Source organism: Tyto alba, unplaced genomic scaffold, assembly GCF_018691265.1.
Source record: "Tyto alba isolate M040663 unplaced genomic scaffold, T.alba_DEE_v4.0 Super-Scaffold_13, whole genome shotgun sequence".
Classification (NCBI taxonomy): domain Eukaryota; kingdom Metazoa; phylum Chordata; class Aves; order Strigiformes; family Tytonidae; genus Tyto; species Tyto alba.
In genome coordinates, this window is record NW_024881275.1 from 39,344,247 (window position 1) to 39,466,142 (window position 121,896).

The 121,896-nt window shown below is 40.1% G+C and overlaps 1 protein-coding gene and 2 long non-coding RNA genes across 6 annotated transcripts; 1 reads left to right on the forward strand and 2 right to left on the reverse strand.

Annotated features, from left to right (window-relative positions):
- Positions 1 to 52,686: 52,686 nt before the first annotated feature.
- Positions 52,687 to 61,427, reverse strand: LOC116964711. The gene is made up of 3 exons (XR_004408905.2): positions 60,593 to 61,427; positions 55,469 to 55,533; positions 52,687 to 53,434 (listed from the first exon to the last, which is right to left on the reverse strand). It is a non-coding gene; the product is annotated as an uncharacterized LOC116964711 (long non-coding RNA).
- Positions 61,428 to 61,904: 477 nt separating this feature from the next.
- On the reverse strand, positions 61,905 to 63,419 carry LOC116964709. Its single transcript, XR_004408904.2, has 2 exons — positions 63,004 to 63,419; positions 61,905 to 62,719 (listed from the first exon to the last, which is right to left on the reverse strand). It is a non-coding gene; the product is annotated as an uncharacterized LOC116964709 (long non-coding RNA).
- A 175-nt stretch (positions 63,420 to 63,594) lies between these two features.
- SPIN1 (spindlin 1) lies at positions 63,595 to 121,498 on the forward strand. 4 transcript variants are annotated; one of them, XM_033005073.2, is made up of 6 exons: positions 63,595 to 63,901; positions 96,468 to 96,693; positions 111,230 to 111,278; positions 116,637 to 116,890; positions 117,903 to 118,136; positions 120,881 to 121,498. In XM_033005073.2, the coding sequence occupies exons 2-6, from the start codon at positions 96,642 to 96,644 to the stop codon at positions 121,078 to 121,080; spliced, it is 789 nt and encodes a 262-aa protein (XP_032860964.1). In that variant the 5' UTR covers positions 63,595 to 63,901; positions 96,468 to 96,641; the 3' UTR covers positions 121,081 to 121,498. The 4 variants fall into 4 exon arrangements, with proteins under 4 accessions (XP_032860964.1, XP_042643600.1, XP_032860965.1 ...); XM_042787666.1 differs by having other exon boundaries at positions 63,633 to 63,656; XM_033005074.2 differs by lacking the exon at positions 63,595 to 63,901 and adding an exon at positions 64,820 to 65,116.
- Positions 121,499 to 121,896: the final 398 nt, after the last annotated feature.

A 121,896-nucleotide genomic window follows, 5' to 3' on the forward strand; every position in this document is an offset into this window, starting at 1 on the left:
CTGCAATATATTTGGAGGAGCTGCTGATAAAGTTAGTTACTACAGGTTTGTCCTTGTTGTAGGTCTACAGTTTCAAACTGCTGACAATGACTGATAAAACTCCCATTGACTATGGTGGTACAGGATTCATTATTAGCTGAAGATGTTAGATTGGTTTAATATTTGCAAACTTATTGTGAAATTTTACTTGTCACCTGTAATTCTGAAATTCTCTTTAATTCTTGAACTGTATAACAAATTGCTATTATCCTGATATATTAGTTACATATTAGTAGTCATCAGCTGTATGCATGTATTTTTACTTCCGTTCACACTGATACTTACAGTCACATTTCATCCATGAATTAGAAAATAAAAGAGAAGGAATTCACGTACATATGCATAGGCACATACATTGCTATCAATTTTCTGATAACAGTCATGATTTCCAGTTGCTTCACAGGAAGAGCAGCAGACCCTTCCCTGGCTGGGAGCATGACTAATCAGGGAAGAATTCTCAGGAATTAAGTGGGATTATGCTGGACTCTCATCTCTCCCCATCCTCCACAGGAAATGATCATGAAAAAAGCATCTTCTCCAGAAGTCTCTCACCTTCCTCTTCTCAGCCACCCCATCTTAAAATAAAAATCCTCCAGAGCTCCCTACTTGATTGCTCTTTCTCAACATATATTGTCAGTTTGGGACAGACATTTAGTACAAAGTGGAGCTATGTAGTTTGAAAGCCCCAAAATGAGATTTATTGGTTCATGGTAATAACTTCACTGTGGTCCTGTTTCCATTTAAATCCAGTTTTCCAGACTGTGTCTAATTCAAATTTTCTGTTTAAAATCAAGATTTCCAGGCTTCTTCTAATCCAAATGCATTTGTCCTGGAACCATTCCCAAACTAGAGTGGACAGTGTTTTGTCCATGAAACCCTCTTCCTTGGCTCACAGTGACAGAAAGCCATCTCCACTGTGGTCAAGACATAAGATATCATGTTGCTCAGTACTGTCACCCATGAACGAATCAACCTCCAATAAAAAAAAAAAAAAAAAAAAAAAAAAAAAAAAAAAAAAAAAAAACAACAAAACAACCCACCCCAAAGAAACCACTGAAGTGTACAAGAATTATGCACTCTCTTTGGAATCTCAGCTCTCCTGGTGGCCTCCACTTAGTCCATAGCTCTCTTTCTGAGGGTCCCAGATGCACACCAGAGCAGCAGAGTGCACAGGGAAAGAGCTCAGCTTTTTGATTAGCATAGTTTTAGCAAACATTTTTATGTAGACCCCACTGTGCCTGTGTTTTCCTTCTCATTTTCTTTTTTTGTGTATCAAACGACAACACCACACTCACACACTAAAAGATCAGAATTAATTAATCACCAATTAGGCTGACTCACTGAATAAAGCAAGCCACAGGCTTCACTTACTGAGTCCTGCATCTAATCTTGTAATGAGCCACTTCTTTCATGTCTTCAGGTGAACTGTGTTTTCTCATATTTGTTCCAATGTTTAATTATATGCCCTGTTAAAACTGCAGTTCCTGCATGAACTTTCCTACTATTATATACTAATTAGTATTAGTATACCTAGTGGCCATTATTAGATGGCCACTGGATTTCATTACACCCTCACCTCCAGAATGAGTTTTCTGGCATAGCTGCAGTTGTGAGAGTCAGTGGCATCTCCATAACTCTGTACTCTTCTCCTCTGAGGTTTCTTTGTTCACAGGACTGCAGCATTCCTGCAAAGGCATTTCTTGCTGAATGTTGCTGCCGTGTTTTTGCAAAAGTGACACTGTATTTCCTTGTATTTATATTACTAATTTTGAAAACTTAAATGCACATGTTGAAGGAGGAGAAATACCTGTTGTGTGGAAGTAACTTTGCCTCTGCCTAATGAGATCATTTTTCAATCAGATATGCTCCTCAAGTCTCTTGGGTGCCTGTTGCCATTATATCCATTTGTAGTTTTACCTTTCAAGATTAAAAATTTTCCCACTTTTGCTGTATTGAGACAGAGTCTTTACTGCTGCTATGTGTAAAGAGGCTGTTACATAGAAACACGTTGATTGCTGACACTACACATTTGCTTTTCCTTGCAGCATACTCCTGCACTTCTTTCATAAACCTGGAACATTTCTACGCCCAGCAACTCAGAACAATATGTTACTGGTACAGCTTCATCTGCCCTCCTCATTTCTTTTCAGATTTTCTTCCTTTAGTTCTTCAGCACCTTCTTTTGGAATTTGAGATTCATCAGTGTGATAACCTCAAACCCCACAAAAAGCATACACTTTTCTGATGATGTACGGTGGTCTCTAGGCTACTTTCCAAGCACCACTCTTCCTTATCTTATAAAAGTCACAGATACTTTAGAAATTAAAGAGATGAGAAAAATATATACATGGAAATGAAAAATGAACAAATCTATGTATTTATTCAAGACATGACTAATATTTCTGAGTTAAGGACCAGGCTTGTTTAATAGGCAATTTTTACTTATTTTCAGGTTTTTCCATATAGCTGAAGGACAGAATATATGAAATAATTTTCCAGCTAACAGATGACTACTACTAACAAGACATTCTCATAAATGTAAACAGAAGATAAAAGAAACATTTAATCAGAATTCTCCTGAGCTTGGATAGTTCCTTACATGCTAATGACTAATTAGACAAATTTAGTGTAACAATTTCTAGAATATACTATTTTTTAAAAATAATGCTTATAAATTCTGCATGAGGTGTGCTGGGTTTGTGTGTGTGGTGGAGGTTTTTGGTAGCAGGGGAGGGGCCTACAATGGTGGTCCCTGTGAGAAGCTTCTCAAAGCTCCCCTGGCTCCAAGTTGGACCCAGCTCTGCACCAAGGCCCAGCCAATTAGTGACAGTGTCTGTGCCTCTGCAAAAACATATTTAAGAAGGGGAACCTGAGAGAGGGTTGGGACTTGTGAGGAGCAGTTGAGAGAAAGGCACCTATGCAAACACTGAGGTCAGTGGACTAAAGGAGGAGGAAGCAGGGGAGGTGCACTGGAGCAGAGACCCCCCTGTATCCCATGGTGAGACAGCAGGGCCACACCCTTGCCACCCATGGAGGTCACCAGTGGAGCAGATTATCTGCTTACAGCCCATGGACAACCCCACACCAGAGAAGGTGGCTGCACCCAAAGAAGGCCAGAACTGGTGGAAAGACACAGCCCTTGCTGCTGTAGTTCAGTGGTGGGAGCATTGCAACATACAGCATGGATCTATGCTGGAGCATCTTGGAAGGAGTTGAAGTCCATGGGAAGGACTCACGTCAAAGAAAGTTCATGGAGGACTGTGTGCTGTGAGAAGGACAGCACACTGGAGCAGGGGAAGAATACAAGGGGTTTTCCTCCCCAAGGAGGAAGAAGCAGAGGGACTGACCACACCCCCTGTTCCCTGCTCGATGCAGTGCTGAAAGGGAGGAATTAGTGAAATTGGGAGCAAAAGTGAGCCCAGGGAAGAAAGAAGGGGTGGGGGGAGGTGTTTTTTTTTAAGATGTGGTAATGCTTCTCACTGTCGTACTCTCTCTGTTAAGTGTTGTTGTTAGTGTCTGAATTAAATTGATATTATTTTTCTTCTAATGAGTCTGTCTTTTGCCCATGACCCGTAATTGGTGAGTCATCCCTTCCTGTCCTTACCTCAGTTCTGGAGCCTTTTGCATAATTTTCTCCTCATTCCTGAGGTGGAAGGGGTAGGTGAGTGGCTGTGTGGTGCTCAGTTGTCCTCTGGGCTCAAACCATGACAATGAGGTCATGAACATGCTGTGTGTGTATGCTCCTTGTTGCTGTACACTCTGCTTGGGAAATTCTTCTAGTCTTCCTTTCTTTTTTTTGTTTCCAGGTTGTGCTGGTACTCAAGGGAGTAAAGACTCAGTCTAACAACAAAGAATCACTAAGCCTGATGATCCTCTCCTGCAGGAAGGATGCCAGAAGCATAGGTTGTCCTCCAGATGGGAGAATTGGTTTAACAGCACAAGATATCACCTAGCAACCAAGTCACCAGGCAAGCAGGGATGTGGATCAAGTCACTCCAGGCACACTGTGGTGCACCACTATAGATGCCAGGTAAAATGAGGGTAGTCTGCCGATCTCAGGTGTCTCTCCACAACGCATTTGAGAGGGAACATGAGTCAAGCAGGGAAGTCTTCAGTTTACTGTCTGTTTTACAAGTAATCTACATTTAACTGTTCCCAATCTTGTAAGTAAAAGGCAATTTTCTTTGTAAAGCTCTTTAAAGCTTATTTCAGTGATAGGATCTATGCCTGTAAAATGCTTTTGGGAAGACAAGAATGGCAGTCATGAGTCTTATATTGATGGTGATAGAAAAATGCTGTGAGAGGCAGCACTACCTTCAAACAAAAGGATTGAGTGTTGTCCTGTACCAATTCAGCACTTGATATGCTTGCTGAGAGGTCCAAACAAAGTCAAGGTGTGATATGAGAATGCTGTCTAGATCTAGCGAGGTGAAATCATGCTGTATTTGACTCAAGAGTTTCTAACCAGGAAAAATCAAACACTTGCACCAACACATTCCCATTCTAGTATTTCTACTAAGGGGCCTGTATTCCCATTTGTACTGCTCAAGGAGCTGGCCAAGATGAAATCAGGATCTCCTGTTATGTGCCTTCTATGGATACCAGGGATTCCATCTCTTTAGTGTCCTGTCTGAACAAGATAGTCAATATGGTGTCCTTTTCTTCCTAATATTTCCCAAGTCATTAGGAACTCTCAGGACTGAAGGAAACTGGTATTATTCCAGGAACTTACATTCTCCTCTTTGCCAAAGACTAAACAACTTTTTTTAAGGATCACTGAATCATCATGAATACAAATAAATCAGTTCTTCTCTGAAGTCTTTATGTTGAAGGATAGTGGCACGCTGTCAAAACAATAGCAGATTAAAAAAAAAAAAAAAAAACTCTTGTAGAAATAAGAATCTGAAGGAACAGTGTATCAAGGAAGAAAATTAATGTGTTCTTCTCATGCTCTTATCATGCTTGCAGTTAGTGGCCATCTCGTGAGTCACACAGAGGGACAAAGGCAGTTTACTTACATTGAAAGGAACAGTCTTATAATGGGCAGATGATTTCAGTAAATAACTTTCCAGGGCTTGATAGCACTGTCCTCAAATATCCATCCATGAAGACAAAAATTACTGAGTAGGATACTTCTATTAATTTATGCACAGGTGTTCCTTAGCAAAGGTATGAACAAAAAGGATAGTTATCAGAATTTCTCCTCCATTTCCTTTTAATATTAATCTTTCTTCAATGTCCAGACATCTCACACCACACTTGGAACAAACTGCTGCCATAGAAAATCAACAATCTTAGTGTACCTTGATTTTCTCACCTATAAAATAGGTATAAATTTAAAGTTTCATTAAAAAGCCTTTAATTAAGTTAAATCATGCTAACAAACATTTATAGTTGTCATTATACATGAAATACATAACTGTGTGAATTTATATGTACGCTGGATATGAGTATGAATTTTCTTTCCATGATTTCTTTACATTTAATCTTCTTTCCCTTTTTCTTCTATCATAGAATGAAAATAGTGAAATCCTGGCCCTATTAAAATTTTTGGCAAAACTCCCAACTCTGAAATGGAGCCAAGGTTTTACTCAGTAAATCTGGTTGACTGTTTTCTGCATTTCTACAGTATTATATAGTATCTTTTTTTTTTTTTTCTGTGTTGTCTTCATGCTATATACCTCTATAAAAGCTTGTATTTGAATTAGCTAGCATGCAACTGTGAGTATGTGTTTATAGGAAAGAACTCTGAATATTATTTTGCCAGGTTTAAAATAGAGTACATGTGAGCTGCAGTTCTTTGTGCTCCTCTGATGGATATTCAAAAGCATCTGAAACCTCTTTTGATTTCTCACAATTTGAAATGTCTATTACTCTAAGCATATTTCATACAAAATGTCCTCAGCATTTTCCAGTGAAATTCTGTGCCTTACTTTCATTTATGAGGAGGACTCGTTTGTTAGGTCTTTTCATTTTTGTCCACAACCCCAAGACATGCTTTGATCACTTTGGAGATAGTGACAGGGTACACTCAAACACTTCTTATGTAAAAGAACTGACATGGCAGTAACTAAAGCTAAAGAAGAGTCAGCACAAAAGCATTGGTAGAGTTATTCTGCTCAAGAGCATATACCACATAAAAGGCAGAGCAGGATCAGTGAAAGAAATAGGAGCAATTTAAAATTTTAAACAGGTTTTAAAAAAGAAAGATGTAATTGGATCAAAGAGCAGATAAATAAGATTAGCCTGTCTCCTACTTAATAAACTTAGAGTTGGTCCTCCTTCTGGCCTAATTTTTCCATTCTTATCACTACAAGAACATGGAGAAACAAACATTTTCACAGTTTTAGTCCACCTATGAATGGACTCTCAGAACTAGTTAAATTTGAAACAGCATTTTATGCTGAGCTGAGCACTCTACTTAAAGCATCTTCCATTAGAGTTATCCGACCAGGCGTGACCATTCTCCCTTGAAAAGAGACATAGTACATTCATGGGTTTTAGTTGAGCCTTTATTTGTATTTGAGAGGTGAAAAAATGAGAAGAGATTTTATATTTTATTAACTTGTTCGAGAACTCTTTTACACTGCCTGTACTCAGGCAGTGGAGGCAAGTGGAAGAAAAAGGCAGGGTCTTTGACTTCAGTTGGGATTTAATCCTACAAGAAAACAGTGCAGACAGAAAACAACTGCTCCTGATATGCTGTTGTTGAGGAAACATTGCACGCTGCTTTGTACTAGCTGGAGTTTCCTAAGCACTAGTAATGCCTAGGTATTCTGACACATTGTGGTTCAGTTGAAAGATAGTGAGTTTTTTAATATGAAGACAATGTGCCATCATCTACCAGGAAGAGCTGCCCAACTAACCAGTTAATAGAAGGGGGGTGGAGAATAGGAGAGGGAGTTCCCCATCCTTATCCAGTAGGATCTTCCCACCAGGAAGGGCTTGATCTGCTTTAGTAAAATGCAGTGGACCCAGTTATCTAATTAAAGCTACAGAGTTTTGTGCTTTATTTTCGTGTACCTCACATTTGAGAACCATCTTCACTAGGAACAAGTGCTGCTTGACTCATTGCTCAAAAAAGCTTGAATTCTCTTTCTCAATAGCCCTATATTTTATTCTGTGGATTTCTATGAAAGTGAATAACTGGAGGAACTGCAAGTTGTGAAATCTATCCACTACAGATACATTCTAAAAGTGATTATTTGTATAACTGTGGCTAGTCATTTGATTCCACTCTAAAATGCTCTTTTAAGGGAAATGTTTGTAGTCAGAACCAACCATAATACCCTGACACTGAAATTTATTTGAGTGTCCTGGGTTGAGTGAGTGGTAGAGTTTTTTGGTGGCAGGGGAGGGGGATATCGGGGTGGCCCCCTGTGAGAAGCTTCTCGAAGCTCCCCCAGCTCCACGTCAGCTCCACCTCTGTTTGGAAAATTGAGCCAATCAGCTGCGCCTCTGCAATAACGTATTTAAGAAGGGACGTGGTGATGGGCAGTGGGACTCGTGAGGAAGAGTTGCTGCAGCTGCGTGAACACCAAGGTCAGTGGAGGAACGGAGGAAGAAAGGAGGGGGGAGGTGTGCCGGAGCAGATACCCCCCCTGTATCCTGTGGTGAGACGGCAGGGCGGCCCCTCCCTGCCACCCATGGAGATCTACAGTGGAGCAGATACTGATTTATGGCCTGTGGCTCCTGCTCGGATGATCAAGGTTCTGTGCCCGAAGAAGGACAGGGTCTCATGGGAAAAGGCATCCCCGCTGCTGTAATTCAGCACTGGGAGGATTGCAGCATGTGGGGGGGTCCCATGCCGGAGCAGCTCGGGAAGGGCTGCAGCTGTGGGAGAGAATCCAGTTGGAGAAAATTAGTGACCCACGATGGAGCAGTGTGGGGAACACTGCGGCCCATGGGAGGAATTCACGTCGGAGAAAGTTTGTGGAGGACTGTCTCCTGTGATAGGGGGACCACGATGGAGCAGGAGGAACAAGTTTTGGACACTCCTCTCACCGAAGATAAGGGAAGTGTCAGAGCTGACTGCACCCCCCATTCCCTGCCCCTCCGCCACTGGGGGAGGAGGTAGAGATATCGGGAGCAGAACTGAGCCCGGGAAGAAGGGAGGGGTGGGGGGAAGGTGTTCTCAAGATGTGGCAATGCTTCTCACTGTCCTACTCTGTTATGTGTTGTTAGTGTCTGAGTCTGTAATAAATGTATGTTCTTTTTTTTCTTCCCCTAACGAGTCTGCCTTTTGCTTGTGACCATAAAGGGGAATTTTCTCTCCATCCCAGTCCTATCTCGGACCCCAAGCCTGGATCTCTGTCCCTTCTCATTGCCGGAGGGGAAGGGAGAGAGAGCTGCTGTATTGTGGTTGGCTGCCAACCAGGCCCAAACCACGACATGGAGGAATCTGATTCTTTCCCATGTTGCCAGGTACTGTTTAACATATAAACAAAACTTTGTCACTCCTGACTATCTGAACTGGTTTTCCTTTTCTTATACTTAGAGGGGAAAAAAATAATTCCAAGTAGTATTTGATATAGGAATTTTTCACCCTACCTCATTTAGTGTGTTCCTCTAACTGCTCTGTGCCATGTCTTCCACATAAAAAGATATGGTTTCATTCAGAAGACTGAATTTTTGTTTTCTTTTATGATTAACTTCAGAAAAAAATATTCTTAACTTTCTGCTAAACTTTACTATTTGTCATAAATTCATTCTGTTTAACACCCATTCTTTTTCTAAGTAATTTGATTTTAAGGAGAGATATATATATATGTGTATACATATATATATGTATATATGCATATATGTATGTGCATATCCTATGTCTCTGATGGATTTCCAGCTTTAATTAATGTATATTACAACTAGAAAAATATTTGAATGAAGGATTGATAGTTTGATCTTTATTCTGCATGTTTTTGCAGAACAAATGTGACTTTATGTGGTAAATGTTGCTTCTCTTCCAACTTATGACAGTATTGTTTTCAACCATACCTGTCAGCTGATGTTCTGAGAGGAAGGAATATATTCAGGTTTTTTCCTTCTGTTCCTTACCCCTCCAAACTAATGTTTGTGAAACAGATTGTAAGGATTTTCATTTTTATACTAGGCCCTCCCTATTTTTACACAGCTGTCTCTCCAGCATGTTAATTGCACAATCATTTACAAGATACATAAAAAAACGAGAATAAAATCTATCTTTTTCTGCCATTCGGGGCCTATGAAGTATCCATTCTTGATTAAGCCAATGGTAGTGCCACACAGCACAGTGAGACAAGGCAACTTTTTGGTTCAATTCTAGTGTCTGTTTTGAACAATTTGTTCAAGATAGGAATTATTTCAAGTATGTCAAATAAATTATGCTGGAAAAACTTCACAATGATCAATACTTTTGTTGTCAAGCCATAATAACTGTAGATATTCTTGAGTGAATAGTGGTGAAGGCTGTCAAATATTTAGACAAACAAATGCCCCTCTGAATATTACAAGGAATAGGGGCAGAGGAGGCTCACAAATGTTCTCTTCATTGTCAAGTCTGATGCTGGAAACCTGCTTGACAATTGCCTAGAGAGGAAACAAGCCTGATTTCTCTCGTGTTTCCCTTCACCACTTCCTTCACGTCATTTCAGAATGGTCTAAAATACTCTGCTGTCGTGGTTTAGGCCTGATTGGCAGCCAACCACAATACAGCAGCTCTCTCTCCCTTCCCCTCCGGCAATGAGAAGGGACAGAGAGCCAGGCTTGGGGTTTGAGATAGGACTGGGATGGGGAGAAAATTCCCTTTTTATGATCACGAGCAAAAGGCAGACTCGTTAGGGGAAGAAAAAAAAGAACATACATTTATTACAGACTCAGACACTAACAACACATAACAGAGTAAGACAGTGAGAAGCATTGCCACATCTTGAGAACACCTTCCCCCCACCCCTCCCTTCTTCCCGGGCTCAGTTCTGCTCCCGATATCTCTACCTCCTCCCCCAGTGGCGGAGGGGCAGGGAATGGGGGGTGAAGTCAGCGCTGACACTTCCCTTATCTTCGGTGAGAGGAGTGTCCAAAACTTGTTCCTCCTGCTCCATCGTGGTCCCCCTATCACAGGAGACAGTCCTCCACAAACTTTCTCCGATGTGAATTCCTCCCATGGGCCGCAGTGTTCCCCACACTGCTCCATCGTGGGTCACTAATTTTCTCCAACTGGATTCTCTCCCACAGCTGCAGCCCTTCCCAAGCTTCTCCGGCGTGGGACACCCCCACATGCTGCAATCCTCCCAGCACTGAATTACAGCAGCGGGGATGCCTTTTCCCATGAGACCCCGTCCTTCTTCGGGCACAGAACCTTGATCATCCGAGCAGGAACAACAGGCCACAAATCAATGTCTGCTCCACTGTAGATCTCCATGGGTGGCAGGGGGGGCCGCCCTGCCGTCTCACCACAGGATACAGGGCGGGTATCTGCTCCGGCACACCTCCCCCCTCCTTTCTTCCTCCGTTCCTCCACTGACCTTGATGTTCACGCAGCTGCAGCAACTCCTCCTCACGAGTCCCACTGCCCATCACCACGTCCCTTCTTAAATACGTTATCGCAGAGGCGCAGCTGATTGGCTCAATTTTCCAAACAGAGGTGGAGCTGACGTGGAGCTGGGGGAGCTTCGAGAAGCTTCTCACAGGGGGCCACCCCGATATCCCCCTCCCCTGCCACCAAAAAACTCTACCACTCACTCAACCCAGGACATCTGCTGTAACAGTTTGTCAGGTAGTTTAAATGACTTGCATCTCTTCTCTTTAGTGTTACAGCAGTAACATTTTCCCCTGTTTTCCCAAATGCTTTTCACTGAACTGTGGAAAATTTGGCTGGGAGAAACCTTGATGCTGTACCTCGCTTGTTCTTGGCAGATGCATTTTTCTTCTGTAACATTCTTCAGTGTTTATGTGATTCCACCACATTCTTAATCAACTTATTCCTGTACCTATTTGCATTTAAGTTTTTGTTAGTCCCTAAATGATAGTTCATCTGCTGCAATCTAAGTTAATTACATCTTGTTTTTTCCACAGTGGTCATATAGATTAGATTATTCTACTCCTCACTGCAGCAGCCTTCTGCACGTTGGAAGGTTGTTAGTTCTCCCTTCGTGTCTTCACACCTTTAAACTAAATAAACACAGTTCCCCAAATATGATAGGTTTTGGACCTTAAATCCCTTAATTTCCATGAATTTTCTTCTAGCTGGTCAGTTCCCCTGATTTATGGTACTGGTAGGATAATTTAGGAAAAACAAACAAACAAGCAAACAAACAAATTCTGTTAAAAGGGGATACATTTTTTGTTAATGGATTAAAAAAGGGTACTGTTTGTGAAAAAAAAAATATAGAACATATGAAGTTGATGCTACAAACCATAAATCTGAGTGAATTTGAAACAGGAATATTTGGAGAAGAGATAACTGGTAAGTAGTTTGATAATTCAGTACTTTGTTGTCTTCACTACTTTTAAGACTTTTTAAATAGTCTTTAACATATTCACCTTTAGAATTGTTTGCTAAACATACATTTTATTTCACAAGTAGATCTTTAACTACCACTTAGGTCCCTATTGAGATCATTGATAATTATAATTTATAATGATTATTCATGGTTTGGTATTTTTTTTCAGATTTCCCCTTCTCACACAGATTTTTTGTCATTTTGGAGAAGACTCTAGTGTCATAGTAAGGCAAAGTTTTTATTACTTCTCATCTAGTTACAGAGAGAGATGTCCTGTTTAATTTTTCCCCTTCAAAGTGGATTTACCAAATCACATTACTGCTTACATGAACCTGAAGAGAGAATACCAAAAATTATTCCTGTCCTAGATCAGGATGACCTTTTTCCAAAAGAATAAAATCACACCACAACTAACTTAGCCATGGGACAGACATCCTAGTATACAGGAAATTTAGCAACCCTGCAGCATTTAGACATCCTGTCATCTTGAAAAGTACATTGGCAGGAAACCTCTGATCTCCAGTCACCCCAACTTTTATAAAAGGCTCTTAGTTACTAAGAATCAGCACAAGGTAGTAGCCTTCAACCTGCTAAGGTTTATTCATGATTCAAGAATGCTGAGGACCAGTGTAATGGGCCCCAGGATAAGAAAAGGAGACAAAAAAAACAGGATAGCACAATCATATAACCTCTATCAATTACATTTTCTGGACTGTAACAAGTCTTCTTCTGACACAAGATTTGAACAATCAAATCTGAAGTCAGTGCTATAAAAGCATTTTCAATTTCACTAGGTTTTTTTCTTTATTTCAAGAGAGAGATGAAGTGTTTTGGTTTTTAATTTCTTCAACTTCACATGTCTTCAGAGCATTTTTCAAAGAAAAAAAAAGTGACCCTAAGTCTACAGGCCTGGATTTCAGTCTGACAGCCATGACATCACAGAATCACAGAATCATAGAATATATCAAGTTGGAAGGGACCCATAAGGATCATCAAGTCCAACTTCCTGCTCCTTACAGGACTAACATGACCTAACCATATGACTAAGAGCATCATCCAGACCCTCCTTGAAGATGCTCTGTTAGGGTTGGTGCTGTGTCCGCTCCCCTGGTGAGTCTGTTCCAGTATCTCAGTGAAGAACTTTTTCCTAAGGTCCAGTATGAACTTCCCCTGATGCAGCTTCATTCCATTTCCTTGTGTCCTATCGCTGGTCACCAGAGAGCATCTCCTCCCCCACTGCCCCTGTCATGGTTTAATCCCAGCTGGTAATTAAACACCACGCAGCTGCTCACTCATTCCTCCCTATCTTGGGTGGGATGGGGAGGAGAATTGGGAGGAAAAAAAAAAAGATAAACCTTGTGAGTTGAGATAAGAGCAGTTTAATAATAGAAATAATAATAATAATAATAATAATAATAATAATAATAATAATAATAATAATAATAATAATAATAATAACAACAACAACAACAATAACAACAACAACAACAATAACAACAACAACAACAATAACAACAACAGCAACAACAAGGAAGATAGCAAAAAGATAGAGAAATGAAACCCAAGAAAAGACAAGTGTTGCACAATGCAATTGCTCACCACCCGCTGACTGATGCCCAAACAGTCAGTGATCAGCCCCTCCCACACAACTCTCCCCAGTTTCTATACTGAGCATGACATCGTAAGGTATAGAATATCCATTTGTCTAGTTCAGGTCATCTGTCCTGGCCATGCTCCCTCCCAGCTTCTTGTGCACCTCTTTGCTGGCAGAGCATGAGAAACTGAAAAGTCCTTGGCTTAGGATAAGCTCTACCTATTAATAATTAAGATATCAGTGTGTTATCAGCATTATCCTCATATTAAATCCAAAACACAGCACTGTACCAGCTACTAGGAAAAAAATCAACTCTAGCCCAGCTGAAACCAGGACAGCCCTCCTTGAAAAAGTTGTAGACTGCCATGAAGTCACCCCTCAGCCTTCTCTTCTCCAAGCTGAACAATCCAAATGACCTCAGCCATTCCTCCTAGGTCTTGCCCTCCAGACTTTTCACAATCTTGGTCAAGTCACATACTCCTTTATCAAAAATGAAGTTGAGTTTGAAAAGAGGTGTTAATCTTGCAGATTTTAAATCTGAACTACCTGTGAGAAAGTTATAGAATCATAAAATATCTAAAGTTGGAAGGGACCCATAAGGATCATCAAGTCCAACTCTCTCCTCCTCGCAGGACTAACTAAAACTAAACCATATGACTAAGAGGATTGTCCAGATGCTCCCTGAAGATGCTGTGACAGGCTTCCTGCCTCCCACTTTGCTGCCGCCCTTGAGGAAGTTGAAGACTGTGATGAGGTCACGCCTCAGCATTCTCTTCTCCAAGCTGAACAAACCAAGTGACCTCAGCTGTTCCTCCTAAGTCTTGCCCTTGAGACCTTTCACAATCTTGGTCGCCCTCCATCTAATAGTCTGATGTCCTTCTTATACTGAGGGGCCCACAACTGCACACAGCACTCGAGGTGGGGCTGCACCAGTGTAGAGTGGGACAATCACCTCCCTCGACCGACTGGCTGGGCTGGGCTGGGCTGGGCTGGGCTGGGCTGGGCTGTGCTTACTGAACTCCAGGACACGGTTGGCCCTTTTGGCTGCCAGGACACACTGTTGACTCATATTCAACTTGCCATCGACACAAACCCCCAGATCTCTTTCTGTGGGGCTGCTCTCCAGCCTCTCATCCCCCAGTTTGTATGTATAAGCAGGATTACCTCATCACAGGTGCAGTTTCCAGCACTGGCTCTTGTTTCATTTCATACAGTTGGTGATTGCCCAGCTCTCTAGTCTAGCCAGATCTCGCTGTGAGGCCTCTCTACCCTGAGGGAGCCCACAGCTCCTCCTAACTTAGTATCATCAACAAACTTACTTAATGTGCATTCAACTCCTACATCTGGATCATTTACAAAAACATTAAAGAGTACTGGCCCTAAAACTGATCCATGGGACACCCCACTGGTGACTGGCCATCAGCCTGAAGTTACCCCATTTACCAGATCTAAATATATACCCATAAATACAGTTTAAATAAAACAAGGGTATCTGTGCCCATTATTGGGAGCCAAAGTATATTTAATCTGCATAAACCTGTATCTTTTTCTTACCAACAGAAGCCCAATGTGCCCAACTGTTTGGTCTTCAGAGAAAAAAATGCTCCATTTTATTCCTTATGACTTACCCAGGAAATTGATGTAAGTTCCAATCTTTTGCAGGTAGGATAGGAAGCCCCTGAAACCCCTGACCTTTGTGCTTATATCACAGAGATTCAATCCCATTACTGAAGAAGTCAGTGGGAGGACTCTACTCCAACAGTGTAAAATCAAAAAAGGTGATACTCTCTTCTGCAGACACATTACCTCTAACCAGAGACAGAGCCTCCTTCACTCTTCTCATACCCTAGGAAGCTAAGTTAGTACATTTTGAGATTCTGGCCCTGTGGCAAGAACATCCAAGCTGGAATTTACATTCACATATCTACTTAAGCATTAAGACACAACCAATCTGTCCACCATCCTAGGCTGCACTTAGCTATGATCATTATTTCTGTGGAATTTCATATGTTGTTTCTCAAGTGGTAGAAATTGAATGAAACAGAACTTTGTTTCTGACATGGTTGACTGTGGCAGGAAAAGCAGTAGGTGGCACAAAAACTGTGTGCAATATAAACAGCTGAATTTTACAAATAAATCCTCAGATGTGTTTACCATTTTCATGGAAATATTAATGTCTTAGCAATAATGTAGGAGAGGAAGGCTGCTATAGCAATGGAGAAAAAAAATCAACAAGTTTTAGCCCTGAATAACAGAATACTATGTTCACAGAATCAGTTAGGATTTCATGGACATCTTATTCTCTGGCACTACAGAGTATATCATTCTTTTATAATTTTTGTCTCTCAGTCCATTAAATATATTCAAATTACACTGCAAAGGTAATAATGCCAGATACACATTATATGTGTATCCTGCTCACATAAACATATCCTATGCAGAATAAAGAAAAGTGTCTTAGTTTGGGCTGAAATAGAGTTAATATTCCTTTTCAGCGACTAGATGAGTGCTGTGTTTTGGATTTAGCTTTGGGTTTGGTATGGGAAGAATGCTGATAGCACACTGATGTTTTCAGCTGCTGCTGAGACTTCAAGGACTCTCCGACTCCCCATGTCCTGCCCGTGCGCAAGGGCACAGGGAGCAGGGAGGGAGCATGGTCACAGCACCTGACCCTAACTGGCCAGTGAAATATTCCATATCATGGAACGTCATGCTCACTATATAAAGGAGGGGTGGTTGGGAAGGAGCTCTCTCGCTTCCGGGATTGCGATTGTGGGATCTTGGTATCTCGGGGTCGCTGGCCAGGAACAGGCTGGGTATTGGTTAGCGGGTGGTGAGCAAATTACGCTGTACATTGCCTGTTTATATACTTTTTTTTGTTTTCCCCCTATCATCATTATTGTTCTCGTTTTATTGCCATCATTAAACTGTTCTTATCTCATCCTGCAAGTCTCCCTTCACCCCTCTAATCCCCTCCCCCATTCCCAGGTGGGGAGGAGGAAGGGAGGGTGACCAGCTGCCGTGGTTGGCTGCTGATCAGGCCCAAACCACAACAAAAAGTCACATGTAAAGTAGTCTATTTTTAGAGAAAAGTTGGTCCTTCAGCTTGAAAAGGGACTGGGAATTCAAAACATCTTGGTTGTGTATACTTCTGAATGTAACTTATTTGACAAAACTGGGCTATTCATCCTGCTTTTGATGTCATGCATCTATCTGTAAACCCAAAAGACTTTATACGTTGCACATCTGTGATAAACCTGTATTTATGGACTATTTTAAAATACATAATTTCTCAAATATACAAGATACTCTATATTCCGAATAACAATAATATATTCCAAATCAAAATTGGTCTAAGGTAGATATACAAAATATTGGACAAAGGAAGAAGGAAGAGTATGCATGTACTAGGTCCAGCTGGGATGGAGTTAACTTTCCTTACAGCAGCCTGTATAGTGCTGTGCTTTGCGTTTGGGGCTAGAACAGTATTGACAACTGAAACAAAACAGGCCCAAACAATAGGCCTCAAAACAAAGTTGACTTCTGAGTGAATCCCCTGACCAGCAACCAGCACCTTATCAGCAGCATGAAGCAACCAGCATCTTTTCAGCATGAAGCAACCAGTATCTCATCAGCATGAAGCAACCAGCATCTTATCAGTATGAAATGCAACCCTGGGAACAATTCCTGGGAACTATAAGTAAACAACAGGAAGTAACTATAAATCCCCAATGTAAAGAAAAACAGAAGCCCCTCAGACGTGCCCGCATCCTGGCCAGATCCGGACACGCCTGAGTGAGGCATGTCAACCTACCAGCTATCTCCCGTGCATTTTGTATAGATTTGTTTGTTAAACTGTACAAAAGCCAGACCCTCTCCTGCGTAGGACTTCCCAATTGCCGGGAAAGGCTCTCTGACCCTTCACTGTGACGGGGCTCCCCAGCTGATGCATGGGTCGGGGTGATGGTGAAGTCTGAGGGCAATTGGTAATGTATCTTTCTTAATCACTGAAGCTAGCTTTATGTAGTAATGACTAGGTGCATTATTCTTTCTGCTGCTTTAAACAGTAATGACTAGGTGCATTACCTTGCTTATTCTTTCTGCTGCTTTAAACTAAAGTAAAATAAGACTATTTCTTTAGCTTGGTGTCTGTGTCCTTTGTGTTAACCCTGTCAATTGGCAAAACAACAACACACCAGTGTTTTGGCAACTGCTCAGCAGTGCTTGCACAGCACCAAGGCTGTCTTTCCAATAGCCCCCTACTACTACCAAAGGCCAGTAGGTTGGGAGTGGGCAAGAATTTGAGAGTGGACAGAACCAGGACAGCTGACCCAAGCTGACCAAAGGGATATCCTGTACCATGTGATACTGTGTTTAGCAATAAACCTGGGGAAAAGGAGGAGGAGGGGGTGACATTTGTGATTATTGTGCTGGTCTTCCAAAGCAACCGCTATGCGTGCTGAGGCCTTGCTTCCAACAGAGTGGATGGACATTTGTCTGCCAATGGGAAGTAGTGAATAAATTCCTCTTTTTGCTTTGTTTCCATGTGCAGCTTTTGCTGTTCTAGTTAAACTGCCTTTATCTCAGCCCATGAGCTTTTCAGTCTAATTTTCTTCTGATATCCTGTTGAGAAGGGGAAGTGAGAGAGTAGCTGGGTGGGCATCTGGCAGCCAGTCAAGGTCAACCCATCATAATGTATTACCATTTGATCCCATTTATCCTTTTTCTGCACTCCATGGAAGAGAGAATGTATTTGTATCTTTTAACAATAATGTTGACTAAAAAAATAATGTACCATGATGAATACAACACAATACCACTGGGAGAACAAACTTAGGATAAATGAGTAAGAGATTTGATACATGGATTATCACATCACCTGAACTACTATTTATTTTCTGGGTCATTGAAGTAATTATACATTAGTAGCAGTCCTTGACAGTTTCCAAGGTAGGAGGCTGGGAATTCAGTAGAACAGGATTTGTTTGAAAGTTTCTGAATCTTTCACATTGAACACTGAATTAATTTGAACTGACAAAATATAAACATGAGTCCTGCAGTAAATGCAAATCCACCATGGATTTTTGGTATGATTATAAAATCTGTTCCCAGGTAATTATGTGTGTAGGTTCTTAATTTACTGTCATTGAAACATGTATGAGTTGATCTAAATATAATTGCACAACAGTAATAGTAGTTAGATTAGATTAGACCATGCAGTATTGATGTGTTTGGTAAGTTAAGTACACAAGTAAATCAATATTTAAACATTGTGTACTTTTCTTTTACATGTTTTTTTTTTTTTTTTCAAGTGCAACAGTAGAAAACATCAAAACCAGATATTTTTATATTCAGAAATATAGAATGTTCTAGAATTTTGCCAGAAGCAGCTACATTTTAGATATCACTTTTTATATTGTTATTTATGACATCAAAAAGAGAAGTGATGGTCACCTCCATAACAATATTGACCCTTATTTCCAAAATAGATGTAATTGCACCAAAGTAGAGACGACTATATCTTGGAGCAAATATTTGCAAATTTTGCACATCAACCTTCACAATTATGTTAAATATCTAAAAGCTAGTTAATAATCTATTCATTACAGATAAGCAAGACTAATCCAATCCAATAAAAAGGTATGCCTAGTTTTGTGACCATCTTGAATTTCTCTCTTAGGCATCCTACATGGAGTGAACTGATCATAATTAATTAGGTCAACATACTTCTTTTTTTTTTGCACAGCTATATGTTCTTACAAATATTTGCTCTGGGATGAAAGCATTTGTTCTTTCCTTTAAATTTAGCACAGTGTAATAAAAGATACAGTGGTGAACATATATTTATGCAAAATATTGACCAAAAAGATCTTTTTTCATTCCTCACATGATGCAGTTTAGGAGTTAAAGGAACCAGATGCAGTGCTGATGTCAAAAGGAGTGGTCCAACCATTTGTTTTCCTTCTCATTCACCCCTCCCCCCCCTTTCCAGTATGCTGATCCAAACAAAAAAATCCCATTTTGTCTTTTGTACAGATATGTTTTAAATGAAAAGGCAGCTCCAACTCACCACAGAACTTCATTGTCAGCAGTGAAGGCAACACAGGGTAATTAGTAGGAGTGCATATCAGAAGGGTAAAAGAAAGCAGAACCAGTTGGCAAAAGCACAGCTTCAGATTAATTTGAACCAGTCATGGAGTATCCCCAGAGAATGAAAGATGTGAATAGGACACTCCCCGCTCTTTTTTTTTTTGCTTCCTTTTAAGCTCAGATTAGTTTTTGACTGTCTACCAAAATGGTAGCCTGTAGACTTGTCATGTCTATGGAGCTTACAGATAGTTCCTGGACATCCTGAGTGTATGAGTTCCTGTGATTTCACTAGTCATATACTCTGGCTGTTATGCAAGCACTTTCCAGGCCTTAGGGCTCTTCTTGAGAAAATGGAGTGTGAACTGAAACCAAACACCTCTCCAGTCCTCCTCATTGCATTTTTACAGAGTAAGTTACTGAAATTATTACTATTTTTTATCAGCTTATCATGTTATCATTAGACAACTGCTGTGTCCAAAAAATGGAATTCAAGTAGCATTATCGAGACCTTGTTTTTCCACATAAACCCAACTTGTCAGACCTGCCCATATTATAGATAGATTGTTCCTTAAAATTACTCCCATCTTGTTGGTTGATTCACAAAATTAACTCTCCAAGATTCAATAGAAGTGCAAGACTATAGTTATTTTGCTTTGAAAGAGAGGCACAAAAAACAATTGTGAACTGACTCAATTATTTCTCATTAACCCATTTATAAGAGTAGTTTTCTATTCCAAGGTTGTGAATATTACTTTTCTGCAACATACACATTTGTTGACTACATTAAAACTTTCAGTTTTGCAAACTGAAAATTATTAGATTCCTAAAAGACTTGTTGATATAAAAGTTGCATTAGTTTGAAAAGGAAGTAGAGGTTCAGGATGCCAGACACAGAAATAGTATCTCTTCTTGCTACTCGGCTGAAAATGCACTAAATTTTGCCAGACATTTGTGTGTCAATTTGATGTGCTCACCAGTGAGGTGATGAGAATGTTTTTGCAATGAGTGCTCTTATGACACAAGTAATGATGATGTCTTGTTCCAACACCCACTTTTTAGAAAATATTTTCAAAGTGAAAATTTCATCTGTTGTTAATGGGTAGTGATTGGATACTACTGTTAACTCATAATGTATCTTATTAACTACATAGTATAGTTTAGAGATGATATGTAAATAAAGGTAAATTTAGGACATAGAAGTGTGTTTGAGGATTTTATTTTTAAAGCTGTCTCCAAAGATATGATCTTTCATTTATAATTTAGAAACATACAATCACTGAATTATTTCAGTTGGAAAAGACCCTTAAGACCACTAAGTCCAACCGTAAACCTAACGCTACCAAGTCCACCACTAAACCACAACTCCAAGTGCCACATCTACACATCTTTTAAATATCTCCACGGATGGTGACTCAACTGCTTCCCTGGGCAGCCGGTTTCAGTACTTGATAACCTTTTTGGTGAATAATTTTTTCCTAATATCCAATCTAAACCTCCCCTAGTGAAACTTGAGGTCATTTCCTCTCATTCTATCACTTGTTACTTGGGAAAAGAGACCAACACCCACCTCACTACAACGCCCTTTTAGGTAGCAATAAGGTCTCCTCTGAGCTTCTTTTTCTCCAGCCTAAACAACGCCAGTTCCCTCAGCTGCTCCACCTAAGGCTTGTTCTCCAGACCCTTTATCACCTTTGTTGCTCTTCTTTGGACACACTCCAACACCTCAATGTTTTTCTTGTAGTGAGGGGCCCAAAACTGAACACGGTATTTGAGGTGCAGCCTCCCCAGTACCAAGTACAGGGGCACGATCACTCCCCTAGTCCTGCTGGCCACACTACTCCTGATACAAGCCAGGATGCTGTTGGCCTTCTTGGCCATCTGGGCACACTGCTGCTCATGTTCAGCCAGCTCTTGAACAACACCCCCAAATTCTTTTCCGCAGGCCACTTTCCAGCCACTCTTCCCCAAGCCTGTAGCATTGCACGGAGTTGTTGTGACCTAACTGCAGGGACCAGCACTTGCCCTCATTGAACCTCACACAGTTGGCCTTACCCCATTGATCCAGCCTGTCCAGATCCCTCTGTAGATACTTCTTACCCTCAAGCAGATCAATATTCCTGCCCAATTTGGTGTCATCTGCAAACTTACTGAGGGTGCATTGGATTGACTACTCCAGATCACTGATAAAGGTATTGAACAGACCTGGCCCCGGTACTGAGCCCTGGGGAACACCACTTGTGACCAGCCACCAGCTGTATTTAATTCCATTCACCATAAATTATCGGGCCTGGCCATCCAGCCACTTTTCTACCCAGTGAAGAGTATGCCTGTCCAAGCTACGAGCAGAGTGTTTCTTCAGGAGAATGCTGTGGGAGATGGTGCCAAAGGCTTTACTAAAGTCGAGGTAAACAACATCCACAGGCTTTCCCTTGTCCACTAAGTGGGTCGCCTTGTCATAGGAGATCAGGTTAGTTAGTCATTTACTCTGTTCTTCCCAAGTCAATGTTCTCTCTTGCTATGGCTGAGAGTTCTAGGATGGTTAAACTACCTAACAAATCACCTCATCTTATTTCACAGGTATTACTGTTATACACATATACATAGATAAACTACATAGCTATGATACAAAGGTTATACACTATTAGATGTATCAGTTCATGCTAGATAATACAAGATACCTATTTCTAATGTGCTGCGTTGAGCTGAACCTTAGACTGTATAGGTATAGTTTGTCTTTATATAAGCTAATTGGCAGTAAGAGGAACAGAAGATACTGGAAGAGAAGAAAACCAAAACTGAGAAATGAGTTGAGTTTTTCTGAAAACAAAAGTCAAAACCATCTTGAAGATAAAAAAGAAAAAAAAAAAAAAAGTACAATTTTAAGTGTTGTGTTTATATATTTATTTCACACTGTATATAGTAAGAGGCTTTCTACTGTTGTTATATGTGACTTTCATTTGTTTTCTTAACAGTTAATGATTCTTCATTTACACACTGTTCTTCAGATGTGAAGCAAAAAATATATCTGGTTTATCTAGGGTAGATTTCTTAAACTGGTACAGATCTCACCCTATGTCCAAGAATCAGCAGGAAATTACTAAAACTTTTTGTTAGTTAGCGTAAAAGTAGATATTACCAAGAAAGAATTGTTAACTTTTGTTTATTTCTGATGCACAAACATGATATTCCCAACTGTAATGTGACTGTTTAACCGGTAAATTTTATTGAACAATCAGTGTATTTCACATCATCTTGCAATCAGACTAGTGGCTGTGGATCCACCATCAGATAACGTATATTCGAACTGAAAAGAGTCAAAATTTTTACATTATTTCATCTGCAATCCCTTCAGGAATGACTCAAACCAGACCACCATTCAAACTTTCTTAGCACAAACCTAGAATAGTTGCCAAATATTCAGCTTACATTATGTACAAATCCACTTAATGTAAGTCACAAAATATTTCTTTTTTATTTTCCTAACAGGAATCAGGTACTAGCAGAAAACAAGCTAACAAACTGACAAACAAATTGGGAGGCGGTGGTGTGAAAGAGGAAAAGAATCTAAATAATCCCCGCATCTATGATCTCTTGTATTCCTGTATCACTTTCACAGTCAGGAATGCAAGCATATTCTTGAAGCTGACAACACCACATATACCAGAAAGGTCTATTGCTGCAATTCAAGTGTTAGTTCTGTAGCAACATATGGTAAAACACACACAGATGGGTGAAAATCAGTCCTTCTAGGACACTACCCTCATGAGATTGGCATGGCCGTATGACAGCCACATGTCTATTGGGGATACCAACAGACTGGCCAACCAACTTAATTATGACCTATGTTTTTTTGTATCAACTAATGCAACAAATAGAATACAAGACAGTAGAGAGGGTGATTTTTCTTTTAAACAAAACTGATTTTACTCAGGTACTTTTATCTTTTCATACTCAATTTTCATACTTACAAGCCACAGGATGTATATATCCAGTTAGCCATGCCAAAGTTTCTTGTGTGTAATCCAGAGGAAAAGGGTTGGTTGCTCTCAAGTCTTTCTCGTGTATCCAGGGTTACCATGACTGATAATAAGCAAATGGTTTTCAGACATGCCTTTGGTACCTACCCACTAGGACATGAAAGAATTAGATATTTTTGTCTATTTATTTATTTTTGTCTCTTTACCCTACTTCATTTGTCATGAGTCAGTGGGCAACCTTGCCAACATTTTTCCTCATTTCTCTGGAAGTTTTAACACTCCAGATCTGCTCTTCATCTTCTTTCCATCTTTTTTCAATGGCTACATCCTGTCTTTGTTTTCCTGATCTTGAGAAATGCTTTGATCTTGATGACCTGCTTCTCTAGGTGCTATTGATACATACCAATTTTCTAACCTCTGTCACTTCTTGTCCCTTCCCAAAATTATGTTCATACTTCACTCATACAAACATTAATATTCCTAATGCAAATACCTATACACTCAAATAGCCTCTAGACGATACACCAAACCACACTTTTTATGAGTAAGGAACTCCTTCTCCTGCAGAATATGGACTCTTCACATCTAAGGAAACAATCTAGTCAGCTACTTTTAAAGTGGAAAGATTCATGTCCACAGAAAATATTTTCTTAGCCTGGGTTATACCTGATGTACATATCTATAACATTCCCCTTAGTTTTGTAGAGCTTCAAAGAAGACCAGTCACACGTTATTTTCATAGTTCTGACAAACTGCATAAAGTCTAGGCGACTTTAGTGAGTGGAAGCTGTTTCTGTCAGTCCAAAGAATTATTAGTAGAAGCAGTCTAGCTTCAGAGTTGAGGCTGAATTATAAATGAAACTTCATCCCAAATATTTTGGGCTATGTCTTTAAAGCAAGTAGAACCATCTGTAAGATGTGTAAGAGCTAATTTAGCAGCAATTCAGACTGCTAGAGTCTAGATTACAAGTCTCCATTCCGAGAACATCTGTTTTTCTCCTTCCATCAAATAGTTCATAGGGACTCCTAAAAATTATCCTAAATATTTTTACTCATGAGTCAGATTACCATGACATAGCAGACAAAATCTGCTATTATTTTCATTAATGGAACCACCCTTTCAACCAACCATCAACAGATTGCTTATCATCTATCAGTGAGTATTTAATTTCTAGATACAAGTAATTCAGCAAAGAATAAACTAGAAACAAGCATTTATGGCAAATCCTCCCTTTGTTTTCATTGTAAAGACAGTAAAAAAGTGAGAAGTGCCCTACATTTATCTTTCTAGTAGTGTCATAATTCATTGTTAGTCAGAACTAATCTTTACTGACATAAAGACTTAATTCAGGGATGGGACACTGTGCTCTCTACCTCAGGTGTCAAAAGAGAAAAAGTAATCATCTCCATAGAATGCAATCCATTCACAAAGCACCTGACACACTTGGTTGCAGAAGATTCAAAGGAAGATTATTTTTGACACAGATTTTCAAAATGGACTGCTGGTTGTAAATGGCAACATATGGTATTAATTGGGTGACTCATTCAGATATTCCTGGAGCTTATTCACTACAGATGCAAATTAGATTGACACATGCTTCAGTAGAATTTCCTTAACTGAAACAGTGAACAGCCACACTGAGTCCATTCATATATTTCCTGTGAGTCCTGAGGGATGGCCTCAGACAAGACCGTCGGACTTGTTCAAAAAATTGGTAGAGCAAACCATATACCACTCATCAAGTCTAGGATTCAGTTGTAAGAATAAAAAGCTACATGTACAGTAAAAGTGGTCTCTTATAGATGGTTTTTATTCATGACTCGCATAGCTTGACAACTTTCCCCACAGTTTGGAGTCTTATCAGCTGGATTACAGATGGATAGACTTTAGAGACAAGCTAGAGAGCTCTTAGTTGCTCTCATCTGTATGTCAAAAGAGTTCATGCAAGGGACTGACAAGATGCAGACTAAGCACAAGGCGCATTTTCATAGTCCTTTACCATTCCCAAACAACACGAGTGCTAAATATCTTAACAACTTGCAGTCACTATAAAAGCAATTTGCTTTTGTACTAATACTTAGCTCTCTTTAAATGTTGCGCTCCTAAGAGGCAATTAAAGTAGTTCATTAAGAAATTCAGGTGTTTTGGTGGTGGTGGTTTTATTAATCTATGCCACTTCATGGAAAGCTGGAAAACTGAAATCAGACATGTCTGCTTTGCTTCCCCAGGCTCTAGTAACATCTCATTGATGTAAAACACCACTGTAAAAGAATATAAAAGCAGAGGCAAATAACAAAAAATTTATTGCATAAAAGTTCTTTTCTCACAAAGCCTTTACAATAGAATAAGTTTTGAGAAATCCATTGCTTCTTTTTGTTGTTTTATTTTCTTCTCTATTCATGCCTTGGGCTGCTTAAGGGCTGTGGAGATCATCTTCACACTCTCTGCCTGGGGTGGACTTTTATCCACAGAATCTTTTTAAGACAGTAGTATCAGGGATATTTTGTGTTTTGCCATTTCTTGGAAATCACCCAAATCCATGAGATTGTTGATTTCCATAATGTTACAGTTGTGTGAGCTCAACAAAAAACACTGTGGTTTTCATTATTACAGCTGTGACAACTGTGTTCTATTTTGTTTCACACAAGGGGAATATTATTTTCTCAGGTTTTCTTTGTAAAAAATATCTATGTGAAACAACAATAAAATTTCAACTGTTCCTAATCAGACAGGACTTCCTTCACTCTTGACCCAAATTTCCCAGACCCACAAAACTACTATTTTCCTCTGTTGTTGCAAGTAACGAGCATTTGAGGTGCTAATTTCCAATCCTTAAAATAAAATGCCTGCATCATGAGTCATAGAAAAACATCTCTCACTGCAAACAAGAAAAAGGCCTTTTCACTAAAGACAAGATTTACCCCTTACAGAATGATTGCTTGAACTCCCTATTGGAAACCTAGCTAATATTAGAGAAAAGCAGAAAGAGGCACTAATTAATGTGGGCAGGGGGAATCAATGCCTGATCTTGCTTTCAGGAAGAACATCCAAAGTCAATAAGTTTCTTGGAGCAAGCATATAGTATTGCTTCACATAAAATTACAGCCCCCAATCCTGCAATTGCTTTACCATCAGTAGTCCTGTTGATAGCAGAATATACACATAAAATGACTCAAAATCATGTTTTCATAATTGCGCTATTTTGGCCAGCTGGGTTGAAATGGCTGGTAAAGTAGAAATGCAACAGAAAGATGTATCTTTGTGTTTCATAACTCATCATGCTAAGGCAAGTTCTCCACTTCTCAATAGGTTTGCAAGGCAGGAACATCCCTCTACTGTTATTCATGAAGCATGCTGTACAAGCCATACTGTCTGAAGAAATGTAAATATTTAGCAAGTGAGATTAAATTGAAGTAAAATAATATCTCTGGTGAAATATTAGCTATCTGTCAAATTAGGAAGATCGTGCTACATACTCCTGCCATGCTAGGCAGTTCTTACCTTCCTATGGCTCTCTCTTACCTTTGACATTTCTAGGTTCTATTTTAATAGCCATGGGTAAAACATATTAATATATATCTTCTTTTGAAATACACTGTATTTTATATTCTTAGTGACACTTCTAACTGTGGTATCACCTAGAAATATTTATCTTATATGTCAATCCATTTGTGAGTCAAAGGAAGACCGAAGAATTCTGTAGGTACTCTTGAAATATACAGACCTCCATCATTTTCTTTACTGTTCATCCCAAGCCTCCACCACCAGTTTCCTACCTTCCTCCTTCTTCTAACACCATCATATCTATTTTGTAATATTAAGTAATTCCAAACTATTTTTCTTGCAGTACCACAAACCTATTTTCTGTAACACAAATATTTAATAGTGTGATCTTAATTTAACAATATTAGCTATATTATATATTTTAATTCCTTCATAGTCTGGTTGTATAAGCAAAAAAGTGAAGATTACAAAATTTCAGGCCCTTTGCTTTATAAGAGTTTTCAAATTTGGTGACAGGTACACTGGAAGACTGTGGCACTCACTTTTTGCTCCCGATCAGTAAATTCCCTGTTTAAACTTGTCATGCACCTCCTAACACACTTTACATTGCATGGTGCTTGGGTTTATATTAATCTTATTATAATAATACCGCACACAGAATAGCTCTTCTTTTATTTCACCTTCTGAATAACTTTAAATAGTAGTACTGGTTATCAAGATAGCAAATTCATGTGAATAGCCATTTATTCATGGAAATGGATCTACTAGTTACTATGCTTCTAGAAGTGCTTCTTTGACTGTGCTCTTCAACTCACCTTTTTATACAGAAAAGTATATGATTTGTCAAGATAGACATAAATATGCGTAGCTTCTGCTTATTACCACCTGGCCTAGTTTCCTTGTAACACTATCAAAATTATAAGAAACAGCAAACAGGGGGTGGGGTGGATGTAGAATAAAACAGTAGAGCCATTGTAAATTTGTATGTATCAATAACATTTTGCTTAAGCATACAGGTCATTGTCTGTATTGTTTCCACCCTCCTTTCTTTTTCCACTCATCTCATTTAATCATCAATACAAACAATTATAGATTCCATCAGGTCCTTGATTATTGTTGATAGCTCTAAAAAAGTCACACCACCATGTAAAGCAAAGGCATGTCTTATATTGCAAATATCAAAGTCAAGGTAATGTAGCTGCAAAATTTAGTCAGAAAATACTTCAGAAAGAAAAACAAAGAAGTTTCATCTGATTTGCTCTATAGTAAAAACCTCTAAACTGTACTGTATCTAAACTAATACTGTCACTTTGGTGATTTGAAAACCAAACATTTAAATGTCCAACAATATCTAATTGTAAAGGTTATGTCCTTTGCTGGTTTTGCCTTTGATACAAGAGAGGAAATGAGAGAGAACCACAGCTCTCTATCTCAGAACTGTTAAGGACACAGTAAGTTACCACTCCTAATAAATAATACAGATTTGTGAAAAAGGTTCTCTGTACATGGAACATGAGAAGTAGGACGAGAGGGACCTGTAGTCTCTTTTGGCCCTGCCCTCAGGCTTCCAGGCATTTCATAGGCAAAATCAGTAATTCTGAACATCAAGGTATGGAAGAATGTAGTGACAACCACATTTTCAAAGAGGTTGTTTTTTCATTAAAGACCCCTGGAGCATGAACTCCATCCACCCCAAATTTGGAAGCGTAGGAGTACTTCCTAGGCAAACCACTTGAAAAGACTGGAAAGGCACTCTGTATGGCCATCATAAATCTGTTTTCAGTGTTTAAATACAGAGCAGATGCACTCTGTAGGCCATTCTACAGTTCTGGTTCACTAGTCATCCAGACCACAGGAGATACAAAAATGTAGCTGGCTTCCTCCTGCCCAACTACACAGATTTTGCACTGCTGAAGAATACAGGGTACCCAGAAGCATCCCCTCAGGTCTCATTCAGGTGGGACGTAGTCTGGACCCAGTGAAATGTTTTTAAGTTTTCTCCATCTGGATGTACAGAGTGCCGTCCAAATTCATTCACTCAAGTCACTTAAGTGATATCCTTCTCTGGCAATACTCACAGCTGCTTATTTGATGATTCAAAGTTTTTTATCCATTAACACTGTATGTGTGTACGTGTGCATGTAAAAAGCATTTATTTTTAGGTCGATATTCAAGAGACTTTACAATCCAGCTTTACTACCAGCATATGTCCTTTTCTTTAAGATAATAGGCATACCATGTTATACTAAGGATAACAAAGAAGTTTTTAAATCAGAGAAGTGGTCTCCATTCTGTCCTTTAAGTAATGTTTCATCCCTTTCTTCCATCCATGCTCACTAGTGAGCTCACATTAATCAAACAATTAAAAATTGTACAAATACAGAACTAAGTGTCAATTAACCAGTTGTTTTCCACTCCTTTCACTTTAGAGAGATGTGACCAATTCACATTTCTTTCACTGAATCTTAAGCAATATAGTATTACCATAAAAATATAAACTTCTCTGCACTGCTGGGAACATACATTTAAGGAAAATCTGAAATGAATCAGGCCTGCATGTGAATTGTCTGACTCGCTGTATGTACTAAACCCTGCTTATCACAGGATTATGATGAATTTGAAGTCAAGGATTTAAGGAGAATATAATACCTTGTATGTAAGTGTTAATAACAGGTTCTGGATGACACTCACACGTAATTGCAAACTCTTACTAGTTTAGACATTGCATCTTCAACAAGCTTGTGCTGTGACTTTGAAATTATATGCTACTTGTAACAAAATAATTACATTTACTTTCACATCTTCAGACTAAATGCATTAGCACTGTATCTTTTAAAACGCCTGTATAATTAATTGCATTGGTTCTTATTTTTCTCTGTATCTCATCCAATGTCACCATTTGTGGTGCGCCCAAGCCCTTAGTCTTATGCAGCTCAGAGCAGAAGTATGAAACTTGTCCCCACACTCATGCTGGAAAGAGGTGGTACGTAAGGGAAGACTTGTCTTTCCTCATCAACTAATGTGGTTGCCTGTAGTGGGATACTTACTTGTGCTTGCTTCTAGAGCCTGCTGGTGTGAACACTTTCCTAGAAAGATGCAGAAGAAAAGAACAGCTTCCTACAGAAGCAAATGTATGTTACATCTTGATTGTATTCATGGGAGAGTCCAGCTGTATCTTCTGAAATATTTATGGACAAGATATTTGGTACATGTTGGCTAATTACAGTGTAGATAACAGTTTTTCTGTCTTTTTAATCTTGTAATTTTTTTTTTTTAACTTTAGCACTGTTTTTACTTCATTAGAAGATTGCAGGGTGACATTTCCCTGGTATTTCTTGATTTATAGGGAAATAGGGTTTCTGTCTCATACGTTTAAATGAGCAGTTTTCAAAAGTTGTTTTGGAAAGCCCAGAATTGCCTCCGCAGAAGATGCTTATCCCTGAAGCAGGATGAAGACATTAAATAACTAGGATTTTCTTAACAGGATCATATAAAAAATTAGGTTGGAAGGGACCTCTGAAGGATACATAGGCAAATTACCTGCTCAAAGCAGAGCTAACTTCAGAGTTAAATGGGGTTGCTCAGCAACTCATCTAGCTGAGTTTTAAAAATCTCTGAAGATGGAAATTCCACACTGTCTCTGGCCAGTTCGTTCCAGGGCCTGGCCCTTTGCACTAGGAGCTTGTTGTTCTTTATATTCAACCAGATTTTTCACTGCTGTAATTTCTGACTGCTGCCTCCCATCCTTTTGCTATGCATCTCTAAGAAGTGTTTGGCTGGTTAAAACTACAGCATGCCCATTCACCTTGAAGAAAACTGTTTGCTGGGGTGTAAAGCACAAGTTTAGATATCATGTAATTAAAGCAATGAATATACAAATGGCAAAAAAAGACCACACTTGTGAAGGAAAAGAATAGGTGCCCTGTAAATCATGTTGAATTTATCTTACCTGCCAAAAATGACTATTCATAATACAGTTGTTCTAAAATATTTTGTATTTCCATTATGATCAGCTAAAGGGAATTTTCAAGAAGCTGGTTACACTGCAATAGACATACATTGGTATAAAGAATTCAACAACTCATCACAGGCCTTATCTAAAATACACAGATATCTTGTGGCTAGATTTGCCTCCATGTCTGGTGAAATAAGAGACTTTAACCACAACATCCCTTTTGTGCTCAGTCAACACCCCTTTTCTAATACTGTTGTTGATTAGACAAGTTTTATTAATTATCATGCCAGAATATGCATTTGTGTTCCAAGAGCACTTTCACAGCAATTCAGACTTAATGGAGGATCCTTAAGAGAGCTGTGCTCCAGTCAAACAACGTAACAGACTTCCTCATAAAAGAGGCCCCCAATTTATTTACTTACACTCACATTTACTCGTAGGTTGTTTCAGTTTTCAACATACCTTTTGCTAAATAGATGTCTATAGAGTAAGTAATATGGCAATACAGGCAGCATAAGTCAAAATGAGACCTTATAGGAAGGAGAGGTGGTTTTATTTTACAAGAAAATTGATTTCACCCACGCTGTCATATCCACATACTCACAAGCACAAAGAAGTGTTTGTCCAAGAGGTCTGTCAAGCATCAGGTGCCACCAAGTGTCCCTCCAGATGTCTTTCCAGCATTCAGACTTCCTCAGTGTTGCAAAGGACAAAGTATGCAGACTATCAGTCCTCAGCAGTTCTCCTAGGTGCCTTTTTAGGTTCCTGGTGAAATGATGACTTATGATGTACCTTTTTTTTTCCTCTTAGATGATAATGATTAGTCCTGCGTCATCCTGTCCTGCCTCTCTGGATCACTGGGATTTACTGATTGTTCTTTTAGTCCCAATCTGGGTGCCCTGCAAAGATGCACATAGACTTCATGGGATCTTGATGATCTCGTAATCTAGGTGTCATAAACACGTTCCATGTCTGCATCTGCTCTGCTGCTGTTTGTTGCATCAATTCTCCCACAACCAGACACTCCCATTAATACCAACCTAAACCTTTTAATTGCATTTCTCTATGTTTATCTAAACAAAGAATGAATTGTCAAGACTTTTCAGCAGTGGTGCTAGTTCACACAGTTGCTGACTCAAAACTTCTCCCATTCGGGGTGCATGTTGATATTGCTACTTGGCCAGTCCATGTTACTTGTTTCTTCTGATTCATTAGTTTTCTACACAAGAAAGAAAATTTATTTTCTACCTTACTTGATGGAAATGATACTTTTGAATTCTCTAGAACCACAACTTTAAGGATCACTCCTGCCAGAGTATACAAAAGCTATGTCTTAAAACCTAAGATATTTAGATACTACCCTGTTGGAAAGACTGATGATTTCTGCAAGTAGTTAAGACTTCATTGCATGGTAAGCTTTTTTCTGGGTTAATTCTAAACATCTCCTAGCAGCAGGAGCTTATACTTTATTTTACTTTCCTAATGAAAATAAAGCCACTCCAGATCAAAAATTAATAGGAACAATTTACCTCAGTATTTTTCCAACAATTTTCTTTCTGCAGTATCTTTGCTGGGAGGCTGGTTATCTTATTTTAGTTTAATGTGATTTATTAAAAAGTCAAACCAGAACTATTTGAGGCAATTTTCCTATATTTTTCAATATTTATTTAATTTCCACGGAATATTATTTATTCTTCCCAATGATTATCTGATTTCAGATTATATAATTTTTTATCACTGTAGAGGAGAGTTAAAATAAAACCTTTGCAAAAAATTAAAGTGAAATTCTAGTTCTGCTTAGAGAGGAATATGTTTTCCTTAGTGAATCACCTGAATGAAAATCCTTCGGGTTTGTTTAAAACACAATAGATTGTTTTGTAACCATCTGTATTATAGGGTCTACAGGGTGTAGAAAATAGTATAAGACAGTAAACTAATCAACTCTGTGACATGAGGTGTATGCTGAGATTACAAATGCATATGTTAGATCTGAAACAGCACACTGAAGTTTTGTTGATCATTGCTCAATATAGGCCAAAAATATACATTCACAGAAGACTATGAGAAAATGCATTTTAGAGCCATCCACTTACTTGTGAGATGTTCATGTGAATTTTTATTTTAAAAATATACAGTATCTGGAATCATTCAAGATTTTAAAAGGCAAAAGTAATCCATAGAAAAAAAATGGAAGAAACTGTTGATCTGCAATTATAATGACCACTAAATATTATCACGTGGAGGTTGGGGTGAACATTAACAATCTGCTTTCTTGAATTGAAACTTAAATGCTAGATATGTTTCTCCTTTGAGTTAAGAAAGAAGGAAAAGATTTAATATATGGATGCTGAGAATTTCTGTAAATTAATGAGCTCTCTTAATTCAGAGCAAGATTTACAATGTGATCTTTATACTGCATACTAATTATATATCGGAAATATATGTTGTGTGGCTGCTATGTGTTGGCTCCAGACTATGGAAGAGTGCTCAGGCTGACTACTCCAATAGTGTTATTAAACATAAACAGACTGAAAAGACTTATTTGTAGACAGTAGATTACAGAATTTCATTACATGAATAGCCAAATATGTGTGGTGGTCAACTAAGCTAAGTCTGGCACAAGAAGCATGGGAAAGCCTTAACAGTCTTCACTTATGCCCAAAGACTGTTCAGTCACAGTAACATTAACAGGTGTTTATATACAAAGTAATTTCTGTTATTGCATCTACCAACATAACAGGGAGTTACATAACAGGAGAAACCAAAACAGATGAACTTTAAGATCTTTTGAGAAATCAAACAGAAATAGCACACATCAAGCTAAGAACCTTTAGTCTGAATTTAACTGAATTGTACTGATCAATATAAAACACTAGAGAAAAAACACTGCTCTGCACTAAGGGTCTGGAAAATGTTAGCAAGGGACAGAGTAAAACTGCATGCTAGTAGTGAACATCAGCAGTGAAATTTTAGACCATGCATAGAGGGAGAAACATGTCAAAATCCAGTATTTTTATTAAATTTAGTCAGGGATTTTTAGCCCCTTGTGTGAATGTTTGATCCCAAGTTTGGTTTTGAAGGTATTTTTTTTTTTAATCTCCCCAGAAGAAAAAGACTAAGGCACATAGACGGTTATTTTGTGAAAAATACACTATTAAATAGGTGTCTCCATCCCTCTTTTTTCTGGTTGAATGCTGATGAGCAGCGTTCATTCAATTTAACCCACATTGTTTCCACAAAGACATATGATAGATGAAATGGAGTCTATCACATTCTGCTAAGTGCATATGTAGAATTCCTATATGTCGACAGTTCATCTGTGGAAGGCACCTGTTAAAATTGTTATGGAGATCTGCAGGTAAATCTTTTATCCATTGTTCTGGTGCAATCTGGTTTTATTCGTTGCATGGTCTCTCAGAAGCCTGGCCCTGATGCATCTCATTGGGTTGTGGGGAAATGGGGTTTATGTGACATCCAAACCTTCTTTAAATATATTTAACGATTTCTCATAAAATTTTCAAAACAAAGTGGTATAAAATAACTGCATGAATTATCACTTAATATTGTGTTAATTTTATATAGTTTTTTTTTTCTTTTTCTTTCAGTCCTGAGCCTCTCAAACTCTATCTTCCTTGTGTTGCCATTATTTTGTGAATTCTTTTTAAGGGTGTGTTGCAAGTGCAGCTGTGTATAAAGTAATTGAGGCTTTTATGCAAACATATGTTTTAGATGGTTGCTGGTTTTATGAAGGTGGATGTGTTAATGTGTGAGTTTAAGTGTACCTCGTAGTCTACAGATTGCCCTTCCTTTTTATCATCCTACTATAAGTTTACTGGATAAATATCACTATAAAAGCAGCCTAATTTGTAACCTTAGACCATTACAGATGATACCACTAAAATATAGTAAAGTATTCTACTAAATTACGCACTACTCCATCTTCAGTATGAACATACAACAGAACAAAGCTTAATTCTCTTTTTGACACAATCCATGCATAAGAACTAGCAAATGCATCTAAACTGGAAGTGACATGACTGTAATTAAATAAATAAAGAAAGAAAGCAATGAAGATATCTTATAAGAAGTGAATGAACAATAAATTTAAATTAATAAATACAAAATAAAAGTTATGTAAATACTATGGAAAACTGAAACAGAACGAGGCATTATGCTCATTATTCAACTTTAAAATAGCTTGTAATATTTGCTAATTAATCCACCATTACTGGAATCAAAATCACAGAAGATTATCTACATTTTATTTTCCATCTTGTATGGAAATAAACTTGGCTTCCTTAAAAAACAGATCAATATTCCATAATTTTTTTCTCCCCTCTCAGGGCTAAATCTTTGAAAGAACAGAGTTTTCCTGTATTCTTCAAAAGCTATTAAGAAGTTGGGTCATCATGCCTTTTTTTCCAAGATTTCTCACAGTGGTTTTTTTTTCCTGCTATGTATTTTTATACATTATTCTTTGGTTCTTCTGGAAAACTTTAAAGGGCATTACATAGACAGCACATGTGTCTCAAATGCTTCTATGCATCCTTTAAAGCAAAAACTCTCATGATGGAAATGTATGTGCAAATTAAGCTGCTCATCAAGATTCATGTTTCAAAGTCCATATAAAGGAAATAAGGTATATTATCAATATAATTATTAATATAATTATTACTATAAATAATATAATTATTGATATAAATACTTATAGTTCTAATTATAAAATCTAATTATAAATATATATTTATAGTTATATTTTAATATAATTATTAATACAAATTATTATTTATATAAATATTGATATAAATAGTTATATAAATCATTATTTATGTAATTATTATAAATAAACATTAATATACTTATTAATATAAAGAAAAGGTATCTTTTGGAGTACGTATCTTCCTTGTCTGTCATAGAGATTTCCTCTACCTACATGGAAATTATCAAAGCAAAAAGCTGCTATACTTTGTCTACCAAAAGGCTGAGGACTACTGCATGTGTGTGCGCGCGCGCGCGTGTGTGTGTGTGTGTGTGTGTGTGAAGTGTCTCATCTTACATTACACAAAGTCATATCTGCTGTAAGGGAACATCAAGTTAATATCTGTGACTCTTCTCTCCAAGCACATTTATTATACTCTATTTCCCTTTCAGTAGTTTATCATTCCTTGACACATAGTAATAAATCATTTACTTAGAAAACAGGTGTAAGTACACTGATAAAAATGAAGACTTTTGTTGATAGGAAGCAAAATCTAATCATGGATTAAGACTGAGCTATAAAAAATTAATTTTGCCCTAAAAACTTTCCCATTGAACCTCTAAAACCTCAATTAGTTTTTGGATTTTACTCAAATTGAAGTACTGATTTAATTTGTTTTAAACGAAGTTTTTTTCATTTACTTTTTACATATGTCTCAATTCTGAGCAGATTTACTGTAAGCCTGCTCCTAGAAGCTAAATACATTGGTCAGAAGTCACTCTCTCTGCAAGCAGAAGGTAGAAATATGATAGATCTTGAGTTTTAGTTCAGTAGTAGTTGGAACATTTGCCTTAAAAGCTGAGCTTTATTCACCATTTTCTGATGTATGCAAAGATTTACTTAAAAAAAAAGTCAAATTTTAATGTATATCACCTAAATTTGAAGCTTAGTGCTGTTTTACTGAAATGGCTAAGAGATGTTTGGCTATTGTAGGCATGACATTTCATAAATGTTACAGCCATGTCATTCAGCAAACACATTGGAAGGAGGCCTCTGTTTCTCTTAATTTTAAATAATTTCTCTATCAGTTTTATAGCAACTTGCTTGAAAAAGATAAATTGGGCAGGGAGCCAATTAAAGTTATCCTTTAACAAAGTCCCCATAATTATTCCCTTAAAGCAAAGTTAAAGCAGAATGGCTGACTGATCCCAATATTTAAAGATTTAAATCAGACTCAGAGGGAAGATGTATTCCTCCTTCAAATTCAGATTAAACAAAGGTCTTCCCACTTGGATTCTGAGTGTTCTTCATACTACCATCAAGAGGGCTCTGATTCTTCAGTAGTTAAAGCTGATTCTTCTTAGGCTCTTTTTTGTTTACCTGTTCCATAGATGACAAGAAGGACAATTTTAAATTAATCCTTTTAAAGGAAGTACTTCTCCATTTCAAGAAATAATGCTGGCTCTCTTCCATAAAGAGGATAATATACCCCAAAATGTGGTCTTCGGGTTTGCTTTTGTCAATGTCTGAAGGCCTCTATTACTTACAAACACTTTGCCTAGTCACGTAAAATGCTAGTTAGCTGTCAAGTAGCTGCACACTCTTGAGCTTCTCTGTATAAACACGACCACCTACACTTCCTCAGATAACCTGAATGAATATCATTTGGGGGTAGCGTAATTCAGAGCCCCAAGCTTGTGCTCAGGAAATCCAATGGCTCACACAGTCTGGCTGAAACAGAAGGTCAGATCCAAAGCTGCAAGGGTTAAACTGTTAGGTTTGCCTTGTTGTGCCTACAGGCAAGTCAGGCAAGAGCTGTCAGCAATTCAGAAGAAAGAACAAATGGCCTTGATGGCCAGTCAATCTCAAATGCTTCTCAATCAAGTGAAGTCTCCCATGCCAGCTCAGGGATCATCACACCTGTGATGGGCATAGGATGGGAATGCATGATTATGCATTTGTCCTTCCAGGCATGAAAACACAATCTCCTTCTGTGGACAATTCCCAGTACCCACAGACAGCCAGGAATTGTGGATAGCTCTTGAGAGAGTTGTTAGCTCTGGAAAGGTTTTCCAAGGTAATGGCTCCCTGGAACCTCCCTTTGTTCCCAGAAGCAGACATCTACAACTATCCTGATAAGAGGAAGGATTAATAATAGTTAAAATTCCCCTTTTGAGTTGCCCTTCCCCTATCAGCATAAAGGAACTACAATGTGAGTAGCACCTGCAGGATTGAATGCAGTCCTTGCTCCTGAGTGCAGATATCCCTCCAGAAATTACTCTTTGTTGATTTCACATTTGGTCTGATGAATTCAGGAACAAGAGGGCACCTGGTTGGGCTCAAAACAGTTTTTCATTCAAGAAGCAGACATGTATTTTTGGTTTGTGGCTGGTAAACTGAGAGACAAGTCCTGAGGTAAATTTGGAAGGTTTGTGAGTAAGGATGGTAACTGCATTTACCAGCAGTGTACATTTTGGTCTGACTCTCTGGATGCTCAGAAGCAACTGAACTCTGAAGAACAGTGCATTAAACTAACTTTTAAAGTCTCCTAAAGTGAACTATCTTCATTATAATATTAAAAACCACACCCATCGGTCAAAAAGACCCCTGCCCAGGTCAAGACCCTTCCTCCCCCAGAACATGCGTAGTTGTAGAAGTATTGTGTAAGCTGTATTATAACTGTATGTTAATCACTAACACTATCTACTAGGCATGTTTGGAAAAGTACTAACTTCTGATTTTTGTGTATAGAAGAAGCACCAACACCTGCTGGTGGTGTGCTTGATTTGTGGAAAAGTCCACCAACCACACAGGCCTGAATAAATACAGTATCCTTCCTGAGTGTGTTACAGAAAACAATGTAATTGTAATGGGTTTGTAATCTAGCTTTAGTGTTTGTATAAAGGCAATATGGGAAGTGCACAAGATAAAACAGACCATGCAGGTTGTGCTAAAAAATACGTTAAGGAGGAAAAGGATGTTGTCAACCTCTGTAAGTGCATGACTGAACAAAGGAAATCATTTGGAACATTGGCTGTTTTGAAGCAGCAGATCCCATCTTTGCTGCCTGTGAGGCATACATTACTCATCGTAAATTGGTAAAATTGAAAAGCAGTAAAAAAAAAATCTTGTGCCATTTGGACCTTGTTATATGCTTTATACCATGCATAGGATCTCCCAAGAATAAAATCAGAGGAGGTTAAGAACTTAGGAAAAGAAATCCAGAAACTGAAGGGAGATGAAATTGCCAAATTAACAGAACAAAACACTACGTTAATCAGAAGAGAGGAAGATCTCAGATCTTGCTAACAAACTAAACTACTAGAGTTAGATGTTGGAGAAGTGCAAGATTAGAAATGAAAGGGTTTAGAAAATGATCTAGAAAAAGCTAAAACAGCAGCTCATAAAGTCATCCAATCAATGAATCAGTGCAATGCAATCATTGAAGATCTAACAGAAAACATTTATTTGTGTGAAGGGTTAATAGCTGTTGTGAGGGCAGAAAAAATTCCTGTTATTCTCCTAATCGTTGAACCTTCTTGCCTGAGAATTTATTCGGAAATCTGGGGGGAATTCTCTCCCCAAGACACATTGCCAAGTGCATCTTCCAGCCCTGAGCTAGAGGTACTCCATCCCATTAACCCTATAGTAATATGAAACATTGAAAGGACAGCAAATAGAGGAACAAGTGTTCAGGATGAAGTAAGGCAAACAGTCCAACAGAAACCCCATGGGGCTGTGGTCCCTCAAACAGGGTTCATTACCCATTGTGCAAAAGCCAGTCTTATACACAGAGCTGAGATACCAGTTTATTCCATATTTGCACAAAGAGGGGTGCTAAATGGTAATTCCACAAAGCTAGCACACCACACAAAAGAACTTCACGGTATCTATACACTTCAGACTACATGGTTACATATTTACTATAAGGGACATTGGTTAGTTTCTTACATTTTACCACTCACTGGTCAGTAAAATACCTCATCTCAACTTAAACTTACAGTGTGTTTTAATTTTTCTAAGCAAGCTCAAAGGGTAAGAGTCTTTATTTGGGCAGGGGTCTTCAGAGCAGACGATACTTCCTCCAAAGGACACTCTAATCAAGCATATTTATGATAAACTATTTTAATGAGCTTGCGTATTTCAAGATCTTCTTCAAGGACAGTAGCTCATGATTAGAAGTTCCTTACTAAATCATTGCTGATGATTTAAAGAACAGACTGACCTAACTGATATGTCCTTGTACTTGATGAGAAACATTTGTGTGGGCTACAAAGCTAAGTCCATCATAGACCAGTTAGGTTCTGCACATAGAAATATTCTGACATGTGGATTTAAGTGTTGTAAGAAACTATGAACTAAGGGTATTGTTTATTGAAATTTATGTTAAGCTCAATGTAAAGGTTAGGCGGCAAAAGACAAAAAAACTGCTTATGCAAATAGCTGCCAGACACCACTTGTGTGAGACAAGATAACCTGTGAGACAAGATGACTGCGTGAGATAAGATAACCGCAATTGCTTACACAAACCAGATACTTGTGCAAGCAGAAGGGGGTACTGATCAAAGACAACCACGAATGTAAAAATGTATAAAAAGGAACTGTTTGAACTGATCAGTACGGCAGTTGGCGGAGCGCAGACTCCCCTGCCGTCCAGCGCTGTCTTTGCTCATATTCTACTTGCTATAATTAATAAAATTATAATTGGATTATGATCCATTGTGGTCTCAATTTATAACAATTTCATGGTGCCGTGACTCGGATAAGGAACGGTGGGCTTCTGTCCTCCGGGGAGGCGCCCCGCGGCAATCCGCGGCCCCGCGATTGATAGCCCACCCCATCCTTACCGACGAACCTAAATTCTAGAATAATGAGCAAAGGAGAAACCGGTAAAATCCCATAAAAATTCTGTGCACGGGAGTCCGGACGAAGACGCAGGATGCGTAAGTATATTGCGAATTTGTTCGCGGGTTTACCGTTCGGGCGGGATTGGGTTTCCTGGATTATAACGAATGAGAGGTTCGATATACTGAACCAAGCGAGTGCGGACCCTTAAGTACTGCGTTTCCCATTTCCCGCGAGGGACTGGGCCAGGAACAAGGGGAGCAAGTGAGTGTGTGTTTGTGGATAATCCAGAAGATGGGGGCGAAGGGCAGCAAGCCTTCGACTCCCATGGGAAGGGTACCCACTGTACCTAAGAATACCCCTCTGGAATATGTCTTAGACAATTGGAGATATTTCCCTGGAACACTAGGGAAAGATAAGCAGAAAATGATAGAATATTGTACTAAGATATGGGGAGGGAAGAAGATTTCTAAAAATGTCTTTTGGCCAGTCTGCGGGTCAGAAGAAGATTGGATAAATGCAACAATTAAATCTCTGGGTTAATAATAAAAAAAACCCTTAACCCAGAAGAAAGTCAGTATGCGGGAGTGTGGCTAAAAAGACCGGGAGCTAGACTTTACCCGCTGAATGAAATAAAAACTAAACAAAAGAAAAAGAAGGAAGGGTTAGACGAAACCCTTCTAACCCCCCCTCCTTACGTTTCCCCTCCTGCTCCCACAGCCCCTCCAGAGGTCCCCAGAGCGCCCACTCCCCCACCGGAGTCGGAACAAGAGTCTCCCCCTCCTCCTAGACGTGTAACTAGAAGCCAAAAAGGGGCAGCTCAGATGTACCCCCTAAGGGAAATACCCATGGGGGGACCTCAACCCGTGATCGGATATATTTCCGTACCCCTAAACTCGGCTGACCTATGAGATTTTAAAAGAACCGAGATGGGAAACTTAATTGAGGACCCACTCGGAGTGGCAGAAAGATTAAATCAATTTTTTGGACCAAACCTTTATACTTGGGATGAGATGCAATCTATCCTTGGTCAATTATTTACTACCGAGGAAAGAGATATGATTAGACGAGCAGGAATGAGACTGTGGGATGCTCAACATGCCCAGGGACCTCAAGCGGATATTAAATGGCCACTCCAAAGACCTAATAGGGATAATCAGGATCCGGTGCATAGAACTCATATGCAGGACCTGAGAACTATAGTAATTCAGGGAATTAGAGAAGAAGTACCCTGTGGCCAGAATATTAATAAAGCATTTAATGAAATGCAAAAGAAAGATGAGAGCCCTACTGAGTGGCTGGAACGACTGAGGAAAGCCCTTCAGCTGTATTCTGGGATAAATCCAGACGACCCTTTAGGGCAAGCACTCCTCAAAACTCAGTTTGTGGCAAAATCATGGGAAGATATCAGAAAGAAGATTGAAAAGTTAGAAGACTGGCAGAATAGAGGGTTGGATGAATTATTGAGAGAAGCTCAGAAAGTCTATGTAAGGCGAGAGAAAGAGAGCAGCAAGTGACAAGTAAAAATGATGGTAGCAGCGGTCAGAGAGGACCGTAAAGGACGAACTGGTGAACACAGATCTGCTGGAATGAAACAAGGGAACGTAGTAGTAAAGAAGGAACAGAGATGTTGTTTTTATTGTGGAAAGAAGGGACATATAAAGAAGAATTGCAGAGAAAGGATCAGGGATGAGGAAATATTGAAAACGGAATAGGAGAGCCAGGGGCTCTATATCTTAGGGGACCGGAGTCATCATGAGCCCTTGATACAATTAAAAATAGGTCCCCATAAACAAGAGTTCACCTTTTTAGTAGACACTGGGGCTGAAAAATCGACTATTAAACAAATACCTGAGGGATGTAAAATTTCCTCGGAAAAAAAAGTACAAGTAATTGGGGCAAAAGGAGAACCATTTAAAGTAAACAAAATCAAAAATGTGGTATTCGAAACTGAAAATAAATTTGGAATGGGTGAACTCTTGCTCGTCCCTGAAGCAGAATTTAATCTGCTAGGACGAGATTAATTGTTGAATTACAATTAGAAATTAAAGTGAAAAATCAAGAGCTAACAGTGTCTACTTATCCTTTGACCGTGGATGAGCAAAAACAAATTAACCCCGATGTCTGGTACTCTCCGGACACAATTAGTAGACTGGAAATCCCACCGATTAAAATCCAAGTTTCTGAACCCCACATACCTGTGAGGGTAAAGCAATATCCCATTTCCTTAGACGGACGGAGAGGATTAAAACCAGAAATTGATCGATTATTAGCACAAGGAATCTTAGAGCCTTGTATGTCACCCTTTAACACCCCCATTCTGCCTGTAAAGAAACCAAATGGGAAATATCGGCTCGTACATGATTTAAGGGAAATCGTTTAAGGGAGCACGGGGCGGCTAGGGTTAATCCCTTGCGGGGAAGTCCCAGCGGCAGGAATTCAAGGGGGGATGGGATTTGTGGATGTGCCGCTCACTAATGTAAAAGTGAGGGCGTATAAGAATGAATTTAGGAGGTTATTAGAGGACCCTGTGGGGCTGTCAGAGAAGACTGATCAATTTTTGGGACCCAGTATATATATACATGGGAGGAGATGCAGTCGATTACGGGAATTTTTTTCTCTCCTGAAGAAAGACAGATGATCAGAACGGTTGGAATGTGGATATGGGAGAGAGAAAATCAGCAGGGGATACCCGGGGAAAGGAAACTCCCTGTAACCCCTCTGCAGTGGAATCAGAATGAACAAGAGCGGAGGAGAGATATGAGTGACTCTAGGTCATTATAATAAGAGTCTGGAGGAACTCCTGAGAGAAGCACAGAAAGTAGATATTAGGAAGGATGAAGAAGAGGCTAAAACTAAAGCTAAAACTATGATAACTGCACAAGAAGCTGTTAGAAAAAAAACACAAGGAATCTCAGACGGGAAATCACAAATTTGAAACAGGCAAAGGAATGAAAGGGAAGGCGGAACCAAGAGGCATCACTGGCTAGGGAAATCACAAGGGAATGTTTTCATTGTGGGAAGGGGGGGCATTATAAACAAGAATGCCCCCAGAGAATACGGGACCTGTTGGTGTTTGAAGTAACCCAACAGGATGAGGGTGGTAATCACTAGGGGTGTCAGGGACTCTACCTCCTGGGGGATATACCAACAGAAGAGCCCTTGATAAATTTGAAATTAAGACCCCAGGAGGAAGATTATGTAAAAGATACAACTTGGGCTGTAGGGGCTAAAGGTGAAGGGGTTTTTTGGTCCCAGTTATAAAGAATGTGTTAATACAAGGGGAAGATCAATATGCTGTTAATGATTTGTTGTTAATGCCAGGGGTAGGATGTAATTTGCTAGGTAGAGATTTACAAGTGCAATTAGGAATAGGTGTGGTGCTGGGTGAAGGAAAACTAGTGGTTAAATTACTAGAATTATGGGAGGAGAATCAGGGAGGATATTTAGGAACCAGAGCATAACTGTTTGGATTTTATAAATTATCAAACGAAAATAAGAGAAGATCCGTTAAATAAACCTTTGCCCTATAGAGAAAAACTATTTATTGATGGGTCCTCTCGATGCCTAGAAGGAAAAATATTGGGTTATGTAATTATCGAGAGGCAGAAGATGGAAGTGTTTGAAAAGGGGAAATTACCTGCTGGGTGGTCAGCACAAGTCTGTGAACTCTATGCCCTAAAACAGACATTGGTATATTGAGAGATAAGGAAGGGACAGTGTACACAGACTCAAAGTATGCATTTGGAGTGGTCCACACATTTGGAAAAATATGGGAAGAAAGAGGGCTTATAAATACAAAAGGGAAGGAGCTAGTACACGAGCGGCTGATCAGAGAAGTTTTAGAAGCCCTGAAGCTCCCCACAGAAATTGCAATTGTGCATGTGAAAGGACATCAGAGGGGAGCATCAATGGAAATAAGGGGGAATAATTTAGCAGATTAAGTAGCCAGAGAAGCAGCTACAGAATCATCACTGGTAGTTTTATTGGTAATAATACCAGGGGATTATGAGAATTTAGCCCCAAATTTCACAGAACAAGAAAAGGATATACTTAAAAATAAGGGGGGAAAAGATTCAGAAGGAAAATGGACTTTAGCAGATGGAAGGCAGATGTTAAACAAAACAAGATCATGAGAAATTCAGATCATGAGAAATTCTGTCATTAATACATTAGAAAATACATTGGGGAACACAATCACTTTGTGATCATTTTCTTAGACAATATGGGTGTATAGGAATATATATATGGTGGCTAAACAACTAGTTGATCGATGTTTGATTTGTTAAAAAGTGAACAAAAAGGTAATGAGATAAAAAAAAAAAAAAAAAAAAAAAAAGGTGGCTGGGGAATAGGAGCTAGCCATACAAAGCCTCCAGGTAGACTTAACAGAGCTACCTTAAATACAAAGGTGGAAGTATTTGTTGGTATTAGTGGCTCACTTAACTCATTGGGTGGAAGCAATCCCCCACACCAAGGGCAATGGCAAGCATGGTATCCAAGGTGTTACTGGAAAACATTATCCCCAGATATGGATTAATAGAAAGAATAGACTTGGGCGGAGGAACATATTTCATTTTAAAAAAATTATACAACAGCTATCTGAAGCCTTAGGGATCGAATGGGCATGGCACACCCCATGGCATCCTCGGAGTTCTGGAAGAGGAGAAAGAATGAATCAAACTTCAAAACAAACCTTGACTAAATTAATGATTGAGACTCAGATGTCTTGGATTAAATGCCTGCCGTTGGCCTTATTAAGGATCAATACTCAGCCACGAACAGACCTGGGAATTTCTCCCTATGAAATGATGTTTGGATTACTATGTATGAGTAATGACAGGGATATTGTCATCCCTGAAGTAGGAGATCAGTATGTAAGAAAGTATGTAATAAGAATTGGTAACACTTTAATGAAACTAAGAAAGAAAGGACTTCTGCCTCAAATACCACCATTGGCTTTTAAATATCCACAATGTAAAACCAGGTGATTGGGTATTGATAAAAGTGTGGAAAGATTAATCATTAACTCCCGAGTGGGAAGGTCCATTTCAGGTGCTGCTGATCACCGAGACAGCGATCCGAACAAAAGAAAAGGGGTGGACTCTTGCCTCCTGAGGAAAAGGACTGGTGGAAAAGCCTCAGGAGTGGACTGTGGTACCATCAACTGATCGACTACAAGTCACCCTCAAAGGACTAAGTAAATTCATCAGGAGGGGATTGAATGACTCTTAACCAGTGGTTTGACTGGGTTTTTGACTGGGTTCAGAGGTAACACTGTGAAAATTTACTTATTCATTTACTTACTTGCTGTATAAGGAAACAAAAACAAAAAAAAAAAAACAGACAAAACCAAACAAAAAAACTGTCAGGGAAAAGCTGGCGTTTACCGAGCATTAACTGACAGACATGTTACAGAGTGGCTTTTGGTAACAGATTATGAGCATTTTGGATTCAATTAGGCATTGCTAGAAAATCAACCTAATAGGGTAATACCTTGTCTCGAGTGTATGTATGGATGTCATGAAGCGTGGGTTTTGTGTGAATGTGAAATGTGTTACCGGATGTGGTATTTCTTGCAGATGGAGAAAATTGTCTTATAACTGTATAGGGAAGGGGCATGAACTGTAACCTTGATTTACGGGGAAAAAGAGGTTAGTCCCCAGAATTTGTGATGTCCCTGAGAGCTGATGGGAGGACACTATCGGAAAGCGCCAAAATTTTGCTTTGCTTAGAAACAAAGGAAGTGGCTACAAAGGAGCTGCACTTGAATTGACTAACTCTTAACACACGGATTTGTTAAACAGTAGAGGGCAAGACCGGGTTAACCTCTGTGCTCGCCACCAAGAAGACCTTTTTCTCAGCTGTGGGCTGCAACCCCATAGGCATGAGAGGTGGGAGTATATGTTATACCGGACCTCTGCTAATCATCCTGGTATGGTTTGCTTTAATAGTGGCAAATTTGTGCAGCAAGTGCTTTACTGTTATGTCCAACATCAGAGTGGCTTTGCTTTCCCAAAGACAGAAGGGTGGATGGAGATATTTTAGTGGGAAGAAGAGAATCCAAGTAAAAGATGTGACAGAAGTAAAACAGTCAGTACCAAAACCGCCGAAAAGACCTATAACAGAATTTTCAACATGGTTAACCAAAGGAGATGGTGGTTTACATAAGCAGATACAACTACATGCGTACTTGAAAGAGGAACATTTACAAGGGCAAAAGATATGTAGTAAAAAGGCAAACAAAGTGAGGGCTACCAACATCAAGGCTGCACAATAAATTGCTGCCCATGCATAAGCACGCTCCATTGTTTTCGCGGTATCGGAGGTACAAGAGTGAGAGCGCAAGTGGTGAACCTGCCTGGTCTGTAGGGATCAGGAGTCAGGGTCCACATACGCAGCAGGAAAATGGATTTCCACGCCCCCAGTCCAAAGCGCATGTGTTGCTGGAGGGTCTCGAAAGTTCGGCTATACCCGGATGGCAAAAACACCTGCCAGGCCCGCCCAGATCTAGGCAGCACAGGCATTCTGGGTGGAAGAGAAACTTCCGCTCATTGCGCACTTGGACCTTCCTCGGTCAAGCCGCTAGCCTGGGGCTGGACTATCCCACTAATCTTACTGATCCCGCTGGATTGCAATCTTGGGAAGATGGGAGTAGGGGACGATCCCGTGTGCGCCGCCCTGCTGTTAGGATTTTTCATTATATTGGTGGTGACTGTCGTTGCCATCGCGGTATGCGAGGGAATGTCTCGTGGCTGGTGTCGGAGAAGATCACCTCCTCCCCCCAATCCTCCAAGATCACGAAGACAACTAAGACGCCCTCGAAACCTTGATGAGGTGATGGAAACAGACTTATAGTTCAAAGAAGAAAATGTTGTTGATCAGAGGAGTTACCGCGCGGCGTGTGACAGTTGTTCTTGGACTCTTTCTATCTTTCTATCGCTATCGCCCCGTGAGTAAGGGTAACAAGACATCGAAGGACAACATCCAAAGGACAGTGCTGATATCTTTGGTTCTTACTTTTTCTCTTTCTGATTGTGTCGCGTGGGACTTTGCTGGATTGTTATACAGTTAATTATTTCAGGTTCTTGTTTGCTAATAAATTGTTGATTATTGTTTACAGAGTGTCTGATAGTACGGTTGACTGTGCAGTTCGGCACACAGCTCGAATGTGCTTAACACCAACAGGTGAAACAGTAGTAGCAAATTGCATGTTGGTCACAACTTGTTGGATTAACTGAACAAAGCAAGGAATAAATAACACACGGCAAAAACATTAAGGCGACAACTGCACATAGCAGATAGAATAAGAGCTGTTTTACCTATGGTGCTCTGAAAACACCCTCAATGTTAGACTCAGAATGGTGGGATGATCTATTAGGAGCTTCCTGGTGGAAAAGATTGTTGTGAATGCGTTATGCCACGTGAAAACTATGATTGTAATTGTAAGGTATTATCTTGAGAGTGTTATGATAAATGTTGGAATTGTGGAAAAAGGTTTGCTTGCAGTGACGAAAATGAAAGTAGCATATAATAAACAATAATAGGATAAAAGAAAAAGGGGGGATTGTAAGAAACTATGAACTAAGGGTATTGTTTATTGAAATTTATGTTAAGCTCAATGTAAAGGTTAGGCGGCAAAAGACAAAAAAACTGCTTATGCAAATAGCTGCCAGACACCACTTGTGTGAGACAAGATAACCTGTGAGACAAGATGACTGCGTGAGATAAGATAACCGCAATTGCTTACACAAACCAGATACTTGTGCAAGCAGAAGGGGGTACTGATCAAAGACAACCACGAATGTAAAAATGTATAAAAAGGAACTGTTTGAACTGATCAGTACGGCAGTTGGCGGAGCGCAGACTCCCCTGCCGTCCAGCGCTGTCTTTGCTCATATTCTACTTGCTATAATTAATAAAATTATAATTGGATTATGATCCATTGTGGTCTCAATTTATAACAGTGTGGAGCATGTATCCACACCTAAATGGTGAAGATGTAACCCATCTGGCTTATGGAAGTCTGTCTAACACAGATACACATAGGTTTAGGGAATAATTAAGCATTTTAGTCAATCCAGACACAAACTTTTAACAGGTGGTAAAAGGTTTTAGCCTCATGTTTCCCAAGAAAGAGTCCTAGTACTCGTTTGAGAGTAATTGCACTGTTGCAGGATGCTGGGACCATCAGGAGGCCTGGTCAGTTGCAAGGGAATAACTCCTGTAAGCCTATTCAAACTGTCATTTATTCTAATTATGGCACTTGTTCTGCTTCAGACAGAAGGGCAGAAAACCTCACACACCCCAAATTTCAGTGTTTCTTCATGGAGTAATCTAAACTTTAGATAGAGGTGACCACCTTTTAGTCAAAGCCACTTGGGATAAAGAAAGCCAAGGCCATGCAGAGGTGCAACTCAACTCATTGCCTACTCATAATCCCCGCCCAAAATTTCCTGAACTCACACAAGATCCATTCAGAATTTGACTCTGGAAGGAACTTAAATGATCTTGGAGAAGATACAACAATTTACCATAATCAAATCTATTGATACCTTTATGGAGAGTCTATGGACAGAGGTGAAAAGATAGAAGCACAGACTACAGCAACTTTCCTCTTCCCCCACTAGTGAACTGATATCAAGGTATGTAAAGTGAGTTTGGCCAACCCAACAGTGAATCCTAGACAAGGTCTGTAGGTTCTGCTAGGAAGGCCCAGGTTCCTGTGGGCTAGCACCATAGGTCCTGGTACCTCTGCCCGTGGATTCTTGGGGATGACCCTCAAATGAAATGGTGACTGGGAACTTGGAACAATATTGTTTCAATCGTTAACAGACACAGGAGCATCCATGAACATTTTAAGATGTCTACGGTAAACTCAGGCAGAAAAACTCAAGTGCAGGCCACTTTAAGCAGTTAGGATAGAGCCCACCAGCATGAGCCAGTTTGGGAAAACATCCCCTTACAACTCAGTTAATTAAAGGGAGTAACTCACAATGAAGTTAACAAGAGCCCAGAAGGAAGAATTTTAGGTGTACTATTTCTAAAGGAAAATTGTCCTACAGTATATTTGGCAAAAAAAATATGGTCTTTCGAGGGAGGATCCTCAGTAATTTCTGCTGTTCATAGTTGGGTTGCACTCAAGATACCTGACCACAACTGGGCAGATGATGCTTGAGCAGGAAATCCATGAAAGCTTGGACATGGAACCAGACCAACCATAGTAAAATTGAAGCAGATACGATTATCTCATAAATGAATGTTCTCATATGTGTCCCAAAGATAGACAGAGATGCTGTCTATCCATAATGCTCCCCTATGGACTGTGGGCAAAGCAGATCAGACTTGCAGGCTTACAGTGGACTACAGAGCTTTGAATGACTGTACAACCCTGGGAGCACTTCTGATTGCCAAAACCAAGGAAGTTGTGACAGCAGTTGCACCAGAGTAAGGTTGGTACAGTGTGACAGATGTGGGTAATGCTTGTTTTCTGTAATGTTGAATTGAGCTTACTGGTATAAATTTGCTTTTTCCTTTCTGGCAACTCATTTTGCCTCCACTTGCACCCTCAAGGTTATTACTCTTCCCCCAGTATTTATCACACGCATCCATCACATATGCCAGAAAAATTGTAACCAGAGTCCAGAAAACATGTGATCACAGAATTAATCACAGAATCATAGAAAGGTTTGGGTTGGAAAGGACTTTAAATATGGTCAAGTTCTAACGCCTCCTGCCATGGGCAGGGTCACCTTCCGCTAGACCATGTTGTTCAAAGCCGCATCCAGCCTGGCCTTGAGCACTTCCAGGGAGGGGGCAGCTACTTCTCTGTACAACCTGTGCCAGTGTCTCACCACCCTCACAGTAAAGAATTTCTTCCTTGTATATCATCTAAATCTACCTTCTTTCAGTTTAAAACCATTACGCCTCATCCTATCACTACCCTCCCTGATAAAGAGTCCCTCCCCAGCTTTCCTGTAGGCCCTCTTGTAGTACCGAAGGGCCTCTATAAGGTCTCCCTGAAGACTTCTCTTCTACAGGCTGAAAAACCCCAACTCTCTCAGCCTGTCCTCATAGGGGAAGTGCCCCAGCCTCCCTGATCATCTTCGTGGCCTCCTCTGGAGTCACTTATGCAGGCTGATATCCTTCTTATCTCGAGGACCCCAGAGCTGGACACAGCACTGCAGGGGGGTCTTACCAGAGCAGAGCAGAGGGAAGAATCCCCTCCCTCGACCTGCTGGCCACACCTTTCTTGTTGCAGCCCAGGATACAGTTGGCTTTCTGGGCTGCAAGTGCACATTGTTGGCTCATAGTAATTTTTCCACCCACTAATACTCCCAAATCCTTCTCCACAGGGATGCTCTCAATCCATTCTCTGCCCAGCCTGTATCTATGCATGGGATTGCTCTGACCCCTGTGCAGGACTTTGTAATGTTAGGCTCCTCCTACGTGTCTATAGAGGGCCTCATCTGCTCGGTCTTCCTGGCTGAGAGTCCTGTAGCGGACCCTGACTATAATGTCTCCTGTTCCTGCCCTCCCCTTAATCCTGACCCATAAATTCTTGGTTGGCTCCTCATCCATCCACAGGCAGAGCTCCAGCTGGTCACTGACAGAGAGGGCAATGGTAAGTGGGTAACATTTTAACACACTCACTGACCAAGGAGAGGAAACAAAGAACTTATGGAAGAAGTATTGCTCTCCTAATTGAAACAAGACTTAAACCCAGGAGGTAAAAGGCTCAGTTAGTTCAAAACTAAGCTAGATATTTAGGGATGTCCTTGGATCAAAATGGGTCAATGCCTGCATGTTCAGATTGGAACCACTGTAAAATTCTAGCCTCAACCAATGCTTATTCATTATGGTAATTTTTAGGTTTAATTCATTTTCCCCAAGTCTTTATCAAATCTTTTGCAAAAAACCCTACAGGCCTCCATATTGGCTTGCCCTTTTCTTCCCAGTAGCTGTGTTTGGAATTCAGTATGAGAATAATGTTAATAACATGCTGATGTTCTAGTTGTTGCTGAGTAGCGCTTATCCTGAGCTCAGGACTTTCCAGTTTCCCATGCTCTGCCAGCAAAGAAGTACACAAGAAGTTGGGAGTGAGGATGGCCAGGGCAGCTGACCTGGACTAGACAAGGGGATATTCCATACCATAGGACATCATGCTCGGTATAGAAACTGGAGGGAGGTGGCCGAGGAAGTTGGTTAGCATCAGTTGTCTTGTCTTGGGTTTTATTTATCTTTTTGTTATATCCCTTTTCATTAAAATTATTATTGCTAGGTTTTATTATTAATAATGTTATTCTATTTTAGTTATTAAAATGTTCTTATCTCAACCCATGAGTTTTACTTTTTTTCAGTTCTCCTGCCCATCCCACTGGGAGGTGGAAGGAGTGAGCAAGCAGCTGCTTCATGCTTAGCTGCTGCCTGGGGTTAAACCATGACACAGCTACTCCAGAAAAAATGTAAATGGATTTGGGGAAAGGAACAGAGTGAAGCACTCCTAACTTAAAAGATTTACACAGGGCCACTGCATTAGCCCACCCAGTCTTTTCTCCTGCCTTTTGCCATCAGTTAACTGGTTCCGCTGAAAGTATGGGAGTCACCCTTTCTCAAATATAAACAGGGAAACTAACCGTTATTGCATATGCATTCAGACTTTTCAAAGTCAAAAAGCAAAAGTTCAGTCCATGTGTGTCCCGACCCGGAAAGGTCCAGTCTGGGGAGATCCACTGTTATTCCCAGAGTGACATTAAGACACAAATGAGGTCAGATGCCATAAATAAAAGAAGTTTAATAGTTACATAAACATTCATGGAGATGCAAGAAAGAGAGGGAGAGAAAAGGGAAAAAAAAGGAAAGTAAGGGTGCAATAGCTACCACCACGGAGCTGCGGCGTCCCATCAGTCCAAAGCGACTTCACATCAGGTGGGGAATTCCATTTGATGCTGGTCACCGGTTTTGTTTAACCTCACCTACTACTCGGTGGTGATGCGCATGCCCAATACCGTCACTATGGGGGTGTTCAGGGTTTTTTTTCTTGTCCCCGGGTCTGGGCGCATGTGCAAGGGTAAGGGGAAAGTTCTGTTCCATAATCAGGAAACGTGTGGTTTTGTGGTTGGAGAGATGCTGAGGTATGAAGTTCTAGCAATGTTGAGACAGACATCCGTTGAGACAAGAGGTTCCAGTAATGTTGTGACAGACACGCGTTGAGGCAATCACAGTCTCAACACAGTCCTTTACACCATCCCATGGCTCAAGACCGCTGTCTTATGGATGATGCTCCGTGGCGACATAGAAGACAAGATAGAGAAAGGAAGAAGGAAAGGAAATAGCATGTTTACAGTAGCTAACAATATCTAACAGCTACAATTTAAGCATTCAATCAACCATTTTCAATAAACAATAATATTTTCAATAACCAACAATAACTAACAATAACTATTATCATTGAACGAACATTAGCTAACAATTATATTTTAACCAATTGCAAAAAACCAAAATGTTATACTGCTGTTTCTTGTACTTGAGGGGTTAGCTGACAAGACAATTATGGTTTACATGAGCATTTACAAGACAAACATTCACAAGGATAAAAAGTACATATCACAAGAGCAAATAAAGCAATAAGTAACAAAGATAAAGCTGCATAATAGATTGGTACCATCATATGTATTCCACTGTTTTCACAGTTTGGGAAATACAAAACAGAGCGGTTTTGGCCTACGCAAGGCAAGCGGTCAGCTGGCCTGGTCTGTTGGGATTGAGTTGGAAGTCGGGGTCAGCATACGCAGCAGGAAAATGGACTAATGGACTTCCACGCCCCTTTAACAAAGCGCATGTGTTGTTGGGGGGTCTCAAAAGTTCTGCTATACCTGGATGGCAAAACAGAACTACAAGGCTGGGTCCAAATCCAGGCTACGCATGCATTTTGGGTGGAAGAAAATCTCCCCTCATTGCGCATGCGGACCCTAACCTTGGTTGAGCCTTTAGCCTGGGCCTTGACCACAAGGGCCACAAACTGACTCACCCATCTCACCACAAACTGCAGCTTCAGAAGAATGGGAGTAACAGATGATCCATTGTGCGCTGCTTTGCTGTTTGGATTGTTCATTGTGCTACTCATGATGCTCATCGTTATTTCAATATGTCAATGTGTTTTTCATGGTTGGTGCAGAAGAAAACCACCTCCTCCTTCCAATCCTCCAAGACCGTGAAGACACCCTCAAGTTCAAACTAAGGTACAGGAAATTGATCTATAGTTCAAGAAGGAAAAAGTTGATTGTTGGCAGAGTTACACATGGCACATGATTTTTTCTTGGACTCTATCTTTCCATCTCTATCACCCCCATGAGCAAGAACCAGACAAAGTGGTATGGTGGACAGAAGAATCAGGACACAAACTACATGAAGATGACACCAACAAGGAAATATGGAAAACTGGAGGTCCTTCACCACCCCGACAATAACCAAAGGATTGTGCTGAACTCACAGGTGGGGCTATCTTAATTTCTTTCTTTTTCTCTCTTATTGTGTCACGTGGGACTTTGCCAGGTTGTTATACAGTTAATTAGTTGTTAATAAACTATTAATTGTTGTTTGCTGTGTGTCTAATAGTCCATTAAACTTATTTCAAGACTACGTTAACTATATAGTCCATATTGTTGACTGTGCAGTTCAGCGCACAGCTCAAATTTGTTGTATGTTAATTATAACATGTTGAAATAATTGTATAAAATATGGAATTGCGCATGGCAAAAACAACAATGTGGCTAATCCACATATCAAAAAAAACAGGATTCGTTTTACCCATGGGCCCCCGGGAAGCCAGGAAAACATGTCAATGTTCCAACCTTCCCACATTTGAATGGGGACATGGGCTAACTTCTGTATTCCAGATGTGATTTGTTTAACTACCTCACCATTGTCATCAATTTTTAAACAACAATTGGAAACATTTAATTTACCACAAACACCTCCTTCTTCATCTAGCAGGCAGTTGAGAACCATCTGATGTTGATAAATTGCATTTCGTATTTGAGTTGCTTGGTCTGCCAATAGGTGAAGGGCTTTAGCTGTTTGATTAGTAATAATTTCCAAGATAGTTTGTAGATGAATGATACTATTTAGATTATACATAGGTTCTCGAGCACTGTTAATGGGTTCATTAGGATTCCAAGATGCAGGTCCATAATTTTGTATGATACACTGGGGGGTCCACTCATCTCTACCCCAGGATTGGCTACTTCCACCTGACCCAGAACTATCAATGGACCATCGATACCGATTAATGTCATCATATACCTTAATTCCTAAGCCATTTCCATTTTGGTCTGGTAATAAAAAGAAGGGGCATATGTAGCCTACATAACATGTTCTGCTCCAATTATTTGGTAATTTTCGATATGCATGATGGCCACAAATCCAATAATGACCTTTTAAAGCACAGGTTCCATTTACAAATGGTCCTTTCCCTCTGCGTCTTAAATCGGAATTACAAGGAGTTTCAAAATAAGTGGTGTTTTTTAAACCCAAAGGGTGCTTAATTCTATTATTTGATTTTACTCCGTTAATCTAAAGATCACATTTCCATGCTCCTACCTGATTGCTGTAGTTACACCTAATGGTTACTATTTGGTTGGTTATGCCACTTATGTCACAAGTCAAAGGGTTAGACCAAAAGCTATCAAATTGTTTTTTATGTCCGGCTTCATCGACCCATGCCCAACATAACTGTCGAGGGATGAGATTTTCGTCAGTGGTGTTGATCACCATATACCATAACATGTCATCTTTGACAGGAAAAGAGTGATTATAAGTTGAACAATTAATGGGTCAACACCCAGGGATAATACAATGATTTCCATACTTAAATGTCCAATTACACACACTATGACCAACAAAAACTCCATAGCTGTCATTCCGATTAAGACCATATTCTCCCTTTTCTGGAACCTGGATTTTCCATGGTTTTGTTTCCTTGTTCCAATATAGTGACTCATTACCAACCATTATATCACTTAAATTAATTACGAGCCATTTTGGGGATATTGGTTTTGACGTCCACGTCCAGTCTTTAAATCCTAAAGGACTCCCATATACCCAACAAATTGTCAAGTTAAAAGCATTGGCCACCTGCTAGCCTAAAGTTATAAATCTGTTTCACCACCCCAGTTTGAGAAGGGGGGCACAGGAGTTTCTTTTAATATTAAAGGCAGCAATAATGGCCAACCAAAACAATGTTTGCAATGATATGCTAAACATCCTATAAATATTAACAAAGCAATTACCACAAGAGCTATGCAGACAATTAATAGCTTCGTGTATTTCTTCAGGCAGGCATCAAAAATTTTATCTGAAAAAAAAAAAAACCCAACAAAAAACAACTCAGTTCGTTTTAAGGAATCGGAAGTAGGTGGTTATTAAAAAAATGGAACAATTCACCTAGTATTGATTTTGTGTTCCTTCCCATGGGCATCTTTCACTTTCTAAGCATACTTGTTCATGGGAATTTCAAGTACCAGTGGTATAGTCCCAATAGTGGGTAATTTCACCAACACTGGTTGGCCAGGAGAATGAGGGGGATTCTGGCGATGGTCAGGGCCATTGAGACTTGGGATCAGGCTTTGAGCCTTTGGGCAGAATGCTGTGATTTTAGGGCATCCATTTACTTCCCATCGGTTACTGATATGAGCAACGGCATCCCATAATCTTTCTAACTACCCTGATTCGTAGGGTTTGAGAAAACACTTGAGACGTCCATTTGTTCTTTCCACTATCCTATTTGCTTGGGGATAGCAGGGTGTGTGAAAAACCCATACAATTCCTTCTCCCGCCACCCAGTCCTGAACTACTTTGGCTGTAAAGTGGGAACCACTATCTGACTGAACTGACTGTGGTTTAGGGAGAAAACTGAACCACATTTTCAAGGTTTTCACTGTGTTTTCTCCTGTAGCTCATCCAAATGCTTCGGCTTGAACCAGGCCTGATATTATCTCTACTCCTACCAAGGCATAATGTTTACCCTCCGATCTCCAGAATGGACCAATATAATCTACCTGCCAAGCTTCCCAAAGTCCCTTCCCTTGACTTAAATGTAGGGGTGCCTCTACCAATGGTTGTCTCTCTAAACGAATGCAACATTATTCACAAGCAGAGATGCAGGTGCGGCCAGCCTCTAGTTTGGGCCTCTTGATAGAGATCCTTAGCTCCGGTATGCCCCCTTTTAAGGTGTAACCATTCTAATAACCTTTCCCAGTCTTCTGATCTAAAATCACTTCGTAGGGGAGCACATCTAGCTAACTCATCTGCCTTGTTGTTCCATCAGCTGGTTGGGGTTTGATCATTTTGGTGCAAGGCAACCCATGCCACTCCAAAATTTCCTTGTTTTGCAATAGTTATAATATCTTGCCATTTTTTTTTTTTTTTACCATACAGGTAGTTGGATGACTTCCCACCCATTCAGTTCCCAAAATCGAAGCCATTCAGTAGATCTCTTAAAGATAGCGAGAGTCAGTATAGATGTAGACAGGAGAAGTAGATTGTGCCTCATGTTGAAACACACTCCATACTGTTACCAGTTCTCCTACTTGAGCACTACCCTCCCCTTCAGTGATGATTTTTTGTTTGGTCTTTATTTGCAAGGCAGCAGCTTGATATTTCCATGTTTTGCCCTCTCTTTTAGCAGAGGCATCCATAAATCAAACATTCTGTAGTTGTTCTGAAAACAGGGGGGCAACTTGCACCACAGGGGAAGTTGTACTATTTTCAGCTTCTAAAGCAGCTCTTTCCTGAATAGTAAGGGTTTTGGCTGCACCCTCTGAAACTTTAAAGATATTACAGTAATGTTCTATCTGAGCATACCATTTTCTTACTGAAGCTCTTTGTGCCACCCTGTCAGGGGGTGGTGTCCCAGCCAATATGGGTTTTATTACTTTAAAGGGACCCCTAAGCACAATTGGCTGTTTATGTATGGTGTGTTCATCTTCTTGCAAGGCTAGGCTAACCACGAGCAAACCTTTTTCCCAGGTAGAATACCATTTCTCGGCATCCTTAGAGCTTTGAGAATAAAACCCTATAGGTCAAGTGGGTCATTCGGGCCCTTTTTGCCAAAGATGTATCAATAAACCTGATTGGGCAAATCCCCATTCAATTTGGATTGGGTCAGAAGGATGGACCGGACCCAGAGCTTGATAGTTATTAGCTTCAAACACTAGTAATTGCAGGATTTCGTTATGGAGTGGGGTCCAACCCCACAACACTCCATTTCACAACAGGTCATACAAAGGCCTTGCATTGATGGAAAAATCGGGAATATGTTTTCTCCAAAACACAAGCAATCCTAGTGCATGTTGTAGCTCTTTCTTTGTTTCAGGCATTTTTATCTGGTCCAATGTAGAAAGGATATCTTGAGGAATACATGTCATCCCTCCTTTCCACCATATCCCTAAGAATTTTACTTCATTTGCTGGTGTCTGAATTCTTTCAAGTGGAATTTTCAGTCCTAAGCCTTCTAACTGTGAAGTGATTTTGTCTTGCATTGCTCAAACCCTGTCTACCTGATTTCCTTCTATAAGCACATCATCAATATACTGGTAAACTTTTACTCCTTCCTCCAAAGGAATCAATTCCAATTCTCGCGCTAGAGCGTGGTGAGCTAGGGTAGGGCAATGCTTGTATCCTTGAGGAGAGTGGGTAAAAGTGAACTGTTGTCCCTCCTGAGTGAATGCAAAGCATTCCTGGTCCTAGGGTTGCAGGGGGACCATAAAAAACATCTTTGACATCAGTAGTTGCCATAATAGGGTGGGCTTGTTCCTGGATGGATGCTATGAGCTCAGCAATGTTTGGTACAGTGGCTGTTTGTGTGCCTGAATTAGCATTAAGTTTCCAATAGTCTACAGTCAATCTCCATTTTCCTTTTGAACAGGCCACATGGGAGAACTGAAAGGGGAATGGGTCGGCACTACAATTCCCTGTTCCTTCAATTCCTCCAATACTGGGGTAATTCCCTCCCATGCACCTATAGGCAACAGGCAAGGTTTGACATTCATTAATCGTGAAGGAGGAAGTGAGAGGGCGGTATGTAATAGCCATATGTCAATTGATAGGACGTCAAATGTCCAATTTCTCCCCTTACTATCCGTCCATATTTTTCTCCTCAGAACATCCAAGTCCTAAAAGGTTAAGTGGAAACGATCCCACAACTGTTGTTGCTAAAGTGGCTGCATACTCCCCAGGTAACCTTAAACCAGGAATAGCCACTGTTTGTGCTCAGACATTACCAAAAGCATCTGCAACATCTGTTGTTTAGACAAAGTGATGCCGCTTTGTATAGCATCTTCCATTCTAAGGGCTGAAATTTGAGCTCCAGTCTCTACCAGAAATGTTATTGGTACTAACTTAGGTTCTACAAAACAAGTAATCAATAAATCACCTCGGTGGTTTTCAGTGAGCCTTCTAATGTGCATTCACCCTTGGCCTCCCCACTCACTACAAGTGGGCAAAGGGATTAGTTTCCCGGCACCTTGGGGGAGGTGGTTAGATCCAACAAAGGAGCACTAGGGGTAGGATTCTCGACCTTGACTTGTGGATTTTTAGGCCATCCTAGTACTAATTTTTCCAATTTATCTGTTGGCAACCCATTCATAAGTTCTTGGGGAATGCCTTTCCACCATCCCATGGTCCACAGGCTATTGTGTTTGTTTTCTTTGCCACCAGATGATGTTACAGGGAATGTCTCTTTATTTTTGCTTGGGGGAAATTTCAATTCTGTGCGTCTTAAAACTTTCAAATCTGGTTTGGTGAGCAGAGTGGCCACAGGGCCATATTTTCGCCGATAATTAATTAATTCTTGAGCGACTTCTCCCCAAGTCCATACTTTTTTTTTTTCCTGAGGTCAACGATTAGAGGTCATGATTTCTTCTAATGCAGCAATAGCCCTTTCCCCCCGGGACATTGCTGTATTTTTCCTTGCAATTGAATGCCAATAGGTTTCAGAGAATCAGGGAGTCCCCTTATAAGAGGAGTCATTCGTTCTGGATCAACCGGCATCATCACTGGGGATTTGTGTCTAGGTTCAAGTTCTTGGTTGTACATAATTTGCAGACATGCTGCAATTTACACACTTTCTACTAATTAATTAATCGTTCCTACGATTGCAAGAGGATCTCCCCTTTCCAAGGGATTAAGACCCCCAACCCAATAGTCTGCCATCTGGGTTAGGGACCAAGGTGCACTACAGTTTCCGGTGGTTAGAAACACTTCTGTCCCCCAATAGCTCTCAGCTGCTTTTTCATTTAACTGTATCTGGTCCCCTCCAGACAATGACACTCTCCAAACATATTCTGTCTCTGACTCCTCAGGTAAACAGCCAAAATATTTTTTCAGTTTAGCTAGTTCAGTAGCCGAATATGTAATTTCTTCAGTAGTAACTTGGGGAAATTTGTCCCCATCATCCTCATATTTAAATTCAGTTTTGACCAAGGGTCTCAAAAAACTGGTGTAACATCCACTTTGTGCAATCTTAGTTTCACCTCCTCTCAATACTGATTGGGGTATTCAATCTTTTTCTCCGGAGGTCTAACACTCTCCTCACCTGTAAGGAGTTGTTCTATCAAAACAGAGTGCAAGTAGTTTACCTGAGTTCTTTCCCCTGCCAATTGTTCCTTTAAAATCTTTACTCATCCTTTTAAGGACTGCACCAAATCTTGTAGAGACTGTATAATTTGTAATTCTGCCACGAGCTGTTGATCTCTAGCTTCTACAGCTGCAACCAGGCTTGCACCTAACACAGTACAAATGATCGATTTTCCTTTTCTGGACCACAATTTGGCATCCTTTTGCAAAGCACTGATTCAGTCTGACACACTGCAAATTATACCAATTTTTCTGTGTCCAGCTCTGGGACCCCCAACATAAGAAGGATGTGGACCTGCTCGAGCGGGTCCAGGGGAACTCACAATTATCAAGGGGCTGGAGCACCTCCCTTACGAGGACAGGCTGAGAGAGTTGGGGTTCTGCAGCCTGGAGAAGAGAAGGCTCTGGGGGAGATGTAGAACAGCCTTTGAGTACTTAAAGGGGGCCTACAGGAAAGATGGTCACAAACTTTTTAGTAGGGTCTGCAGCAACAGGAGAAGGAGTAATGGTTTTAAACTAAAAGTGTGTTGATTCAGACTAAATGTAAGGAAGATATTTTTTACAATGAGGGTGATAAAACACTGGAACAGGTTGCCCAGAGAGGTGGTTGTCCTGACCTGGAAAAGTCCAGTCAGGGGAGATTCGTTGTTATTCCCAGGGTGAGATTAAGGCCAAACGAGGTCAAATGCCATAAAGAAGTTTATTAGTTACATCAATATTTGCGTAGATGTGTGAGAGAGAGAGAGAAGAGTTAAAAAAAGGAAAGATGCAATACCTACCACCACGGAGCTCCAGAGTCCCATCAGTCCTAATGGACTTCAGGTAGGGAATTCCATTTGATACTGGTTGTCATGGCTCTTATATTGAGGTGTTGTCGCTCCTCCTGAGAATTGATTGGCATATCCTAAAAACTGTCTTGTTCGCCCTCACTCACCACTCAGTGATGGTGCACATGCCCAATACTGTCTCTATGGGGGGGGCGGGGGGGGGGGTTTCAGGGTCTTTTTTCCATCCCTGGGTCTGGGCGCATGTGCAAGGGTGAGGTTATCCATATGCATAGGTTTTCCAGGAAAGGTTTGGGGATTTCCAGTAAATCATTTACATGCTCTATCAAATGTGGTGGTGGTCGTGGTGGTAGGGTGTCCTTCGGTGGTCAACTGATGAAGGCTCTGCATCTTCCTCCTGATTGAATGTTTGACTTTAATTGGATTTGCATCCTTAAGTGGTTCAAACTGGTCTAACAGGATTGATGCAAGCTCAGGGTCTCTCTGTCTTATCTCCAAGGTTGCCCTGCTTCCTTCACCTTCAAGGATGTATTGTTCTTTGTAGTGTTACATGGATGTCTGGGCTTATGGGGGTGTAGCAGTTTCTGTAACTATGTTTGCTAAAGCATCAGAAACTTAGTAGGAGGTAGGGTGCTCCAACAATGCTGAGGCAGACATCCGTTGGGGGTTTTGACACAGTCCAGCAATGTTGAGGCAGACATTCATTGGTATAAACATCTTCTAGACACAGTCCTTTACAGTGGTAGATGCCTCATTTCCAGAAACATTCAAGGCCAGACTGGACAGGGCTCTGAGCAACTGATGTAGTGGAAGATGTCCCTGCTTATTGCAGTAGGGTTGGACTAAATGACCTTTAAAGGTCCCTTCCAAACCAAACCATTCTATGATTCTTTTAATTTCAGGAAAATTCAACCAATGGTTGCTTATCTTAACAGCTATCTTATAATACTCCAGTGATATACAGGTGTGGTTATGGATTTTACAACCCTGCTTGGACAATATAGCATTATTAAGCTATACCCTCATCTTTACCAATTTTTATCCCCTATTTCATGCTTTCCCTCTCTTTTCCTAATGCTCTCAGAAACATCTCTTTTTAGTTAGTCTTCCTATCCTTGTAAATTTCTTTAAATTGTAAACAGATAATCTCCCGGAATCTGGGGGACCCCTTTGTCAGGGGAATTACTGCGGATACAGTCCTGCTGTGATGAAAGTTGTGGATTTATGTAAGACTGGCTAAGGATAAAATTCTTTGTTCTTCTGTTTTGCCAATAACAATTATAAACAAAATAGGTATGCCTGTACATTCATGTTCCTGTATTTTATTTTCTTTGAATTTATGCATAACATGATCCCCGAGCGTGAATAGGGAATTTGGATCTTACCCTGTGTACTTGCCACTGTCAAACTAAGAAATCCCAAATGTGTATCCACCCTATGAGCAAAATCATCCTCTCCCCAAATGAATTTAATTTATTGGACTCCAAGGGAACATAGGGATCTTAGCCACATGGAAAAGCTCTACCCATAGCAATACTTTATGGCTCCCCTAATGAATGGAAGTTTGTCTTACATTGTTGTAACTGAAAAAGTCCTGTTGTGTAATGATACATTTGCCAAACCCTACTTAGAAAAAAAGTACCCATCTGATTTGTGGAGAACATAATCTTACTAACGTTTCCCTTTTGTTGTCAGTCTGAAGCTATGAACTGTTCTTGAAAATCTATGAATGATGCACCAAACTGTTGGATTTGCTGACACTGTATCACACGTTCATCGGAATGCTTAGAGATTATTTAACTTTTTTCTTCCCTACGGTTAAGGGCTTACACAGAGTTTTCTCTGAAAATTTCTGGTATGGCTTACTGAATTTCCTCCTTGTCTAGATTGTGCATATTTCATTAACTAGAAAATGCTCTTCATGACAGTTAAGGTTGCTGCTTGTCTTCTAGATATCCTGGGATTTAACAGTGATGGTTCAGAAGATGACACTTCTCTGTGGTCTGGCAGTTGTTGAACAAGTCTTGACTACTTGCAGGTTTTCCACCAAATGCCCTCTTGGGTATTGCCTGTCAGCCAATTCAAGCCAGAAGCGGGAGCACACAGGACAGTCCACCAAGCCTGTGTGAAGAATCAGTAATCAGTGCTTTTGTTCAACTGGGATTTTGAAGGGTTACCCCACCCCTTGTTTCCCTGTTCCACAGATGTCAAGGACACATTTTTATGGGAATCCTTTAGGGACTACTCCATCTCCATCCCAAGAATGTTGCCTCTCGCAACGAGAAAATTATTTAGTGCAAAATGCGCTTTTCCGTTTCTTTCAGAGATCAGACTACGCTGAACCAACGTGACAGCCCCTACACGCACTTTGCCTAGTCAGGTGAAATGCGTCAGCTTTCAGGTACCTGCACACTCTCGGGCCTCTTTGTAAGAACACGACGACCAACCACTTTCCCAAATCACCCGAACATTACTCAAGGGTTGGAAGACGAGCAGTGGCACCGCAGAAACGCGCGGGGCGAAGGGCCGGTCCCCATGAAAACCCCTCCGGCTGCCCGCCGCGGCCCTGGGCGCCAGGTAGGCTGCGGCCCCGCGCCGGGCCCGGGCAGGAGCCGCTGCTGGCGAGCGGCACGGCCGCCGCGGCCCGCCCGAGAGGCGGCCCTGGGAGCGCCGGGCAGGGCAGGGCAGGGGGCCGCCCACCGCCGCAGGGCCGGTCAGGCCGCGTTTCGGGGCGAGGCGGCCCGGCGGCCGGTCCGCCGCCCACCAGAAGGCCCCGGGAGCGGCCCGCAGGCCCGCCGCGACGGTGAGGGGCGGGGCGGAGAGCGGCAGCGAGCAGGGCGGAGCGGTGGGGCGCGGCGCGGCGGCCGCGCAGGCGCAGTGGGATCGGCGACGGCGAGAGGGGCGGAGCAGCCCTTCCTCCGCTCCTGTCGCAGTTCGGGCGGCGCAGTGCGCCTGCGCGCCGGCGGAAGGGGCAGGGCGGGGGCAGGCAGGGGGAGGGCGGGGCCCGGCCCTGTGTTTTGAACGGCTCGATGCGGGCGGCTCACTTTTTGGCAGGAAGGTGAGGAGGCTTCTATCCTGGCGGCGGAGCTCGCGTAGGGAGAGGGGGATCCAAATGTGGCAGAGGCGAGCAGGAGGCAGCAGCAGCAGCGGCGGCGGAGGGGGGCAAACGAGACAAGGGGAGCGGCCGTTCTCGCTGCCGCCGCGGAGGAGCTGAGCGGCCTGGCAAGGCGGAGGGCTGCGGCTGCTGCGGTGGCACCCCCGGGCCGCCCGCCTGGCACCCCCGGGCGCCCGTCCCGCCGGCAGGTGAGCGAGTGGGGAAGGCGGGGGAGGGGATGCGAGGCGAAGGGAGGGGGGGGGTTGGGGGGGGAGCGCAGCCCGTCGCGCCGCCCTTGGCCTGGCCCGGCCCAGTACCGGGCAGAGCCGGAGGGAGTCGCTGTGGGGGGAGCCGGAGCCAGAGCGCTCGGCCCTGCCCAGCCTCCCCCTCCCGCGGGGCTGACATGATGTACCCACCCGCGGTGCCCGTGCCCCGGCCCCGCGCCCCCTCCGCCGCCGTGGCCCGGCACCCCTCTTGTCCCGCCCCCGCCGCCCGCCTCAGTGGCCTGCCCGGAAGCCGCGGGGGCCCCGAGCTCATGTTGCCGTCTCTGCCCGGCTGCCTGGCAACTCCCACCCTTCCGGGCTCCGGGCGGGCGGGGGGGGGGGCTGCCGCCCTCCCCTGGCACGGGCCCCGCTCGACAGCCACCCTCCGTCCCCTGCCGGAGGGGAGGCGTCCGCCCCCCCCAACCCCCCAAACCCCTCCCCGATCTCCTCTGCGGAGCTATTGTATGTGGGCTGGGGCCCGCCGAGGGGCTGCCGGCAGATAAGCCTCCCCCCTCGATAGCGCACGGCGGGGGAGGCGGGGGGGGAAGCGTGCCCCGGCTCCCCGCCCCCTCCCCGGCCGCGGGAGAGCGGGACGAAGGGGGCGCGAGTGCGGCGGCGGCGGCGGGGCCGCGGCGGGCGGAGGGGGAGCCGCCGCCCGGGCTGGGGCAGCGGCGGGGGCTGCGGGCAGCGCTGCCGCGGCGTGAGGCGCCCCGGGCGCGCGCGCGCGCGCGGGGGTGTGAGTGCGCGCTGCGCTGCGCTGGGATCCTTTGTCTGCTGCCGCCGCTTACCTCCCTCCCTCCTTGACTCCCTCCCTTCTTCCCTCATTCCCTCCCTCCCGTCCCTCCCTTCCCTCTCTCTCTGCCGGCCTCTCCTCCCTCCTCGCCTTTCTCTCTCCCTCCCTTCGTGCCCCTCTCTCCCAGACTCCAAGCGCTGCTGCAGCTGCAGGTTTGTAAATACTGGACCAACACACACACAACATGGCTGACGCTCGCCCTGCTCCTCCACCAGGGTCTCCGCCTTCTCCCTCTGTCTCCGCCGCTTAGCCTCCTCTCCGCGTAGGCTTTTGTTTCTTCCCCCTCCCCCCTCATCTCCCATCCAAAAAAAAAAAAAAGAGGAAAAAATATTCACCCTCCTTATTGCGCGCATGGCGGGATTTCAAGGGTAAGGATCCTCGCTTTGGAAGCTTTCTCCTTTCGTTTTGCTGTTTACAACAAAATGAAACCTAAAATCAAATGGGATTTGGGAACCTAGCAAGGCCTGGGCTGAGGGAGGAAGGGAGGGAACGAGGAGGGGAACTGGGTGAGCCCCGCTGAGAGAGGCTTGATTGGAATGTACGTATCTTTTTCTCTTTTTTGGGGGGGGGATGTTGATGCACCAGTGTGCTGGCAGAGATTAAATACTGTATTACACTTGCAGAATGATCATTCAGGGCCGTTTCTTTAATTTCAGGACATAGTTCAGTATAAGGTATCAACTCAGCACAGTCACGTTAAAAAGGCCTGAACTACTTATGTCAGAATAGGCATTGTGTAAATAAACCGTAGCACAGGCTTTTTGGATTTCTTTGCATTCTATGTATCTCCTTGTCAGTATCTTAAACAGCTTGGAAGTCATGGTTTACAAAACTAAAATTAACACTTGCCAGATCTTTGTGTTGCTAGTTTTCTATCACAGATTAATTTGCCCTTGTGATGACAGTAGCACAAACCGAAGCATTTCATTTTTGCTAAAATGAGCACTCCTGCTTTTCGGATTCCTTTATTTGTAAAAAGCATGGCACCGAACTTAAGTGAGCTCCCAAACTAAAATAAGACAGCATTCTTCTGACCTCTCCTAACAGAAGGCAAATGTTCAGTTCAGTACCCCCCACCTCCGTTATTCAGAGCACCCCCTTCTGGCTTTGATGAATATGGCTTATTTTTTTGCTTATGACGTAAAACCAAAATCATGCTTGAACTTAGTTTGTTGGGCATATCTGAAGTGATCTACCATGGAACAGATTGATATCTGGGTTGTAACTTAAGAGTGAATGCTGAAGGTGCAAAGACATAATGCTTTATATTGCTTTCTAGGCATGTTACTGTAATTATTAGTAAATGTTTCATTTTTCAAAGATTCTGTTTAAAGACATTTCATTCAATCATACATACATACATGGATAGCCATGGATTCTCTTAATATCTGTGCACTGCCCTAAAGTAACAAATGTCCTAGCTCTGTCGTCTTTGTCTGCTTTGGAAGCTTCTAGTGGGGAAGCACTGGCATGGCATAATCATACAGCTTTTACTGAGATAGAAATAAATACTGTGCTTCAATGCTGGAATTAAGCATCATATATTAATAGAGTTTTTCTGCTACTTTTTCAATCCCTATTAACAAGCACTGATTAACCAGAGGTGAGGAGAAAATAATTTATAATAATGAGTTTACAACAGCGTAAAACTTGAGTGGAGTCACCCAAGTTACAGGATCATTTTGGAATGTATATCGACATGGATCCTAAGCCAACTGTACTACTACTGGATGGAAAAGTCCAAGCGTAAGTCTGTAACTTGATATATCAGGAGATTCCTGCAGCAGTTACTTTTTTTTTTTTTAACAGCCTGAAGGCACTATTGGTAAAGCCACAAGAATAGTTTACAAGTTGTAGCTAATTAGTCATTCATTAATATAGCCTCCAAATTTTGAAATTATTGCTCTCTTATTAAATGTGAAATGTACTGAGGTATGCAGCTCCTCCGTCAAAATAGGCCTTTGGATACTTAAGCTGTTTCTTAGGCTGAAGAGCAAACTAAACAAAATAAAAATAGGCCATCTGCAACACATCTGTTTAAATAATGTATCACTTAAAAATAGCCATGTTTGACTCTGGTACACTCTAGTTTTGTTGCTAGAACTGGATTTTATTCTGTAAAATTCACTAGCTTTGTGAACTTTTTTGTCTATTTCATCTTTGTTAGACCTTGCAATTGTTTATTTTCTGCGACACCTAGAAGACTTTTCTTTTACTGATTTAGTCAAAAAATCAATATTGTGGGTCTTCGTATCCCATGGGGAGCTAATCTCATTGAAGAACTTGCCAAATCTGTCTTTGGTATCACTAAATGAAGAAACTTGTTTTTGTCGTTGTGGGTAATTCTGGGCTTTGTTTAACCAAATTAAAAACTCAGTACTAATAAAATCTTCTTTTCCAAAATTCTTTACTTTTTCATGTTGGGAAGTGAATCTGAGGAAAAAAGATGGCAAGAAATGTGGTCTTGGTGATTAGCTTGCCGGAATATGTTAGAAATTGACTGATTTCTTTTTAACAAGAAACACTTTCCAGTGAATCTTCGATCAAGTAAATCATGAGTCAGTGTAGTTCTAAATATTTATGAAATTGCCGATTAACCTATAAAGTTGTAAAGGTAATAAGCACTTTTAGTTCATATTCTTCAATAGTTTTTGTATATTTTCTTGGTCTGAGTATTACTCTTTGATCAACTTCTTGCCCTGTATTTGTTGCCAAGCTGCACTCTTTGACATATTCAGATCTGTAAACATCTAGCTGATGCAATAGCTGTTTTAAAGAGTTTTTTTAATGTAATGTATAATTTGGCTAATGTTTGACAAACGAAGGATTTTCCGTAAGATTCTGTCTTTCTGAAGAAAAAAAAAATGGCCATTTATTTTATTTGGGTTGTTTGGGGTTTTTTTGTTGTGGGTTTTTTTTGTTTGTTTGTTTTTTTTCCTCCATGCTTACATTTTGTTTTTTCTTGCCTCCTTTCCTTTCTTTACCTAGGTATTAGAAAGATCAAACTTGACTTATTGATGTTATGGCATGAGAATATGGTTTTGTAGATGCCTAAAACCGATTTCAACCAAGTGGTTTAAAAACTGTCTTTCTAAAGCTGTTCACTGAAGCGGAACCAAGAGGCAGAATCACTATTGTGGAAAGTTACTTCCTGTTGCATGGTTAGATAGCTTGTTTCTTATACCAGGTGTGAGAGAATTTTTTGTTTCATTTTTGTCATTTTTCTTCTCTTACTACTCTTTAGAGTTCAGTGGTTTTCTGATTGGAAGGTGAATGCTGGTGTTTCTTGAGACCGATTTTCCTGATTAGTTCTTTCTGTGTATCAAGATGTGTACAGGTACTACCTAGATGTCAGCATACCACATGACTTAAAAGAATGGGGAATATTACCTTCTTTGTATAACGTGCAGACTGCGCCCATCCATGTCTCTATGACATGGACAGGTATTGAGTTCCTTGAAACAGTGTAGTTAACTGGCTTGTATTTATCTACCAACAGCTAATTCTAGAGACAAAGGGGCCTCATCACTGATCCATTTCAAAGAATGTTAAAATAGTTTAATTCAAACGTACTGCTTTCACCATGTGGTAGTTGCAGTTAACTTTCCATTATGGTGTAAAATGTGAATTTGCTGATGGCATGGGGAATTCAGAAGGTGGGTTAATTTGGCTATCAGGTTGTGGAGAATGTTTCTACAAATCCACGTTACCTTTTTCTATTTCTTTTCTGTAATGTATGTTGTGAAGCTGCTGTAAATCTGTGCTATATGAGGTCTTCTTTGACTTACTTGGATATTTTATTGAAATCACAAAATGCTGAAATATAGTAAGATTGTTGTCATTACCTGTGGTGACTACTAGCCGTAACTATTACCTAATCATATTCTAAATTTTTCAGTTATCGCAAGGTGGTTGAGATGTTGAAATATCTTCTGATGATTTTTTTTTTTTTCAGATCTGCTTGTAGAATAAGAGTTACTGACAGTATACTGTAAGCGCTTACAAGTAGGTTTTTTTTAGTCCTTTTGATAAGACTATAAAGCTTTTAAACCATAAGAGCTAGTTAGCTCTTTGGGGTTTTTTGTTTGCTTAGTTGGTTTGTTTTTTGGGTTTTTTCTAAGTGTTATTGCTGAATGTTCCAATACGGTATTGGATGTCTGTACCTACAAGTACTGGTGAGAATAATTTCAAGAGTACTGTGGATTTCAGTGATTAAGTAGATACTTAACTTAAACAGAATGGCAGCTGAACTTTAGACCTTGTGTTCCATATGGTAGTTTGAACAAAATGGAATTGTATCGATTTAGTTACTCTCTTGTTGATGTGTTTCCCGTTAGTTTTCGACTTGTTCTCACATTGTGGACTTACAGTGGCCTTGCATAGGGAGAACATGTTTGTCATGGTGACCAACTGTTGAATCCACTTGCTTGCTGTCTTTAAAGTCCTCTCTTCATTTTCACTTCACCACTTCTGTCTGGCCTAGCTGCCCACAGGTTTCATTCTCCGACTGTGCTGTAGCTGGCAGTCCCCTTCTAACAGTGCCAGCTACCTCTGCTGAAGGGTGGTGAGTTCAGTCATTACAGCTGTCTGTCTTGAGGGATGGGTGTTTTGTGGTAACCTAACTATTCTTAATGCTGGTTTCCAGAGTTTTTTTTTTCAGTGTCAGAGAGTTGGGGAGCCTGTCTGGTGAAGTCTGAGACTGCTTTTATCTGCAAGTTTGGAAGTGCTTTAGAATTAAAGTGCTCCAATAAAATGCATTGTTTTCTTTAAGCTCACTGGTGGGTCTTTCATCCTTTGTTTTCCTCATGGTTCAGAGCTAGTCTTGAATCCTGAGATCCCAATCTTGGCAAAGTAAACTATATAACGTTGGGAGTAGCTATTAAGATGACGGTTCCCTCTGAATGTGTATCTTGGAGGCTTTTTTTTTTCATATTCATTGTGTTGCTTTTTCTCTCCTAGATTCCTGTTAGAGCAGAGCAATTAATGAATACAGGGAATGTTTGTAGGTTTAATCTGTTTTAAGATTACTATGCTAATTAGGTTGTAAAGTGTAACATTACCTGGCAATTTAATGTCCACCAGTGATGTTTCCTCCTGGAGTGATACTATTCTACCCACTTGTGGCCAGTTGTATATAAAATGAAGAATAATAAGCTTGACTCTCTTTTTTCCAGTAATACGCTTTGACTTGTTCTAAAGCCCAGTAAGCTGTTTTAGCTGGTCTATGCCATCATGCTGAAATCTGTAAAATTTCACCCATATAGACTTCTTTTTTTTTTTCTGGTAAACCTATATTAATACAACTTAAATGTAAAAATTAACTTTGGTACATCGTAATCTCTTGCTTTAAGTGGGTATGAACTGAAAGATTCATTAGAAGTGAGACTTCTGGTTTGGTATTTATTAAAATCAAGTAATCATTTCTGTGCCAAAACTCAGTTTCCTAATTTAGTATTTATGTTCCCTTTGCAGTCGTCTTGTGGTATGAAGAACAAAGGTAGCCTAAGTCCATAATCTTGTTTGCTCTTGAGATTTTCCAATATGGAAATTTCCAGCTTTCTAGATTTAATGTAAGTGTTGTGAGCTGAATAGCATCGAAGAAGGCATGTTCTAGAATAGTTCTGTGGTGACATTTCTGTTACATTTTCTTCGTAACCTTTTCCAAATGCCTTGACAAACAATGTTGGCTAAAATATTCAGTACAGTGCTTGGGCTTCTAGTATGCAAAGGTTAAGTACCTATCATATACTGACAAGTATTGTGTTCTGCATGTCTGTAACTTCTCCCTGGTCTTCAACTTGAACTGTAAAAATGTTTGCAGATTAGACTCTTTTTATTTTCTTGGAATGATAAAGGTAAATGTAAATAATGTTGGGAGGATGTAGGTCATGTAACTTGCATATTCATACATGGAAAACAGTTGGCTGTGTCTGTATGACTGTGTATTTGCTTGCTTGTCCTGTTTCATAACTGTGTTGTAGGCAATGATCTGAACACCAAAGTGAAATCAAAATGGGAGCAAATAAATTAGATTAATTTACTACTTCCTTCTCAAAATCTGTCAGTTTCAGACAGCTTTATTAAATGGATATAATGACTTTTTTTCTTCATTACTCCCCTTCAGAAGTTCTTTGTCTTAGTGGTGAAAGATGACACACAAATACATCAATGGTGGTTTTGCCATCAGTGGAACTGCAGTTTTGTGAGATCTGATTGGCCAAAACCCATGCTGTGACAAGGGTATATTCAAAAAATAGCTTAACAGTGAATTCTACTTTTCATGTGACCTCACAGAGATCTAACTCCTAAGTGCTTTTACGGTTAAGGAGTATGCGGGTGTTTGATATACTTGGAAACCACAGATTGTTGGATACTCATATGGTTGATATCATGTTGATGGAGGGGAGGGAGCATTCACAGTGGCTGTCATCAGGGTCATCCCTCTCTACTGCTGAAGGGAGGAGGAAAAGGCTTCTCTAGGACTGAATAAAGATAGAAATCTCTTTTAGTCCCTAGACTGCAGGAGTATGCCTCAGGTGAATTACATCTCTCCTGTCCTCTGCACCTTGATTTTTGTCAGTGAAAGCATACTTTGTTAGGTAACAGCTATAAGACAAGATAAGCAGACTGTCTTGTGGTTCATGTGCTCTCCGAACTGTTCAAGTTGGGCAGTAGATTCACTCCTACCCTCAGTTATACCTGTTTGTATACCTGTGGCTTGTATGGAGAGAGACGGAAACAAATTTGTGTTATTTCATATCACTAGGGACATGTGGCTGTATTAATAATGGAGGAAAAGTCCGTTTTCGAATGGTAATATTTTGCTGTTACCTTGGTGGGGAACCAGGGTTGAAGGAAGTATTTCTTCATTACAGATAGTTTTGGGCTAGACGCTTGAAGAACAGGATTTATATGGATTCGTTTGCTGGGTTTTTTGTTTTGTTTTTACTCCTTATGTATAAAACTGATTGAAGGAGGAAAAAGGCGTGGAGGATCACACTTCACCGTGAAGAAACATTCTCATTTTCTGTTCTTGTGTGTGCTCTGTTTATCTGCAGGACAGACTTCTAGAAAGCCTCACCTGGTTTTATAGCGGAGGATATCCTGCCTTCTGAGATCCAGTTTTCATTGGAAGATACCTCCCTTTTTTCCCTTTTTCAATCTGTATTTCTCTCCTTTTCTGCTACTCAGTTGAGTGGACTCAACCTTGTTTCAAAGACCACAGGACAATTTAGTCTTTTCTGCAAATAAGTATATGTAGTTCCAAAAGGAAAGAGGCATGGGGGTTTTTGGAGGGGGATTTATTACCAATACCTAGAGTGGTACACAATCTCAGGAAGTACAATTAAATGTTTATTAGTGAATATAGTTCAGGTCAGATGTAAAGCTTTATGGAGAGAAAATTAGATCACTAAGTTAGAAAGAGAAAAGTCTGCCCCTGCCTGTTGCTACTGCTGAAAGTTCTTACTGAGTCCCATCTCGATTAATTTACTTCCTCATTTGATTTCCATTTCTGCTGCGTGCATAGTGAAGTCATTTCACAGCAGGGTTTTTGATCAGAGCTTAGCATCAAAGTCTAAGAAAAATTGCATGTATGTTGTGGGACAAGCAAGGTATATAGTAGGGAATACGTGATTCCAAGGTGTTCCTCAATCCTAAAGTCTTGACTTCCTTCTTGCCATCATTTTGTCACCTTTCTGCGACTGCAGAACAAGAGGAATTCAGTGTTTAAGGCAGCTGTTTCTGAGCAAAAATTGTCATATACTCAAACTCATGCAAGTGTTCTGTTAAAGTATATTTTTTCACAGTCCAGTATATAACTTTGCGGAATAACTTGAAACAAATCTTAACCTTTTAAGTACTTCAAGATCTTCTAATTAGTTTTATGAGTATGTAGATACCATACCGATTTCACAACTAGTACCATATGTGGTTTTCTCCAATGTTTTAAAAAGTACCAGCAGTATGAGGATTGGTCTGTTCTGATGTCTCCACTGCTTTTAGGGAAAGCCACTGGTTTCACAGCCTGATTTTTCTCTCCCTGTTGTCCTGCCCCTCCCCAGCCACTACCCCCTGATTTATGCAGAATGTGGTGTGTTTTTGCCAAAAATCTGAAAGACATGTATGTAGGAAAAGAAAATACCATATAATGTCACAGTGCTTGTGGTTCTAATATTTAAAAAAAAATGTATGATCAGCAGTTTTGTAAGTTGTCGTTCTTCCTGATGAATCCAGTGTTGACTGGAGTATTTAAATTATTAATATTACAAATCTGAGATATCTTTATAGCTATACTACTCTTTCATAAGTAACAATTTTTTGTTTTAAAGTAATGTTCTTTCACTGATCCTCCCAACTTATCAAAAACAGTGTAGTTAACTGTAGCAAGAGATGCTAATACAGTGCTGAATTTTGTTTCCAGTGCCTTGCTGTTACTGCGTATAACAATTTGACATCTATTGCACCTATTCACCTTTTAAAGCTGATAATAAGTTTAGGCTGAAATTCTTACTAACATTGTGGACAATGAGTGAATATTCTGCAGTTGGTCTGGTAAAATGAAGATTGTATTATTGTTTAGTAGCTGTGTCAGGAAACTTGCCATTCTTAACAGCAAGTGCTTTCACTTAAGGGATTTATGTTTCCCCATGTAAACAGTTACTTGAATGCATTTGTGTGAGAACTGCTTTAATCTAAGTTAAAATGGCTGAAGGTGAGGAAAATAGGTAAGAGAAGTTCAGTTCATTACTGGTTGCTCAGCTTTTTCAAGATGTAGATTAAAGGCAAGAGATAACTCCTTTAGTGATTTTTCTCTTTGTTTTTTTCTTGATCATTGCAAAAATAGGATGAAAATTATTACCGATCTAAATTATCTAATCATGTATATAAGTTTTTCTTAAAATCAGGTGTACAGGGAGAAATTTTTCTATGCTTTGAGTATGGGTTTAGGGTCTCCATCAGTGTGATCATGCTTCAGGTTGCAAAATGTTTACTCTTTCATCGCAGTTATTACAAAACTAATCATCTGTTGTGACTAGAGGAGGCCCTATTTTAACCAGTAACTTCACTTGGTTTGCCAGGATTTATTAATATAAGACTTGGTTTGCAGTAATTTACCACTGGATTACCTTCTGACATCTGGAATATGTATGTTTGCCCTGAGCTTGCTCTTCCAGAAGGTTTGGGTGATCCTTTCGACTTCAGAACAATGTTTCTCAGACTAACACAGTAGCAATTAAACCTAGTCTTCAAACATATATTGATGACCTAAGTATCCCCTATGACACTTAAGCAGAGAACAGAGAAATATTGTCTTCAAATAGATGTTTCCCTCTCTAGTTTCGAGACCTGTTTTTGTAACTGTTACCAAACCAAAGTGAGTAAACTTACTTAAAATAATAGTAAATATTTGGGTCAACTCTATTTGTAATAGGATAAGTAAGGACAAAGCACTTGCATTATAAAACTTTAAGTTCACTTTCATTTACCATAGAGTGGTAGCAAGCATATTGCTTGTACAGTAATAAGGTTCTGCGGTTGTATCCTGAGCAGTGGTTATTTGTGTTCACATTTTGGTTTTGATTCAGGGGAAGAGGAGGATAGCCACCTATCAATGAGGAGAAACTAGGCTGCTTCATGTTTGACATGATACAGAAGTGTTCATCTTCAGACAGTTACACTGACCTGTGACACCTGAGGTCTGTGCATGTTCTTGCCCTGTGATTAAATGCAAGGTAATTTCCAGTGGACCGAACAATTAGGAGCAAGTTAAAATTTACCTTTGGATAACGGGATGCAGGGAAGGTTGTCCCAACTAGATCTGTTCTTCAAATTTTTAATAAAAGCATTATCTTGTAAGATTTCTTCAAGCATCAAGGGCTGTACATTTATTAAATGGTCAATTAATAAGTTGGACCATATGCAAGGTTTAGTCAGCAAGTAGTGTTGCATTGCCTGTAAGAGGAATTATGTGGATGTTTTAAAAAGTCATTGTGTTTCAGAGTCCTGTTATATTTTGTGAAGTCACAGGAGGAATTGTAAGAATGTGGTGAAAATAAGTGAAATAATACCTTAATATTACCAAGTGATAAAATTTACGTCTTTTTAAAGCTATTTGGCTAAACTTGCATAGCTGTTTATGATTTCATAGTAGAAGGACAGAAGAACACTGAAATTGAACTATGCCTTCTGTTGGCGTAGGCAAGTTATTCCATAATAAACAAAAGAGATTCTACTTACCCATGCTGCTTGAGGTCAGAGTAGACCAGAGCCCTAAAACAGCCCTTGAAAAACGCTCTATGCATGTCTTTTAGTAAAGGTATGCATAATAGTGTGGTAATGGGCATTTTTTATTTCTGTCAAAATTAGTTCTGATGTGCCAAAGAATGACTGAAAGGTTTGTGTGTAGATAAATGTTTCACTTGTTCTCAGCTGTTGGAAAGGAAATAGACTAGAAACTTTTTTTTTATTTAAAAATCTGTACATAAAATTTTAAGTTCAACGTTAATTAATGTTGACTTTTTTATGTTATTTTAATGAAGCTGTTTCAAGCTCATTTGGCACTACTCAGTTCTCTTATTCCTTCTTTAGCTTGATTCCTATTTAGTAGAATAGCCAGTATGTATGTGTTAATGCTGAATTTCAGATCCAATTATTTTGACTCTTGTGTTCAATTTTTGGTATGTATATTTTGGACTAGTGGGAAACAAGGAATTTTTCAAAGGACAAGTATATGGCAAAATGTCACTGAGTCCCTTAGCCAACTATTACTGAATCTGGTTGTGACATTGCTAAGGTGGGAGGCAGATCAAGTAAGAAACTCTTACATTTAAATCAGTTTTAGACAAACGCTTAAAACCTAGCTTCACTGTTGATAAGCACTAAGAATAGACTGAACCTGCAAGGTTTTCTGGGGTAAATCTTTGGAGAACTTAACTTTCTCTTGTTTTCTGAGTTGTTTATTTATGTATTCTAAAGTAGGCCTATAGCCGTCCTTTCCCCTGGAACCTGTAGAGAATTTCAGAAAACTAATTATGTTTCGTGTGAAACTAAATTTCAAACCTTTTTTACTTTAGGAATTTTATTTTTCTTTATTTTGTCACTTTGGTTTTGTCAGTGCCTTTTTTTTTATCTGCATGTTGATGACTAGCTCTTTCCCCTTCCAGGCAAAATGCGATGCCTATAGTTAATGGTAACCATCAGCTGATGTATTGATAGCTTGTCTGGTTTAGGGAGCATGTAGTGTTACCACTGCCAGCCCATATGACTTAAGGTTTAGCATTTAAAGATTATTTTTCTTTGAATGTAAATTCCATAACCACTGGTGTAAGATTCCTTTAGTAGTGGGTTATAGGCCTTTCCAGGACTTTTTTATTTTCTTTTTCTGAAAACCTCCAGGAGCATACAGAGCAGCACATAGCTAAGCATAATGAAGAAGGCTTTGATTGGAGGCTTCCAAACAGTAGGAGAAGCCCTGATCTTTGAACTGTTGAGCTGGACCAGCCAAGATGATCATCTCGTGCAGGTGTACCTGTCTGTTCATCAAGGGAAGATCAAGAACTTTAAAAACCTCTGCAAAGAGGTGAGCTAATTCCTGCGCAATAGTACTGGTCTGAATGATATGCCCACTAATGGAACTTCTTGCTGCCTTTTATATGAAAAACAAAGGATGAAAAATAGATAAAGCATAATAAAAGTACACCTTTCTTCTGATGAAAGCAAAGTTAGTTGTCATCTTTGTCCTCTTTTGTCCATCTTTTTAAATTCTACAAATGGAAAAGATAGTTGGCTGCTGGTTAGCTTATTTGGTATCAGAGAGGGAAGAGAGGACAGTTTTGTATGTTTGCACTTCCAGTGTTACTGTGCAGGTCACTCTGTATCACGTACATGCAGGTGTGACAGAGGCTGCATGCTATGCAAGTTCCTAAAGTTCAGATAACTGTATTAATTTGCTGGTTGTATCCAGTGCAAAACTAAGTATAAAAGTGGGGGGTTTTGTATTGCTTTCACTTTAGTGACTTCTATCCCTGATACATAAATAAGCCTGCAAGTTGCAAGGTTTTTGCGGAGCTGCGCTACAATATTTTGTGGACAACTGAATGTTCACAGATTTTACTGAAGCATAATATTTCTGATTATTGCCACAATTTTATGCCACGCCAAAGGGTGATTCTTTCTCCTGTTCTTTCAGAGTTGTTCTCTGAGCAGTTTAAACAGCAGTATCAGTCACTAATGTGCTGGAATAATGCAAATTTGTCTACAATTATTTATAGGGATTTCTTACTTTTTGTTGAGTCTACATTAGCTTCAAGTAACTGTTTGTCATTCTTTTACCTCTCTTTAGGTTTAAAAACTGATAGTGATTTGTTCCACGTATTAGATTGTTTTGGTCATTAGAGCTAATAAAATACATTCCATTGCTGCCTGTCTGAGGGTTGAGAGGTGTCCAGTCAATCACTGATATTAAAAGCTTGTGAGTGCAAAATGGAGGAGTTTTTGCTGTTGACGTTCATTGGGTTAATCTTCTTTGTCTGTGTTCGTGATGCAGGTATTGTATACTTACAGACACTTGTAATATGAGGTGAGTTTTCAGGTGTTGATGTATAGTAGATTGCATATCTAGAAATTTGTCATTAGGTCATCATTATTTACTTGTAGTTTTTTAAAAAAAGCTGTATTTTTGCTATATCAAGGTCTGTAGCAGTGGTTACAAGAGCTTTTGTCAAATTTGAGAAAGGAAATGTGTAATCTCTTAAAAACAGAAGTGTTTTTCTTAAACACAGTGAGGTATTTTAAGGGAATTTTAGCAGAGCAGAGATTGATTTCATCAATCAGCCAGCTTTCTTCAGATAAAAACACTTAATTTAACCTACTTATGGAAGCTCTAAGTGTAAGAAATAAATTGTAGGTGTGCACTGAGAAGTAGCTTTTGTTAGGAAGGTTAGTTTCTTTGGCTATAGAAGATTGTTGTAGGTATGACTTGTTTGTTGCATGGTCTCCTCATGATTTCTGATAACCCATGCTGAGTGTGTTTTTGGATTAGTTTTCATTCAAGATCCATTAGCGATTTGAAAGCTAAAATTGAATCATGCTTACAAAATCTGAGAGGATAATTTTGGGCAGCATGCTTTAAAAATAAAAAATGAAAGTATAGAAGAATAGTAAATAGAAAACACAAGACTTGGAAAATATGCTTTAGCTATAATCACTGTAACCTACAACCAAGGAAATAGCTTAAAATAGATGATCATTTTGAGGACTTTAAGGCCTACTTCTATAAGATTCTATTATATTCTACATGTTACAGGAAGGGGGAAAGCACTTCTTACCAGGTTTTGAAGTCTTCAGCATACAATAATTCAGGAGTAGTTGGAAAGCTATAGATGAATAATGAAGACATTTCTAAGAAAACTGTTGCTTTGGTTTTATATGAATTGGTAACAATTGTTTTAAAAAACCTAGTAAAAGAAAATGCTGAAAGAACTCATACAACTTGAGAGTACAGTTTAGTTGGTTTAGGGAAGTTTTGGTTAGCGGTTTTTTGCATAACAATTTTTTTTAGTGGTGTTATGCTACACGGATCATGTTTTCTGCTGTTGAGGGAAGAATGTTGCCCTTCCATTATTCTCCATTAAAGCTAGCATAATGTTTTTCTTAAGCCATATGAAGGGAATTGTATAGTGTGATAAATTCATCTTGCTTCGAGGTCCAGGATTATCATACTCTTACTAGGTGACTGGACTACCTACATACTAGTAGAATTAAGTGTTAAGGTTTGTGACAGAAGAAATAAAATTCACTAACTTGTCAGTGAAGTTGTAATTTAATTGACAATGTCCCGGGAAATTGAGGGAAGAGAAAGCAGAAAGGTTTCTTTTCAACCAAATCTTACAGCAGAAACATTAGCTCAATCCCCAACTCTACCAATACAGTAAAGCATCCCTTTGTAATACTTTTCACAGAAACAAGATCAAATTAAATCACACTCTTGCCTTTTCCTCTTTAAGTGTTATACTTGGGTTGGTAAGAGACCTCAGCAGAGAAACTTGATTGCAGCCAGTTTTACACATGTACAGGTGTTAAATGTGATGTAAATAGGGAGTTTTAAAATGATTGCATAAGCTCAGTGTTAAAACAGGTGATCTGGAGAACCTTTTGCCATTGACATTTAAACCTATAAAAGTTAGCTCTTGTTTTAGAGGACTGACTAGACCCAGCCTTATATAAGTGTGACTATTCTGTAAGGCAGTGCATCTCACATATGTAAGGCTGAATTACAAAAGTTTTTAACTTTTTCCAAAACAAAACACAACAATGCAATCCATTGATAGTGGAACTAGCTGCTGTGAGGAATACTTGTGTTTCCAAAGACCTCCTAGAAACGGCTGTATTGGTAGGGAAGGTAGAGATGGACTTTGGAATACTTAAATCTTGTTAGAAACAGCATGAGAGGGAGATGCTGAGTTGCTGAAAAATTGGGCCAAGTGTTCAGTGCATTGTTCACATCTGGAATATTTGGCCTCTAAAAGGATATTGGCAATGCCTGAAGCATTTCTAACATCAGTAGTTTTTGTTGGCACAGGTTGCATGCCATTTAGAGTAGAAAAAGTCATGTCTTAATTGTCATAAAAGATACTACTGGAAGTAAGAAAACTGAGAACTGTTCATGCTCTGAGGACTTCTTTAGCTACAGAAAACAGGGAAGAAACTCCTGTGTAACTAGCAGTCGTATACTTGCATATCTCTACTCTTTCAACAAAGCAGTGAATAGAAGCAGGTTATAAAGAAAAAACTGTGTGATTGCCTCCTGTAAAAGGGAAACTACCCCCTACCATACAGGGAACAAGAATTAATTTCCTGTAGATCTAGAACTAATAGCCTTAATTATTTTGCAGACTTGAACAATAAAATAGGAAAACTTTTTGCTCTTTCTCCAGAAATGTTGGTTATGTAACTTGTTCTGTATACCTCGACTGTCCCTTACTTAACATGTGCAAAATGCTTGTCTGTTGTACATGGTAACTGTATTTTGTGTTCAGTTATAGTAGGTAAAGAAAGTTCTTTATGACTTTGGAGCCGTTCAACCTTTTAAAGCCATAAGATGCAGAGGTCACTTGAGTTAACCAGCATAGTTCATTCTCTTGCTGTACACAGTTGTGTATGCATGGATACACATGCTTGAAATTCATTCTGACTAGTGCTTGTTTTCATTAGCTATCTTCCTAAATGTTTGCTGCTGAATGGTGAGGAAAGTCAACTTATTTTCAGTTGCATATGCACTCATCAAGGGAGAAAGACTAGTAAAGTTAGGGCTAGTGAAATGTTTGGCAGGACTTTGCTTCTTAACAATATTAACTAATTATGGTCATTTTACAGATTTTGGTAAAATTACTTATTTTAAATGGGGAGGAAATTTAAAAAACACTTCCAAATCCTGTACTACCTCTTTTGTTCTTAAAGTTGTGGCTAGTAATAAGAGCAAGTATATGAGCTGTTGAATTTTATGTATTGTAATGAAAAATAGTGCTATCATTTAAAGTACAAAGGCTATAGTTTGGATACCTTAACTAATATTTTAAGTAAGAGTTTAAAAACATTTTCTATTTTAAACTTAAACCATAAGAAATCGCAGTCTACTTGATTATGTGTGCCCAACATTTTGCTGTTGGCTGGCTAAAACTGTTGAATACTTAACTAAAAATTATTTATGACTTGATTTGTCAAGTATCAGTTAAAGTTTTGACAAGTGTGGTTCATTAATGAAGATTCAGTACTTCACTGCAATGTGTGTTTGTAAACTAAGGGCTTCCAATATGTTAGAAAGCACATTCACCTTTAGGTTTTCATTGAAGTGTAGTAGCTGGTGAACTGAATTTCTTCTGTGGGTTTTTTATTAATTTGTAAGGCCTAATGAATTTAGTTGTAAATGAGGGATCATTGAGTGAAAGGTGGTAAGGGACCACTGATTCAAAAATTTTGTGGAGAAACATCCATACTCTTAAAATGATGGGAAGAACAGTGTATAGGAGCTGCTCAAAATAGATTTGTTTAAATATATTTACAGGGATTAAAATAGCTTGCTTTTTATTGTCTTTTGGACTGGTGCGATGATAGCGTAGTTGGGAAATGCTTCTAAAGAAGGCATATAAGAATTCTGTGGTACTGGGGGACTGTGGTTCTGTTTACACTGGAAGCTACTTCATCTTCAAATTTGGGAAGGCTTGTTTACAATTACTTTTGACTGCCTGAGAGCAGCCATTAAAACTGGCATCTCTTATTCTGGATGTATTCTTTAAGCCCTTTGGAGTTAACTTCTAACAAAACTTCAGTCAAAATTGCTTAATTATCTTCATGATGATACAATTAGGAGAAAGAGTTTTATCTTTACTGAAGAGAGAAACTGCAGCCTTGATCCAGTACTTGAACCTTCAGATCAGAGAGATTAAATGAATATAGAGAGTATATATATCTTTGATAGACATGTTTTTACTGAAAAGCTAGTTCACTGCTAATAAAAAACTTAAACTGTGAACAAATAAGCACTGAGCAATTCTTGTATATGTGTATTTAGCAAAGACCCACTTGGGTTTGGCAGCAGAGCTCCCTAAGTCCTAAATCTTCTTTCTATCCAGCATTCTCTGGACTGGATAGGGTTGCAACAGTAATTTGGTAGTGTGTTGTTTATTGTGCTGCAGAAGATGATGGGTGAAAGCTTTTCAGTTTGTATTCTGTGTCCTGCTTTGTGCTTTTTTTTTTAATGGTTTTGTTATTGACTGAAATGCAGAGTTTTTCAGAGGTGATAGCTAGAAGTTTTGTTTGTGACAAGTAGCCCTTAGTGAGAAACCAGTACTGCAGCTGGTTTTGCAAACAGGCTAGGACAGGAAAAATAAGCTGCAGTGATCCCAAGAGAGTATTGGTATAAGGAACTATGTGAAAAAAGTTGAGCAGCTAGTTGAACTGGTCATTATCAAATGACTGGAGGAATTTTTCTATGAAGCAATGGTGAAATATGTAGACACAGGGAAGATTGGAGGCTGAAGTTAAGGAGAAGGATAGTGAAGAAATGGTGTAAGTCAGTGCTTGGGAAGTAAGGCCTTTAAACAGGGTTTAAAAAGAAGTGAAGGATTTCTTGATTTGCTTTAAGTATTCTGGAGTGGCAGGTAGATTTAGAAACTACCATAGAATGACTGCTGGTTTTGACAGGTAAATAGACCTAACCCCAATCTGGAAAGATAACTGATGTGTGATAAGTGTGGGCAGAGCCAGGCAAGCTAGATGCTCACAGTGCCACAGACTTCTTCACCTGATACCCTCAACAGAAACGCTTGGATGTACACAAGCAGTATAAATGTTCACTTCTGTTGTGTGCTTGTTAAAGCTTATTTTACCTCTAAACCACTTACTATCCATGTACTTAAAATGTTGTGAAATATGAGAACAGTGGAGCTCTAAAGTACATGGAAAAAATTAGTTGTGTTTTTATAAAGAAAGCCATGTGTGATTAGAGTGAAGCAAATGCAATGAGTACATGGCTTTGCCTTTATTTGTTTAACTCTTTATTAAACAGCAACACATTGTGTCAAGTTCCAATGATCCTACTGGGAAAAAAGTTTGTAATGATTTACATACTTCAGAATAAGAGGAAAAAAATCTTCTGGAGTTCTGTAGAATAAGTCTTTTAAAACAAAAAATAATTTAGAAGCCTTTTTTAACTTATCAAGAAGTGTTTTTATGCAAAAAAGTTGAATTTAACTTTGATATTTCCATGGTTTGATTTCTGAATTGTGCTTTACATAAATGTAATTTTTAGGTAAGGGCAAAATACTTTAGATTTTCAGGATATACTGTATTGTACACTTCTTTGTGTTTAGTTTGCATATTCTTTGAACAGACTTTTATTGCTCTGAAATATGAAATCTAAGTAAAATCTAAATGTGAATTATATTGTTTATCTTGAAATTTCAACAACTTGAGCTACAACAGTTCATACTGCAGTTCTGTAATTTAACTGTGGGCTCTGTTTTACGGTGTTCTTAGTAACACAGAATTTGCGGAAATAAGATCAAGGGAAAAAAGTCTCATAGTTTTAACATGTTGTGAAGCAAGCTTCTCTCATTTCATTGATCAAAAATATACGTGCTGGGGTTCTTGCTCCCACTTTCTCTTTCATTGAACAGCTCTTACTCTCTTAAAATAATCTCAAGTCATAGTTTCAGGCAATTTTGAATGTATAAAGGATTCTGATATAACCCAAGTGATGAAGTTTAGTTACAGAACTTTTACTTAATATCAGTGTCAAAATTGTCACTCTTAAGTATTTGGTAACTACATTTTGCTGCTGCATGAGGTGTTGATGACAGAGGCATAATGTCAAGCCTCTAAGAACAGTTATGGATCTTTCTATGCTAAGTGGCAGAGACATCCAGTTCAATTTCATAACTTCTGGGTCGCAGTCTGTGTAGAGTAACTGCTAATGCTGTGAAGCACTTAACTTTCTTCTTACTGTCTAGTCATGGTGCTCTCTAAAAGTAGTCCTCTGACCATTCCTGAAGTCATCAAGAAAATAGATATGGCTCACTTTTTAACAGTAAAGGTATTTTTAGTCTTTTGGTCAATTCTATCCTTCATCCTTACCCTATGGTTTTAATTTCAAGCCAGAAAAGAAATCTCTTTATGGGAAGACTTTTTATACATTGATCTCATAGCTCTATAGACTTCTAGAGTAGGGTTTCATTAGTATAACTGCACATTAAAGCTTTCCACACATCAATTTCTTGAACTTCTTGGACAGATATTGGAGAGTGAATAATGGAAAGTCTTAGTGGTTACGTTGAGATGCCCACCTACCTTTTATATGTAGGGAACTGTATAAGATAGTTTCAGGTCTCCAGTGGATCAAGCTTTTACTTCTACTTTTGTTTGCTGAAAATGATTGCTCAAAGCACCATTTAGCCTGGCCTTGAACACTTCCAGGGAAGGGGCATCCACAGCCTCTCTGGACAACCTGTTCCAGTGTCTCACCACCCTCACAACAAATAATTTCTTTCTTATATCTCATCTAAATCTACCCTCTTTCACTTTAAAACTATTACCCCCTCATCTTATCACTACACTCCCTGATAGAGTCCTTCCCCATCTTTCCTGTAGGCGCCCTTTAAGCACTGGAAGGCTGCTATAAGGTCTCCCTGGATCCTTCTCTTCTCCAGGCTGAACAACCCCAACTCTCTCAGCCTGTCCTTGTAAGGAAGGTGCTCTAGTCCCCTCATCATTTTAGTGGCTTCCTTTCAACCTGCTCCAATAGGTCCATGTCCTCCTTATGTTGGGGTCCCCAGGGCTGCATGCAGTTATCCAGGTGGGATCTCACAAGGGTAGAGTAAAGGGGGAGAAACACTTCCCTCAACCTGCTGAACACAATTCTTTTGATGAAGTCTACAATACAGTTGGCTTTCTGAACTGTGACTGCACACTGCCAGGTCACGTTCAGATGCTTGTCAACTAACACCCCCAAGTCTTTCTCCACAAGGCTGCTCTCAATCCATTCACTGCACAGCCTGTATTTGTGCATGACATTGACTTGACCCATATGCAGAACCTTGCAATTGGCCCTCAAAAGGTTTGCATGGGTCCATGTCTCAAACCTGTTAAGGTCTCTCTGAATGGCATCCCTTCCCTCCAGCATATCCACTGTTCCACACAGCTTGGTATCATCAACAGACTTGCTGAGGGTGCACTCAATCCCACTTTCCATGTCCCCAACAAAGATAGTAAAGCACTGGCCCCAGTGCTGACCCGTGAGGAACTCCACTCATCAGTGGTCTTCATTTGGACATGAAGACATTGACTGAAACTCTGAGTGTGACCATCCACTCAGTTCCTTATCCACTGAGTAGTCCATCCATCAAATCCCTGTCTCTCCAATTTAGAGACAAGGAAGTCAGTGTGGGACAGTGTCACATGCTTTGCAGAAGCCCAGGTAGATGATGTCATTTGCCCTTCCCTTATCCACCAACTGTAACCCTGTCATAGAAGGCCACCAGATTTGTCAGGCATGATTTTGCCCTTAGTGAAGCTATGTTGGATGTCATCAATCAACTCCTTATTTTCCATGTGCCTCAGCATAGTTTCTGTAATAGCTTTAATCTTGATTGTAAAAACAAAAAGAATGAAAATTGAAATTTATCTGAGGTACTTCTGTGCTTTCACTGTACAGATGCTCAGACAGCTATTTGTCAGGTAGCTATTAGGCTCTTCCAGGCTAACAGCTGACCTGCCAGTTGAGTCATCTTCAGGCAGTTTTTCTTGGACAGTTTATTGTTTGTTCTCTGCTTCCACTTGTGGCCCACTGAGTAAAATCTTCTGATATGTGAAAATGCAGTGCATTTCGTGGAGAATCCCTTGGAACTATGTTTAAGGTATGCCACTTGTGGAGACTGTCACTTTTTGAGGCCAAAATCCCACATTCATGTTGTATGTGGAGTTTATACTGTATACTGAGGACTAACGCAAAATAGCAAGCCAGTCAGATGAGAATGAGATGACATCACCATAATTGGTAGTTGACCAGAAAGTCTGAAATTACGCTTAGATTTCAGTAGGATTTAGACACACTTTAGAAAAATGCCACCTTGGTATATATTTCTAAGAAATAGGAGTTCAATTCTAGACACTAAATTTTAAAAAAAGTAATTCGTGCTACCTGGAGAGACTTTGCCTCCTTCAGTACTTAATTTCTAGGCAGCTAAGCTTTAACAATAGATTTCACTGATGTGGCACTAGGCAGAACCATTGACTGTTGTCTTGGGTTAGAAAACATTTGGGACATCTCACATTTTATGGTTGGCTTTCACCTATGGATTTTATTTTAAGAATGCAATGTATACTTCTGTGAATGTGTAAGAGAACACCCCACCTGTCCTTGTAGGGTGCTTAGAGTTAACTTGCTGAAATTGATCTCTGTCGAAGTAATCCAGGGTTTTTCAAGGAGCAGATGTCAGCAGTACATGTCCAGATAGAATCTGGTGTGTTCTCCCTGTAATTTACAGCAGTTGTCCAGGGTGGTAGTGTCCTGTGCAATTACTTTGGGTTTTGGTTTTGTTTGGTGTTTTTCCATAGAAAGTGAAAAATCCTACTTTTTTTTTTTTAGTGTGTGTTCCATGCTATTGATGGATAGGTGCTCTAATGCAGACAAGAACATGCTTAAGTACCTTGGACCTTGCCCAGTAACTATTTAGATGAGCATAAGGGTAATGCAAACAAGGCTAAAAATCATTTACAAGCTTTTGAAGGAAATAACATCTCTTTAGTATTTAGTTAGTAACACTTTTTTTTTTTTTTTTAAATTAGGAATGAGTGCATTCTGACATGGGGGCTGAGAATCCTGTGCTCTCCTGCTTTTTTTTTACTGGTGCTTTTGTTACAATTTAGAACTGTGGCATGGGAGTTCTGAAAATTAGTCTTGCAATATGATACTCTGGTTCTAGGAGCATGGTCATTAAGTCCCTGAAATTAAAAAAGATAACCAAGTTGGTTTAAAATACTGTTTTATAATACTGATTCTGATTAATTTCTTACTGCTGCCTTTAAAAAGTGGCTGATTTATACAGTCATAGTTTAATTCAAACTACGCCTTTTACAAAATTAAGAGTTCTTAAATTCTACTTTCAATTACGGGAGACAGACTGCTTTAATGATGTATGTTGTGAGGAAAATGCAGTGAAAATAAAGAAACGATACTGTTGTCTAAGTAGCAGCTACATTTTGCTAATTCAAGAGGAAAAAAGCATGGATATGAAACACTGTAAATTATACTTTCAGACTTTCTGGATGTTCATTCCTTTTTTTTTTATTGTGTAAGAATTTTGAATGCAGTCTTCAGGAGTTCCATGTGCATGTGTTCTTGTGTTGTGGTTTAACCCCATCCAGGAATTAAGCAGCTGTTTGTTCAATCCTCCTCCTCCCCCCCGTGGGATGGGCAGGATAATCAGGGAAGAAAAGTCAAGCTTCTGGGTTGAGATAAGAACAGTTTATTGAGTAAAACAGAATAACAATAATAATTGTAATTACAATGCAGATAACAAAAAAGATAAATAAAACCAAAGAGAAGACAAGATACACACTGCAGTTGCTCACCACCTGTTGACTGATGCCTGAGCAGTGATTAGCACCTCCTGGCCAACTCCCCCCAGATTCTATACTGAGCATGACTCCTTATGGTATGGAATATCCCTTTGACTAATTTGGGTCAACTGTCCTGGCCATGTCCCTCAAAGCTTCTTGTGCACCACCTTGCTGGCAGAGCATGGGGAGCTGAAAAGTCCTTAACTCAGAATAAGTGCTAATTAGCAACAACTAGAACATGAGTGTATTATCAACATTATTCTCACACTGCATCCAAAACACAGCACTGTACCAGCTACTAGGAAGAAAATGAACTCTATCCCAGCCTGTGCTAGGTTTCTGTGGCGAGGATTTTAGCCCCCTCCCCTGATACTATAGCAGTGGCCCTTGTGAGAAGATTCTCGAAAGCTCCCCCAGCTCCCAAATCAGACCCACCTCTGGCCGAGGCCAAGCCAATCAACAATGGTGGTTGCACCCCTGCAAGAATGTATTTAAGAAGAGGAACCTTAGAGGGGTTGGGGGACTTGGGAGGAGAAGTTATGAGAAAGATGGAACACCCAGGTCAGTGGAAGGAGGGAGAAGGAAAGGGGGAGAGGCGCACCGGAACGGAGACCCCAGTATCCCATGGTGAGACAGCAGGGCCACTTCCCCCTGCCGCCCATGGAGGTCCACAGTGGAGCAGAGGCTGACCTGAAGCCTTTGGAGAAGCCCGCTCCAGGACAGGAGCCTGCGCTTACAGGAGGCTGGGACTCTGAGAGGAGAAACGGCTCCCACTGTTGTAGTTCAGCCCCGGGAGGACTGCAGCACGCAGGGGTGACCCACGCCGTATCAGCTCCGGAACAGCTGCATCCCGTGGGGAGGACTCACTGCGGAGAAGGTTCATGGAGGACTGTCTCCGGTGGGAGGGGAGCCACCTGAAGCAGGGGAGGAATGTATGACATTTACCTCACCACCTGAGAAGGCAGGAGTGGCCAGCTGACTGTAACTTCCACCCCCTGCCCCCTGCGCTGCTGGAGGAGGAGGTGGAGAGAGATGGGGAGCAGAGCTGAGCCCGGGAAGAAGGGAGGGCTGTGGGGAGGTGTTTCTTCGGATGTGGTAATGCTTCTGACTGTCCCCTCTTGTCTGCTAAGTGTTGTCTTTGTTTGTTAGTGTTTGAATTAAAGTGACGTTTTCTTCTCTTCCCCTAAGGAGTCCCGTGACTTTAATGGGTGAGCTCCCCCTTCCTGTCCATAGCTGGATTCTTTCAGCCATTTGTGGTTCATTTTCTCCTTCCCATTCCTGATAGGTGGAAGGGGTGAGTGAAGGGCTGTGGGGTGCTGAGTTGCCCTCTGGGCTCAAACCATGACATAGCCAAAACCAGGATGTCTTGTAAAACTATACTAATCGTTTAATTTAAAGAAGTTAATATTAAAAAAACCAAAACAAACCAAACCAAAACAAAAAATAACACACAGAAAGAATCAAACCCACAAAACACTAAAAATAAATCCACTTTTCACCTGAAATACCACTTCAAACTTTAGTGGAGCTACAGTAAGGACGTGCTGAAAGATGGTTTAGGTCAAACTTGTTCAAGCTGTTGCCTGAAGTAGATGACTTCTGAAAAGTTGAGAATCTTTCTTCCACTATAGCGTTTGCAGGTTTTTTAGAATTCAAGTATGTCAACTTCCCTGGTTTTATGCTATAATATGAAGGTATTGTCTTCAGAACTTAACAGCAAATCCTTTTTTGCACTATATTATGGTAAATAGCCCGTCCATTTATTCATGCTAAAATGTTTTAATAATCTATAAGTATAAATTGCAGTGTGCTGTGTGTCTCATTCTACATTGTTAACACAGTGTTAAAATACAGGAGTTTTCTGAAAAGTTAAAAATGTTTTTATTCAAGTCCTGAATCATTATACGTATATAGTCCGATTGCTAGAATTCATTGAGCATATGTATGTGCTGCTTTCTCTTTAGCAGAAACAGCACAGTATTTGCAGTCCCATTGTCGACAAAAGTCACTTGAATTGACAACCTATCAACAATAGATAGTTTGCACAGATTTCAGATTCTTTCAATCTTCTGAATAATCTGAAGTTGCATCATTATAGCATTGTAGTGTGAGGGTAACTTAAAATTTTATATATGTTTTTATATCTATCATAGAATCACAGAGCGTTTTGTGTTGGAAGGGACCTTTAAAGATCGTCTAGTCCAACCTCCCTGCTGTGGGCTACATCGGATTGCTCAAAGCCCTGTCCAGCCAAATACATGCACGTGTATGTGGGGTGTGTGTGTGTATTCACACACAGCCGCATGCCAGTGGTGCTGTTCCTCTACAGTTGTAGACAAACAACAATGCGTCTGTGGATAGAGGAAAAACTGCAGTGGCTATCAATAGGGGAGGGATAGTAGTACTTGATTTGGGGTCCTTCAGCTCATAAATCCGTAGTTCAAGCATTGCTCTTCATGTTTGTCAGCTGTAAATCACTATCATGTTCAGAGTTTACATACTGTAATCTTCCTTCTCGGATATTAGATGTCACTACCCATGCACAAATCCTAATGATAGGATAAAAAAAGTTCTTAATAACCAGTATTTCAGTATTGTGGTTTGAGCTCAGAGGGCACTTGCACATGATGCAGCCACTCACTCCCCATTCTCCCCCAGTGCTGGGAAAGGAGAAAATTAAGCCAAAAAGGCTCAGAACTGGAGGTGAGATCAGGGAAGGATGAATCACCCATTATGGTCATAGGCAAAATACAGACTCGATAGGGGAAGGAAAAAAAAAAATCACAAATTTTATACAGACCCTCAGCAGCACTTAACAGAGTAGGACAGTGAGAAACATTACCACATCTTGAAAACACCTTCCCTCACCCTTCCTTTCTTCCCAGGCTCAGCTTTGCTCCTGATATCTCTACCTGCAGGGGCCAGAGAATGGGGGGGTGCAGTCAGTCCTGCTGCTTTTTCCATTGGGGGTGGGGGGATAGAACTTCTGGAACTTCTTCCCACTGCTCCCTCTCACAGGAGACAGTTCTCCACAAACTTACTTTCAACTTGGGTCCTTCCCATGGGCTTCAGCCCTTCCCGAGCTGCTCCAGCGTGGGACACCCCCGCATGCTGCAATCCTCCCAGCGCTGAACTACAACAGTGGGGGCTGCTTCCCACAGGGTCCCAGCATCCTTTGGGTGCAGTCACCTGAGATTGCCTGTGGCCCCCCACGGACTCTGTCAGTGTCTGCTCTACTGTAGACCTTCATGGGTGTCAGTGACGGGCCACCCTGTCCTCTCATCATGAGATACAGGGTGGGGGGCAGGTCTCTGCTTCGGGACACCTCTCCCCAACTCTCCTATTTATCCACTGACCTCAGTGTTAACACAGATGTCTCAATTCCTTCTCACAAGTTTGATTCCTTCTCACAAGTCCCTTCTTAAATACATTATCGCAGAGGCGGATCTGACTTGGAGCTGGGGGAGCTTCAAGAAGCTTCTCATGGGGGCCACTGCTGTAGCCCCCTCCTCTGCTGCCAAAACCTCTGCCACTCACTCAAACCCAGGACAGCTGGCTGAGTTTATAGGATACTTCAAAATAAATTTGGAATTTGAGGACTAAATTTTTGTACAATGGGAAAGTGTTTGGGGTTTTTTGGGGAAGGAAAAAAAAGTTTTGCAGAACTAAAATGAGCATATATTTTTATTGCCGCTGTTATTTAGGAGTTATTGTCACTTTAAGATTGCCTTTGAGGAGGGAAGTGCAGAACACTTGCATAGGATGATCCTTTCTGCTCATATGGTAAGAATTAGGAAGTCTAAATAACATACATGATTCATCCAACTTACTAGTGCTGAAACCATGGTACTACTACAGCTGAAACATGTAACAGTCTCCTGAGCAGAGTTACAGAAACCAAAATACTACTCACCAAGGAATCTCTTTGGCTGGTGTATTTTATTTCAGAATGACTCCTTCCACAGAACAGTCTTGTGGTGTCTTGGTCCTCCACTGAACAGCTAGCTGCAAGTGTAAACTTCCAGTGCAGGAGTTGCATGAAGATGTTGGGAGTTTGCCAGCTGGTGCCAGAAAGCCTGTCCAGTGGTAGCACTGAAAGCAGGGGCAGACCTCCTGAGGAGGTGCAAGCCTATAGCTAATGTCAGAGAGTCTATAATCTGAATTTGCAGTTTTGTATATGACTTAAAAGCAGCACATTCTATTACCCTCCCTCTCCTTCCAAACTTTTACCCCTAAAATAATGCCTCGGCAAATGTTCTGATACCGTTTCCTTCTGTGTTCATGATGTTAAAATTTAGATAAGCTATTTAGGAGTGAAGCACTTTGTGGTTTTGGTGCCATGAGCATTAATTATCACAACTATGTTTTTGTGCTGCTAACATTCCTCTTCCATAGATAGTAGGGTCATCAGCTTTCACTAGGATGCAGTAAATAACATTGTGCTGCAAGTTGTGGTGAAATGCATGTAATTTGGTGGAAAAACAAGCATGAACGTTAACTGAAGTTTAAGCAAGAGAATTATTTTAGGTGGTTACACTTACTTTCATGGAGTTCACAGCTCATATAAAAACATATTAATGTTTCTAAATAACTAAGTTTATAGAAGGGTTATGCTGGTTCACAGTGAAAGCCACTGTCTGTGTATATGCAGGTTGTTCCTCCTTTTGCTTTTATACTGCAAAACCAATAGTTTTCTTAACACAGCTTTATTTTTTGTCTTAATATTGTCTTCGTACTCTGGTAGTATGGTGTACTATTCTTATTAAAACTGGTAAGACTGGTAGCTTGTGGGCCTTGCGTTTTTAGTCTAACATTTAACCTTCTGTGAAACACCACAATATTTAGAACACTGTGAGACAAAGTAGTCATCTAATTTCTGGTCCTCCCCTCCCCCCCCCTCCAATAAGTGTGCTGTGATCTAGGAAGGTTTGTAAAAACATAAGCAAAACACCTGGGCTGGTGAATAGTTGCAGCCAATTACGAGTTAAAAGAATGCCTGTGAAGCCTGAAGCTGCACTGCTGGTAACCTGTGCTGTCAGGTTTTGTGGAAGTCTGTGCATAACTGGTAAGCAGTGGCACTTCTCTTCTGGAAGTTTCTGGCAGTCTGTAAAGACTAGTATAACTTGGTTTGGATGTGTCACTTTGGATCCAAAAAAGCTACTTGTGGTGTTTTTGCTATATCTGCTGCTATCAACAGAACTATCCTAGAAAGGAAATGGTTTCATAAGTCATTTTACATATAACCAAACAAGGACTTTCTACTCTTCCTTAACCATATAGTTTATTGTTACTGAGTAGGTCAGAAGCATGTTTTGGTTTTGTGTTTTCTACTTCTGTGTGGAACATTACATTCTTAGAGACATGTAATAAAATTCTATAATAAAAGGTTTTGCATTTTGTGAGTTAATTCTGTTTCTTGATGTTTTTCCATATTAAGAGTTTAAGATATTTGCATGAGGACATCAAATGTGTTTTATCATTCACCATATTTAAGAATCCTAACTTTTATGGGTTTTACTTTATTTTTAATCAATTGAGACTTAGTTACATATGTTTTAAAAATCAAGATGTTCTCATAGTAGATCAATTTATTTTCACAAAATCAGGTTTTATCCCTCCTTATTAATATCTTCAGAACTGCATTGTGCAACTGAAATGTAAATTGAAATCAGAATGCTAGTTTTAGGAAAACTCAAGTTTCATTTGCTTTCAGTGAAAATCCTCAGCGACATTTTAAATTAGTAACAGTTCCTGGCGTAGTTTCTAGAAAATAGGTTTGAAGCGCTGAAACAGGTTTTGACTTCTGTAGCCTTGTGTCCTTAGGTTCAGAGAGCACAGTGAAAACACTTCATTAAGCGCTAGCAAATGAATTGTGACTTTAAAAGGATTAGGAAGTAATTTTCCTGTTTGGAGGTATGACTTCAAATTTGTGGCGTAGTAATGATTGGAGACATACCATAGAAAAGGTTATAACTCGTAGAAAGCCACAACTTTTGTGGTGTGTTAGCTAATTTTGTGAACATAACTATTTAACAACAAGTGAAATTAAAATATCTACATAGTACTTCATATTTTTGCCATGAATTGGAAATCTTGATGGTGGGAAGTATATAATACATATAGGTGTTATGAAATATTTACAGCTTCTTAAATAACAACTCAGTGGCTTACTGCAAAAATGTATGTTAGTTTCTAAATCTGAATGATTTTCACTGTTTGTGTGTGTGAGGGGGGTTGTGTGGTTTGAGTGTTTTGGGTTTTTTTTTAGTAGAATAATATAATATTAGAGTTATTAGAGATTAGAGTTTTTTCTCAACTAATAGCTCTCCTGGAGGAAAAAAAATAATTCATCTCTATTGAATGCTTATGCAGTGCCTGTGAGTCTGAATGTGGTAGTGTCCTGGGTTGAGTGAGTGGTGGAGTTTTTTGGTGGCAGGGGAGGGGGCTATCGGGGCGGCCCCCTGTGAGAAGCTTCTCGAAGCTCCTCCAGCTCCAAGTCAGCTCCACTTCTGTTTGGAAAAACTGAGCCAATCAGCTGCACCTCTGCGATAACATATTTAAGAAGGGACGTGGTGACGAGCAGTGGGACTTGTGAGGAGGAGTTGCTGCAGCTGCATGAACACCAAGGTCAGTGGAGGAACGGAGGAAGAAAGGAGGGGGGACGTGTGCCGGAGCAGAGACCCCCCTGTATCCTGTGGTGAGACGGCAGGGCGGCCCCCCCCTGCCACCCATGGAGATCTACGGTGGAGCAGACATTGATTTATGGCCTGTTGCTCCTGCTCAGCTGATCAAGGTTCTGTGCCCGAAGAAGGCCGGGGTCTTGTGGGAAAAGGCAGCCCTGCTGCTGTAATTCAGCATGGGGAGGATTGCAGCATGCGGGGGAGTCCCACGCCGGAGCAGCTCGGGAAGGGCTGCCGCCGTGGGAGGGAATCCAGTCGGAGGAAGTCGGTGACCCATGATGGAGCAGTGTGGGGAACGCTGCGGCCCATGGGAGGAATTCATGTCGGAGAAAGTTTGTGGAGGACTGTCTCCTGTGAGAGGGGGACCACGATGGAGCAGGAGGAACAAGTTTTGGACACTCACCGAAGATGAAGGAAGTGGCAGGACTGACTGCACCCCCCATTCCCTGCCCCTGCGCCACTGGGGGAGGAGGTAGAGATATTGGGAGCAGAGCTGAGCCGGGGAAGAAGGGAGGGTGGGGGGAAGGTGTTCTCAAGATGTGGCAATGCTTCTCACTGTCCTACTCTGTTATGTGTTGTTAGTGTCTGTAATAAATGTATGTTCCTTTTTTCTTCCCCTAACGAGTCTGCCTTTTGCTCATGATCATAAAAGGGGGATTTTCCCCATCCCAGTCCTATCTCGAACCCCAAGCCTGGCTCTCTGTCCCTTCTCATTGCCGGAGGGGAAGGGAGAGAGCGCTTATGCATTGTGGTTGGCTGCCAACCAGGCCCAAACCACGACAGGTAGTATATCACAGCAGTGCTCTGAATTCAGAGTTTGTTTCATAATCAGTGATGCTTCTGTATTAATGTGTTTTAATCCATAATAAAATAGTTTTGAGCTTAGTAGAAAAAACAGTCCATATGCTCTGTTCTAGTAAATTAGTTAAGTAAGCTATTTGCTTTTTGTCCTGGTTGTGGCTGTGATAATTTTCTCCCTAGTAGCTGGTACAGTGCTGTGTTTTGGATTCAGCATGAGAAAATGTTGATAACACTGGTGTTCTAGTTGTTGCTAAGTAGTGCTTATCCTGAGCTAAGGACTTTTCAGTTTCCCATGCACTGCCAGCAAAGAAGCGCACAAGAGGCTGGGAGGAAACATGGCCAGGACAGCTGACCTGAACTGGCACAAAGGGATATTCCACACCATAGGCAGTCATGCTCAGGATAGAAACTGGGGGGAGTTAGCTGGGAGGTGCCAGCTGCAGTTGGGGGACTGGCTGGGAATCAGTCAGTGGATGGTGAGCAGTTGTATTGTGCATTGCCTGTCTTTCTTGGGTTTTCTTTGTTTCTTTTATTACTTTTCATTACAATTACTGTTGTTATTATTGTTATTCTCTTCTCAACACAGAAGTTTTACTCTTTTTCCAGATTCTCCCGCCTGTCTCACTGGGAGGAGGGAGGAGTGAGCAAGTGTCTGCATGGTGCTTAACTGCTGGCTGGAGTTAAACCACAACACTTCCTATTGCATCTTCAAGTGTTTTTTAAAAGTTGGTTATTGGTGCTTTGGTATTGTTCAGCATTGTTGTGTATACACTGGTAGATTTCAAGAAGATATGAAATGTGGGAAAAATTAATACGTTCTTGTAAATTAATTTTAAACTTTAATTTCACAAATTCTTGACTCTGAATGTCAGTGTTAGCACTTCCAAAAATAGTACGAATCGTTCTAAAAACTGCAAATCACTGAATGCTTGTCTCTCTAGTGCTGTTTATTCTTAGGACTACTCCTCTGTGTTGCTGTAATTTTCCTAGAAGTTAATGGGTGTGATTCATGGGAGAATTGACAAGTGTTGTTAGATGTAGATGCATTTTTCTGCATAACAATTTTACCATACCTTAAGGCCTGTCCTTTTATGTTCCCTTTCTCAGTAAGGCAGGAGCATGAGGTACACCCTTTTTTCCTTTCAGCTGGGTCACTAGTTAGAGACATTCCTTTGTTTTTAACCACTGTATGAAAATTGACAGCAAGTGCCAAAACTGAAGTAAAAGAGGTAAGACCAGCACTGATTAACAGATTACAGAAAACGGGATTGCAGCAATGACATTTCTTAAGGAAATGAGGCCAAAAGTATGATCTGACCTCACTTGTCTTAGTTGTGTGCAGCACTGAAGTAACGGATTAATCTGGATAAATGTTTCTTGTGCAAAAATATTAGTCTGAAATAAATTAATTTGCACTTCAAATTCTCAGGTGATCACAAGTTTCTGTAATTAAATCCTGAAAAGGACTTTAAAAAGTTATCCTCACTTACCTCCCTTATCTAGAGGAATGTGGTGACTGAATGTTTTAGGAATCTGATGAGTTTAGGTGTAGAGAATTGCCAGAAACTTCTGCAAATCCTCTGAATTGATGACTTCCTCAACAAATTGGTGTCTTGAGCAGTCATTGCAGTGGAATCAGTGTCTTTGATACCTTTTGTGTTGGAATTTTTCAACATAGTTTTTTTTTTTTAATTTTATGAAACAAAGTTGTGCTGCTACATGGGTATGAGAGTGTTTTATTTCTAATAAAAGGGAGTAGTTGATTTGTGCTACCACTGGTGAAGGTAGTACAGTTTCTTCTGACATAGTAGTCCCTGTACTAAGCTCAGTGGTTTTTAAGCTTTCCTTTCTATATATAGTTGACTTTGATATCGAACTTGCCTGTGAATATGAAGGGAAAGCAGCAGGCCTAGTGTTTGTTTTGCTGTATAAGTTCTTGCCTGTATTCCCTCTTTTTGCTGAATGTTTTGAGAGTAACAGAATATGAAGGAGCTTCCTGTTGAGTATGAAAACAAGCATTAAATTGAAACAAAATATTTTTGACTTAACAAAGCCCAGTTAATGCTTATGGTAACCAAGTCTTAGATCAAACTATTTATACTTTACCTGTTTTGTTTTTCAGAGTACTGTAATTGAAAGTGCATCTTCTGCATTTGAGGAAGGACACATTCATGGTTGAATGGTGGATTAATAAGTAGCTGTCCTATTCCAAGAGGAAGAAGATATCCTGGTTGTTGGGAAGAACTGGATTTTCACCCTAGTCCAGCAGCTTTGCTGCTCACTTAAACACAGATGAATGAAGACCCCATTTGGAAAATCACCAGGTCAGCGGTCCAGAGCTGATGCAGGTGAGGTGTTTTTCTGTGTGGTTTTGTTTGGTTTTAGTGGGTAAGAAGTATTCTTACTTTATAGGGGGATGCATGGATGGATGGATGGATGGATGGATGGATGGATGGATGGATGGATGGATGGATAGATAGGTAGATAGATAGATAGATAGATTATAGATAGATAGATGGATGGATGTTAATGGTTTAATGAAGTTACCATTCCTGTCTTAAAAGAACATTTCCTTTTGTTATAGAAGCTGGTGAACTGAAAAGACATACATAAATTTATTTTAGCTGTATAGGCATATATATAACAAGTGCTTAAAAATGTAGTCCATAATACCGAAGTTTTGTTAAAAACTGTAGGTTATATAAAATTCTAAAAAGGAACAAAATCAGTGTTGTAGGATTACACTGACATATTAAGGGAAGAATTGCTCTTTTTCATCTCAAAGTGGTGGAACATAAACAGAAATGTATTCACTGTATGTTTACAATTTAGACTAAAACTCTTCATGGTTTTCTAGAAGCTGATCAGCTAGTAATTTTAAAAGGATCTCTTGAAAACAGTACAAAAATGCAAATACTGTTGCTATTGTGTGTGCTCTCTAAACTGAAGTAGGTTAGTCAAAGTATTTTAAAGCAATTTTTTGTTCAGAGAAATACAAAATATAAGTAAGTGTTCATCCTCTTATGACTAGTTAGGCTTATTCAAAGTTTTGCAGCTTGAAAGACTAGTTAATCTCAGTCAGTCTTGTGTGCTCTGTAGTAAGGTGTATCAGCAATGATGCAAAAAAAAGCATCAAGTGACCGGTGAGGAGTTGTTCTGTAGGTTGGTACTTGATCCTGTATAAATTAAGCTAGACTGTGCTTCGGCTGTGCATTCTGCCTCAGCTAGTATGGCACAGAGACTAGAAGTTATCATTTGCAAGTTAGAAATTCAGCAGACCAGCAGCTTGAGAACAAAAAGGTTACAGATGAATGTTGTTCATTCTTCTGTTCAATTACTTGCTTTTTAATTGAATTTACAGAAAAGCAGAAGTCACTAGTTGGTGACCTGTGTGAGTAAAGACTTTGTAGACACATGATGTAGCATATTTTCTGTCACCAACCATTGTGAATTGGTGCTTTTCTAAAAAAACTCAAGAAACTAAGCAGTTGTCATGTGTAATTGGGAAAGCTCAGTTTACTTTGAAAATACCCAAGCAATAGTCCATTCCGGTGCTTTCAAATACTTACCCAATTCATTGAGAACTGAAGTAACTGATACCGGAAAATTTCTCTGAAACCCTTTGGAAATTTTCAAAAGTGTGTTTACCTGTGATTAGCTTACATGAATGTTGATTTGCTATTACTCATTTGAAACACCTACTGATGGTAAAGGTAACTTCAGCAAATCTTTTAAATAAATGTTTTCAAAAAAGCAAGAGACCCAGTACAAAGAGGTACAAAGACTTACTGGTTCGGTGAGTTTTCATTCCATCAACTGATGAGTCATCCTTCCTCTTGACTCTAGCAGAATACGTGTGAGAGTAGAAGTGTATTTGTAAGAGAAGAGAGAGGTGAGCAGGCTTTGACCTGGTGCTTAAAATGTGAACATGTTGACTTCTAAGCATTAACCAGGCATGAGAATTCAGATACTAGGTTTTTAAGGCAACTGTTTGAAGTTGTTAAATAAAATTCTGCTAAGTGACATGCAATGAGAAACAAAACTACAGCACAGATTTGAAGTGTCATACTGCGAAACTTACGTAGAGGGTAATTGTGTGGGGCTGGATTTTGTTTTGAAAACCCAAAAAAGTTAAGCTAGGACATTTGACTTAAGTATGTTGAGAAGAAAACTTGGCTTTCTGTTTATTCTTTTGGCTCTTTTTTTTTTTTCTTTTTTTTTCTTTTTTTTTTAAAGGGAATTCTTAGACTTATTTTAAGCGTCACATTTTCTATTACTCATTCATTATAGTTTGTCCTATAACTGACACCATGCCAAATTGTCATTCAAATTGATAGATTTATTTAGATGTCATTTTTGCTTTTAATATCTCTATACATAAACAGTTACAATTTGTCTTTTTGAAGGTTTTTAATCTTAACTGAGAAGTCCTTAACTTACATTCATTTGATTTATGTAGTATCACTGTCATTTGAATACAAACAGAAATCATACACACTTGGTCTGCCTCAATTCTTGGCATAGTTTTGGTGTAGTCTTGGGTGTTGCCAGCTTTCAGCCTCTGGCTGTTATATTCTTGAGGAAGATAGCTGCTGACCTCCTTGCTTTTGTTGCTCCTCTTCCTGATCAGATTTGATGATGGCCTGAGGCTAGATAGCTTTTACTGCTTGAGGGGAGGGGGAGGAAGGGTGTATGGAATGATCATCTCTTTATTTCTTGATTGTGGGTATGCATTAGGAAAGAGTTCAGCAGGCAGCTGTCATTACGAGACTGCATAGCCCGCTCTTCAATGAAGACTGAGCATGGGACTTTTAAAGGCAGCTACTGAGCAAGACAGAACACTTGTGTGTCACAGCAGTAGTTTCACTGGTAGTGGTCAAATTCTTCCTTTGAAAAGAACAGCAAATAAAGTAATTGAGCTTATCAGTTTATAAAATTATGATTTTGATGGCTGGAAGAAAGTCCTTGCAATGTGATATAAACTAATATTATAGTGCATTAGTTGTTTGGGGATTTTTTTTATTTTTTAAATAATGTCTCTAAGAGGGAAAGCTATCAAAAATGCAACCAGGTTAAGTGACAGAGTGGTTTAAGTCATAGCTCTCCCTCTTTTTAGAAGGAGAATTCGGTTACAAACAGGTAGAGAGATTTCCTGAGTTCTATTTAAAAGTTTCTTCGCTAGCGAAGAGTAACTTCTAGTCTTGCAGTTGTGACAATGTGCTATGTGTTAGGACTAACTACATGTCAGCGATCCTTCTGACCTTTTATAGATTTTTAAAGTGGTTATGGTGATGTTTTTGGTTGGGTTTGGTTTTGTTTTGGATTTGTTGGCATTACTTGTGGGGGTGGGAATGTTAAGGATTTACCCTAGTTAAGCGATTATTGAACTTGACAGTTACTTTATTTGAAATAATTAGTAACAACAGTAACAATGGTGGTAGCTGACATTTGTTACCTACATAATTGGAGAGATACAGGTTGGCTGGATGGCTGCACCTAAAGAGTTAGCCAACAGCTCAATATGCAACTAGAAACCAGTAACGAGTGGTGACCCTCACAGGTCTGTGCTTAGTAACTTCATCAGTGACATAGGTAGTGAGATTGAGTGCACCCTCAGCAGCAAGCTTGCAGATGTCACCAAGCTGAGAGGTGCAGTTGATTCACTAGAGGGAAAGGATGTCTGTCATCTGGAGGGACCTTGGCAGTCCTGAGAAGTGGGACCAAGAAAATCACATGAAGTTCAACAAGGCCAAGCGCAAGGTCTTTCACCTGGGTTGGGCAATCGTCAATATCAATACAGACAGGGAGACGGAATGGATGGAGAGCAGCCCTGCAGAGGACTTGGGGGTGTACTGGTGGATGAAAAATCAGACATAAGCCTGCAACGTGCGCTCTCAGCCCAAAAAGCTGCTTGTATTCTGGGCTGCATCAAGAGAAGTGTGACCAGCAGGTCAAGGGAGGTGATTCTGCCCCTCTACTCTTCTCTCATGAGATCCCACCTACAATACTGTGTCTAGCTTTGGGGCCTCCAACATAAGAAGGACATGGACCTGTTGGAGCAGGTCCAGAGGACACTGCAGACATGATCAGGGGCTGGAGCACCTCCCTTTTGAGGATAGGCTGAGAGAGTTGGGGTTGTTCAGCCTGGAGAAGAGGAGGCTCTGGGCAGACTAAATTGCAACCTTTCAGTTTATAAGGGGGACTTACAAGAAAGATAGAGAGAGGCTGTTGTGGTTTAATCCCAGCTGGCAGCTAAGTCCCACTCAGCCACTTGCTGGCTCCTCTCCCCAGTGGGACGGAGGAGGTAATCAGAAGAGTAAAAGTGAGAAAACTTGTGGGTTGAGAGAAAAAACGTTGAATAGGTAAAGCAAAAGCCACACACAGAAGCAAAGTAAAATGAGTTCATTCACCAGTTCACACCGGCAGGTGCTCAGCCAACTCTAGGAAAGCAGGGCTCCATCATGTTTAACAGTTACTTCGGAAGACAAACGCCATCACTTTGAATGTCCCCCCTTCCTCCCTTTTCCTCTGTGCTTATACGATAAGCATGACCTCCTACAATATGGAATATCCCTTTGGTCAGCTGGGGTCAGTTGTCCCAGCTGTGTGTCCCTCCTCCAGCTTCTTGTGCACCTTCAACCTACTTGCTGGTGGGACGGTGTGAGGAGCAGAAGAGGCCCTGATGCTGTGCAAGCATTGTTCCACAGTAGCTAAAACATCAGTATGCTACCAACACTGTTCTCAGCACAAATCCAGAACATAGCCCCCTGTCGTGGTTTGAGCCTACTCAGCAGCTAAATGCCCCTCAGTCGCTCACCCACCCTCCCCCACTTGGGAATGGGGAGGGAATCGGAGGGGCAAAGGGAGACTCACGGGTTGAGATAAAAACAGTTTAATAACAGTAACAGAACAATACGCTGACAGCAATATCAGCAGGTAATGTGCCATACAGCTGCTCACCACCCACCGACCAACACCTGCCTGCTCCCGGCCGGCGATCCCAAACACAAAGGCCCCACGGCCACACTCCTGGAAGTGGCAGCCCCTCACGGCCCTCTCCTGCCTTTATATAGTGAGCACAATGTGACGTGACATGGAATATCAGGCAGTCCGGGCCCAGCCCTCCAGCTGTGCTCCCCCCGCCCCCCACACGCCTGCACACAGTCAGGGCACACGGAACTGGAGAGTCCCTGAAATCTCAGTGTGCGTCAGCACTTCTCCAGCTACCAAAATGAACATGAACTCTATTCCAGACCGAACCAGGACACCCCCATACTAACTACTGTGAACAAATTTAACTCTATCCCAGCCAAAATCAGAACAGAGGCTTTTTACCAAGGCCTGTAGTGACAGGACATGGGGTTATGATTTTAAACAGAACGCGATTAGATTGAATATAAGGAAGAACCTTTTTGCAGTGAGGGTTGGCGAGACACTGGAACAGGTTTCCCAGAGAAGTTGTGGATGCCCCTCCCTGGGAGTGTTCAAGGCCAGGTTGGATAGCGCTTTGAGCAACCTGATCTAGTAAAAAGTACCTTTCCCCAGCAGCAGGGTTGGACTAGGTGTGCTGGGTTTCTGTGGCTAAGTTTTAGGTAGTGGGAGAGGGAGCTAAAACAGAGGGCCCCTGTGAGAAGCTTCTCGAAAGCTCCCCCAGCTCCCAAATCAGACCCACCTCTGGCCGAGGCCAAGCCAGTCAACAATGGTGGTTGCACCCCTGCAAGAATGTATTTAAGAAGAGGAACCTTAGAGGGGTTGGGGGACTTGGGAGGAGAAGTTATGAGAAAGATGGAACACCCAGGTCAGTGGAAGGAGGGAGAAGGAAAGGGGGAGAGGCGCACCGGAGCGGAGACCCCTGTATCCCATGGTGAGACAGCAGGGCCACTTCCCCCTGCCGCCCATGGAGGTCCACAGTGGAGCAGAAGCTGACCTGAAGCCTTTGGAGAAGCCCGCTCCAGGACAGGAGCCTGCGCTTACAGGAGGCTGGGACTCTGAGAGGAGAAACGGCTCCCACTGTTGTAGTTCAGCCCCGGGAGGACTGCAGCACGCAGGGGTGACCCACGCCGTATCAGCTCCGGAACAGCTGCATCCCGTGGGGAGGACTCACTGCGGAGAAGGTTCATGGAGGACTGTCTCCGGTGGGAGGGGAGCCACCTGAAGCAGGGGAGGAATGTATGACATTTACCTCACCACCTGAGAAGGCAGGAGTGGCCAGCTGACTGTAACTTCCACCCCCTGCCCCCTGCGCTGCTGGAGGAGGAGGTGGAGAGAGATGGGGAGCAGAGCTGAGCCCGGGAAGAAGGGAGGGCTGTGGGGAGGTGTTTCTTCGGATGTGGTAATGCTTCTGACTGTCCCCTCTTGTCTGCTAAGTGTTGTCTTTGTTTGTTAGTGTTTGAATTAAAGTGACGTTTTCTTCTCTTCCCCTAAGGAGTCCCGTGACTTTAATGGGTGAGCTCCCCCTTCCTGTCCATAGCTGGATTCTTTCAGCCATTTGTGGTTCATTTTCTCCTTCCCATTCCTGATAGGTGGAAGGGGTGAGTGAAGGGCTGTGGGGTGCTGAGTTGCCCTCTGGGCTCAAACCATGACACTAGGTGACCCTTAAAGGTCAGTTCTTTGAGGTGAAGGGGTGAGGGTGGAGAGAAGTAATTCTGTGATTTGGTAGATAAGCTGTAAAAGTAGTCTTGTACATTAACAAGTAACTTTTATATGGGATTTACTGTGCTTTACAGCATTATTGATGCAAACATTGTATTTTAATATTTATTCCCTTCCTTTTTTAAAGATGTTTGCCACTTCCAAGAAGCTACATGAACACACAGTGATTCAGAACAGCTAGATACTTTAAGTGGAAAATAAGGTTTTAAAAGTCTTGCCTATAAAATTGTTATCATCTGGGTGTAGATAATATAGCATCGATATAGTCTTTATATTATTCATTTTTCCTCCTGATTAAAAAATACGGTGAAAGCATGGGAATAGTTTATGAACTTTATATTTGAGCGGTCAATCATGTAAAATCATAAAATCATTGGATTCTGGGAGACTTTTGGATCATGTACCGGCTACAGAAAACTATCTGGAGGTACAGATAAACTAATGGTCGTGTCAGATATTCATACAGGGTAAAATTAAATGCATTAAGAAAGGTTTTTGCAACTGAATTTGATTTCATTCTGTTGTAGAGACTTACCAGTCAGTGACATTACAGGTGTGGTGGCTTCTTTGAAAAAACCTATTTTTATCCATCTTGTCTGCCTGCCTGCAAAGGAAATGCTTTTATTTGCTGTAGAGTAGGTGTAAAGGAAGAGGTACCTTTAATGAAAGTATCTAGGATTTTGAAATCTGTGTACTGGAAAACATACTTCTTAGTTCCATTTGGAGAAATAAGAGGGTAGAATTGAAGATGGAGAAAAGAAGGAAAGATAGACTTTGTATTTTTTCACAACAATAGTACATGGCTACAGCCTCTGTGAGTTTGTCAAGTACAGAGTCACTTCCCAGGATACAGTTTCAGCAGTGTGCCTGTCTCTAATTACTGTATGTCTGTCTCCAATATAGGGGAGTACAGATTATATATTTTTTAAGCTAGCATTTTATAGTATAATTGATTTTAAAGTAAGTTGTGATTACCCTTATGTTTACACTTACTTTTGGTTTCTTTTGGGTCTAGTGATCACCTGTTCAATGCTGTATAAGTGAAAGGCATGGTCCCCTAGCAGATATCTCCCAGAGGTACAGAATCCCACCAGACTGCATGATGGTCAGGACCAATTGTAATACCTCTACTGGGTGATTTGAAAACATGAAATAATTTCTTAGTAAAGAAAAGAACTAGGAGACGTTAAGACATATACAAGCTTTTGTAGTTTTTTCCCATTTAAAAGCAAATGTAAGTTGTTGCAGTAGTGTCTTTGTGATCTAAGGAAAGAGATTCCACTCCTAGATGTGACTTACTTAGGATTGCAGTGAAATCATTCAGCAGAATTCACTTTATCTCTGTACTTCTGGTCTACTTCAGTTAAAAACTTGTTCTTTCCCCAAACTCTTTTAAGTTGGGTTTGGGCAATGATAGGTGTGAATAAGTATGTTGAAGTATTTCTTGGGTACCTGAAAGTAATTCTGAAATAACCTTCAGATACAGAATAATTCCCATGGGATTACCACTGCTCCAACAGGAAATACTGAAAGTGTCCAGCTTTTGCTGATAATTTTAAACACAGGGGATACTGAGAGAAGTAAGATATTTTTGGTGTGTTTTGAAGAGCCTATCTGATTTTCATGGGTTGAATGAAGTGCTCTGTCTGATGTTACACTAACAAAAACATTGCCAGTAGCTTTCTCCCATCCTTCACCCTATTCTCTCCTCCTATACCCCCCAGCTGAAATGACATGTATACTTCCCTTGGAGTCAACATCTGGAAAGTATGGTTTTTTTAGTGTGTCTTGTCTTACCCTTTTTCTTTATCTGTCTTTGTCTAGAGCAAAGTAGAAGTATTCAGAAACATGGTTTCTAGTTTTGCTGTTGAACTTTAAGGATATATTGTAAGGATCTGTTAGGAGCAGAATTAACCAAGCCTCAGAAAAAAAGAGACCACATGACAATTAAATGCTTGATTCTATTGCTCTTGGTGATAATGGCCTTCATCCACCTCAAATGACTAGTTTTTGCAGCTATTCAAAGACTACATCGAGTTAGCTGCTTGAAACATGTTTTATTTTGGCATGGGACAGATGAGATTTTTGCAAGGACGAGATGATGGCTACAGAGGTGCTTTGTGGTCTGCAGCTATTCCTCTGTGTGACAAGGGCTGTTCAACATACTTTTTGTATTTTTACTACTGGTGCTCGTGTCTGTTGGAACATACATGCTATCTCTGGATGTTAGTGTAAGCCCCTATTACAGAAACGGTCTTTCACATGCTGCTGTTGAACAGCTAGAAGTGTGCACATCTTACGGATACAATTTTGGGGCTTACAGCATTATGCAGTGTATGGTCTTAAAGTGTGATACTAGTTTCCTAAGTTATAAAAACTGCATTTTCTTGGGGTTTTATTGGGGTTTTTAAATAAATATCTGTAATTGTTTTAGCAGTTATTTTGTTTTAGATGTTTTTGGTAATAAATGGGAGAAAAAGCAGTTTGAAACAGTTCCTGTGGGTTACTACCATTTCATCTGGACATCATCCTTTGGTTTTGGTGACTGAAAGGTGATCAGGCAGTGAAATTTGGCAGTGTGATGGGGGAGGGTGCATGTGTGTGTGTTTAACCATACACCCAGCCCACCACCTCAAAGGTTACCTGCAACTCCAAACTATGGTTGTTATTGAACTTTGGCCCTATGAGTAGCTCATAAATTTCTTGCAGCGTTCCAGTAGTAGTGGAAGAACCACTGCTGAAGGAATTCTGGAGCCAGAAAGATTCAAGCAGGCATATTTATCAGATAATTCTGATTTTGACCTTGTTACTATAATACGCTAAATGTAAGGATTCTGTGCTGTTCCACCCCCCTATTTAGAGCAGCTGTAGGGGATAGAAATGTTCATGATTCGCTGAACAACTGCTACAGTTTCTGCAGCTGCCTAGCCAAGTGAAGTGCTGCACAATTAAATAGTATAACCTGAGATGTCTTTAAAAGGAGTTTGCATCTTCTTCAGACATTACTGAATTCAATGCAAAACCAAAGGCGAATTCTGGCAAATAGGCTTGTGGTCAGTATGAGAGTGAGTTTGTTCTAGGATATTCAAATACTTGCTTTTCTGTCTTCGTGAAAGCTTGTTATATTTGTATTAAACATCCAAATGCCATAATTTTCTGTATTAAACTGGAAGCTTATCTTAAGGTACTGACTGACATAAGAAGCTGAGCAGTACATAGTCGTCTTAGTTGGCTTTGGTTTAGAGGTCACTACGTAAATGAACAAGTTGGATCCTATCAAAAATAAGAGGTTCCCAAGGTGAGAAGCTAGTGAACAAGGAAAATGCCCATTCCCAGAAGTCTTTGCAGCTTCTCATTTGTGTTTGTTGCAGCTTCTGTAGTAAATCTTCCTTCTGTGTACCTCTAGCATTCCTATTCTTCACTTTGTAAGACTAATGGTTTGCACCTCCCTTCTTATGTACAGGTTCACAGTCCTTGAGCAGAGGACAGAAAGCAAGTTTTGTGATGAACCATTCTGCAGAATACATGGGTGTTACTTCTGTAGTGGCTTTAACTATTTGACCTAATTTAGACAAAATCTTGCTTTCTCTCATCAGCCAGTAATGTGAAATATATAGTGCATGTGTTCGTGTTCTGATGATGCAGTTCCTGTACGGTATAAGAACAGATCCTCTTTCTAAGAATTCTGCTTTTATGAGAACATGGTTTATATTACTCATTAATAAAACGAAGTCTCCTCATATACAGAAGAGGTAGCAGACAGTATGACCAGAAAGTTTGTTTTGTGGTTGTAAAATCCCAGTCTTTTGGGTTTCTAATCAAGCTTTTTGTGACACCATTTTTTAACTTCCAGCTAATAGTTCATATAAAGATGCAGTTTAATTTTTTGGTCTTATAACAGTCAAAAAAATTCCAAATAGGACCTTTACTGTAGTAATTGGCATGTGAGGCTTAATTTTTGAAATCTCTGCGGTTCACATATCATTACAGCTGGAAATGCAGGTTCCTGAGGGCTTGATATGAGCTTGAGCATCATAAACATAAGATGTAGTATTATTTTAATTCTGCCATTTCTGTAACTTTGTATATGTCCTCTTTTGTATGAAAATGAAAAGATTAAAATACTTATGAAGACTTGAAGGTTAATGGTGCTTTCAGCGCTTGTCTCTTGTGTGACACTACTACTGTCATGAAAGTTTTCAGCACATATCTATTCCAGAGCTATGGTTGGAACAGACACAGTGTTAAATTTAAAAGAATTGGTTTGTTTACTTATATAGAGAAACTCAAATATTTCTCTGTAGGTGTTAATTTAAGCATCCATAGTTGAAATCCTGTGCATGCTTGTACATACACATTAGATATCAGAGTTACATACGTGGCAGTCCAGCACTCTGACCAGGTTCTTTCAGATATTGCAGACAAGGAGGTTTTAATGTTTTGATACCAGCTGAAGACAATTGACATTACATGGGATTCTGATTTAGGAGAGCAATCTACTGGAATCACAACACAAGTGTAATACAGCAATTACACTGACAGTGGCTATCACAGTGGCCCTTTGATAGTGTGAGCCACCCCTCTGCCTTTTGTCCTGAGCCCTGTAAAAACTCACATGGTGGGCCCGTGGCTGACGGAACTTCTCTGTGCTGTAGCAACCAGGAGACTTGGTGGCTGCCTGTCCTGACCGACAGGCTTGGTTCTGTCCACCATGTCTGAAGTGGCAGATTTCAGCATGGTGATTTGCAATTCTTGAGTATTCCTCCACCACCATCTCCCTTGCCCACCCCCCATCCCTCCCTGATGGCTGGCAGGGAGCTGCCTGGCGCAGCAGACAGCACAGCCCCACAGAAAGTCTGCCTGTTGCAGTGCAGGGTATGTAGGAGAATCTCCAGTCCTTAGTACTGAACCTGGAGCGTCCTCTATGGTGAGGATAACCTGGTTTGCTCCTTTTCCCCATAAACATGTTGGTCATCCATTCTAGGGGTGTGTCTCCTGGTTTAGCTGAAAATTTAGTTTGGAAATCAGTTAACTAACTCTTAAGATAAAACATCTCACAAGAGAATGCATCCGCTTGACTTTTGTCACGGGAGCAACCACTTTAAAGTTACGTTCTTTTCCTGGATCATATGAATAGTCATCATGAGTGTTGTGGTTTAACCCTGGCTGGCAGCTGAGTACCACACAGCCACTTGCTCACTCCACCACAGGAGGGATGGGAGGAGAATCAGAAGAGTAAAAGTGAAAAAAAAAAATCTCATGGATTGAGATAACAGTTCAATAATTAAAAAGAGATTAAATTAATGAGAAGAAAAATGTAAAGAAACTAGAAATGAATAACACAGGGGAAAATAAAACCTAAGACAGACAAGTGATGCAAATGAAAACAATTGCTTATCACCAACTGACCAATGTCAGCCAGTCCCCAAGCAGCAGCACACTACACCACACACACAGCACCTCATTTTGTTGCTGAGCATGGCATCAGGTGGTATGGAAGAATATCCCTTTGGTCAGCTGTCTCAGCTGTGCCCTGTCCCAGCTTTTTGTGCACCTCCAGTTGACTTGCCGAAGAGGCCCTGATGCTGTGTAAGCACTGCTCAGCAGTGACTAAACATCAGTGTGTTTTCAACACTGCTTTCAGGACAAATCCAAAACATAGACCCATACAAGCAACCATGAATAAATTTAACACCATTCCAGCCAAAAACAGTACAACAAGGAAGACTGGGAGAACCAGGATCAAGATAGACATATCCTGGCCATTTATCATCCTCAGCATACATAGCAACCATCACTTTAACAGGGTCTATTTGCATTGACCTTAGTAAATGATCCCTACACCTGGACGGTGGCTACGATCCGAGGCTGCAGTTTTCACTGTAAGAACTTTGATTTTTCTGGCTGTGCACATCACCTTTTATACATCATGTTATCTTTTGTAACTTTTTTCTATCATATTTTTCTTGCATATCTCCTCTGCTGACTTCACTACTGTTCACAGGTAGCTTTCTAATCAAACAGAACAAGCCTGCTTTCCCTTTTCCCCTCTCCAACTTATTAGAAACTTTCTATTTTTCATATTCATCCCAAAATATCACTGGGATCAGTGCAATGTTTTTCTATCCATAAGAAATTTGACTTAGTCTCTGTTTCTTTTTTTCCAATTTATCAGCTAGCTTTTGTTAGCACTCACAAGGTTTTACACCCTCTAAACACTGCAGTCTGTTCAGTACCATTCCTTACTCACAGTGCGAGTCACCTCTTTTAGGCTCTTATTCATGACTCAAGTGCTAAATCATAATTCCCAGTATTACTGAACTGTTGGTACGTAATGTTCACCCTATTGTGTCACAGACTATCATGACTATCAGGAGTCTACCGCTCTCTGGCCACTTTTTTGAGGGTTTTTAAAAGTTGTTTGACATTGCAGTGGTTTTTGGTTTAGCAGAATGTTACAATCATAAAATCACCAGTTCTTAGCAGAATGTAGTAATTGCAATATACAATTGCATCTCAGTACAAATGTGATTCTGTTTACTGGTCTCTATAACATGCTCACTGTCACAGCACTGGGCATCCCCAGTTTCCTGGAAGGAATACATGAGTTGAGGCCAGCTCAAGCCTGTTGGTCTTCTCAAAGCTCTCTTCTTTATTCGATTTTTATGTGCTCTGTTAGGCTGAGATGTGTATATACTTCCCCAGTGCTGGTCTGGCTAACTCAGGAATATGTGTATTTGCACCCTTTTGATTTACTCAGGGATGAAAGGTTACACACACAGTTGAACTGTTGTAGCTGATTGATCGTTTCAGCTGCCATTTGCCTAGAACAAAGACGGCACAGGACGCTGATTTGTTAAGTTCAGCATTCTTACTAATATTTGTGATCAGTCACTACTTACGTCCATCCCTGAATTTCTGTATTGGGTTGTATGGTAAGGGTTTTGGTAGCAGGAGGGGCTACAGGGGTGGCTCCTGTGAGAAGCTGCTAGAAGCTTCCCCCATGTCTGATAGAGCCAATGCCAGCCAGAGCCAAGTCAGACTCACCACTGGCCAAGGATGAGCCCGTTGGTGACAAAGGTAGTGCCTTTGGGATAACATTTAAGAATGGGAAAAAGTTGCTCCAACAACAATTGCAGCCAGAAGAGGGGAGTAAGAAAATCTGAGAGAAACAACTCTGCAGACACCAGGGTCACTGAAAGAGTGGGAGGAGGTGCTGCAGGCACCAGAGTGGAGACCCCTGCAGCCTGTGGTGAGGACCACGGTGAGGCAGGCTGTGCCCTGCAGCCCATGGAGGTCCATGGTGGAGCAGATCCCCACCTGCAGCCCAGGGAGGACCCCACGCCAGAGCAGGTGGATGCCCAAAGGAGGCTGAGACCCCGTGGGAATGCCGGGCTGGAGCAGGCTCCTGTCAGGACCTGTGGACCCGTGGAGAGAGAGGACCCACACTGGAACAGGTCTCCTGGCAGAACCTGAAGCCTTGTTGCAGATCCATGCTGGAGCAGTCCATTCCTGAAAGACTGCACCCTGTGGAAGGGACACACACGTGGAGCAGTTCATGAAGGACTGCGGTCCATTGGAAGGACTCATGTTTGGGAAGTTTGTAGAGGACTGTCTCCCGTAGGAGGGACCACACGTGGCAGCACATGAATAGTATGAGGAGTCCTCCCCCTGAGGAGGAAGAAGTGACAGAGACAACATGTGATGAAATGACTGCAACAACCATGTCCTGTCCCTCTGTGCTATTGGAGGGGAGGAGGTAGAGAAATCAGGAGTGAAATTGAGCTGAGAAGAAGGGAAGGGTGTGGAAAGGTGTTTTAACATGTGTCTTTATCTTCCCATTACCCTAATCTGAATTAAATTAATTTTCTCCAACTGAGGTGTTTTGCCCATAAAGGTAATTGCTGAGTGATCTCTCCCTGTCCTTCCTTGTCTCAACCCACAAACCTGCTATTACATTTTCTCTTCCCATCCAGCTGAGGAGGGAGAGTGGTAGAGCAGCTTTGGTGGGCACCTGGCATCCATCTGGGGTCAACTGCAGCTTCATGATCACATAGCCTGTGTCTGTCTCTGCAGAGTCTTCTCCCATTGTAGCAGTTCATTGATCAGTCATGAAGTGTTTGGATTCTTTATGTTTTGACATTCAGAAGGAAGACGTCTGTGTAAGGTGGCTTTTTTGGCATTGTATACACACTTTATTTTTCAATAATTCCAACATCATTTATATTGTAGGTCATGCAGGAGTGTCTGCCAGCATGATGAAGAAAAGAACTTCCCACAAGTAAGTTGTTAGTATTTTTATTAAAGTATAGCTCTCAGTGCCTGGAAATACTGTTCTAGAAATATATCTGTATTGTTCTACTCACTTTGTTCTTGAAAGTCACGTGGAATAATACTCAATCTGTACACATATGTAGTCAGACTTTCAGTTCTTTCAGAAGGGTAGTAGGAAAGAATGCCCCACAAAGTTTCAAACATTGTTTTGAGTGTTAATATGAAATTATACTTGAATGCAATTTTGTAATTCTTTCTGGAATTCAAAGAGAAGGAGTTCCAAGCCAGAAATTAGCCACATGTACTGTAGGATCTCTGTTTTCTGTCGCATATTTCATGCGTTGTCACCAGACCAATAAAAACTGCAAAGTATGCTTACTGATAACCTAGTCTGGACGTAATCTTGGAAGTAGCTAATCTTGTATTCACTACAGCTGTAGTTTTGAAAAGGATTTTTCACATTTCTGAAATAAAGAATATACTGAAATACTTCTGTAAGAAGGCTGCTATTTGTGTGTGAAGGATACCTGCTTATCCTACACATTCATGGCACATACTTTTCCCTCTACAACATTCTTAAATATTATCAGATGAACATTGGTGAGTTGCTGTGTGAAAACAGAGGTAATATTCTGGGCATAATTGGTCTTACTGTCAAACAGCAAGATATCATATCTGATTACATCTCTGGTGGGAGAGGTCTAAGCTGGGTAAGTGTGAAAGTTACTGAAATGTTGCTAGTTGTATTCTAAGTATAAAGTCCTATAGTGGTGCATCAATTGAAAGTGATTTGTTCAGGAGGTGTATTTTCCATGATTAACATAGTTAATCACTGCTAACAGTGTTAACTGTTTCCCAGAGACAACACCTGATGTAAAACTACTCTAGCCCCTTCCACCAGCTCATCATTATCCATTCTTGTCTATCTTCACAGAAGGCAAAGAGAAACATTTATTTGTCTAGGGGCAGGTAGAGTTGGTTAAAACTTAATTTTTCTTGTTCTCTTTCAACCGCTCAGAGAAAGGAGTGTATGATGGGAAGACTATCAGAGGTGGGTTGCCTTTTGTACTTGAGGGTGGCTAGATTTGTCTTTGTTGTTGTGTTGATATACACTTATTTAAATACCTAAATAGGCTGTAAATTTGTTAGCATAAAGGCTTTTATGGGGCATAAAAATTTTGATCCTAAGTGACATGATTTTGAGGCGTTTAACTTAAGCATCCAGCTTAGTTTTATGTTATTGTAGCCTAGTTAAATTGTTTATTAATTATTTAGTAAAGGTTTTTTATACCAAATCAAGATGATTTCTTGCGTGCTGCTCACTGACTTGTCTGAGAATGAGGCAGAGAAGTAGAGAATTGTTCATATTTGTAGTTTACCATAAATGAGTAGGATATGAACGGTTATATAATAATATATGATGATGCTACTCTGAGCCATTACGGTAGATAATGAGCTAGTAATGCATATGTTGTCACTGATTTAGTTATTTATTTAGTTATTCATCATTTAGAGAAAAAGAGGAACAACCCTACTGGCACTTGAAGGCCATCGAGGAGATTTCAAACTAGCTTCAGAAGGTTTGTGACAGGGGAAGGAGCCAAGAGGATGGAACAGGGCATGAGTCAGTAATTGAGGATGTGATAGAATGAGCAATGTGGATAGGTCTTCTTTACCGAATGGTAGTTAACTGTTGAGCCTTTTGGAAATGGTTTCTGTGGTTATAGGGCAGTTCTTCCAAGTGCTCTGTCAATGGGTGGTGGTCATCTCTGCCAATATGATGGCTGACCTCACTGTCATCGGATCAGTTATTAATTTCCCAGATCTCATTCTTTCTACCCTTGGTGCATAAGGAAGAGTGCAGGAAATAGTATGAAACAATCCTTTCTTCATAGACTCTTCAGATTTCTTGTAGTAACAATTGAGGGACTTTGAGGCACAGGTTATACCTGCAATTTAACTACAAGTGCACTTAAATATTTTAAAATTCTGATCCCACTTAAAGCTAACTTGTAATCTTGGTTCCTGCAGCATCTGAAGATGAAATTCAGAACTGAAAGATGGCTTTTGAGGGAATACAGAAAGTACTTTAAAACTTTTGCCTCAACTAATGTGCCTCATAGTCTGAATACTGTGAAAATTAGTTAATAACAATTATCACCATACTGCTATTATTGATAATCTGTAATAAGATCACAATTGTAATCATTTTTTGATCCTATTTTTAATAGCTTTTCTGCTCAGCACCATGAAAGACTTGAAATTGTACTGACCATTGATGCTCTACTGCATTTATACTGTTTTGTAGTTTTCCTTCCCGTTTTTCACAGTTTGCCTTTTTTGCCCATTTGAGGGATACAGTTTTCTTTCACCCTTCTGTTTTTATCCTTAGTTCTACTCCATGATGTTTTTCTGAGATGAGATGATCAGGAATAAAAAACAACAACCAAACCTAAATGGATAACTTTACTTGATAGGTTATTGGGAATTGCCATTCTCCTTTTTATAAAAGGTTTATATGCTGGTTTGTCTTTCAAGCACAACCCTGATGCAATGGTTGAATTTTTTTCTGTTACCAGTCATGTGCAGTTCTGCAGTACATTGGTTTCCCTGGTAGCAGCTGCCACATAAAAGTTTGTTTGAGGGCTGTATAAATACAGCTTTAAAATCTGGGAATATTTATTTCTGCCTGTGTAGTCTTTAGAAAGTTTCTAAAGTCAGGTTCTGATAATTAAACCTTTTCACATAACTAGGTTTTACTTACCAGCTTACTGCCTTCAAGATAAGGAAGAGGATCTGAAATTTTGGGGGATTAAAGGGCCATTTACAGTGAAGATGTGTCTGGTGTGTCAAGAGCTATTTCCAGGACTTGCTGTTTTCTGTTTTTTCTGACTCCATGTTTTGAATGTCTAGGAGAATTGTTGTGGAATTTTAAACATAATTGTAATGAAACAGAAGGGAAAAATTGTGTTGGACCTTCTGGATATAGCATCGTAGAAGGCTATGTACATTTGTATTACTTGGTATATCACAGAAATAACCCACTGTTGAGGAGAGGAGAAATTTCAGTTGGTTACTTGGTTGTCTTACTTGGAGGTATATTCATAGCGATTATTTATTGATGGTTAGAAACCCATGCTTGGTTTTTTACCACATGTTCAGATGTAAGAAGTAGGTTTTCCTTGGTAATTTACTAGTTTGAAAATCACATTTCTTACAGTATGAATCACTGCAAATGAGAGTGAATGGCTGTTCAGCAGTATAACCTTCAAACAAAATCTTGAACTGCAAGTACACCTGGCAAGTACTTGGCTTGTAATTAAATTTGTAATACTTTTTGCTCTCTGAGGCATTTTAAAGGTATTTACTAGTTTGAACTCAGTTAGGTAGGCTTTTTCCATCATATTTTTTAAAATGAGTGCAGAGCTTTTCACTTAATTGTTCCAATTTAAACATTGGAGTGGTTTATGCTTTATAGGCATAAGGTAAAATTGACTGTGAGGTTGTACGTGACTAGTGTTATTTTTACATTTTTCAATGATGAGATGATTAGCACCATAGACAAACAGCTTAAAAATAACATTGGTTTATCTATTTTATTTTTTTTTTGTCTTCAGTTGGTTCTATTCTTATTTAGAATGGAACTATGATTCATTAGAACTAAATATATTAATTCCATGCCAAACAAACTCATTTTTATTGTGCCAAGAACCAGATCTCTGATCTCATTTTGTAACAGTAAACTAGTACTGAGGCTGTCATGATTAAAATGTGTATATATATACTTGAGCAAGAACTAGAATTTGTGTTCTAGTTTCTGCATAAAATTAGAAACAGCTTTGTGGGAGAGTGTTTCTTAACTGGAAGAATTTGGAGTTCCTGTTATAACCTGTGCTATCTAAGTTAGGAATACAAAAACTGCAGTTTGATCTTGCTGAAGAGCTCCACTGATAACAAAAGTGAATTTTGGCAAAACCCCCTGCTGAGATCTTCTTGGTGAATTAAGAGTCTGGAGGTGGGACAAGCTGCTGAAGGAATTGTACATCTTGTTTTTCATAGTTGTGATTATATCTTCAGCACTAAGCATTCCAATGTCATGTAGTGAGCACATTATTCTGAAAGACTGCTTACAGGATTTCAATGGTATGATTGTTATTTGTCTTTTTTTGGATCATACAGGGACTTCTCTGAGAGCATTCATCGTTCCTGGAGACATTTCTCTTTAATCACTATCTCTAATCTAAGGAAGAGTATTGTTTTCTGCAACTGATACTCTCTTTTAGGTGTTGCTTTTAAGCATGGTAGTGGTGTTCATATTTTACTGCCACTTAAATTAAGCATGCTACAAGTAGTAACCCAAAACTTTAGTTTACAATTAGTTGACATTCATGAGAATTTTGATCAGTCAAACCTCTAAATGGTCTTTTTAGGAATTAATATGTGCATTGTAACATGCTAAAATAGGCACAATATTAATTTCTTATCACCAGTATAATGCCATAGTATTCCTTAGTTTCTTCCATTTGTATTCAATGTTGTCAATTCATGGTTTTAATAACTGAGTAGAACAAAACTTGCAGAACACTTTCAGTGATTTAAAACTGTCAGATAGCTTACATGGCTGTTGATCAGAACAACTGTTATTCACCAGAGGGAATTTCCTTGCATATTCCATGAAAATATAGGAAGGACAAAAAAGTATATTTAATCTGTTTTCTGCCTTAGAGAGTATCCCTTCTATTGCCATTACCATTGCATACCATTTTTCTTTCGCTGTACTAAAAAGGGATGCTAGAGAAGTGTTGTCGCTACAATGTGTCTTCAAAAATCCTTGAAGTCAAAAATATCTGTAAATGGAAAAGGAAGCTAAATTTCCTTCAGGTGAAAACACAAGTTAGGGAAAATAAATACCTTGGAAGAAATTTAGTCAGCTGCTGGTAGTGTTTCCACTGACTACTTTCTTCTGGGACAGGAGTTGTGTTTACTGTTCTGCAGAGAGCAACAAGGTAGTAAAGTTATAATAGTGCCAGGCAACCATGTGCTTCAAGACCTGATCAGGTGAGTTTTACTTTTAACATTCAGTGTAGCAAGGGCTAAAATGGTTCTTTTGGCTTAAGAAAACCAGTTTTAGAAATGCCTGTTAGGAAACTGGTCTTACAAAGAACATCAAAAATGTTTCACTACTTTTCGGTGTGTTTTTCTTTTTTTTTGCCAATACAGTGTAATATGCTTTATACCCTAATTTGAATAAGGTGCACTAAGCTATGAAATATACTGCCATCTTAAAAAGCGTACAGCTCTTGTCTGATGTAGAATTTTGAATATGTATGTACTTGTTTAATATTATGTTTGTATCTGTGTACAGAAAGCATAGAAACAATGTGGGACCAAGCAAACCTATTTCTCAGCCACGAAGAAATATTGTAGGCTGCAGAATACAGCATGGATGGAAAGAAGGGAGTGGACCTGTAACACAGTGGAAGGGCACAGTTCTTGATCAAGTTCCTGTAAATCCCTCTCTCTATCTTATAAAGTATGATGGATTTGACTGTGTGTATGGACTAGAACTGCACAAAGATGAAAGAGTTTCAGCTCTTGAAGTTCTTCCAGACAGAGTTGGTAGGTGTTTTGGTTTTTCTCCTAGATTCACATATATATAAGCTGACATTTACTTTTAAATGTTCTCCAGTAATCTCTCCAGACTTCCCCCAAGATAGCATCTGACCACTTAGGTGTTACTAGTCAATTTTGGTTTTGTCACATGGCAGGTAATCTAAATGCTCTGTTTAAATTTTCTTGATTCCATGAAGATTTGATGATACCAGTCAGTGCAGTGCTGTCTTCTGTCTTTAAGTGGTATGCAATACATTCTGTGTTTTTTGTTTAGAGTCTTGTGCCTAAGAACATATGGAAAGTTAACAATGATATTTCTGCTAAACTTAAACTCAGAGCAATATTGGATGTGTTGTCTGTTGTGTGTGTCTGACAGAAATAATGTTACTTTTCTCCTCATGTACTTCCCCTAAGTACTGTTAGTAATGGGGGGAAAAGGCATTTTCTAAGTGAAATAACTTGATTAGTAACTAGGCTTTTTGATTTTCAGAATTAGACCTGGCTTGTTAAACTGTAGGGTTTTCAAACTGCAAAGTTTGACATTTACTCGAGTGATTACTAGTTTATAAACAGTTTAAGCTGTTTCTTCTTCTGACTGCAAAACAAGCAATAGCAGTCTCTAGAGTAGTGCTGGGGGGAACTAAATCCAAAAGTTTCATTAATAACTTCATAGACTTAATCTGTGATTGGCTTCTCTTCCTCTTCTCTCCTGCCTGCCTCTCCCTGTCCGGTATATAGTTAAAATACAAAGAGTCTTCACTTCTGTGGCCTCAGTGTATCTCCCTCTACCTTGCATAATGACTGCTGGATCATAGGGAGCACGATGATGTATTGTTACTTTAACAACATTGTGAAGTTCTGCAGTTCTTCAGTATAAACTCTTTGGAATGGACAGCGTTTGTTTTGTATATTAATTGACTAACTTCAGTGAAATTTGTTTATGAATAAGAGTAAAGATTATTCTTCACGAAGACATATCTGTGCTATTGAACTAATTTATGAAATGCTGTCATTTCAGCTTCATCTCGAATTAGTGATGCCCACCTGGCAGACACAATGATTGGTAAAGCTGTGGAACATATGTTTGAGACAGAGGATGGCTCAAAAGATGAGTGGAGGGGGATGGTTTTGGCTCGAGCTCCTATTATGAACACATGGTTTTATATTACGTACGAGAAAGATCCCGTCTTGTACATGTACCAACTCTTAGATGATTATAAAGAAGGTGACCTTCGCATTATGCCTGATTCAAGTAAGTAGGACAGTCACTGTTTTCTTCTGGAAAGTGGCAGCTTTTTATATTAACATTTGACTTTGTTTTATTTATGGACAGGAGAGCTGACAAGCAAAGATCTTGTTTGTTACTGCATTTAATTTTCTTCTTTTTTTTTAAGTATCACTACTATAAAAGGTTATAGCACAACAAAGAACATCTGTGCTAACTGCTGAAATATTTTATCAGCAGTGACACACACAGGGAAAGCATTTTCTATAATTACTCCTAATTCTGCTGAAAATATGTACATACTCCTGTGGAAGAAAGTATGCCTGGATTTTTTAATGAGAGCTGACAAACCAGAAGTTACCCACTGTTGTTTTCTTATAGAAGTATCACAACTCATTAAGATGGCTCATGATTCATGTTTCTGAAACAATTCTTGTGGGAATAATCTTTTGGGACCAACTAATATAGTCAGATTAATTCCATTGGGGTAGGTGTTTTCAGTGTGAAAACTTTTGAGTAACTTCTTGAGGGAAAGAAATACTAATATTTTGAAAACTTGTTTTCTCTCATATATTGCAACACACTAATAAGAAAACTATTTCAGCAGATAAGGAAGGAATATTTTTTTCCTCTCTTCTTGAAGTGAAAGTCATCAGGAATTTTTGTGTTAGTTTAGAAGGATTTTCAGAGAATAAATGTTGTTCAGGAGATTTGGATAGCCAGTACAAAAAAGAGGAAAAAAAGCTTGTAAGGAATACTTTGGTTTTACTTCTCCCATGTACCTAAAACACTTCTGACAGAGGCAGCCTGGGCTTCAAAGAAGATTAATAATTGGATAATTGTACTGGTTGGCTAACTGAAGTGTAGTTACGTGTTATAATTAATTTGTTTAGTTTGACACTGTCTTCCTTCAGATATAGCACTGATAACAGTCTTCTGGCTAAATAAACAAGTGGCACTTATTTGCATAATGTCTGTAATAATCATCTGTGCTTAGATATTTTTCCCACCACACTCACAAAAAGCAACCGATCTGCTGCTTTTAAAGAGTGAGCCACCAAATGTTAATTGAAAAAAGTGACTTTCCTCTTCCTAAAGAAATAAAGCAAGCTCTTTCAAATTTGAACTTTCAGATAATTTGTTCTTGGTCTTTCTTAACTATTAAAAAGGTGTTGGAATGTATTTTAAGTGTTCTCTGCTTTCTTCTACCTTTGGGGGTGGGGGTAGGGAAGGAGCTTGTGCTTTCTTTCCATTTAAGAGCTAACTGTCTTTAGTGCACTTTTCCCTCTGTGCTCACCACCAGACTATGTACTGCTTACCTGTTTCCAAAACACTTCCAAGTATTTGCTACCTCCTCTGAATCTGCATGCTTTCCAGATCTTTTGAATTGTATCCTTAAGTCAACGATTGATGTTAAGAGTAGTATTTTTGAAATCAGATTTTAGAATACCTGAAGTATGTCTGTAAATCTGGGGGAACTTGCTGTAGTATCTCTCTTCTCAAAGACAGGCTTTGCATACATGAGGAGACCTAAATTTATAGATGATTTATTTTAAACTATTCTTTGGTCAGGGGAAAATGTATTGTTGGATCTGATACTAAAACTTTGTCAACACTTCATAATTCCTTGCAAATGAAAATGTAAGAGTTTAACTTGCATCTTTGCCAAGGAAGACTCTTCATATAAAACTGATATTACGAGGATAATAATGTATGACAGTGCATTTATAGAGGAACTGTAACAAAAATTGAAAGAGAAACTTCTTAAGTTTATGGAAGAGTCTTAAGTGTAAGTACAAGCCAAACTGTTCATTCCCTGTTGGGTTTTTTTTTTGATCGTTTGGGAGTTCTTTCACAACTCTCAGAACTGGAAAGAAAATGAGTGAAATCTGTGCGGGATTCTTAATGCAAACTTGGAACAAAGATGTTAATTTAAAAGCTTAGGATTTCAAGAATAAAGGCCACATTGGGTATAACCATCATTAAGAAAATTCCTCACTAGAATACAAAACACAAGTTTAGATAATCTAGTCAAAAGGAAGACCAGCTGAGAGAGGAGGTATGGTTAGCTTCTGGTTCTCCAGTACAGTGGTTTTACCTTTTATCACATTTGTTCTGTGATTGGCTTGTAACCAACCCGTTGGCAACTGCCATGTTACGTATCACAACTTTTTGTATCCAAAGTTAGCATAGGCATCATCTAAAATATAAGAATATTTCTGGCTAGGTATTGCTAGACAAGAAAATAATATGGTTAGACTTTACCAACGGCGGTATTCCAGTATGGAGCCAAAAGCCCTTTTCAGTATGGAGTTTATACTTACTAACATTTTAGAAGAGATGTCTTTGTTGCAGTGGTATGCATGTGCTGAAACTTCGAGTAATGTGTATGGGAAGAGGGAGGTTTAGTTTGGCTGCCTTTCTGCTAAGGAGATGCAGTTCCTTTTTCTGATGGTGGCTTAAATTCAATTATCCACAGACATCTTCTGTAACTTGTGTGTAAACCTTCATGTCAAAAGATTGACTTCTCTTATGAATCAGAACGCTATTTTTGTCTTAATAAAGCTGAAAGACAGTATTATTTGAAAATTTTTCTGCAACTGTACTTTCTATAAGCATGGTGCTTGTCTGAACAAAATGAATTTTCTACATATGCTGTATTTAAAACTTCTGATTGTTTCATATGAGTTTTAAAGAAAGACTCAGCAGTTGTCTTCTATACTGAAAAATTCCATTAATGTCTACCAAAGTACACTGGTTTTGTGTTACAGATGATTCGCCTCCTGCGGAACGGGAACCAGGGGAAGTTGTGGACAGCCTGGTAGGCAAACAAGTGGAATATGCCAAAGAAGATGGCTCAAAAAGGACTGGCATGGTCATTCATCAAGTTGAAGCCAAACCATCTGTCTATTTCATCAAGTTTGATGATGATTTCCATATTTATGTCTACGATTTGGTGAAGACATCCTAGACGTCATTGTGAACTTTTGCCAAATTTGTGGAACTATTAAATGTAAAATTTGTAGACACAAAGACTTGACTGCTTTCCAGTTTAATGAAAGCTTAAATGTCCCTGCGAACCCACAATCTCTGCCAGCAAAACTGTTTTGTTCTGAATAATACAAACAAACGTGACACATTTTGTTTAAGAGAGCTCCTTTTCTCGAAGGAAGTCAATATATTTGGGCAGGAGGGAGTTAAAAGCAAAGAACAGCTGCAAATTCAAGCTGTGTAAAGTTGATCTAGTATTGTAATCATTAATCTAAATTTTTTCATAGATTTTAACTTTTTCTTCAACCTTGCACTCACTTGTTCAACTGCCACATGCAAGTGTAGTTTGATATTTTGATATGCCTTCTTTTGTAACATTAAATTTAATTTCTTCGCTACTGGCAGTCCTTGTTTTCAGGGTTGGGACAGAGGTGACTTTTCTGATAGGTTTAAACAGTTTGAGCAGCATTAAGGAGTGCCTAACCCAAGTAACATCAATCTGCTGTGTTTCTACACTTTATTTCAAATTTAGCTTTTTAAGAACTTGCAGTACATGGAAATACTTGTGCATTTTTACTAGTCACAGGGCAGTAGGATATCATGTGTTTGACTTATGCACCTTTCAATGAAAAGGCTTTAAACTATAAAAATATATTTAATCTGTATAACCACTTAATTAGAAAATGCAGGTTAATGGCCCATATTTACAAGTTGTAGGAACCAGTAAAATCCACGCAACAAGGCTGCCTTCAATCCTAAATGTTGTACTTCTTTCTTTGTTATACACACTTCTTGG

Bases quoted from the DNA above. Each gene is read 5' to 3' on its own strand.
- SPIN1 (XM_033005073.2), top strand. From the start codon at position 96,642: ATGAAGACCCCATTTGGAAAATCACCAGGTCAGCGGTCCAGAGCTGAT. The intron at 111,279-116,636 runs GTAAGTTGTTAG...ATCTGTGTACAG, and splicing joins AAGAAAAGAACTTCCCACAA to AAAGCATAGAAACAATGTGG. The intron at 118,137-120,880 runs GTAAGTAGGACA...TTTGTGTTACAG, and splicing joins TCGCATTATGCCTGATTCAA to ATGATTCGCCTCCTGCGGAA.